At 37.2% G+C, this 136,221-nt stretch overlaps 1 protein-coding gene across 1 annotated transcript; it reads left to right on the top strand.

Annotated features, from left to right (window-relative positions):
* The first annotated feature begins 22,808 nt into the window (after positions 1–22,808).
* On the top strand, positions 22,809–106,094 carry LOC149229729 (uncharacterized). The gene is made up of 4 exons (XM_089381116.1): positions 22,809–23,088; positions 69,060–69,124; positions 103,359–103,493; positions 103,578–106,094. Exons 1-4 carry the CDS (start codon positions 22,809–22,811, stop codon positions 106,092–106,094), a joined length of 2,997 nt encoding a protein of 998 aa, XP_089237242.1.
* The last annotated feature ends 30,127 nt before the right edge of the window (positions 106,095–136,221 follow it).

Below are 136,221 nucleotides of genomic sequence, written 5' to 3'. Positions count from 1 at the left end.
TCCATTGCTCCGTCCTCCGAACTATCATCGTGACTACACTTTGTATTTGGCCGCCGCCGACACCACTATCGGCATGGTTCTCGTTCAAGCTGACGATGATGGCACTGAACATGTTATATATTATCTCAGCCGCAATCTTTTAGATACAGAAACTCGATATGCCTATGTCGAGAAGTTGGCTTTGGCCGTCGTTTGTGCTGTCCAACGTTTCCGTCATTATATTCTGTTGCGCACCACTACCGTGATTTCTGATTGCAACCCCATGACGTATATTTTGTCACGCCAGTTGCTGGGGGGCAAGTACTCAAAGTGGATTGTCATCCTCCAAGAGTTCGACTTGGAATTTACCACTACCAAGTCCAAGAAATCCCTTGTCTTTGCCGAGTTACTTTGCTCTTTGCCATCTTCTTACCCGCCCTCTCACACAGAGGATCAAATTCCGGATGAAACTTTGTTTCTCATTAGCACCCTCGACCCCTGGTACGGGGATATCATTATATATCTACAAACGTCCTCCTTTCGCCCTGGCGTGTCCAAAGACGCTCGGCGAAGGATTCGTCATCAGTCTCAACCATACCGTATCATTGGTGACACACTCTATCGCCTCGGCGCCGACTCTGTTCTCCGCCGATGTTTAACTCTCGAGGAAGCTGAGCGTGTCTTGAATGACTGCCACTCTGGTGCCTGTGGTGGTCACATGTCCGGATATGCCACTGCCCAAAAAATCCTCCGTGCTGGCTACTTTTGGCCCTCTATCTTTAAGGATTGCATTCTTGCCGTCCGCTCTTGTCATGAGTGCCAGATATACCAGCGGAAGATGCGAGCGCCTCCTACTCCATTGCACCCTGTTGTCACCGTCGGCCCTTTTGCCAAATGGGGCATTGATTATATGACTTGTAACCCTCGCTCGGCCGGGGGGCATGGGTTTATTATCGTTGCCGTCGATTACTTTACTAAATGGGTCGAGGCGATGCCTACATTAACTGAAGACGGTCACACAGCGGCACAATTTTTATTCAACCATGTTATCTTGTGATTCGGCGTCCCTCAAGCCATCGTCACTGATCACGGGAAGCATTTCCGTAATCATATGATGTCGGAATTAACAACCTAGCTAGGCTTGCAGCACGATAGTTCAACTCCATACTACCCTCAGTCCAATGGCCAAGTTGAAGCTGTCAATAAGATTTTGGTTACCATGCTTCAGCGGACTGTTGGCATGCATAAGTCTAACTGGCATTTAATGTTGTTCCCTGCCTTGTGGGCCTACTGAACCTCCGTGAAGGACGCCACTGGGTTCACTCCATTTCAACTGGTTTATGGACTAGAGGCTACCCTTCCAATCAAATGTGAAATCCCTTCATTAAAATTGGCTGTTGAGCTACTTCCCAACACTACTCCGTTAGAAGAACGCCTTCTTTACCTGGAACGGCTATATGAGACCCGTCGCCTGGCCTCTTTGGCCATCGAAACACAAAAGAAGCGAGTCAAGACTCACTTCGATCAGACTGTACATCCACGTTCTTTTGTTGAGGGAGATTTAGTCCTGCTCTACGATCAGGCAAAAGATAAATTAGGAGCAGGAAAGCTCGAGTCTATGTGGCTAGGCCCTTACATTGGCAAGAAAGTTTTGCAAAAAGGGGCCTACGAGCTAATTGATTATGAAGGGAACCCTCTTGGGAAGCCCCAAAACGGGCTGTATTTGAAAAAGTACTATGCATGATGCTTGTACGTTTTATTTTGTACATACATGTACTCTAGCAAGTGTGTTGTGTGTATGTGTGTCAGTTTTAAAGGCGTAACTGCCACTTATTGTGTCTTTCGCTTCTTGTCCAGATGTCTGATGCACCTTATGTTGGTTTCGCTGATGGTGCCTGTCGCAGTAATCGCAACTTGTCCTCTGCGGCGTGGGTGATCTATGATCCTCATGGCGAGTTGATAGATTTTCAAGGTGTGTGTTTGGGTCGTACCACTAACAATGTCGCCGAATATTGTGTTGTAATCGAGCTACTTGCTGAAGCAATTAATCTCGGCATTCGTGCATTGGTGGTGAACCTGGACTCTCAACTTGTCGTCCACCAGCTCAATGGGCAATATTCCGTCAGAGACCATCGCATTCTAAGGTTGTATTTACGTGTGAGATTGTTAGAAAGGAACTTTGATTTTATCACATATCAACATATTCCACGACAATTAAACACATTATCTGATGCATTGGCTAATCATGTATTAGATAGACATTTGCATAATTTGTAATCAAAACATTATACGAGCAAGCACATGAAAGCACAATAATAAACCATAGGCATATGTATATATATACGTGTGTATCATAATGTTTGCACCGCGTGCATTACATAATCCAAAAATAATACATGTCTGAATCTCATATGGCCGCAGACAACATGTCTCTCAAAAATATGCAAAAATGAAACCTAGGCGTCTAATCACGATGATGCTCATGATAGCATGTCACCGCTCGCACCAAACGTCTCAGAAGACGATGGACGCGAGTTGGTACTCCCACTGTGTGCCTCTGGTACGCAAAGGGCACATCTGCCAATCTGGCATAGTCTGGAATCCCTCGAGTGAGTGCCTCGAGGTTCTGTACTAGCTCATCACCCACACCACCCTCTACCTGAGGGTCGGCTGCGGGTTGTACCCTCCATGCTATGTGAGACAAATCAGCTGGTCGCTCTGCACCAACACCTGCATACACATATATAGCTGTTGTCAGAGACAGGCATGTATTACAAAAAAAATTAAATACATAAAAAACATCAAAAACACAAAGAGTTCTTACCAAGCTCCTCGTCTCAGTCTTCTCCCGCAGGCAATGGGAGATCGGGGTCTCCAGTAAAATCGGTGCCCGCGTAGGGCTAGTCCTCTATAACGATCATCTGGTGACGAAGCCATATGAAGAACTCAGGCCTCCAGGCCATCTGCTGGCCCCCTCCTCCTCTGGGCATGAGTGCTGCCCATCGAGCCAACCTCGGTTCCCGTGGCACTGGATCTGCCACTATACCTCCCTAAATCCGGAAAATCGGCAGTCGCTCCAAGAAGAAGGATACCACAATCGATCCATACCCGAACTGTTTGTTGCCCCCACGCTTACACTTCGTAAGCTGTCTCTTGATGTTAAGAGTCACAGCTGTGGCCCAATCAAACAGAGTAGGATGGAGACACTCGGTTGCCAGCAGTAAATGATTCTTGCTGGCCTCATGGGGCGCCTGTACCCCAGCCATCCGTGTGATAGTGAATAGTATCACCCGTAGCACTAAGTCTGGAACTGTGCCGATATCTACCTTGGCACTGTTTGATCCAAACTGTGCCCCAGGACAAACCCGTTCCATCACCTCCCCCATCTTTTCCCCGGAAGGCCTACTTCCGGTCAAGACGGGTCGTGCACCTCTCCGCGACAATCCAGTGATAAAATAGACATCAGAAACATCCAGCTCCAATGTCTGATCCTTCAAGCGGAATACCTGATCCTCTATGTCCCAAGCATCCACAATAAATCGTAGAAGCTCCAGTTGTGCACGCAAATAGGAGGTGAGGAAAAACTTCTTTAAGCCATAGTCCCTCAAAGCTTCCATGCAGGCTTCATCCTCTAGTGCCATGGCATCTATGGCATCATGCTCTCTTTCTCTCCATTCTACAACCATCTTGGCGAACCCCTGCAACCATAAAGTCGAAAATATCATCATTAGATCACTGGTGAAACCAAAATTAAAGGAAAATTTCAAAATCAACGGTTAAATCCATGGGAAAATTAGGTCGCGCGGTTGGCGCGACTGTTTTGAAAACAGTCGCGCCAATGTCGCACCCTCTTTGGGAAAATAATCCCATTGGCGTAATCCCGAGCGGGAAACCCGCGCCAATGGCGCAACCCTAAGTTTTGCAAATCCCCTTGCAGAGGATCCGTCTGTGGATGAAAAGCTGAAAAAATGGAATGAAAATGGAGCTAAGGACAAGACCTCTTACCTGCTTCAGACGGCGGCTCGACTGCTTTCCTGGATTGATCACAATCAACAGTTGAAGTTTGCACCCAAAACCCTCCAATGGTAAACTCACAAGGTGAAAAGTAAAAAGTAAATTTGTTTTTTACCATTTCACTATTTTATAGCATTTTTTGACCTAAATTGCATTAAAAATATTATTTTTTGGGTTAAAATAATGTCTTTTTTGGGTATTTTTGAATATATTTATATCAAAATGGGTTTTACGCTGTTGTTTGCTATGACAACAGGTGTTGGTGCAACTCAAGCAACGAAACGAGCTCCTTTTTCTACTTTTTCAAGCTCGGTAAAACATGTGAAAAGGTTACTTTGAGGTCCGCTTTCAGCTCTTTTCTGACCGTTTAAAGACGAAAAGATTGCCGAGTTACTCCTCTTGACTCGTTAAACGTTAATAAGGGGCGGTCGTTTTAAGTTCTTTTGTCGACCGTTAAAACATAAAAAGATTACCGGGTTTTTGTCGTTTCAGACTCGTTAATGGTTACGAAACGACGTGGTTTTGATCGCTTTTTTACTTTTTCAGGTCGAAATCACTATTTATGAAAAGTACTCCTCGATCGTAATGGTCGGGCGGTTCTTTCGAGCATTGTTTTATACTTTTTCGGGCTCGCGAGACACAACTTTACGAAAAAGGACACCCCTGGAGTTTCCTTTTCTGCTGTCTTTTCAAACTCTCTAAACATGAAAAGGCGCCGAGTTCTTCCTTTGTCAGACTCGTTAAAACCTGATGACATCGGATTTTGTCGAAATGACGCACCACAAGCATATGTTATCCCCATCAAGCTTGTTAAAAATAATTGGGGTACTCGCAAGAAATGGCGGGGGAAAAAAGGAACCATAATCATTGTTATGTCGGCAGTATGTTGCTCTTGAACATGGCACTTGTCTGCTTTCGTGTCTGGGTGGGGATATCTCATCTCATTTTTCACTTCCCTCCGTGGATTTGGGTAATCCTATTTGACCTCTCATCTGCTCATTGCCTCGTCATCATGACCTCTGATCCATTGATGTCAAATACTGCCAATTCCACTGTCGTGCCGCCGATATGTTCAAGAGAAGTTGACCTCTGCAAAGAAACAACCTCCCTCTGATAGCTCACATAATCCTGATTCACAACATTATCTCTCTGTCTCGCGTCGATGATGTGGGAAACATTATGGCCCACCTTCGATCAAGGTCACTTCCTGTCGACTTCAGCTCATTATCCAGGAAGCTGATCTAGAGACTCCCTTCCGGTGCCTTGGAGCCTGCATGCCTCAATGGCAGGTTCTTCGTGTTCGACGTGAGGTTTTCATCATTGACCTCCGATTGAATGATTCTACAGGTGTTCGACGTCAGATCACTAATTCACACGCCGTAGATTGTACCTATAGTACCTTGAGGGCCATTGTCATTATTGGTGGTACCTCTCATGTTTGTTAACAGTTTTCAACATTGACTGGTAATCAGACGATGTTCATGCATGTTCGACTTCAGCTCATATATTCACATGCTTGAACTTGTACTTTTGTTCGGGTCGAGATGGAGCGCAAGACCATGGATTTTGTCTGTTGTAATCCAGGCGTGATTCTTGTTACATGACTCATTCACTGGATGGCTGCGACCATACCTGAGTCTATTCATTGATCCTAACCAGATGGCTGCGCCCATACTATGGATCTAGATTATTATGTACTCTCTTATGGATGGCTGCGACCATACCACATATATCATGTACTTGAGCTATCAGTTGTATCTCTCAATGCAGATTCTCGGCGGCAGCTACATGCGTTCTTGTAAAGCATTTCACCCCTCTCTCTCTCTCGGGCCTTGTGCTTTAGGGGGCATCTCTTACACAGTAATTTGTCACCATTGGTCACCGTCCCTGTTACCCCTTTCCCGTACTTTGGAGGACTCATTCCGGGACCTGTGAGCAGTGACATAACTTAAAAACACTTGCATTATGTTCCCCTGAGTATGGACTTCATGTGCCCTGAAGACACCTCCTGCAAAATATCCCTGAAAAGTGCCCTTTTTCCATTAGCGCGGGTCCACAATGTACTACCCGCGCCAATGAATGAGATCCTCAAAAGAAGGTGCGACCATTGGCGCTCTGTCTTAGAGTAACACCCGCGCCAACCAAGTTTGGAAAAGATTTTTAACAAACGCGCGCCCAGATGTTTTTTCCCTTCAAGTCATGAAGTCTTTTGAGGATAAAGCTCATCTTCTAGATGTCGAGAGTCATCATCTATCCTTTACATCTATCCACAGCGGCTTTTTGGAGATAATGCCAATCCATAATGGGTGTCTTGATTCATTGTATTTTCTTCCCCTTCTCCATCTATAAAAGTCTGTCCTCATGCATTTGACAAGCTAGTTTTTGGAGTGATGCTAGTTGTGATAACGCTTGTCTTGAGTGATAGTAAGAGTCTTGGAGCATAGGGAGGTTATGCTGCCGGAAGTCTGAGAGAGAGAAGGTCTATTGCAAGACATGTATAGCTGCTCGCCCAACTAGAGGAGAGAATCAATGTCAGAACTTTGGTTGTATCTTTCTCTGTTGATTATTCATTAATGAACGACTATCATTATGGTTCCGATCTTATTGTTCGCTATGATAATGTTTGATCTATATCCTTTCTGACTGATATATAGTTGTATTTAGTGGATTTTATGCTTGTATTCGCTTCGTTCTTTGCATGTGCAGGTATCCATTCGCGGAGATCGTGAGGATCGTGACCTGCCGGAGCAAGGGAACGAGAGTATCAACTCTTCTACGACACTAGCGTTGGACTCCAGGTTGGTTCTCATAATCCACTTTCAGTTTGCAACTAGGAACTTGCATGGTAGCGTGAATTAATTGTTGCTAGACCCATTTTGGGCTAGTGGGATCGCCTCTGTCCGCAGAGGGGATTTACCTCTCCAACAGATAGCATGGGAAAATGCTCTACCTCGTGAGCATGATCGAATAAAATGGATCTCTTACATTGTAAAGATACATGAAGGCATGGTTCACATATTGACAAAATGAAATCAACATAATATGTTCTCATATGAAATATGAGGTGGTTGAAAAATATGAAGGTACTATGGATGGAAGTTCCTAGGAAGCAATATGTGAAGAAAGAAAGAAGAGGTCGTGAAAGATGCAACTATGGTCACATAAGAAAAATAAACCAACATCCGATGACTAGAAGAATGGGTTGTGAGATCTCCATAGAGAATGTATGAAGACCGTGATAAGGTCTGTAAAGGAAGGAGACCCTTGACATTGAAAATTTTGGAGATGTGTTTATGTAGGATATTGGTGTTGCAAGAAGAAAATGTCATGATGAAAGACCATCACAAAAAAATAATTGATTTGATGTTAATTTTTATTTTTTATTTTTGAACAACATTTGGATGGGTTAGTACAGGGCTATCGAAAGAGGGTTGTAGATGTCACCCACAACTAGCACTCATGTGCTTGGATGGAAGATCCTAAAGGAAACATGACTTGGAAGAGGTAGTTGTATGAATAAAAACCAAATGTGAACTAGAAGATCACTTTCCGATGAAGAGAAGGATGACATGACTGATATGGTTTGTGAAGGAAAGTGATGGATGGTCGATGCCATACAAAGAAAATATGAAGGATCCATAATGATGAAGATGAAATTCATGATATCGAAAGGAGGAGCCCTACAAGAAGCTAAAGGTACCATGATCTCCACCAAAGAGTAGAAAGTTCTCGGAAACAAGTCCCTAGTTAGGAGGGAGCTTGGACAAATCCTTGGTAAGAGGGAGCTTAGGTACATTCCTTTTATAAGAAAGGGTTGGTCCTCCCTGGTTAAGAGGGAGTGAAAGATATGGTTCTCTACTTCATGTGTCATGCACTAGACTAGGATTAACAATCGTAAGTCTTACTGAAGGCCATGAGGAGAGACAAACACATCATTCTTTTCTTCATATTGTGAAGAAAGAATTGAGGATTGGGTAAGCATCTGAGATCGACTTTGATACCCTTTGAGGATGAGGTAGGGAATCCAAGATAAGAGTAGTCAAAGAGGAAAGTCCTTGAGTATGTTCTATTCCAAGATAGGATTTGTCCTAAAAGGACATACCCTGTGAACACTCGGGTGGGGTATGTGCCTTGAGAGACAATTATGATGGTGTTTGTCATTCATTGTTCTCGCCAGCATTGTGCTATGATCTTGTGGAGAGATAGAGTTGTTAGTCAAGGCCTTGCTATGTGATAATGTTGGTTGGTATGATGAGATGCTCTGGCTTACCAATTTGACTCTTCTTATGAGAATTCTTCAGATTAAGAATGTCTAAGTACCTTGTATGGATTATGAATACCTCCCTAGTTAAGAGGGAGTGTTGAAATATGTAACTAGGTTCAATCTTCATAATGACCTATGTAATCATGATTTTATGTATTTAATGTAAAAATAAAAATACATTTATTTTTATTTTTCTTAAGGCATGGGTTTCATGTTCAAGGGAAATTTATTTTTAGGTCAAGCACCCATTAAGTGCTTCTAAGGCTTTTCATTTAGTCTACAAGTCAATTGAGTGATTGCCATGTATTGAAGACCCATTTGGGCATGTTACATATTGTAAGAAAAATTTATTTGAGTCAAAGTAGAGTCAAAAGACCCTCCAACACCTCGTCATGGTGCAAAGATCAAATTGGCCTTCTCAAGTGGGAAAGTTGGCCTTCTCAAGTGGACAAGTTAGCCTAAAAGAAGCAATTCGACCTAGTAAGAGAGCTATATATAAAGGAGACTTCGATCTCACTTGGAAGACACACTCACCATACACAAGTTCTATCAAGTAAGAGAAAAGGATGTGAAAAAAGAGAATGGAAAGGAGAAGAAAAGAAGAACAATATTTTTGGATTGTTTATGGGCTATATTCATCCACACATGCGAAGGTTAGGGCATCATCTTGCAACAACAGATACCAAATTACTATCACTCCAAGAGAGCTGAATTTTATGGTCAAAGGAAGTCTCTCTTGCAAGCTAAGTTAATAAGAAGAAGGTCTCATCTCAAGCAAATAAAGAAGGGAAAATCTCCATCATTCACTCACATGTGTCACCTAGGGTTTCTATAGAAGAAACTGCTAGAGATTAAAATTGCAGAAGAATATGTTGGGAGGTCGAAGTTGCAGAAGAATCTACTCGGAAATAAAAATTGCAGAAGTTGCTGAGGTCGAAGTTGCTAGAAGGAAATCTCATAAAAGAGAAAAGGTTTGAATTGGTCTTGGAGGAGTCGTGGTCAAGGGTCATATGTATTGGAATTCGTCAATTGAAGTTCTATAAGTATAGAATAATTCTTGTGGGTTTTCCTCTCAAGAGGAGGGGTTTTGGCTTTGGTTGATTGCCTATATACTGTGCCTCTTGCCTTATCATTCTTTATGGTTTTATAGTTGTTTGATGAAGAGAACACTAAATATAATAAATCAAAAGAAGAATCTAATTAAGTTAAGAAATACATATCACAAGTAGTTATCAAAGTAAGAGAAATCATCCTACTTGTTGCCCCTAGATATCTCAATAGTACTTGGGTATTCATCACCATATATAATAATGGAATCATTGTCGTCAAGATGATGGTTACCTAAGCCTTTATATTGGTTAAGAGCTTTGGTTTTATTCGACTATTTACCAAGATCAAAAGATCCTTGATGAACAAAGAATGTAAAAAGACCATCTTGAGATAGAGGAATTTGAAAGAGGGAAGAGAGATGGAATGTGTCTTCATGCTCTTCTATCTACAAAGTGTAACCACCTTGCACCTGATCACTACTTCAACCAACAAATTGAGAATCAATACTATCTAAAGCAATTTCTAATGGAGTGGATTGATCAAACAAACTAAGGCACAGGGAGTCACGAGGTAGAAATGATAGAGTATGAAATATATCCCTTGAAGAAATAATGTTCTCAATCAATTAAGATTCACATTTTAAATTATGCTCATTAATGTTATCTTTAGGAATCAAGGGATCAATGTTTAGCTTAGGATCCATGTATTGATTGGAACATTCAAAGCTTTCTTGGAAAAAATCTTGATCATGGAAAGCAAATGAAGGTGGAAGAAGATTATCAATGATTTTATTTTTAGATTTCCCAACTCCAACATCACCACAAAAGACCACTTTATTTGGTAATGAAAAATGAGGATGAGGAGGGACAAAAGAGGTAGGAGATTCCTCTAATATTTGAGGGGTCTCATGATCGTGAGAGGTTGGAAAAATGAAATATGGGATACGATTCACTTGATTTGTAATTTAGAGATTACTATCATTATAAGATGACCAATTGTCAACAGGGAATTCAGATTCAAATTCTTTCAAAGGAATTTGAACCAAATGTTGAAACTTTTCAGGCATGAAATCTCAATCCACATCTTCTTCAGAAAATTCGTAGCGAAGGTGAATAAATATATCAAAAGAATCCTCTAATTTTTCAACGGGTTTCATTCTAAGCTAATTAATCCTTTTATATACATCTTGATAAGCATACCTATCAAAATCTTCACAAAGCTTCTTGATGAGATGCTTAAATAAATGGATAGAAGTGGTTGGTAATGTGTGGCACAAATGCTTGACATGACCTTCAAGAGTGAGGGTAAACAACCTGGCAATAAAATATTTACAATGTATTTCACTAGAATTACATAATTGAAGAAATTGAAACATATGTCCAAGTACAGTTGTTCCTCCCTCGCCATTTAAGATTTGGGGAGGAGCCATTTAAGATGAAAGATTAAAATTTGGCTCCACGGGCTCAACTTGTCATCTGGCCATCCTTATAGCGCCAAAATGTTGAGGGGGTTGGAAGTCTTCAAACACAAGGGGGTCTCCCCAATATGAAGTCCCAACAAGACCTCACACAATTTGGGATAGGAGCCCCATCAAGGAAATCAACCTGAATGTCATTATAATGATTCTTAAAGATTTTCCTTTGCTACAATAAACAACATAAGAGAGCATGCTTATACTTTTGAGATAAGCAAGTAAGTTAACTTTGTGAAACATACGATTGCAACGTGTATAAAGTACTTTCACAGACATGAAAAGATGGAGTGGGCCTTTAGAAGAAAAGAAATAGTACCATTCTAATAAAGACACACACATGCAAAGAAATAACCCTTAATTAAACTGCAAAATAATTCACAAAGTAACAACAATCATGAAAGCAAGGACACACAATTCGATGAATATATATATCAAATCCAATGAAATAATTCATTTTCTTTAGTACATGTGAACACAAACATATATCGTAAACATGAAATAATAGTCTTACAACATTCTCGATACATTCATAAAAGTATGCCCGACTCTACGAGCTTCAAAATATTAAATGAAAGTGCCAAGATACACAATTACAATGATGCATCACTAGCCTCAATAGTGTAACATGAATCCATCACTTGCTCCTCAAAAGAATGATCTCTCTCCTCTATGTTAAGCTTGAGAAGATAAGGCTAAAAGTCCTTTACTTGAGTTATGAGGGCTTACTTATAAAAAAATGGGGTGACCTTTCACCTCCCATGTGACTCTTGACCTCCCTCATGACTCTTGAGCTCCTATATGACTTTTAAGCTCCTATGTGACCTTTGTACTTCTTAGTGAGTTTTCACATTCCATGTGTGACCCTTAGGCTTCCACACATTTTTCATTTTCTAATTTCAAAATTTCAAAATTACATTCCACCAAAATTGTGGTGAAAATACATGGAACAAAATAACACTCTTGTGTTCACATTTTGAGAAGCTACAATTTGGTGACTGTGACATGAAGCTTCATTGTAATGTGTCAGTAAAAAGTTATATTCTTTTCCACTATGTCTTCAACTCTTTATGATAGGTTTGGAATTTAGTTCATATTCACCCTCCAAAGGGTCTAAATATAGTATTGGGGCCTTCTAAGTCATCTTGGGTCGCCATCTATTTATCATAGTCCAAAAATTATTTAACTCGTGCATGATAATATCCTTGTGTCTCATATCCACAATTGTCTTCTTGATGAACTCCTTGAATATCATCTGCCATGTTAAGATGTTGGACTAATCGACATTGGATCAATAATACCTAAAAATTAAACTTACTCATGGCAAGACAATGTAAGTCCCAAAATCACCTATTCTATCTTGTTTTCTCATGCATGATGCCAAATGTGGTTGAATAATGCACTAGTATTGAAAGAGGATCTTCTTGGGTGTAGGGGAGGCAAAGGTTATTGTAACACCCCACCCCAAATTTACCCATGGAAAGACAATATCAATCTAAAAAATCACCTATTCTATCTTGTTTTCTCATGCATGATGCCAACTGTGATGGAACAATACACTAGTATTGAAAGAGGAGCTTTCTTAGGCACATCGTGCAGGTTTAGGAGGAAAATGTTAGGAGTCTGGGCACTGGAAGTGTGCACTATGCTAGGGCATGAGAGAGGGACAAGCTTGGGCACAAAGCACAAGTCTTGGAGATAGTGGCTAGAGGCTTGAGCACTAAAGATGCATAATGCACTATGACTGAGAAGGAGTCTCTTGGTTGAGCGTAGGTTGCAACTGAAAGGGGCTAAGGATGGCCTTACTATCCACTAAAAGTGTGCTATGCACTCCATAAGACATGGCTATCAAAGCTTGATGCAAAGCGTAAGTGTAAGGAACAAGAGGTTGGGTGACTCTGCTTTGGAGATGTGTTATGCACTCATGAAGGGAGCTGACCTTAGGATCGACGCAGGTTGCATGTATAGGAGACAAGAGTCTCACAAATAAGACTTGGAAGCGTGCTATGTGCTCATCACTTGGATGAAAGTTCAATATGTTCATAGCTTGTGCATGATGAGAGGACAATGGAGAACCCAAAAATTGATAAAGTGTGAGATTAGTTGAGTGAAGAAGAGAGCAAGAAAATGAATAACATGATCATACACATACATATACTTAAACTCATGATGAGAACAAGCACAGTTCCAAAAACCAACATGTACACACTCAAATGACACCAAAATAACAATAATCTCCAAGTGCGACAATTACGACGCAAGTCTTTGCGACAAAAGTGTCGATTGTAACTAGAAAGTGCATTAAGACTATCGAACAAAGGTGTGCTTGGACAAGAAGAGCACTTAGTTTACAAGGATAATTATGCCATTACTTAGATACCTTTTGAAAATGAACCCAACTATCTTTAGACACCAAAAAATGCAAGAACTGAAGTGACACATGCAAGAGCAAAATTTCAAAGTGTGACATTTGAGAAACTTACCTCGAAGGAGGGTGTACTTGTGAAAAAGAGTGAAGGATGACCCTTATGCTCAAAAAATGCGTAGAGCCAAAAAACAAATGATAAGAGTGTGAAATGAGCTCTTGGGTGATCCCTTTGTATAAGAAAAGCATATGCAAGGTCAAGTTAGGGTTTGGAAGTGCACCTATCGCATGTCACAAAATCAAGAGATAAGAATGTGATAACTACCACTAGAGAGTGTGATAGCACTACCTTGAGAAAGTGTGCTTTCTTTTTCAACAAGAAGTGCCTCAATCTGTCTCAAGAAAGTGCGCTAGGACTATCTCAAGGAAGTGCATTGGGAACTGTTTCAAAAAAGTGTGTTAGGCCTTAAGAAGAGGGGTGTGTCATGATGGAAAATGACTTAGGATTGTGAAAGTAAGGTTCTTCGACATTTAAATATTCTAGGAGAAGACTTGAACACTATAGAAAACATGACCAAGCATGACTTTAATGACTTAAAACGAAATATGACATGATCATTAGGGGGCTCCAAAATTTGAATGAAGGAAAAATTTTGGAGGGTGTTGTAGCAGCTAGAACAACACCCATGGTTGGGGGTTGAACTCTATTGATGAGGAAGGTTATGACAATATAAGAGCCTAGCCACTGCCTGTGACATATATTATATAAGCACAAATCACCCAAGGCACACCTACTTTAGTGCCACTTATTTGTAAAACCAACCCCTAAAGCATCCACAAATATTGTAACACCCCACCCCAAATTTACCCAGTTTTTCAAGCTCTCCAGGGTAAACATGAGATGAGAGTTACTATGCATGACCCAATATGCAAGTTACAGTTATGGAAGTGGGATCTACTAACCATAAACTTTTATGTAACCTCCAAGAACACCTGATCATCCAGATGTTAGCCAACATCCGTTGATCACGTTTTACTGGACTAGAACTACCATTTTCACTCACTTCTTAGGCCAGCTACATGCATGTAGACCTGTGCGTGTAGCCAAAAGGCTCCAGCCACACACACAAGGCACCTTCCATTCAACTACAACCAAAATTATCCAATTTTGTGAGTGCTAATGAAAGCCCTATTCTGGATTTTTATTCTAGTCTTCATTCCACTGCCTAGAACTTTCCAGAACTTTGTCATTCAGCTACATGAACCTCAAGAATCAATTACCAGGCTCAAATCATACTCAAACTTATAAAACACCCAATAGTCATTTATGCAAACACTTTGTAGGCAAAGTACCTATAGCTCATAAATACATATATGTTCATTGATTCAATAAATTCATCATATAATCATCAAGAAGCCTTGCTCCCTTCTATTACTAGCTGCAACAACATACATTAGCTCATGCATTCATATAATGTAACCCATATCCTATCAAACCATGGAATGGATCCATAACAACAACACATCATATAATGAGAAATATACCATGCATGTAACCAACATTTAACTAGAATAGAACCATGGCAAACCAGTCATAAAATCATACATAAAGTAGGAACTTGTGCTCATTAATCTCAATAAGAACCAACACTTAAACATATGAAAATGACAACCAATTCAAGGACTTCCATGTACCACCTAACCATAGATTGGGATGAACCAAATATTTCTTTCAGTCAATCACCCATGTGCCGTATTCCAAGCATGAATGTGGGATCTCATGGGATAAATCAAATATAACTAAACATGGACTCCAAAGGTTAAACCACCTCCACTCTCAAGTCGCAGGGATCTCACCTAAACTGGTCCAGAGATCACCAAACCAACACAAGCTTGGATGCCTCAGAATTTCTTCACCATACCTAGAGGAATTTTCCTGTCTCCACCCACCTATCAAGGGCTTCCTGGAGAAAACCATCTCCACCCCCAACCCTTGGGATTTTCCTAAGACCACCTCACTCGGATCCAAAATCTTCCAGCAATCCAAAGCTCAACCAAGAATGAATCCCAACACACCATGGCTATCCAGGAAATGGAAAGGCAAATCTAAACACACTGCCAATCCAGGAAATTCCATGCCAATGACAACAAAATAATGATGTAAACCAAATGAATACACCATGCATTCAAATCACAACAAGGAAATCACACATGCAACCTATTACCTACAAAATCCTCTTGTTGTAGCTGCTCTTCCAACCTTCTCCTTGCGCTCCCTTGCTTTCCTTTGCTTGTTTTCTTGCTTGTGTCCAAGTGCTTTCTTCACTTGTTGTAGTGCTCTCTCTCTCCTTTTCCTCCAAACTGCAAAGAGTGATCCCAAGTAACTAAAAGTAGCTAAGAGAATCATAGAATGTTTTCCCTCTCCTTTTATTTTGCCTTTTCCTTTTCTTTTCCTTCATTTTCCCTTGCATGAATATTCTTGTCTCTTCCTCTCCCTTTTCTCCTATTTTCCTTTATTTCTTTAATTAATTGCCATTTATTTCCTTTTCCTTTTGCTAATTCCAATGCCAAATTCCATAGCTAATAATTAACCACAATAGATACCCACTTTAATGTTTTCCCCTCATTCAACTTGGAATACATGTCCCTTGATCTTGGTCTTATTTTTCCTTTATAATGTCCTTCCATTTACATGGAAAATAAATCAGGGGTTGCTACAAATATGCCTCTTGCAATTCCCTTTTCTTCACCAATGCACTTGTAATGGAGTTGACATGTCTTGAACAATTCTAGGCTTCAACCCATACTTCCCCAAGGTCGCTGTGAAAATTGTTGCAAGCACACTTAACCTCAATAAACCCCATGAACATGTGGTTTCTCACCTAGTCGTTGCCACCAAGGTCAAGGCCTATCTTATAGTGAACCACTTTTGAATCATTTCTCCGTGATGCTTTGGATTCTTGTGGTATCCACGTTAAATAAGAGTGGTGTACAACCATTTTTCCCTCATCGAGGTGTCTAACCACCATCTCCAAAACGAAGTGGTCCCACACCCCTCCATGATTCTTATATGACTATTACGTAGTTGCAACTAACTCCTTAAATGATGTACTAGGCACAATTGCTAATCCCTTGTACTTCAATGATTGCGTCGCTCCAGCCAAACTTCTTTTCTTATAGAGGAAGGTGCAACTTTCATCTATAGAAAAGCATGAAGAACCTCTATTAATGTTTATGGGAAGTCAAGTGCAGGGCCTCTTAGACTTGCAATAAAAGATCAAGGCCAAGTTAGAGAATGATCCCATTACATTAAATATTATGAAATAAGTGAAGGAAGGAAAAACATGGAAGTTTTTGATGGATGAGGGATTGTGGCACTTTGGTAGTTGATCATGTGTGCCCGAGTCATCTAACCTCAAGAACCAACTTTTTTTGGAATATCATGATTGAATTTAGGATAGACACTTAGGGCAAAAAATAACATTGGCATCATTGGAATCAAGTTACACCTAGGAACATATGTGACATGAAATTGAAGAGTACATTCAAACCTTTCTTGTGTATCAACAAGATTCTAAAATGAAATTTGGTCCAATCCAACCTTTATTGGTGTGAAAGAGACCTTGAGTGAGCATCTCCATGGACTTCATCATTCGACTGCCACTTTCACAAGGTTATAACATAATATTGTTTGTGGTTGATTAAATATCTAAATGTGTGATCTTGGTCCCAATAAATGTGCCTTTTGTAGTCTAGGAAGTTATGAAGTTATTTTTAAAACATGCTCTAAAGCTTGGAGATTTCCCATTAAACATTAAGTCAGGTAAGGACACAAGATTCACAAGCTAGTTTTAAACATAATTGTTCAGATTTGTTGGAACCAAATTGTTAATGATTTCAAGATATAGTTTTCAAACCAATGCGTAGATACAGTGCATCAATAGCCTTCTAGAGGAGCACTCAAGGCATTTTGTTTATGTAGACCAATTGAACTAGTCTAAGTTTTTGGATTTAGTGTAGTTTAGCTACAACATGAAAAACTAGAGATTAGTTACGATGTATGTCCCATTTGAGTTAGCTATACTACGTAGCAACTAATGGAACCTCTCCTATTGTTGAAAGGATTTGGAGCAACCCATTATCATTTAGAGCTCCTAAAGCGATGGTGGGATAAAATGGAAAGATGCACATTTAGTTGATGTGGTTGGCCAAGAGGATGAAACATTGAGAAAATAAAGGCAAAAGAGAAATGGATTTTTAAGTTGGTGACAAGATATTACTTAAGTAAGGTAGATAAAAACTCAAAACCAATGGACATGGTAGGTGCATTGTTACAATGTGAAGGGTCATTTGAAGTTCTTGAGAATATAGTGAATGTAACATACAAGTTGAAATAAGTGAATCATTTGGAAACTTATCGTCTAGTTTCCCATGTTTGCCAATTGAAATTGTGTTGGAGTGATGGGGATGATTTTATTAGCACACGGTCATCTAGAGTGCATACAAATGTCTTAGATAAGTCAAAATGGAAAGTGGATAAGCTATTGGTCCATGGGACTATTAAGCATCACAAAACAAGGTAGTGGGAGTACTTCTTCGCGTGGAAGATTATGCTTAGGAGCAAAACAATTGTGAACTAAAGGAATCATTATGGAAATATGAAGACAAGGTGAAGGTGTTCAAAAAGAGAAATCACAATGCACTTAGGTGGACATTCATTGAGCACTGTTAGGATGACAACAATTTGAGTGGGGCAGGATGTAACAACCTCGCCAACAAGGATGGTATGCAAGTGAAATAGGCTATGATAGAGCTATATAATCATGGCCAACAATTAGATGTATTGGTATAAACAATTATCTTGGTAAGTACTGTATTTCAAAGGAGTTTGGCACAAATTGGGTAGTTGGCACATTTAGGGAGAATGTGGTCTCAATGGGTGTATGTTCCTTGCTTCATGGAGGTGATCACTATCACCAAACTCCTTAGGATTAGTGGGTGAAAGTTCGGGTTTGATAAGCATTGGGTGTGATGCAAGGCACCCCATTTTGAGGAAAACCCAAAGTTTTAGGTAAAAAGGTGAAGGCATCCTCCAATATTAAAAGAGGATGAAGGAAAACTATAAGTAATTGAAGAGAGTCACAAAGAGATCTATATTTAAGAGGTTGTAAAGTTTATGGTTTGTTAAGAGAATGAGAATTGGATAGTGGAAACCTATTATGTCGAAGAATGGGACCTATAAGGGGTAGATCCCTATTGATTCGAAGGTTGGTTGGTAAATAGAGTGGCACCAAGGCAAGTGTGCCTTAGATTATTTTTACATCTATAAAATGAGTCATAGGTAGTGGTCAGACTTCCCTTTTTGTACACTACTCTAACTTTTTTAATTAATAAAGACTTAGTGCCCATCTTGGATGCAACCACCAATTGTTTTTTGTCATGGTTTCTTTATGCATGGGATATTTACCATTTACTTGATGTTATGTGTAAAAAGGGCTAAGTATTGATTATGTTAACTTAGTTATAAAACTACCAATGTGATCTAGGTAGGGTTGGGTTCATATTGAGAAGGCATAATCTAGTTCTTTTCGATCAAGGATTATTTAATCACTGAAATGGGGCAAGTAGTGCCACATGATCTAAAGGATGTTAAAATGAAAAATGCCAGGCTTAGACTTATTTGGACCCTATGATAAAGATTACTTCATTACTCTTTTCATGAAATCCATATCATCAATTGGGAATAATTATGATTCACAACCATTATTATCCATTTCTTACTAATTCAATGGGTTTTGTGAACACAACATTGTTTGTTCCACCCTTTTTTGATTATGATTATTAAGGGCTTTGAACCTATTTGAAGACACAAGTGATAATCTCTATTGTGCTTATGATGTTTGGGATTACTATTATGAGATTTACTGGATTATGTTCAACCTTCTACATCTGCAAGATTGGTTATGTGAAAGTAGTTTGGAGTTCGTAAGAATTCAAAGTTATATAATCTATTATGGTTTTTGTTGTTTACATTATTAAGGACCCATTTTAGCATATTTTTGGGTTTATATCTAGTTTTTTTTAATATGCATGTGTCTATTTTTTATGTTGTTGTTGGACTATGGGTTAGGCTTGTGATTGATTACACTATTAAGCATTATGAAAAAAATGTTTGGAGGTGAGTGTGATGGCCTATCATTATTTGAAAGATTAAAATCCTTATAAAATGACTAACATTTTGATAGATAAATGGTTGATTTATCATGTCTGTATTGCAGTCCCCTCCAAGAAATGATCTGGTGTTGCAAAAATAAAGATGTAACAATTATCATATTTGGCTTGGTTTATGACACAAACATGTAATCATCCCCATATTTGGTATTATAGTTGTCATATTTGTGAGTTTCAGTATGCCTGCAACATATAGACTTGTAGTGGTTGGTTTGGGGATACTCACTACTATTGCAAGGATGCTTGTTAGTATTACTAATATGGTTGCAAATATTTTTGTGGTTTAAAATCTAAAAAGTGGATTCTGTCAAAAGCTATACATAGTTAGCAACATAAGGATATAGCTCAATTAATATAATAATGTTTTCCTTAAAGCTTTGTAACCTTTTCCTAGCTAAGGGACACTGTATTTTCAAGCACTATGGTGATTAGGTATAAGTCATGGGTAAGGGTAGCTTTATTTTCAAACACTATGGAGAACATGTATAAATTGCATATTAGTGAGCTCGACAATGTTTTAAAGATTTGAATTAGTTTTGTACCACAATTTTCCATAGATGTAAAGAATAATATATGTTCAAGATTCAAGGTCAAGGTTAGTGGCATTTTATATGATTATGGTGTGGACCATGATATCATGTATTTTTATCACTTACAATCATTTTGATCCACACGACCATCCACAACCATCTAAAAAATGAGCCACGTTTCTAACAATTTTTGGTCTTTAACTTTTGACATGTTTTCTAGGGCATTATGTTTTTTCACCCCAACTATGCATTAGCTTGGGGGAGTTGATTTAGACTTCAATTATCTTTTGAACAAGCTAAGGGAGACCTAAAACAAACAAACAAATGAAAATACATAGTGTGAACATTGTTCCTCTTCTCATAGACAACTCATATTCATCAACTTTGAATTCCCACTTAGCCTTAATTTTTTTTCAAGGTTGGGACCATTGTGTATTTAGGTTTCTTCCTCTTAAAATTTTGTTTCCATTTATAACATATAGTTTTAGCATTTTGCCATAGGTTTTCACGAATAAGAATAACTTACATATCTTATTTTTAAAGATAAATTAACACTATTCTAATTATATTAGTGTTAACACCATTTTATTGTGTTGAGAGGTGTTCTACAACCTAGGGGAGATGTGCAGGCATAATGTAAGTAAGTAAGTAATTATGTCAACATTTTTTAATTATTGGGAATAATAATAATAATAATAAAATGTCAACCCAATATGGGAGTGATGTTGCAGTGGTGTAAATGTTTTTAAACATTTAAAAAAAAAGGTTAAAGGTAATAGAGCCCAATATGGGAGAGATGTTGTTGTATCTGTAAATGAAATGGTGTAAGTATTTCAATGTTGGCTCAATTAATAATAAAAAGTTAAAATTAATCAAAATAATAAAATTCAATTTGTTACATTGCAATTTTGCTTTTATTAATAAAATTACCAACATTTTTTTTAGATAAAAGAAAATCATAATATACATATCACTTTAAAACATATAACATATAAATAGTAGCTATAAATTAAGATCCAATTTTCCATATAAATTAAAACAAGTGTTGCAATCCTATAGTCTTGCTTTGGAAGGAGCTAATAAATTGAGATGTGAAGTGGATAAATTAATTGATTGTTTTTTTTTTTTTTTAACAAGTTCGGATAGTTGTTATATTTTCAAAAATAGGTTTTGGAGTAAGCTCCTTTTACATTCTGCTGTTATGATATGGTAGACTGAGCAATAAGATAAGCATGCAGACCTTTCTCCTGTGCTTGTTATCAAAACTTCAGAAGTTTTTTTTAGCTATTCTAGAGTACTGTTTAACATATTGACCAACTAAGAAAACAAATTTACATAGCATATTTCACAGAAATTTATGGTTTGTAAACTAGGAGAGCAAATTCTGTGGCCTTTTCCTTATGTTTTGCATTTTGTTGCTCCTTAAGTTTGTTGTTCCTTGTGCTGTTGTTCGTTCTGCTTGCTGTTGTTCCATCGACCCGTTGTTCCTTTGGCTTGTTGTTCTTTTGTATGTTGTTCCTTATGATGCTGTTCCTTCTGATTGCTGTTCCTTCTTCTAGTGTTCGTTCTGCTTGCTGTTCCTTCGGCCTGTTGTTCCTTCGACTGTTGTTCCTTTCGTTGCTGTTCCTTTTGCTTGCTGTTCCTTCTGGCACTGTTCCTTCTGCTGCTATTCCTTCTGGTTGTTGTTCCTTCGTCCTCTTGTTGTTCCTTCTTCTGTTGTTCCTTCGGTCTGCAGGTGGCTTTGCTTTTATAATAGTCCACTGCTTCCTCTAAATGCTTGCACTTTGATTTCAGAGCCATGATCTCTTCTTGATTATACTGCTTTTTCCTCTTGCTATACTTATCTCCCTGATTCTTATTTTTTCTGCTGTAGCTTTCCTTCTGTTGCTGCTTGCTGACCCTTGAGCCTGTGCGATCCTTCCTTGATTAGCGATGTCCACTTATTTTATAGCTCGTTCCACCTTCGCTGAGCCTGCGATTGGAGGATTCTACTTGATTTCAATATTCTTCTGTTGTGGCCAGCAACAACCCCCCTTCTTATTTAGTATTATTACTAATACTAAATAAATGGGGACCCTTATCCATAAAATTCAAAAAAATAAATTAGGACTTGTATTTCCTTTTTGAATAAATCTTACTATCATAAAACCTAGGAGAATACCTGAAAAATCTAAAAAGACTTGAGTTTTATGATAAGTTCGAACAAAACCATTCCCTTAATAAAAAGCGTCGCATCGCAAAAAGGTAATGGATGCCTTCCTACAAATGGAATCCTAAGATTATGAAATCGCGATGCGAAATCACACGTTGAAAACCCTCATCGCATCGCATGCCTTAAATATCACTTAAGCTGAAATGCCTCAAACTGCCGATATGCAATGGCGCATCTCGCAAATCGCATTTCGCAGAAAACACATTGTAATGGATGATTGCCACACGCAACAAATTTGTGATATTGCGATCTGCGATATTGCAAAGCAAATCGCAAAATCGCCTTATCGCAGATCTACAGGGCTCGTTGTTCGAAAAAGTTTTTTCCATAAATCGATGCCCAGTTATGTGCATTAATGTTAATTAATGAGTTAGTTGGCAATCATTAATGAAATATGGTTTTGATCTGATCGAGGAGCCATTTCACGTAGGGTGATATATTTTATATGTTTTCGGCATTTAAAGCTTTCCCATCACCTTTTTCTTATCATTACTCTTGCCCCATTTGTAAACTGCAGGAGCGAGGAGTAGAGAAGTGTACATAGCAGTGTTCAAAATATTATGGGAAAGAAGGGTAAAGCTCTGAGTTCTGAAGATAAAGAGATATACACAGACACCACTTGTAACAAAGATGTCGGTATTACTACTTGGGAAGGCATGTACAGTATACTCGAGGAAGAAAACCCTAGGGTAATGGAGGTCACAGCTATTGCTGGCTCACACGGGTCATCTAAGGCGTCTATTACAGAACTAGCATGTTCGTTCTTGCACCGGATAGCGATGAGGCCTAAAATTCTTCCATACATGGACATGGTCAAACGGGTACTGGATAAGGCTAAGATAACAGACCAACAGTTTAAGACTCAGAGCCAAGAATGTACGAAGTCGTTCTTTCCACAAAATTTAAGGTTTATATCAAAAGGCGTGCAAGAGGCGAAAAATAGCATCAAGGAACCGAGGCAAGCATCGCCAGGCAAAACCTCTTAAAATGGAAAGCCTCTAATCGCTTAGTCACATGTAAGCTCGGAAATTTGTAGGAAAAAGTGCTAAAGGCAAAAGACAAAACTTGAACTCAAAAAAACCAGTGGTATTTATCAGGGATATCTTCAAGTGGTATGTAGATATTTACCAAATGTACAACATCTACAGGTAAGCTGGAGACAGAAGGCTCAGGAAAAAGCAGAGTCCATCAAAAGGTTAACCAAGTTGAATTGGGATTCTTACTGGACATACTTGGTAAAACCACGCAGCCAGTGCATGACTCTCAAATGTATCATTAATTCTGCCGAGAAGATGGTGCCAGCTCTTACCGATTCCGTCTTCGCAGGACAACTAAAGTTGGAAGTCGGCCAGCCAACTCTCCTCAAGCAAATGCTGAACGCTTGCGACTACAAGGAACATATACATAGATAGTTAGTTGTTAGTTTTAGATTTAGATGAAATTTTAGTTTTAGTTTTGCTTTATTTTTGCCTAAAATGAGGACGATCATTTAAACCGTATCCTACATTTTTGTAATAAATTATTTTTAGATTTAGCTAGTAGTATTTAAACCCTTCTCATGCATTTAGAGAAGGGTTCTGAAATTTGTCAAAAACTTGTCCTCAGAACATGCACTTTTTCACCCTCCGGGGAGGTTTTGATGAATGAATGGAACAGAATTTATTGATATCTGCGTTTAATATCTACCACTGATGTTGCACTTTTGTACTCTTAGTAGATGTTGAATTAAGAAGAGATAAATCATTATTGCTGGAGCTCATGAGTAGAACTCGTTATAAATGATACTTTTATCTCTTAACAAATTCTGCTTATGTGTTATGGTGATATTCATGTTCAGTTATGAATGTTTAAATGCTTGAGTTATCATTTGGCACTTCTATACGATGATAGCCATTTATTTATGCTTAATATATGAGTGACGTATTATGCGATATGTTTTTCACAATTGTTCGGCTAACTTTTTATACGAAACAGTCCATCTTTATTAAATTATTTTCTTATAGTGATTGAATGATCTTTATTACCAATTGCTGTAGAAACTATTTTAGATCGCATAATTGAAAGATCAAATCCCCGGGTAGTTTTAGAGTTAGATATTTCTATTTATTAGGATACAAATGCATGTCGTTAAATTAAATTTAGAATAAAAGCATTTTACTTAGAAGTTATTAGAAAGGAAATATAAATTCTCAACACACACACATAAATTGGGAAACTGATCCCATATCCCCAGTCGGACCCACTATACCAAACAGAAAAGGAGCTGCTAACCAAGGTCCAGACCGGGTGGGTATCCTCCTTGTTGTAGACACGATTTTCGGGGCTTCAACATATTTGGCACTAGAAGGAGGGCTTGAACCTCCGAACTATGAATGTCAAGTAAGTGTAAATCTAAATACCATTTTGAGAGTAAATCGCCCTCACCATCTCCCCCGACTTCTCGATCGCATTTAGAATCTTTAAATCTTGAGCGAGAAGTCGATAGAACAATAGCCACTTCCACAAACCAATTTTTTTTAGAGAAATCTACTATTGAACCTCCTAAAGTTGAATCTTTGATCCATAAACTTCAGCGATTTTCAATATCTCCTAAAAAATCTGAAAAATCTCAAGGTAGTGTGACTTCGCAATATAACCTGCTCATCCTCTTACCAAATTGTAGAGTGAAAAGTTTGGTATCGAACCAACTAAATTACCTCTACCTACAAGGAAGAGAGAAAGGAAATCACCTAAAGGGTCTGATAGTGAGACTCTTTCGTCGTCGTCATCCATCTCAACCTCTCCACAGCAAAGTCAACCATCCACTCCTCCACTTCAAATTATCATCCACCAGACCACTGGAACTTCAACATCTCCATCTCAATCATCTGGAACTGTAATATCCTCATCTTCCCAACCGCAAGGATTATCTTTTGCGCTTTCCTCTGTTAGTAGTTCAACGATGGCCCAAACTCCATGGAATAACCCAGGGGCAGTCTTAATGCCTGCGCCCTTGAGTCAATTACTGGCCCATCCCGAAAAATGGCTGCCTAAGTTTAATCCTGAAGCAGGCATGCTAGTAGAAGAACACATAAACAACTTTATGTTATCCATAAATCTCAATGGGGTTACTAATGAAGACGCTGTCGTTCGGCTCTTTCCTTACACTTTGCAAGGAGCAGCCGGATCATGGTATTTCTCATTACCATCTAGATCTATCACTAGTTGGGATATTTTCCAAGAACAATTCTTGACTAAGTTCGGTGATGACAGGTCCACTGCGACACTGATCAATGACCTGTCTAACCTTAGGGCTGAATCAAGGGAACCTGTCAAAGATTTTAACTCGCGTTTTAATAAACTTTTGAACAAAATTCCTACCACTTCCAAGCCTAGCGAAGAAGTTCGAAGTGAATGGTACATATCTACTCTACCATCAAACATAGCAATCTTCGTTGATAGAGCTAACAAAACAACTTTAGCTGACAATATGAAGGAAGCAATAGTGGTAGAGAAACATATCATAGCCTTAGAAAAGAAAAACGTCGTTGATGAACGTAAATATAAGAAGGTTACTTTCAAAGAAGATCCAAAGAAAAAACAGTGCAAAGATCCATTTGATTTAGAAGGATTGCAGAAAGTTTTGAAAACCATGTCTAACGAAATGGTTGACATAAAGAAACAAGTAGCAGAGACTTCTTCTAAAAAGCCTTACAAGCCTTGTAAAAGAAATCCTTCAACTGATTCAAAGCCTCCCAATGCTATTACTAATGCTGAATCAAAAGAAGAAGAACAGGAAATTTCCAACGAAGAACCTACTGATGAAGAAGAAGTTGTAGAAGTATAGGGAATGTGGGATTTTATCCTCCTAGACGAAGAGGATCAAGAGGCATCACTAGTCAGTACTAGAAGTAGAAATCAGCTCGATCCTCCTAAACCTATTCCTAAGCCAAAGAGTGTAAGCTCAATGATTAAGGATAAAGTCGCAAGAAAGAAAACATCACCCAAAGCGACACAAACAAGCCCAGTCCAAACAGATTCACCATCTCCATCTAAAACATTGATTGTTTCTGATGAGATGGAATATAATATCATAGAAGACATGAAGAAGACTAGGGCTAACATCACTTTTTATGAATTGAGCAAGTTAAAACATCAACAAAAGATACTTTTGAAAGAATTACACGCAGTACCAGTTGCACCTCTACCTGCCGTTGTAATCTTGCAAGCTTCCCACGAGATGGGAAGACCTCCAAATACTGTGACTAGTAAAGTTGATCCAAACGACATTGGTCTAATTGGAGGAAGGTCAAGATCTCATTCTCCACCATTTCTTCTTACTTATGAAGTTTTTAATAAAAATTTGCATAATTGTTTAGTTGATTCAGGAGTTTCATCCAATATCTTACCTAAATCAATATGTGCAAAGCTGAACGTTCAACCCCAAAAATCTGCAGTGCGCATAGTTCAACTGGACTCTTTCCATATAGGTTTACCGATATGGTTATTTTCAACTTCGTTGGCCCAAAGTACTCCAATTGTTCCACCTCAACCGAATGCTTCACCTCAACAGAGTTCACCATCTCAACATCACCAACCTTCTGTTGACCCTTTACCTTCTTCGCCTAATTTTTCTTCCTCCATTTCTTCCTCTTCGCCTGGTAAAAGCCTTGATGCTAGTAACCAGGAGGCTAAGAAGAAGAAGAAAGGGAAGAAGAAGAAGAAGAAGAAGAAGCAAGATAAGAAAGAAGTCAACCAACCAACCACGACTGTAAGTGTTAGTGGTGTTGAGGAAAACTCCGACATGCATCGTAAACCCAGATACCCTTGCAGGCTTTGTAAGGGTGACCATTTCCTTGTTAATTGTCCTGGTATACCAAAGGTCTTGGAAGTATGGTCAGAAAAATCTCATCAACTTTCCATTGATCCATCAACCAGTGATAGTCAGGTTCCTGGGAAAAAGGGTAAAGTTAGGTTTCCTTGTAAGTTATGCAAAGGGAGTCATCAAACTCACATTTGCCCTCACATGGATGAAGCCTCAAAATTGTTGGAAAGCCTTACTGTTCCACAGCAAGAATTTCCAACTGGTTACCGTAAACTTTCTCCCAACCTACCGTCAATTGACGAAGTGATTGATCTAATTTCAAGTACAGTCGATCACACTCTTCCATTGGAGAGTGAAACTCATGTCACTCAGGTTGATGATCAATTAGTTGATCAAGTGGTCGATTCAATTTCAAATTCGGTCGATCCCACTTTCCCTTTAGAGAGTGAACTCCATACCGCTCAGGTTCTTCTTGTTACATCAGATTCTTCTATGCTGGGGGGTATTTCACCTGTTTCTACAGAAACCCCTCCAAGTACTGAGGTCTTTTCCTTTGATCGGAATAGACTGACAGAACCTCGTCTTCCTTCCTCCATCCCTTTCCAAATCATTGTCAAGGCTGGTGGTAGGGACATACATCGTACTCAGGTAGATGAAGGTGCTTCTGTTAGTATTTTATCCTCAACTGTTTGGAAAGCTTTGGGTTCCCCTCATCTTGCGCCTATTACGCAGAATCTGAAAACTTTTAACAGAACCATTAGTGAACCTTTAGGGATCCTTCCTAAGTTTTCTATTACCTTGGAAGGTAAAACTGTCTGTATTGATCTTATGGTAGTTCGAGGTCCCTTGGATTTCAATTTACTCCTTGGGCGAGACTATGTTTATGCAATGAAAGCTGTCCTATCGACACTCTTTCGCGTGATGTCTTTCCCTCACAATGGCAGTATTGTGACTGTAGACCAGCTTTCGTTCCCTAGTCTTGTTTCAACTACCAATAATATCACACCCCTAAATGTTCCTGATTCTAAAGTGGTATCTACCCTGCCACGGGTTAATTATGTGGCAACCGGTCCCATGTTTTCAGTTACCGATGTAAGTGAGCCTCCCACTGTTTGCTCATCTTCCTTTGATTTAGATCCGGTAATTGACATGGAAAACTCTATGGGATTAATTGAACACGATGTTCTTATCCCTTTTGAGTCCCTTGACATGTGTTCCTTCCAGAGAACTATTCTTCCTTCTGATGAAGACCTCTTGGAAGCCATGATTAAGGTGTGTCCATTGACATGTCTTTCTTCCAGTTGGAAGCCATGATCAGTGATTGCGAGGATAGTTTATTCCTGTATCAACCTCGTTAAAAAATGAAATAGGATGTGGTGAGGAAAGTTCCTTTTACTGTGTCAACCTCGTTAAAAAATGAATCAGTGTGTACGAGGAAAGTTCCTTTTACTGTGTCAACCTCGTTAAAAAATGAATCAGTTGGTCAGAGGATAGTTATTTTTACTGAGTCAACCTCGTTAAAAAATGAATCAGGGGCGAGGATAGTTTGTTCCCATCTCAACCTCGTTAAAAAATGAAATTGGATGTTACGAGGAAAGTTCCTTTTACTGTGTCGACCTCGTTAAAAAATGAATCAGTGAGTGCGAGCATAGTTCCTTGTCTTGTGTCAAGCTCGTTTAAAAATGAAACAAGGGTATGAGGACAGTTCTTTTTACTGAGTCAACCTCATTAAAAAATGAATCAGGTAGATTGTAGGTTATATAGGTAGATTGTAGAAAATAGGATTTTGAGGATAGTTCCTGTTACTGAGTCAACCTCGTTAAAAAAGGAATCAGGTATGAGGATAGTTCTTTTCTTGTGTCAACCTCCTTAAAAATGAGACAACTCCCTTTTCAAGTTAAATATTGAAAGTAAACCTTCATTCCATCCATCTGGTTGAATGAAATGAAGCTGGGGGGCATGCGCTCTAGCAGTTATACTTAGGGGGCATCAAGCACAATTTTCTCTCTGTTTCAAGCTTGTGTAAAAATGAAACTACTTTGAAGCATAGTTTTTCTCTGTTTCAAGCTTTTGTAAAAATGAAACCTATTTCGAGTCAATTTCAGTTATTTTCAAGACTCGTTAAACTCATGAAATCCCGAGATTATTTTGCTATCTTTCATTCTCGTAAAACAAATGAAAATGCCGAGTTCTTTCCGTCTTTTCCTGCTTGTAAATTAAATTGAAAGTCGGCCATATGAGTACATTTTTATCATTTTTTCGAACTCATTAAAACTTACGAAAAAGTGAAAACCATGAATACATTTTTATCATTTTTTCGAACTCGTTAAAACTTATGAAAAAGTGAAACCTTGGAGTTCTCTTTTAAGCCCTTTTCAGACTCCTAAAACATGAAAATATTGCCGAGTTTTTCTTTTTAAACTCGTTAAAACGGAACTAAAAAGAGAGTCATCTTTTAAGCCCTTTTCTGACTCCTAAAACATGAAAAGATTGCCGAGCGTTTCTTTTACACTCGTTAAAACGAAATTAAAAGACGGTCCCCTTATAGCTCTTTTCTGACCGTAAAAACAGGAAAAGGTTGCCGGGTTTTTGTCGTTTCAAACTCGATACTGGAAATAAAACGACGTGTCCTTGATCGCTTTTTACTTTTCAGGTCAGAGGCACTAATCATGAAAGTACTCCTTGGTCGCAAGATCAAGCGGTTCTCTCAAGTATTATTTTATACTTTTTCAGGCTTGGGAGACACAACTTTACGAAAAAGTTCAACCTGGAGTCTTCTTAAGTTTTTTTCAGACTCTCTAAAAATGAAAAACGCCGAGTTTCTCCTATATTGGACTCGTTAAAATTTCACAGTAAAGGACCTGTTCGATTACAAACAGGAACGGACCACTCCTTCTTAGGGTTCGAATCAAAACTAAGTTGGACTCATCCGAAGGATGAGCTTATAATCAAGCATATGTTATCCTCCTCAAGCTTGTAAAAAATAAAGAGGTACTTGCCAGAAATGGTGGGGGAAAAGAGAGAAGAATGAACCTATTTGTTATCCTTTGTTACAGAAGAACCTTATCGCCGCTCTTGAACACGACACTTTTCATTCACCTGGGTTGGGAAATCCTTTGCCTTAAAGCTGATAAAACCACATTGAAAGTCTTTAGCCGGGTATTAACTTTGGGTCAAATGTCACCAAGCCATCTGCCGTGTCGTTATGTGTTCAAGAGGTCTCTGCAATAAACATTCATCTGCAAAATACTCGTCATCCGTTTTGACCATCCCTGAGTCAGTCCTTACAGCTATATTTCTTCAACTTGATATATGATTTCGTGTTGTGGGCTTGCCTGCAACGGGTCGCTTTCTATCGACATCAGCACATTATCTAGAAAGATGACCTAGGAATCGTCAGTACCTTGAAGTCTGCATGCATCAATGGCAGGTTTCTCGCCTTTGACGACAGTTTACATCATTGACTTTCGATCGAAGGATTCCGTGAAATGTTCGACTTCAACCCATTCATTCACATTCCATGGATTGTACTGGGTACTTTGAGAACCATTGACATCACTGGTGGTCTCTCTCACGCTTGTTAACAATTTACATCATTGACTGGTAATCAAGTGGTTTCTACCATGTTCGACATCAACTCATTTATTCGCATGGATAGAATCGTACCTGTTCGGGAAGTAGAAATGAAGACCCTGGATCTAGTTTCTACCATCCAGGCTGCGAGGAGTTTTGTATTCATTATATAGTAGACTAACCATAAACAGATGGCTGCGTCCATACTGTGTCTACAAAAGTCTATGATTATGATGTACTGCAAAAATCATTCTTGTATCAGAGCAATAGTTAGATTGTTAGTTAAAGTTTTCAATCTGAGTATTGGAATGCCTACCTCAGCGATGATGTCATCTTATATATGTATTTTGTGTTGAATATTTGCAGGTTCTGACCGGGCTCTCCGCAAGATACTCCTTGAAATGATAAAGTACTTCACCCTTCCTAGATCATATAAAACCCTAATCTACTACAGGCTTCGCACTTTAGGGGGCAATCTGTTACACTAAAAAATGTCACCATGACTATTTGCAGTTAGTATGGCTCCATCCACTGTCATACTATCCTCCTTGGCAAGTCTCATGCCTCTGCTCTTCATGTCAAACTTCAAGAAAGAGAGAAAAGTCATTTAAAGTCAATTATCTCTGGTACGCAGTTTCTCTTAGCCTTACCTGCGTGTACGCAACCCAAGTTCACAATACCTGCGTACTTGTACGCTCTGTATGTAAAGGGGTGGGTGCGTACCCCTGTAAAGGTCAAAAGGCGCGAGTTTCATCTTAAAAAAGTTACTTGTGGTCATTTCTAGAGTCTTCTAGAAGCTTGTTTGACGTGTATGAAGCGCCTCCAGATGGTTCATGTATCCCTACCAAAGAGGAACTTATCCCATCAAGAGGGGAGCTATCCCATCCAAAGAGGGGCTTATCCCATTGATGGTGGACCTGAATAACTTCCTCTAGAGCACTATAAATATAGGCATTGGGCCAAAGGGAGGGAGGTTGAAAGCTGAACATTCCTAAGGGTAGATGCTGCTGGAATTAGGACTTCCTTGTAGAAGCTTGTGAGGAGAGATTACCATCTTTGCTTGTTTCATTTGGAAGTGGGTGAGCTGATCAGAGTAAAGGAGAACTCTTGTGGACCCTGGGAGGGACTTGCACAACACCAAGGCTCAGGTTGTAATGGTTCCTTTTGTTACCTTTTAATACAAATAAGTCCATTCTTCTCAACAATTTGTTATTTATGAGTTGTTTCATATACTCCTTGGTCTATATGTTAAATATGTTTTATTTTATGTGATATTCAGGTGCTATTTAATCGTTTGATTGTTAGTGAATGCAGGTTTCGAAGAGAAGGAGGAGCTCATCCGGATCAACGAAGCTGGACAACTACAACAGTGTTGGGTTACAGGTAGGATCTAAACACTTGATTTCTCATATTGTAAATGCATATTTAGTGAAGGATTGCTCTTATTTGTCTTGTTTGTCACTATAAAGTCTTAGGCTTCTAGGGAGGTCGGTTGTGTCCGCACTAACGACTCTTTCCGCATGACAGGACCGGTCGCAGGTTGAAGTAATCAGAGAACTAAATCAGGTTACCATAAGGCTGTCATCTAATCTAAAGGTATGTCAAATTATCGATATTTTAGTTGCAGACATTCCATAATTCTATGTCTTAATTCTTAACAGGGATTGGTCTAAAAAGCTTCATGGATATTTTGCAACCGATTGGTCGCATATGTGGCTCCCTTACAATGGCAAACCAAATCAAATAAAGGTTGAGCGAGAAAGGCATAAAAAATACATAGTAACAGAATTGGAAGGAGAAAATGAACCTATAGCATACAATGAAAATATAATTGGCAACTATTCTGTTGATTCTTTCTTAGGAAATTTCAATGCTCATACTTCGCCTTATTTAGAACATTCTGTTTTATCTCAAGTAGAAAACTTTTCTCAAACAGATAGTTCTAAATGTGTTAATTTCATAGATAGTCCTGTAAATAAATCTTTATTTTGGAAGTTATTTTTTGACGGTTCTAAGTCTAACGAGGGAGCAGGAGCAGGATGCGTATTAGTTAGTCCAGAGGGAAACAAAATTATGTTAACTTGCAGACTCGAGTTCGATTGTACCAATAATACTGCAGAATACAAGGCTTTAATCTAAGGATTATACAAAGTAATCAGACTAGATATCAAATATCTACAAGTTTTTGGAGACTCCAAGATTGTAATTAGACAGGTACGAAATACTATACATTGTCTATCAGGTCATTTAAAGCATTATCAATCTTTAGTACAAGATCTGACTGAACATTTTATAGCATTTAATATTTCATCAATTCCCAGACTCCAAAATGCTAGTGCTGATCTGTTGGAAAACGTAGCTTCCAAGCTCATTCCCTCATAAGACTTTAGCCCGGATAGATTATCAATTGAATTAATTTTTAGATCCTCAATTCCTGATAACATTACCAATTGGAGAATTTTTAATGATGATACTGATATTGTAAGCTTCCTCACATCAGAAGGATCTTACAATAATCAAATTATAGATGAAGACCAACATGACAAACAATTACAACAAGATAGCACTAATAATGCTATGCCAAAATCAGTAGTCAAATTGGAAGACTTATACGATTTGAAAGACCAATTCAAAAGATCTACCAATTCAAAACTTCAAAGTTCAACTCTAAACTATGAATTAGTAAATCTAGGAACTGATACCAAGCCACAAAATATCAATCTAGGTCTTGGCCTAGCCCCTGAAGAAAGATTAGCATACGTTCGTCTCTTGAAACAATACAAAAGTGTCTTTGCCTGGAACTATGATGAACTTAAGACTTATGACACTTCTATCATTCAGCATACGATCCCAATGATAGATGATGAAAAACCTGTCCAGCAAAAGCTGAGAAAGATCCATCCTAACCTAGAAAATCAGATCAAATCTGAGCTCAATAAGTTATTGAAAGCCAAAATCATTTTTCCGTTCGACATTCTAAATGGATTTCCAATATGGTTCTCGTTAGAAAGAAAAATGGAGATATTAGAATTTGCATTGACTTTCGAAATCTTAACAAAGCTTGCCAAAAGGATAATTTTCCTTTGCCTCCCATGGAGCAAATATTACAAGCAGTTGCAGGATCAGAATTAATGTCCTTTTTGGATGGTTTCTCCGGCTACAACCAAGTTTTGGTCCACCCTGATGATCAATTAAAGACTACATTCAGAACCAAATGGGGCACTTATGCATATCAAAAGATGCCCTTTGGTCTGATTAATGTTGGCGCCACATTTCAAAGGGCCATGGACATTGTTACACTAAAATTTGTCACCATGACTATTTGCAGTCAGTATGGCTCCATCAATAACCATACTGTCCTCCTTGGCAAGTCTTATACCTCTACTCCTCATGTCAAACTCCAAAAAAGAGAGAAAGCCTTTAAAAAATGAATATAACTCTAGTTCCGCACTTTCTCTTACTCTTACCTGCGTGCACGCACCTCAAGTACATAATACCTACGTACTTGTACGCTCTGTCTGTAAAGGGGTGGGTGCATACCCCTGTAAAAGTCAAAAGGCGCAAGTTTTACTTCAAAAAACTTACTTGCGGTCGATTCTAGAGCATTCTAGAAGATGGTTTGACGTGTATTTAGCGCCTCCAGATGGTTCATGCATCCCAGTGAAAGAGGAACTTATCCCATGAAGAGGGGAGCTATCCCTTTGAAAGAGGGACTTATCCCATTGATGGTGGACCTGTTTAACTTCCTCCAAAGCATTATAAATACAGGCATTGGGCCAGAGGTAATGGAGGTTGAAAGCTGAACATTCCTAAGGGTAGATGCTGCTGAAATTAGGACTCCCTTATAGAGCTTGAGAGGAGAGATCCCATTCCTTTCTTAGCTTCATTTGGAAGTGGGTGAGCTGATCAAAGTAGAGGAGAACTCTTGCTGGACCCTGGGAGGGACCTGCACAACACCAAGGCGTTGGTTGTAAGGTTTCTTTTGTTTCTAATTAATACAATTAAGTTCATTTTTCTCAACAAGTTGTTATATATAATTTGTTTCATAAACTCCTTGGTCTTTATGATGAATATGTTTTATTATATGAGTTATTCAGGTGCTATGTAATCGTTTGCTTGTTTGTGTATGCAGGCTTCAAGGAGAAGGAGCTCATCTGGATCGAAGAGGCTTGGCTACTACAAATAGCGTTGGACTAAAGGTAAGCCTTAAACACCTGGTTGCTTTTATTTAAATGCATATTTAGGGAAAGATAGTGCTTGATTGTTTTGTTTGTCACTAGAAAAGCCTTGTTTTCTAGGGAGGTCATTTTTGTCCGCAAAATTGACTCTTTCCGCATGACAAAATGGCGACTCCACTGGGGAATCCATGGATTTGATTGATTTCTCTTTTGATTGATACTTTGATTTGAGAAACATTGATTTGTTTCAAGCTTGCGTAAATATTCAACACAAAATACATATATGAGATCATATCATTGCTGAGGTAGACATTCCCATACTCAGATCAAAAACTTAACTAACAAACTAACTACTGCTCTGATATAGGAATGATTTCGCAATACATCATAATCATAGACACATGTAGACACAATATGGACGCAGCCATCTGTTTATAATTAGTCTACTGTATAATGAATACAAAACTCCTCGCAGCCTGGATGGCAGAAACTAGATCCAGGGTCTTCATTTATGCTTCCCGAAATAGTATGATTCTATCCATGCGAATGAATGAGTTGATGTCGAACATGGTAGAAACCACTTGATTACCAGTCAATGATGTAAACTGTTAACAAGTGTGAGAGAGACCACCAGTGATGTCAATGGCTCTCAAAGTACCCAGTACAATCCATGAGATGTGAATGAATGTGTTGATGTCGAACATGTCACGGAATCCTTCGATCGAAATTCAATGATGTAAACTGTCGTCAAAGGCGAGAAACCTACCATTGAGGCATGCAGATTTCAAGGTACTGATGATTCCTAGATCATCTTTCTAGATAATGTGCTGATGTCAATAGAAAGCGATCCGTCGTAGGCAAGCCCACAACACGAAATCATAGATCAAGTTGAAGAAATTTAGTTGTAAGGACTGACTCAGGGATGGTCAAGATGGATGACAAATATTTTGCAGATGAATGGTTTATTTGCAAGACTCCTCTTGAACACATAACGACACTACAGATGGTTTGGTGACAATTGTCCCAAAGTTAATACCCGGAAACCGGCTGAAGACTTTCAATGTGGTTTGATCAACTATTAGGCAAAGGATTTCCCAACCCAGGTGAATGAAAAGTGTCGTGTTCAAGAGTGGTGATAAGGTTTTTCCGAGACAGAGTATAACAAATAGGCTCATTTTCCTCTCTTTTCCCCCACCATTTCTGGCAAGTACCTCTTTATTTTTTACAAGCTTGAGGAGGATAACATTTGCTTGATTATAAGCTCATCCTTCGGATGAGTCCAACTTAGTTTAGATTCGAACCCTAAGAAGGAAATCGAACAGGTCCTTTACTGTGAAATTTTAACGAGTCCAGTATAGGAGAAACTCGGCGTTTTTCAATTTTAGAGAGTTTGAAAAACTTAAGAAGACTCCAGGGTTGATCTTTTTCGTAAATTTGTGTCTCCCAAGCATGAAAACGTATAAAATAATACTTGAGAGAACCGCTTGATCTTTACGACCAAGGAGTACTTTCATGATTAGTGTCTCTGATCTGAAAAGTAGAAAGCGATCAAGGACACGTCATTTTATTTCCAATATCGAATTTGAAACGACAAAAATCCGGTAATCTTTTCATGTTTTTACGGTTAGAAAAGGGCTGTAAGAGGACCGTCTTTTTAATTCCGTTTTAACGAGCTAAAAAGAAAACTCGGCAATCTTTTCACATTTTAGGAGTCAGAAAAGAGCTTAAAGATGACTCTGAGGTTTCACTTTTTCGTAAGTTTTAACGAGTTCAAAAAAATGATAAAAATGTACTCATGGTTTTCATTTTTTCGTAAATTTTAATGAGTTCGAAAAAATGATAAAAATGTACTCATATGGCCAACTTTCAATTTAATTTACGAGCAGGAAAAGACGGAAAGAACTCGGCATTTTCATTTGTTTTACGAGAATGAAAGATAGCAAAATAATCTCGGGATTTTCATGAGTTTAACGAGTCTTGAAAATAACTGAAATTGACTCGAGATAGGTTTCATTTTTACAAAAGCTTGAAACAGAGAAAAACTATGCTTCAAAGTAGTTTCATTTTTACGCAAGCTTGAAACAGAGAGGAAACTGTGCTTGAAAATAGTTTCATTTTTACATAAGCTTGAAACAGAGATAAAACTGTGCTTGATGCCCCCTAAGCATAACTGCTAGAGCGCATGCCCCCCCAGCTTCATTTCATTCAACTAAGTACATTAATTAATAGCTGGATGGAATGAAGGTTTAGTTACGAGATCATTTGAAAGACTCGACCTAAAACTGTAAGAAAATTATGCAAAAAACTGAAATAACTAACCTAAATATACAACTTAACATTTATGAGATCTAGTCAAACTCTCGACTCAATTAGAGGAGGATTTGTTTCATTTTTTAAAGAGCTTGACACAGGAAAAGAACTATGCTTGAATCCGGTTTCATGTTTACGCAAGCTTGAAACGAAAAACTATGCTTGTTATAAGTTCGCATGCCCCTAGCATAATGACGCAAATCGAGGTACATGCTCCCCAAGCTTCATTGCATTCAACCAGTTGGATGAAATAAAGGTTTACTTTTGAATTCTTGGAAAGACTCGAGGGAGTTGTTTCATTTTTTAGAGAGGTTGACACAGGAAAAGAACTATCCTCAAAACCCTTGTTTCATTTTTTAAATGAGTTTGACACAAGATAAGGAACTATGCTCATAACTACTCTCTACAATCTACCTAACAAGGAACTATACTCTAAAAAAACTTGATTCATTTTTTAACGAGCTTGACACAAGACAAGGAACTATGCTCATACAACTGATTCATTTTTTAACGAGGTTGACACAGGAAAAGAACTGTCCTCATACTCACTGATTCATTTTTTAACGAGGTCGACACAGTAAAAGGAACTTTCCTCGTACCTGATTCATTTTTTAACGAGGTTGACTCAGTAACAGGAACTTTCCTCAAACAACTGATTCATTTTTTAACGAGGTTGACACAGGAAAAGAACTATCCTCATACTCACTGATTCATTTTTTAACGAGGTCGACACAGTAAAAGGAACTTTCCTCGAACAACTACTTTCTACAATCTACCTATATAACCTAAAACCTACCTGATTCATTTTTTAATGAGGTTGACTCAGTAAAAGGAACTGTCCTCATACCAACTGATTCATTTTTTAATGAGGTTGACACAGGAAAAGAACTGTCCTCATACTAGCCTGTTTCATTTTTTAACGAGGTTGATACAGGAAAAAACTATCCTCGTACCTGATCATGGCTTCCAACTGGAAGAAAGACATGTCAATGGACACACCTTGATCATGGCTTCCAAGAGGTCGTCATCAGAAGGAAGAATATTTCTCTGGAAGGAACACATGTCAAGGGACTCAAAAGGGATAAGAACATCGTGTTCAAGCAATCCCATAGAGATTTCCATGTCAATTACTGGATCTAAATCAAAGGACGATGAGCAAATAGTGAGAGGCTCACTTACGTCGGTAACTGAAAACATGGGACCAGTTGCCACATAATTAACCCGTGGCGGGGTAGATACCACTTTAGAATCAGGAACATTTAGGGGTGTCGTATTATTGGTAGTTGAAACAAGACTAGGGAACGAAAGCTGGTCTACAGTCACAATATTTCCATTGTGAGGGAAAGACATCACGCGAAAGAGTGTCGATACGACAGCTTTCATTGCATAAACATAGTCTCGCCCAAGGAGTAAATTGAAATTCAAGGGACCTTGAACTACCATAAGATCAATACAGACAATTTTACCTTCCAAGGTAATGGAAAAATTAGGAAGGATCCCTAAAGGTTCACTAATGGTTCTATTAAAAGCTTTCAGATTCTGCGTAATAGGCGCAAGCTGAGGGGAACCCAAAGCTTTCCAAGCAGTTGAGGATAAAATACTAACAGAAGCACCTTCATCTACCTGAGTACGATGTATGTCCCTACCACCAGCCTTGACAATGATTTGGAAAGGGATGGAGGAAGGAAGACGAGGTTCTGTCAGTCTATTCCAATCAAAGGAAAATACCTCAGTACTTGGAGGGGGTTCTGTAGAAACAGGTGAAATGCCCCCCGGTGTAGAAGAATCTGATGTAACAAAAAGAACCTGAGCGGTATGAAGTTCACTCTCTAAAGGGAAAGTGGGATCGACCGAATATGAAATTGAATCGACCACTTGATCAACTAATGGATTATCAACCTGAGTGACATGAGTTTCACTCTCCAATGGAAGAGTGTGATCGACTGTACTTGAAATTAGATCAACCACTCCGTCAGTTGACGGTAGGTTGGGAGAAAGTTTAAGGTAACCAGTTGGAAATTCTTGCTGTGGAATAGTAAGGTTTTCCAACAATGTTGAGGCTTCATCCATGTGAGGGCAAATGTGAGTTTGATGACTCCCTTTGCATAACTTACAAGGAAACCTAACTTTACCCTTTTTCCCAGGAACCTGACTATCACTGGTTGATGGTTCAATGGAAAGTTGATGAGATTTTTCTAACCATACTTCCAAGACCTTTGGAATACCAGGACAATTGATAAGGAAGTGGTCACCCTTACAAAGCCTGCAAGGGTATTTGGGTTTACGATGCATGTCGGAGTTTTCCTCAACACAACTAACACTTACAGTCGTGGTTGGTTGGTTGACTTCTTTCTTATCTTGCTTCTTCTTATTCTTCTTCTTAGACACCTGGTTACTAGTGTCAAGGCTTTTACCAGGCGAGATGAAGAAATGGAGGAAGAAAAATTAGGCGAAGAAGGTAAAGGGCCAACAGAAGGTTGGTGATGTTGAGATGGTGAACTCTGTGGAGGTGAAGCATTCGGTTGAGGTGGAACAATTGGAGTATTTGGGGCCAACGAAGTTGAAAATAACCATATCGGTAAACCTATTGTAAATCCAGGTAATGACAAAGTAGCCATATAAGGAGGACCAACATTTCCAAAGAAAGGAAAAGTACTAGGATCCTCGTTAAGAGGGGTTCCTTGGTCGGTAAATTCCGGAACATTTGCCATTATATTCAACTTTAGTGAATTTTATTAACAATTTAAAACTAAAATTAACAATTCACAATTCACACCTAAGGTCTCTAAAAGTAAAAACAAACAAATTAACACGCACTATCAAATCTAGGAGTCAAACCACACACAAACAGTAACTTTCCGTACTGAAAACACTAGTTGGTGATGAAATCCAACGTCGCAGAATTCAATACAGAAATAGCGGTTGGAACAGTTACCCCGGCAACCTGCTTAATGAATAGACTGGACCAAGTTCCTCCACTTAACCGTCTCGAGTGAAGTGAACCCCCCAGAAAATCCAAGTGAATCTAGCCGACGTCTGCTCCAGGTACAGTGGGATCTTCCCACCACTGTCACCTTAGGAAGAGACCTAAAGAATATGGCCACTAAGGTTACCAATTGAAACAAATATACCTGGGGGAACAGTCTACGATCCGATACGCACGCAAGGGCAGAGTAGCAAGCTCAATCCCCTTGAAGGCTCCTTGACATAATCCAAGGTTTACCAACAAGTGACCCTAGGCTCCTCGACAATGGTTAATCCGAGGTTTACCGTTTTTAATACGTGAATATCTGGCGTCGTTCCCAATGAGGAAGGATTGATTCCCACACTGGTTCGGACACGATCTCGTGCTTCTCCTTTAAGAGGAGCTTTCCCAGAGCATAGATGTAACAATTGGGTTTCTTCCCTACCACAAGATACAGATACTTGTTTGTTTTTACTGTCTTGGAGAATTAATTACTCTCCTACTCCAAGACACTAGCCTCAGCTAAGTTGGTGTATTAGAGCCCTAGAAATGTAAAAATTACTAGATGAATTTTAATTAAGCGCTGTGTTATTTAGGCTGTTATTACTCAAAAGGGTAAATGGAGATGAAACCAATGGTGTTATGACCCGACTCAAAACTGAATGCAATCGAATATGATAATGTAATCTTTTCAATTCGATGAATCCTAACTAAAGTAAGGAGAGAGTTTCCATTCACTTCCAACAATGCAAAAAATTGATCACTAAGAGAAAATATAACAAATTCTCTAATGCACTAATTTCATCAAGAAAAACTAATGCAAATCAATTCCAAAATAGTTATTTTTATTTTTATTTTTGTGTAAATTCAAATCAAAGAAAACCGATCTAAATCTACGATTGATTTTTCAGAATGTAAACTATGCAATTGTAATCTATGCACAATTCACTTGAAAAGTATGCAAATGTAATCTATGCACATTTTTCATTAATATTCTGAAAATGAGAATTCTAATTATGCAAATGTGATCTATGCAAGAGAATTCTCAAACACAAGACGATTCTAATGTAATCTAAGAACCAATCAAGCGCAAGTCGAGAAAATTGGGTGAGAGTTCCAAAGATAAAAAAATAAAAACACTCAAAGGCGAGTAACACTCATACACAATTTAGCCCCCCCCCCCCCCCCCCCCCGGCGAATGAGGGGGAATTTTTTTTGCAAAAACAAAAGCAAAAAGATGCAAAATTGTGAAAAGACTGAGACAAACCTCCAAGTAATGACCAAAGGAAATCAAATTAAGAATTTCTCAAAAAAGAGACTCAAAACACCTAATTGATAACAGCTTAAAGCAGGAATGCCAATGGAATTAACCAAGGAAAGTTTTTTAACAGGGAACAAGCAAGTCTGGGCAATGGCTAAAACCTATAAACAAATTCTAAACTGATAAAAAAGAGAAAAATTTAAAATTTTTCGAATTTTTGACAGGGTACGCAGGCAACCTGTTTACACAGGTGCGTCCACGCTCTATGCACAAAGCAAAAGTGCGTACAGGTACGCACTGTGCTTAACTCAGAGGGTGCGTACCTCTCCCAAAACTATGAAAAATGAAAACTAACTCAAAATTAACTAAATTCACCCAATCCCACAATCATCGAGTCAAAAACAGAAACAAATCAACGTTTCTCAAATCAAAGTATCAATCAAAAGAGAAATCAATCAAATCCATGGATTCCCCAGTGGAGTCGCCATTTTGTCATGCGGAAAGAGTCAATTTTGCGGACAAAACCGACCTCCCTAGAAAACAAGGCTTTTCTAGTGACAAACAAAACAATCAAGCACTATCTTTCCCTAAATATGCATTTAAAATAAAAGCAACCAGGTGTTTAAGGCTTACCTTTAGTCCAACGTTGTTTGTAGTAGCCAAGCCTCTTCGGTCCAGATGAGCTCCTCTCCTTGAAGCCTGCATACACAAACAAGCAAACAATTACATAGCACCTGAATAACTCATATAATAAAACATATTCATCATAAAGACCAAGGAGTTTATGAAACAAATTATATATAACAACTTGTTGAGAAAAATGAGCTTAATTGTATTAATTGGAAACAAAAGAAACCTTACAACCAACGCCTTGGTGTTGTGCAGGTCCCTCCCAGGGTCCAGCAAGAGTTCTCCTCTACTTTGATCAGCTCACCCACTTCCAGATGAAGCTAAGAAAGGAATGTGATCTCTCCTCTCTAGCTCTATAAGGGAGTCCTAATTTCAACAGCATCTACCCAATGTTCAGCTTTCAACCTCCATTGCCTCTGGCCCAATGCCTGTATTTATAATGCTTTGGAGGAAGTTAAACAGGCCCACCATCAATGGGATAAGTCCCTCTTTCAAAGGGATAGATCCCCTCTTCATGGGATAAGTTCCTCTTTCATTGGGATGCATGAACCATCTGGAGGCGCTCAATACACGTCAAACCATCTTCTAGAATTCTCTAGAATCGACCGCAAGTAAGTTTTTTGAAGTAAAACTTGCGCCTTTTGACTTTTACAGGGGTACGCACCCACCCATTTACAGACAGAGTGTACAAGTACGCAGGTATTATGTACTTGAGGTGCGTGCACGCAGGTAAGAGTAAGAGAAAGTGTGGAACCAGAGTTATATTCATTTTTTAAAGGCTTTCTCTCTTTTTTGGAGTTTGACATGAGGAGCAGAGGTATAAGACTTGCCAAGGAGGACAATATGGTTATTGATGGAGCCATACTGATTGCAAATAGTCATGGTGACAAATTTTAGTGTAACAGATTGCCCCCTAAAGCGCGAGGTCTATAGTAGATCAGGGTTTTATATCATCTAGGAAGGATGAAGCACTTTATCATTTCGAGGGTGAAGCACTTTATCATTTCGTTTCAAGCTTGCGTAAACATGAAACCGAATTCGAGCATAGTTCTTTTCCTGTGTCAAGCTCGTTAAAAAATGAAACAAATCCTCCTCTAATTGAGTCGAGAGTTTGACTAGATCTCATAAATGTTAAGTTGTATATTTAGGTTAGTTATTTCAGTTTTTTGCATAATTTTCTTACAGTTTTAGGTCGAGTCTTTCAAATGATCTCGTAACTAAACCTTCATTCCATCCAGCTACTGATTAATGTACTTAGTTGAATGAAATGAAGCTGGGGGGGCATGCACTTTAGCAGTTATGCTTAGGGGGCATCAAGCACAGTTTTATCTCTGTTTCAAGCTTATGTAAAAATGAAACTATTTTCAAGCACAGTTTCCTCTCTGTTTCAAGCTTGCGTAAAAATGAAACTACTTTGAAGCATAGTTTTTCTCTGTTTCAAGCTTTTGTAAAAATGAAACCTATCTCGAGTCAATTTCAACTATTTTCAAGACTCGTTAAACTCATGAAAATCCCGAGATTATTTTGCTATCTTTCATTCTCGTAAAACAAATGAAAATGCCGAGTTCTTTCCGTCTTTTCCTGCTCATAAATTAAAAAGAAAACTCGGCAATCTTTTCACATTTTAGGAGTCAGAAAAGAGCTTAAAGATGACTCTGAGGTTTCACTTTTTCGTAAGTTTTAACGAGTTCGAAAAAATGATAAAAATGTACTCATGGTTTTCATTTTTTTCGTAAATTTTAATGAGTTCGAAAAAATGATAAAAATGTACTCATATGGCCGACTTTCAATTTAATTTACGAGCAGGAAAAGACGGAAAGAACTCGGCATTTTCATTTGTTTTACGAGAATGAAAGATAGCAAAATAATCTCGGGATTTTCATGAGTTTAACGAGTCTTGAAAATAACTGAAATTGACTCGAGATAGGTTTCATTTTTACAAAAGCTTGAAACAGAGAAAAACTATGCTTCAAAGTAGTTTCATTTTTAAGAAAGCTTGAAACAGAGAGGAAACTGTGCTTGAAAATAGTTTACATCAGCACATTATCTAGAAAGATGATCTAGGAATCATCAGTACCTTGAAATCTGCATGCCTCAATGGCATGTTTCTCGCCTTTGACAACAATTTACATCATTGACTTTCGATCGAAGGATTCCGTGACATGTTCGACATCAACACATTCATTCACATCTCATGGATTGTACTGGGTACTTTGAGAGCCATTGACATCACTGGTGGTCTCTCTCACACTTGTTAACAGTTTACATCATTGACTGGTAATCAAGTGGTTTCTACCATGTTCGACATCAACTCATTTATTCGCATGGATAGAATCGTACTATTTCGGGAAGCAGAAATGAAGACCCTGGATCTAGTTTCTGCCATCCAGGCTGCGAGGAGTTTTGTATTCATTATACAGTAGACTAATTATAAACAGATGGCTGCGTCCATATTGTGTCTACATGTGTCTATGATTATGATGTATTGAGAAATCATTCCTATATCAAAGCAGTAGTTAGTTTGTTAGTTAAGTTTTTGATCTGAGTATGGGAATGCCTACCTCAGCGATGATATGATTTCATATATGTATTTTGTGTTGAATATTTGCAGGTTCCGACCAGGCTCTCCACAAGATAACCCTCGAAATGATAAATTGCTTCACCCTTCCTAGATGATATAAAACCCTGATATACTATAGACCTCGCACTTTAGGGGGCAATCTGTTACACTAAAATTTGTCACCATGACTATTTGCAGTCAGTATGGCTCCATCAATAACCATACTGTCCTCCTTGGCAAGTCTTATACCTCTGCTCCTCATGTCAAACTCCAAAAAAGAGAGAAAGCCTTTAAAAAATGAATATAACTCTGGTTCCGCACTTTCTCTTACTCTTACCTGCGTGCACGCACCTCAAGTACATAATACCTGCTTACTTGTACGCTCTGTCTGTAAAGGGGTGGGTGCGTACCCCTGTAAAAGTCAAAAGGCGCAAGTTTTACTTCAAAAAACTTACTTGCGGTCGATTCTAGAGCATTCTAGAAGATGGTTTGACGTGTATTGAGCGCCTCCAGATGGTTCATGCATCCCAATGAAAGAGGAACTTATCCCATGAAGAGGGGAACTATCCCTTTGAAAAAGGGACTTATCCCATTGATGGTGGACCTGTTTAACTTCCTCCAAAGCATTATAAATACAGGCATTGGGCCAGAGGCAATGGAGGTTGAAAGCTGAACATTCCTAAGGGTAGATGCTGCTGAAATTAGGACTCCCTTATAGAGCTTGAGAGGAGAGATCCCATTCCTTTCTTAGCTTCATTTGGAAGTGGGTGAGCTGATCAAAGTAGAGGAGAACTCTTGCTGGACCCTGGGAGGGACCTGCACAACACCAAGGCGTTGGTTGTAAGGTTTCTTTTGTTTCCAGTTAATACAATTAAGTTCATTTTTCTCAACAAGTTGTTATATATAATTTGTTTCATAAACTCCTTGGTCTTTATGATGAATATGTTTTAATATATGAGTTATTCAGGTGCTATGTAATCGTTTGCTTGTTAGTGTATGCAGGCTTCAAGGAGAAGGAGCTCATCTGGATCGAAGAGGCTTGGCTACTACAAACAATGTTCGACTAAAGGTAAGCCTTAAACACCTGGTTGCTTTTATTTTAAATGCATATTTAGGGAAAGATAGTACTTGATTGTTTTGTTTGTCACTAGAAAAGCCTTGTTTTCTAGGGAGATCGGTTTTGTCCGCAAAATTGACTCTTTCCGCATGACAGACATCGCATTTAAGGGATTAGTAAACAAATCAGTAGTAATATACTTGGATGATATAACTATATATTCCAAGATATGAGGTAATCATCTCAGAGATTTGAAATAGATCTTCCAACGTTGTCTAAGGTACGAAATTTCACTTAATCCAAAAAAGTCTTTTTTGCATTAAGTGAAGGAAAACTTCTTAGATTTATAGTGTCAAAATTTGGAATCCATATTGATCCCGAAAGAATCAAGGAGATTTCCGAAATACCCTTGCCTCACAATAAGAAAGCTATGCAATCTTTCCTTGGCCAGATTAATTTTGTAAAGAGAATTGTTCCCGACTTTTCAAGAATCGTATCTCCCTTACAAGCAATGATTAAAAAGATTTCAATCTTTAAATGGGGCCAAGAAGAATATGAAGCATTCAATCTGATTAAACAAGCAATTGTAAACGCCCCATCTTTAGCCACTCCAAATTTCTCTGATCCTTTCATTTTATATACATTTGCCTCTGATAGATCATATGCTGCGATACTCACTCAAGCCCCAATTTCCTTTTTCAGTTCAAATCTACAAGGGGCCGAATTAAATTATTCTGACGTTGAGAAGCAAGCTTACGTTGTTTTCAAAGCGATCAAACATTTCATACCCTTCTTACTTAAAACTCATACAAAAATCATTGTGCCATTTCCAGCGGTAAGAAATCTTTTAGTACAGAAAGATGTGGGTGAAAAGAGAGCAAATTGGGTTACTGCTTTACAAGAATACGACGTCGAAATTAAACCAGCAAATATTATAAAAGGTCAAGGCTTTTGTAAAATGCTGGCTGGAGCATCGCTTATTTCCAAAATACCATCTTCAGAAGTACAAATGTATGAGGTAAGCCTAAACGATATTGAATCATTGTACGCTGATATCATATTTTATCTAAAGAACGGATATGCTCCTTCAAACTTAGATTATACAAAGAAAAGAGCCCTAAGGTTGAAGGCTAAGCAATATCAACTCGTAAACGATGTACTTTTTAGGATGAATTATGATTCTGTTCTCCTTCGATGTCTTGAGAAAGCTGAAGCTGAAAAAGTATTGCAGGAACTCCATGATGGACCAGCAGGTGGACATTATGCTGGAGATACTATAGCACATAAAATCTTGCGCGCAGGATACTATTGGCCTACACTATTTAAAGATGCGCATAGCTACATAAGGAAATGTTGAGTTGGTCAAACTGCCGCTAGAAGACAAAATAAACCATCATTGCCTTTGCAACTAGTCAATATTGATCAACCTTTTGATTAGTGGGGATTGGATATAATAGGTGAGATCGTTCCTCACTCTTCTAAACAACATAGATATATCCTTACAGCTACAGATTATTTTACTAAATGGGTAGAAGCAGTTCCTCTCAAGACAGCTAATGCCGAACACATCATTGATTTCATAGATCAGTTCATAATCACTAGGTTTGGTTTACCCTCCGCATTAATGTTTGATAATGCATCGTATTTTTCTAGCAATGCTATGACTGAATTTGCGCTCAAAAGAGGTTTTAAGCTTAAATACTCTGCCAATTATTATCCGCAAGGGAACGGGTTAGCTGAATCAACAAATAAAAACTTAATCAGAATCATTAAGCGAACCATTGATCAAACTCATAAGAATTGGCACAAATCTTTAACATACACTCTATGGGCAGACCGAATAACGTAGAAAGCCTCCATTGGCACTTCTCCCTTTAATTTGGTTTATGGGAAAGAAGTGGTCCTTCCAACTCATCTAGCGATTCCCTCTTTGGCCTTAGTTCAATATATTGATGAAACACCAACCTCTTCCTTACAACTAAGGCAACTGCAAATCCTTAAGCTAGAAGAGCAAAGAGAACAGGCTAAAATAACTCATGCGCATCACCAAGAATTAGTAAAAGCTTCTTTTGACTCAAACATGATATCCAGAAAAGACTTTCAGATAGGGGATCTAGTTTTAAAATGGGATAAGGATCATGAGGAAATGGCAAACATACGAAGTTTCAACGAATGTGGCTTGGCCCTTTCCAAATTGCAGAAATCGTAGGTCCATCTACCTTCATGTTACAGGATTTAACAGGAAAAAGAGAATCTTTACCTGTTAACGGACAAATCCTCAAAAAATACTTTCCATAGGAGATCATTCTTCTATTTTTTGTAAATTAGTTTTTCCTTTATTTTGATAATAAAACCAGTTGTAAATGGTTACATTTGGAATTCACGAAGAAAATAAATAAATAAATTGTTTTTTCGCTTGTATAAATAGGACTGATTTAGAAAATTGAACATTATTATTGAAAGATACAGTCAAAGGGCTATAAGCTTGAAAATGATACTAGTTTCAACTTTGTAAATTTTGATAAAAAGTGACCTTTAGTTGGAATTTGTTTTATATCAGTCAAATGAAAAGTATCAATAACAAAACGAAGATTCTCTGTAGAAAGGCTCTTTCCAAAAACTCTACCATTGTCGTCCAGAGCTAATCTTAAGGAAACAATGACTTCCTCCCCACCTAGGGAATTACGAGCTTCAAGGAATAATCCAGCGATACACTTTAACTTAAAGAATAAGAGGTCTCATCATGAGCCGACTTATCATGATCATAGATATTATAGCTTGCTGACTTTGCCAAAACTGCATACCACAACAGGGCAATGACTCGAGATTGTTGCAATCAAAAGACAAGGGGTCTCATCACGAGCCAGCTTGTTCAGCAAAGTTATAAATCAAGTGAGTGGCACTGTCATAATTTGGCTACCAAACCAAGGCATTGTTCTTTAAGGATTAAAAGAAAATGAAAGCAATAAGTGTGGATATGGATTTCCCTTAGAAAATCATACATTTCCCCAAGTAGGATACAGGATCATTGCTGGGTAACAGGTAACCCTGTCGATGCTATAAACGATCGCTGGCAGCAAAGGCTCTACCTACGACAAATGAGCATATTTAAAACTGATTTACAGAGAAGCCTTTATTTTTATCTTTATAAACTAAGTAGTGACTGATGTAGATACAATGACTAGCTCTAGGAAGTAAATAACCAAAGTTAACATAGAAGAAACGAACTATCATTGACAGCTGAAAGCATGGTGTACTTTATCTTTCTATAATAAAGTTTGATTTTCTGGAAAATTTTCTGTTTTGGAAGTTTAGAAAATTCAAAATAAAAGCAAAGATAACTAGTTCTTCCAAGTGAATCGCCAATTGTTGTGGCCAGCAACAACCCCCCTTCTTATTTAGTATTATTACTAATACTAAATAAGTGGGGACCCTTATCCATAAAATAATAAAAAAAAAAATTAGGACTTGTATTTCCTTTTTCAATAAATATTACTATCATAAAACCTAGGAGAATTCCCAAAAAATCTAAAAAGACTTGAGTTTTATGATAAGTTCGAACAAAACCGTTCCCTTAATAAAAAGCGTTGCATCGCAAAAAGGTAATGGATGCCTTCCTACAAACGGAATCCTAAGATTAAGAAATCGCGAAGCGAAATCAAACGTTGAAGACCCTCATCGCATCGCATGCCTTAAATATCACTTAAGCTGAAATGCCTCAGACGATATGCAATGGCGCATCTCGAAAATCGCATTTTGCAGAAAACACATTGTAATGGATGATTGCCACATGCAATGAATTTGCGATATTGCGAAGCAAATCGCAAAATCGCCTTATCGCAGATTTGTGGGGCTCGTCGTTCGAAAAAGTTTTTTCCATAAACCGATGCCCAGTTATGCGCATTAATGTTAGTTAATGAGTTAGTTGGCAATCATTAAGGAAATATGGTTTTTATCATTGCAAAAAACACATTGTAATGGATGATTGCCACACGCAACGAATTTGCGATATTGCAATCTACGATATTGCAAAGCAAATCGCAAAATCACCTTATCGTAGATCTGCGGGGCTCGTCATTCGATTTTTTTTTCTTTCCATAAACCGATGCCCGGTTATGCGCATTAATGTTAATTAATGAGTTAGTTGGCAATCATTAATGAAATATGGTTTTGATCTGATCGAAGAGCCATTTCACGTAGGGTGATATATTTTATATGTTTTCAACATTTAAAGCTTTCCCGTCACCTTTTTCTTATCATTACTCTTGCCCCATTTGTAAACTGCAGGAGCGAGGAGTAAAGAAGTGTACATAGCAGTGTTCAGAATATTATGGGAAAGAAGGGTAAAACTCCGAGTTCTGAAGATAAAGAGATGACGCCCTTATACATAGACACCACCTGTAACAAAGATGCTGGTATTACTACTTGGGAAGGCATGTACAGTCTACTCGAGGAAGAAAACCCTAGGGTAATGGAGGTTACAACTACTGCTGGCTCACACGGGTCATCTGAGGCGTCTATTACAGAACTAGCATGTTCGTTCTTGCACCGGATAGCGGCGAGGCCTAAAATTCTTCCATACACGGACACGGTCAAACGGGTACTGGATAAGGCTAAGATAACAGACCAACAGTTTAAGACTCAGAGCCAAGAACGTACGAAGTCGTTCTTTCCACAAAATTTAAGGTTTATATCAAAAGGCGTGCAAGAGGCGAAAAATAGCATCAGGGAAGCCCGGATCAAGAAACTAAGGCAGTTTCCGATGCACGAACCTCTTAAAATGGAAAGCCTCTAATCACTCAGTCCCCTGTAAGCTCAGAAATTTGTAGGAAAAAGTGCTAAAGGTGAAAGACAAGACTTGAACTCAAAAAAACCAGTGGTATTTATCAGGGATATCTTCAAGTGGTATGTAGATATCTACCAAATGTACAACATCTACAGGCAAGCTTGAGACAGAAGGCTCAAGAAAAAGAAAATTCCATCAAAAGGTTAACCAAGTTGAATTGGGATTCTTACTGGACGTACTTGGTAAAGCCATGCAGCCAGTGCATGACTCTCAAATGTATCATTAATTCTGCCGAGAAGATGGTGCCAGCTCTTACCGATTCTGTCTTCGCAGGACAGCTAAAATCGGAAGTCGGCTAGCCAAATCTCCTCAAGCAAATGCTGAATGCTTGCGACTACAAGGGACAAATACATAGATAGTTAGTTGTTAGTTTTAGATTTAGATTCAATTTTAGTTTTAGTTTTGCTTTATTTTTTCCTAAAATGAGGACGGTCATTTAAACCGTATCCTACATTTTTGTAATAAATTATTTTTAGATTTAGCTAGTAGTATTTAAACCCTTCTCATGCATTTAGAGAAGGGTCCTAAAATTTGTCAAAAACTTGTCCTCAGAACGTGCACTTTTGCACCCTCCGAGGAGATTTTGATGAATGAATGGAACAAGATTTATTGATATCTGCGTTTAATATCTACTACTGATGTCGCACTTTTGTACTCTTAGCAGATGTTGAATTAAGAAGAGATAAATCATTATTGTTGGAGCTCATGAGTAGAACTCGTTATAAATGGTACTTTTATCTCTTAACAAATTCTGTTTATGTGTTATGGTGATATTCATGTTCAGTTATTTATGTATGAATGTTTAAATGCTTGAGTTATCATTTGGCACTTTTGTACAGTGATAGCCATTTATTTATGCTTAATATATGAGTGACTTATTATGCGATATGTTTTTCACAACTGTTCGGCTAACTTTTTATACAAAACAATTCATCTTTATTAAATTCTTTTCTTATAGCGATTGAATGATCTTTATTGCCAATTGCTATAGAAACTATTTTAGATTGCATAATTGAAAGATCAAATCCCGGGGTAGTTTTAGAATTAGATATTTCTGTTTATTAGGATACAATTGCATGTCGTTAAATTAGATTTAGAATAAAAGCATTTTACTTAGAAGTTATTAGAAAGGAAATATCAATTCTCAAGACACACACACATAAATTGGGAAACTGGTCCCATATCCCCAGTCGGACCCACTACACCAAACGGAAAAGGAGATGCTAACCAAGGTCTGGACCGGGTGGGTATCCCCCTTGTTGTAGACCCGATTTTCGGGGCTTCAACATCTTCCCTAGATTTTCTGCCTCGATTTTTCCCAGTGCCTCTGCTTTTCTCATGAAACTTGTGATCCAGGCTGCCATCACTGACATCTTTCATGTGCTGTTCATCACTGTCATGATTTTTCCTTTGACTGTCCGAGTTTTTTTGGATTTCCCGATGGCTGTGGATTCCTTGTTGCACTGTACATTCTATTCCTTGATGTTTCTCTTTACTCCTTCTACGTTGTCCTGTTGTATACCAAAACTTCATTCTTGTCATTTTTCGATGGGAGTTATGGCACGCTGAGATAGTATTCCTCCTGATTCTCTCTGATAATTCCTTCTTCCTTCTCCATAGCCTGATTTGCATGATGATCCGCTTGCTTATTATGCATCCTCAAGACATGTTTGAAGATTGCATTTCCGGATCCTGCTAAATTCCTTCTAGTTCTTTGGATGATTCGACTCATAAACTTGTTGTTTGGGTTCCTGTTTCGAGCCATTATCTCAACTATGATGGCTGAGTCTCCTATGATTATAGGATTTTGAATTCCTTTTTTTGAATCAGCCTTGTTCCCATCAGTAAACTGTATGCTTCCGCTTGATTATTTGACATTTGTCCCAATCCCCACTCGTAAGTGGTTATTTTTTCCCCATTTGGATCATAAATTATTCCACCAGCTCCTGCTTTTCCCGGATTGTTCTTTGAGGCTCCATCAAAATACATACAGTGTCTATTCTGAGTTTTCTTCCAGCTTTCCAACTCCTCTTCCGTCATTCTTAATTTCCATTTTTTTTTTGTATTTTCTTTTCTCTGACCTTTCTACCCATTGTTGTCTATTATGGCCTTGCTGAGCCAATCCCTTTCCTCTTGTTGGAGAATGCTATAATCTGTTGGTGCAGTTCCTTTTGCGTTGAGAATTTCGGAAGTCATTCCCCAAGTTTTGGATAGTGTTTTCGCAATTCTTGGGCTTTGATTTTTGAAGATGCTCTTGTTTCAAGCCAACCAGATTTGCCAACATAGCACTGTTGGTATACATTTCCATATTCTTATAATCGTGGCTTTCTTCTTTGTTGCATAAGGGTAAGCTTTCTCAAGGGTTCCGAGAAATTCCGGCAATGGTTTTTCGAAGCTTAAGTTAATTTCCAATGGTTGTATTAGCTGCTTCCAACATTCCTTTGAGAATTCACACTCTTGGAATATATGTTGTATGTTTTCTTCCGCTTGCCAGCATAAAGGGCATCTTGATGGCCCTTGGATGCCCCTTTTTTTAAAATTTTCTGCAGTCAAAATCTTCCCTTTTAACAAGGTCCATATGAAATTTTTTATTTTTGGCAGGCTTTCTGTTTTCCAGGCTAGTTTCCAGGAGTCCCATTCCTGGTGATCAATCTGCTCTTGGAGGATATTATATCCAGATTTAACTGTGTACTACCCATTGTTTGGATCCCATAGGTAGCTGTCTTCCTCATCATAGTGGATAGGAGCTACCCCTTTTAAATGTTGTTTGATTTTTGTCCATTGTCCTTCTAGGCTTACTAGTATGGCTGGAATTTTCCACTCCTGCCAATCCTTCTAGTTCCATAGTGAGATTGAATGAAGAGTGTTGAATCCATTTCCTTTTAGCCATTCTTGAATGCCTTCAACTTCCGGGAGATTTTGGATTTGACCTTTCCCCATGACCCTGTCCTCCCATATCAAAATGGTTTTCCCGTTACCTGGAATTTTTGAGATGTGGCTTCTCATTAATGGAATTACTTTTTTGACTAGCTTCCATACTTGAGAGCTTTATCTGATTGGGATGGTTCCTTTCAACAACTTTTCCTTGGATCTATCCATGTATTTGTTAATTATGATTTTTTTCCACTAGCTTTCTTAACCTGTTATGAGTCTCCACACTATTTTCATACCAAGAGCTGCATTCATTAGTCCAGGCAGTCGAATAGATAGCCCTCCTTTTTCATATGGTAACACTACTTGATCCCACTTGACCAGGTTGAACTTCTTGTTTTCCTGCTTCCCACCTTGCCATAGAAAGCTTCTTATAATTAACTCCATCTGTTTGTGGGCGCTTGTTGGTGCCATGATTATAGCATATTGATAAATCGACAGTGCTGCAAGGAGAGCTTTAATTAGGATCACCCTTTTAGCCATATTTAACCACATCATGCCCCAATTCTTTATCTTAGCTTGCATTTTTTCGATCTATTTTGTGCATATTTCTGCTTTCATGCTCTCTTTGGAGATTGGGAGTCCTAGGTAGAGGAAATGGCTCCATATTTCTTGTGTTGGGATTTCCATGATTTGGGATATCCTTTGCATAATTCTAGGTGGAACATTCCAGCCATAAATCTTGCATTTAGTGTTGTTTAATAGCCCACCTGACACTTGTATGAATTTATCCAGTGTTTTTTTGAATCTTCTCGCTATTATTATTGATGCTCCTCCCATTAGCAGAGTATCATCCGCAAACAAGGAGTGATTTATGGGTTTTATTCCTTTTGCTATTCTTAGCCCTGTTATAGCTCTTTCTTTCCTTTGGGCTTCCAAAGCTCTTCTTAAAGTCTTTTCCATTACTATGTAAAGAAAAGGGGAAAGAGGGCAACCTTGCCTAAGACCTCTAATGCTTTGGAAGAAATCACTAGGTCTTCCATTTATGAGAGGGGCTATCCATGGAGTGGAGATGCATGCCTGAATCACACTTGTAATTTCTTCTGAGAAGCCAAGTTTCTAGAGGAAAACCATGAGATAAGGGTGATTGACCCTATCAAAGGCATTTTCCATGTCTAGTTTGACTATCATGCCTTTCTCTTGCTTCTGGATACTAGAATGGACAGCTTCTTGGACAATTATGACATTGTCAATGATTTGCCGGTTTGGCACAAACCCTCCTTGATTTTCAGATATGATTTGGGGCAACACTTTCTTGATTCTGTTTGCCACTAATTTGGTTATTATCTTATAAGAGGAATTACATAGAGAGATGGGCCTGAATCTATTGAAAGTGATGGGATTTGCCTCTTTTGGGACAAGTGCCAGATAGGAGGATTTTGTGTTGCCTCCCATCTTTTTTTTTTTGAAAATGTTTTTCACCATTCTTATGAAGTCCTTTCTGATTGTATACTAGTGATTTTTGAAGAAAGCTATGGTGAAACCGTCTGGCCCTGGTGCTTTATCTGGATGTAGACTCCATATGGCCTCCACTATCTCTTCCTCTGTTGGATCTTTGCACAAATCTGTGTTTTGTTCTCTTTTTATTTTCTTTTTTGTGTGCTACAAAATTTCTTCATACTCAACCGTTTCTTCTGTGGCTGACAGTAGATCTTTGAAATGCATGTAGGCTGCTTTTTTTATTTCTTCCGCTCCTTTAATTTCTTGATTTTCCACTTGGATCTTTTCTATTTGGTTTCTGGCTCTTCTAATCTTCATAGAGTTATGGAAAAGGGACATGTTCCTGTCACCTTCCTTGAGCCATAAACTCCTGGACTTCAATCTGGCCTCTTCTTCTTCCTTCATGTTTTCCCTGTAAATTTCCCAAAAGATTTATCTCTCTTTTAAATAGTCCTGCCTGCTTTCCTCTTTGCCCTCTTTCTTCATTTGCATGCTGTCCATTTTCTGTTGGAGATCTTTTTCTTTTTTTTTTGTTCCTCTGTTCTTGCCCATTCTTTTAACTTGACTCTTAAATTTTTAATTTTTGTCTCCTATATGTAATGAGGTGAACCTACCACTCTTGGTTCCCATACTGTTTTTACTAACTTGCTGATTTCTATGTTGCTGTCCCAGGTTGAGCTATATCTGAAGGGGAGAGGGCCTTGGTTCTCTAGTTTACCCAAAGCTATTAAAACTGGTTTATGATTTGATGCAGTGGTGTGGATGATTTTTGAATTTATAGAGCTATATTCTGCTGCTATACTTTCCTGAATTAATATCTTGTCTAGCCTTTCTTTGATATTACTTTTACCTACTCTTTTGTTGTTCCATGCATATTTCCCGTTATTTTGGGGATGTCTAGAAGGTTGTGATGCTCCATAATTTCTTCTAGAGAGTTACTGGAGGGGTCCGTTTGATAATTTCCTCCAAATTTTTCCTCAATACTTCTTACCAAAATTAAATCTCCTCCTAAAATCACCTTCCCTGCTTGATTTTCCTATAATATTTCCTTCAAAGTAGCCCAACACTGTTCTTTGTCCTTATAGTGGTTGGGGGCATAGATGTTTATGACCTTGTACCTCTCTCTTGTACTGATTTTCTTGAGGTCCATTATTATCCAATGTTGTTCTGTTTTCTTTCAATCAATTCCCATATTCCTTTTTTCCATATTGATGCTCCTATTGCCTGCATGGCTTCCCCTTCATACTTTCTAAACTTTTTTTTTGAGATTTTCGGTGTCTTTATTTCCTGCCTTTGTCTCCTAGATCATTAGAATATCCAGGTTTTCATTTATTAATATATCTCTTGCAACATTTTCCTTTATAGTTGACCCCATTCCTCTGCAATTCCAGGAGACTATTATCATTATTTACCTGCTTAGTGGTACAAGGTGCCCTTCCCCTTGGGTTGGATTCTCTTTGTTCCCTATGCTCTTCCCTCGGAAAGTATCCATAGGTTGCTACGTTCCTAGAGCCATTTCTTTTGTTGCTGCTTCGCCCTTAGTTCCTTGTTTGTCTTCCTTCCCACTTTTTTTTCATTTTCAATATTTGGGAATGCTTCCTTTGCTTTCTTTCTGGTTAAGATTCTGTCTACTGAGGGGGGCGGAGAGGGGTGGGGAGAAGGGTTAGGGGTTCTAGATCTAGATCTAGATTTAGATTTGGGTTGGGGCGATGGGGGAGCAGAGAGATCCAATGGTTCGAATGGGTTTGCAGTGGCAAGGTCTGCATTTGGCGAGAGAGGCTGGGCTTCGGTGGATGTTGAGGGCTGTGAAGAAGATTGGATTGGTTGCTTGTTTACAGTTTTTTTCCTCTTGACCTGTTCCCATTTATTTTCCAGATCCTCCATTTTTTCACTTTCATTTTCTTTTCTTTTTGTACATCTATTTGCGAAATGACTGTATTCATGACATACCTTGCATTTGAAGGGGATCTGCTCGTAGTCCAGTTGCTGTATGTGTGTCCACTGGTCCACTTTGATTTTGATAGCTTCTGGGAGTCCTCTCCCTAGATCCACTTCGACACATATTCGAGCACATGCATGCATATTTTCCTTTGGCTTGCATCGATCGATGTACTTCCCCACTGCATTTCCTATGGCTTTAACTGAGTCGTCTCCCCAGCAATGGAGAGGGAGATGCGGCAATCTAACCCAGACAGGTACAGCGCTTGGGACATCCATTTCTGGATCAAAGTCCGGGGTCCATCTGTTCAGATACAGTCCCCTTGTATCCATGAAATACGAACCATTCCTGAAAATCAAGTCTCGATCCTCCTTGGTCTCGAAATGAAAGGTATAATATCCTTTGCTGCAAAACCTAATCTAGATCTTCCCATTTATTGAAGTCGACCAGTTTCTTTCTACCCACTTTTGGACAGTCCTCAGTGATGGACACAACCCTGTGAACTGCCATACTAATCCTCGTTCTGCGAGGGAGAGAGCTGCTTTTCGTGGTAGAGCCAGAGGGAGAGATATCTCTAGTATTTCTTCCATTATTTTAACAAACTTTGAGACTGCTGGTCTGTTCTTAGCCGGTCCCATTGCCAAAATGAGGGAGGCAAATGCTTTGGCTGCTTCTTCCGATTCCTGATGGTGGGCTGAATGATGATCTTCATTCTCTGGCGGATCCATTTTTCTCGAGCCTCAGCAGCAGGAGGTCGCTGAGGGCAGCTGCGATTTGCTTGCTGCAGGGAGGTGCGCGATCTCTCTGATCCAGAAGAAGTCAAACCTCAGCAGCTGGAGGCTGCTGAGGAGAAGTAGGGTTACGTCTCTGAGTGCTGCAGTAGCAGCTAGGGCTGCGCGCGGGCGACCTCAGGAGCTCTCATCTAAAATACTCGGTAGTTCCCTACGATTTTGGATAAATTAATTGATTGTTGAGGCATAAGGACTTGGATAAATTTTGGTGGATAGTAACCACTAGTAAGTGTAGACATTTAGAATTTTACTCCTTAAAAATGCCAAGGAAAATATAAATAATGATGGGAAGTGACTCTTGATAAGTATATTTATTTACATCTTATTTATATCCATGTTTTATGCAAGGACTTGTTTGATTGTCAAAGGAACTTAGCTCAAGTGGTATGGTTCATGTTTTGTGTCCCAAGTAGCACATGTTCAAGTCTCCATAGACGTGTTGACCCTTGTGGAATTTATGAAATATTGGTTCTACCAGGTGGAATAGTTCCATCGATTGTGCCTAGTGGAATGTCGTCATTATTGTTAAAAAAGAAAGGAGGATTTTCTTAAATTATGGTGGGAAGTAACTTATGGTAACTATGTTATTTATGTGAGTATTATAAAAAAATTAACTACAGAGATAATTAAATTTATCGAGAGAAAACATTAAACCAACCTTTAGCAACTAAATCACAAAGCATGCAAACACTAACAAAATATTTATCTTGGGAAAACCCAAACTCTAGGGAAAAACCCAACCAAAGGAATTCCATTATTCCTTGGCCAAAACAGTTGGCCAAGTGACCGTCACCTCCCTAGCCCTATTAAAATGTAGTCTTCCCAGCCTTTTAAAATTTCCATGAAATGAATTCCATAAGAAAATTACCACAGGAAACCAAAAAACCATGGGCCCAAAACCTCCACTAATGAATTGTTAAAATTTGACTCTTTCCTCGAGTCATGTTACCTAACATTCCCCCTTAAACCTCGACTTGTGGTTTCCTTGAATAAATCCAACCAAATCTTCTAAGTGAGCCAACCCTACACACTTTAGCCCTTACCCCATCAAAGGTTATACTCAGGGTATATGTTAACTAAACATTCCCCCTATCACTTAGGTTTAACACAAGACTTTATCGACAATTTCCTAGGGGTAGGCATGCCATTAAGGTCTTTTCACCAGAAACTACAATATTTTCTACTGCAATTTCAAGAACCATATAACGGTTGCATTCATTAATAATGATGCTTCCCATAAGCTTGTACAAATTTCTAACGTAAACTCCCCGCATCAACACAAATGCTCCTCAAACCATCTTGCTAGTATCTTTCTTGAACATTGTCTTTACCCCTACACCATCCATCTTGCTTACAAAGATTATATGTTTGGCCAACCTTAGAGTGTGCAGAATACTTAGAAGTGTTTTGATGCTTCCACATATCAACTTCAAATTGACTTTTCCTCGTCTTATGATTATGGTCTTCCTGTCATCACTTAGGAAGACATCACCACCATCATACTTCTTGTATTCATAGAACCACTCCCTGTGGGGAGTCATGTGAAAAGTTGCACTTCAGTCAATAAACCATGCCTCATGATCTACATGTGTACCTGAAGAGGCCAAGTAGACATCCACACCTTCATCTAAGGTAGTTTTCACCTCTATAGAAGAAGCATCATTAGATCCCTTTCCTTTCTCAAGAGTTTTAGATCTACAATATTTCTTGTAGTGCCTTTATTTTCCACATTTCCAGCATACCTTTTCATTTTCCCAGAGATTTATATCTCCCTCTAGATTTATATCTCTCACTCGAGGACTTATTTCTATTTCTTTTCTGAGAGCATCCTCTAACATGCAAGGTATCTCCATTATGGTTCTCCATGTTTTTTCGTCTCATCTCCTCTCACAATAAGGATGTGACTATTTGATCAAATTTTAAGGTAGTTGTATTGCTACATATGGCAACAACTAGACTATCCCATGAGTTTAGTAAAGAACACAACAAACTAATGCACTTATCTTCATCTGAAATTTAAATATCAATAAATGATAACTAATTGACCATAGTATTAAAGGAATTTAGATGCTATGTCACTAAGTTTCCATCCATCATCCTCAGGTTATACAACTTCTTTCATAGGAACAATTTATTTACCAAGGACTTATACTGATACAAAGCCCTAACTTGTCCCACAAGCTTTCGTTGTAGCTTCTCTTGACATATTTTGTAATACTGAATTCGAGACACACAACCATATTATGCTCTTTGACTTTCAATCCAACTTGTTCCGATCCTTTGTCGACATTGCGGTTGGTTTAGTACCTAGATCCACCATGATCCACTAATCTTTATCCATAACAGATCCTCCATCTTGAGCTTCCACAACTTAAAACTCCATCTGTTGAATTTCTCGATCTCTATCTTTCCATTATTCACCATTCCTTTCAGCGCAAGAATCAATCTCGCAAATCTTTCACTGTAATAGGGTCTACCACAGTTATGAGCAAAAACTCTCAGCTGCAAAGGTGTCCCCTTGAAACCAAAACTGCTCTGATACCAAATGTATAAAATTTAGCAATGGAGATAAGTATATTTGCCAAGAGAAAACATTAAACCAACATTTAGCAATAAAATAATAAGGCATGCCAACACTAACACAATATTTATCTTGGAAAATCCAACTTTGGGGGAAAAACCAAGCAATGAAATTCCATTAGTCCTTGGCCAAAACCCTGGCTAGGTGAGCCTTCACTGCTCACCTCCTTGGCCCTATTACAATGAAGTCTTTCCATCCTTTTAAAGGTTCCATTACATGAATCCCATAGGCAAATTAGCACAAGAAACTAAAAAACCATGGGCCCAAAACCTCTACTGACCAAATCAACTTTGACTCTTTCCCTGAGTCAAGTTTACCTAACAAGTATGAGTTATTTTCAAGGATTTCATTTTTGGAATAAAAAATCACTGCACAAATATATAAAAATCATGCATGAATATTGGAATCATATCCATAAATTATGGCATAAAATATGTGATGTAGTTATCCACATGACATTATATTATGCAAAGATTACAATAAGACCTTCAAGTTATGGTCCAATCAAATGTTTGAAAAATAGTTTTTTTAATAATATTGAAAAATAAATATTTATTTTTCAAAGTTAAACATTATAAGTTGCATTGGTCAATGCTAAACTAATAATGGTCAAATAGAGTCCTACCTTGGCAAGGACTAACAATGATTTTGTAACCATATTTAAATTTAATTAATAATCATATAAAAACTTAATACTTTCAAGAAGATTCTTAACCATGGATATTCACTCCCACTTTACAATGGATATTATTAACTTGTAAATAGGCTTTGTTACAATACCATGGGCAAGTAACATGACTTATCAATACCACATGCCCAAAAACCATAACTCATTTCACAATCAAAATATTTTATTTTAACTTATTTTTATAACATTTTTTTAATTAAATATAAGAGAAAAAATGTTATATTTTTGAGATATATCTAAACCCTCTACCCTCACTACTATTAAAAATACTTGGTGGATATTCATAGAGATTAAATCAAGGTTTTAATAAAATAAAAAATAAGAATACTTTTATATGTAGAAATGTGAAATTTATATAATACTAGGGTGTAGTCCAACTTATAGACAAAATAGCCTTTTTCATCGGAATTCACCAAAATCTGGCAATACAATTTCAAAAAAAATTGTTGTTTAAAATACATTTTTGAATGCATAAATGGATTCAACACCCTGAAAAACCTGAAGAACTTGAATTATGCAGATTAAACAATTCAAATTCAAATTTTTAAAAATCTCTATAGGATTTTGGTTAAAATTAACCAAAAAAATGGTCGTGAAAAGATCATTTCGTCTATAAGTTAGACTATGCCTAATACCAGTCTAGATTCATTTTAACTTTGAATCTACTAAAAAAGACCATTTCGTCTATAAGTTAGACTATGCCCAGTACCTGTCTAGATTCATTTTAACTCCAGATCTACCAACTGTCGAGAGGGATCATATCTCATTTCACTCCAAAAATGATTTGCACCTCAAGAGATCTGATCCATCTAGGTGCTTGGTAAATCCAAAGTTAAAATAGATCTAGACTAATTAATAAAATTTAAATTCCATTATACAATTACATTTCTATTTTACCTATTATTTTTATCTTCATTTTAATCTCAATATAATGAATCTTGATAATTTTTTATTTTTTTTAATTAAATTTTGAGAATAGTTTGAAGGCCTTCCATTATAATGAAGATAATGGATAGTGCTATGCTCAATGTTCCACCTTATACTATGTTTTGCAACCATTTGTTTTATTAGTCACTGCCCAAAGGGCTGCATGGACTATAGTAATCGATAGGATTCTTCTATTAAGCTGGCACAAAAACTGATGGTCCTTCCATGAAAAATGATTGTCCTTCCATTGTTTTAGCCAAAGTTTGAAAATGACATTCAAAAGTTTGAAGATCATATTTTATTTTTAACGAAAATTTTAATTTCACCATCTTATTTGGCCTCTTCCCGAGGTAAGAGGCCTATATCTCTTTGTATAAATTTGGATAAAAAGATGTATTTATTTACATTTTTATCAAGTGAAGTAATGCTAGCATTCCTTCACTAACATTTCAGTAGCATTTAATGTTTATGTTGAATGGATATATTATAAAGTTCGCTCACAAATAAGTGGGAGTGGACAAGTGGAATGGAAAAATGGTTGTAGATTAAACTTCAATGTGGCTATTTTCATGTTGCTTCTCGAGCTACTTATTCCTTGGTTACTGGGATTTATTCAGTTCCAGAACCCTTCTGCCTATTCAGTTTTAGGACCCTTCTACTTAACTAGTGTTCTATTTCTACTTCCTGTCTTATGCTAGTCCTCCACTTACAACGAGTCTTTTATTTCTTCTTGCAAAGATCTTCTCTGCCTGTAATTATTTCCAGGAACTTTCAGAGTTCTAGCTTCAATGTTTTTCGGGCACTTGGGGAGTGCAAGAATCTAAACAGAAGATGTTCCAAACAAGTTGTAACAATAAAGTTGGAAAGAGGAATTGGTAAGATTTCACACAAATGTATTTATTTTACCTCACCTGAGAAAGAATAGACATATGTAACCATTTGAATACCTTTTTAGTGGAGCATAATAAAGATAATTGCATCATTAGTTTTCAATCACGCTTATTTGAACATAATATTTAATTTCTTGTCTACTCATAAGTTGAATTACTAACAAAGCCAAGTTGACTTGCATTGAATAGAAATCAATTACAAATATGGGAAAAAACACTTCAAACATATACTTGCCTATACTTATTTGGAATGTTTTTTATCATAGTTTTGTTCTGGCCCTAGTGTTTTTCTTGATCATCCCATTGAAAACCTACTCTTTTACGCCCCGCCCTGCACCCATTCCCCTCCCTTTTCTAACAAACCAGACATCTAGTATCCTCAAAAACTTACATAATGAGCTACTTTCTCCACGTTCCTTACCTGACTGAGCTAGAGAGGGAGCACCATAAAGGAAATAATAAGATTTCTTATAAATATTGAAAGGATAAAGTAGTCAGGAATAATGATTAGTATTTCTTATTATTTGGTAGATAGAAGAACAAACAACCTATAACGAACTCCCAACAAACCTTTTGTTGGACCATACTTGCTATGGTAAGATTCCCAACCTCATAGCCAAGCAAAGGACCAGGGATGAGTCATCCCCTTTCCTAGGGGAATTATTAACCCATTATTAACAACTCCATAATTATTGATATACTACCACAAATTTAATAAGCCCCGACATTGAAAGAAATAATAGGTTTGCTTGGCCATTTTCATGGGTGGTTTTTTCTATGCCATAGTTGAAGTACTTGGACCTTAGGCTCAATGATTTCGAGGGGGCACTGCCCAAGTAGTTTTTTGAAAAAGATATCAACACCATCTTCATCGACAATAACATGTTTCATATTGAAATCCCTTTTAATCTTAGAAATTCTCGTGTTATTGTTATTGTTTTTGCAATAATAATCTCAGAGGATGCCTTCCTCCTAGTCTGGGAAACATTTCTACCACTCTCAATGATATCATATTCTTGAATAGAAATCTATCAGGTTGTCTGCCATCCGACATTACTTTGTTGAAAAACCTGACTCGACTCTGTATCTCCTTTTACTGTACCATTCCATCTCTAGCGAGTCTTCCTCCTTCTCTAACCTGTATTTCTAGTACTATCTCGTCTTTCTGGCTAGAAGTCTTTTATGGTCTCGGTTAAACACTAAAATATAGTCACGTACATTTACATTTTTTTCTTCATATTTGATAGTACAAGATTGTTAGATGGCAATATATTCGATAGTATGGGATTGTTAGATGGCAATATATTTGCTAGCATGGGATTCTTAGAGGGAGCACATGGGCTGCATGCAAACTTGAATGGCTAACCAACATGTTTGCTTTTATTTTTTTGATTTAACTTAATTTATTATTTATTTCTTTTCTTTTCTAATTAAGTTTTTTCATTTTTAATTTCAAATATTATATTTGTGATTTCTTATTATTAAAAGGGCATATTACAGTGTAGCAATGGTCTCCGCATGGGAGCCCTTGGATGCTAGTGTTTATAAAATGAAAATCAATGATCCACGTGGGGGCACGTGGATTGCATGCAAGAACATGGGCCCACCCAAACGTTCACTTATTTATTTATTTATTTCAATTTTTTTTATTTAACCATAATCGTAGCTAGCGTTGCATACTTGACAGTGTTTACATGACAATATTTAGAGGTTGAACAAAGGTCAATGCATGGTAATCATGGGGGATTCACTCAATCAACCTCTGACATATCATGTGCGTTCATGGAATATTAAATAATACCCTTAATTTGACTACATATTGGAAAATACCTCTAAAAATAAAATTATTTAACCCCCTAACAATATGAACCCAATACACCTTCCCAATTTAAAAACTGCTACTTTCAGTGGATATTGTAGGTATCCATTTTTTCATTAACATTTTTTATACTCCATTATAATTTTCATTAATTTTGGGCTCCTTTTTTTATCCCTACCAATATAAAAACCCTTTACCCCTTTATATCCCCCAATATATTATGTCATTTTTTCCTCAATATATATCCCCCAATATGAGTGCACGTGATATGGTATTGCTCTCCCAGTGAAGCCCCCATGATGGTAATATAGGAGTTTGGCAGTATGTGATGGTGCAACTAAAAGGATCGGTAGAAATTCCATTTGGAGGTACTAAACATCCAATAGCTTATGGAAAATTGATGTCCATTACATGGTTGGGATCTAGTTTTACCTTGAAATGATACTCCTCATTTCAACAAATATTTTGTAGCTGCTTTGTTTTTATAAGTATGCTTAGTTTTTTCAAAGTGTAAATTTATAGAACCAGAGAAATAAAGAGGTAAATTGTAACATAAATAAGTCATTATGTTGTATTAGTTGATATTTTTTCTATATTTGTGGCATTCTGAGTGTCAAGATAAGGGTGAAAAATATAAAGAAATTCTCTCTACACTGAATATTTACGAGTCAATCTGATTAACATGTTGATCAATACCACTGATTCTACATTAGTCTTTAATTTGCATCACGAAGTAAGGAGGTGACATATTTTTATTATGTACCTAACTATGATGAAGACCTTTTAAGTATCAATGGAGGTAAGCCCAAGATTTATATGGAAAAATGGTACATTGCACTTGTTTATATACAGGTTCAAAATCAATTTATGTTTACAATTAAGATATATCATGAGACATTGTTGATGCACTTCTCTGAAGCTTATTTAACTATTTTCTTTGTCACTTAATCTGAGGGAAATAATGGCATACTATTTTGGCCTTTCTTTAAATTATTTACTTTGTTATATGTAGAATTTCCTCTTTCAACAGGAAACACCTGGATTCATCCAAATAACACAGAAGGAACACCTTGGCCCAGTATCGCATCACTGAAAAATGGAATGACTAAACTTGAATATTTGAGTGGAAGAGAGTTACATAGTTCTGTTGTACTATTCTTTCTCTCCTTACATTGTATTAAGGTTGTGGATGCTTCCATTTTTATTCAGTTTATGTGCCTCATGCCCCTGCTCTATCTAGTTGTTGAGCCCAATGTGTTCAGTCTCTCCAAACATCATATTGAGTTCTATTAATCTAGATTCCTTAGCATAGGTGTTTGGGGCACTTACAAGCTTGACATCTTTAAATATTGCCTTCAATAATTTCTCTGGCCCTCTTCTTACAACACCCTTTTTTAAAACCTTGATAACAAATTATTTTGTGGGCAATGTTGGGTTATGTCTATCCCTTGACTGCCAAACTTGTTCTTCTCTTGAAACCCATCATTCAAGCCATGTTGGAGCGGTCACTATCCTTGTCTACATTTTGTCTGGCATCATAGCATTGGCTTTGTGCACAAGATGGTATTTAATTTTTAAAACATGCAGACGATTTAGGCAGGAGTTGATCCAATATGATTTCTCTTGGCCCTGGACATTCATACCATTCCAAAATCTTAAATTTACTATAGAAAATGTCCTCGAGAACCTGACAAAAACTAATATCAACAGTAAAGGTTCTTTTGGAGTTGTTTAGAAAGTTGAAATGTCGAGTGGAGAAGTGATTGCAGTGAAGAAACTTTGGACTTCTAATAGGGATGATGTAAAACAACATCAGAATGCATTTGCCTCAGAAATAAAGGTCCTTACCAATATTTTCCATCGTAATATTGTGAAGCTACTTGGGTATTGCACCAATCAACGAGTTCAACTTCTTCTCTACAACTACAAACCAAGTGGGAATCAATCTCAATTATTCCATGAGAGGAGGATTCTTGACTGGGATACACAATACAAAATTGTAGTTGGACCAGCTCAAGGCCTTTCATATTTGCACCATGCTTGTGTGCTTGCAATTCTCCACATGGATGTCAAATGCAATAGCATAATTTTTGATGCAAGGTTTGAGCCATATTTCGCTAATTTTGGCCTTTCCAAGCTGATGACTGCTTCTAATTTTCATCTTGCGATGTTCAAGATTGTTGGTTCATATGACTACATTGCACTTCGTAATGTCTATGTAGTGTTTATGTGTCAACAAATTCTTAGATTCCATGTTACACTGTGTGTTTCATTCCATTCTTCACTACCCTTAAAGAAATTTCTCATGTCTTTAATGCATTCTATTCATTTCCATACTTCTAAGTCATTCATCACTTGTCTCTTTACTTGCAACATATAACAAATTATTAGGTTCTATGTTACACTGCATATTTTATTCCATTCTTTATTATCTTGAAAGATATTTCTCAGACCTTTACAACATTCTTTTCATTTTCATACTTCTAAGTCATTCATCACTTGTCCTTACTTGCAGAGTATGGCTACACAATGAACATTACAGTTAAGAGTGATGTATATGGCTATGGAATTGTTCTCATTGAATCTCTGTGGAATCACCCATAGGTGATGGATTGCATATAGTGGATTGGGTAAAACAGATGATGTAGAGTTGTGAACCTATATTGAACATTTCTAAGTCATCCAAAACTGGATGAAGATGGTCGAAATGTTTTGACACACTTGTCAAGGCTTAGAGTTAAATTGAATGATGTTAGCGGTGGAGATCACTAGTCTAAACCTAACTTGCTTTCTCAATTGATGCATGCTATAATTTACTACAATTCTAATGTCAAGAATAGAGCAATCATTTTGAATTAGATAGTTGGACCATTTATAGCTATTCTACTTCAACAAGTTGGGTTTCAAGTTTCAAGGACGTGTCACATATCTTCAAGTTCCACAACTACTCTTTGTGTCCCACCAATATTAGACTACTTTCATTATGGTAAGGTTATGGATCTTGCCAAATTCACAAAGCCTTGTAAATGCATACCACTAACACTTCCTTTTGTGTTCCATGTACTATGCAATCAATGTTGCTTGTCATGTAATTCAAATATACAAATAAGGTGTTTTTCAAGTGTCATGTTGTGTTATTAGTATGGATTATGAGAATACTAAGAGATGCCCATCATGCGAGGATATTTTTCAGAACCTATGCTAGTAGTAGTAATCCTCTGCAAATAATTGTTTTGTTCCATTAGATAGTAAATTTTAAATTTTGGACAATTTCCAAGAAGTTTTTTTGGACAATTATCATATATTTTCATTATTATGTTGATCAGTCCAGCTACAACAACTTTCTAATACAAAATATACCCATTCTTGTTAATCAAGAACATTAAGCCAAAAGAGGATCGTAGAAGTTAAAAGCTAACCTATAACTTTCTAAAAACCATTAGAAAGACAAATCCTAACCTCAGTTAAATCTTCAAACAACCCTTTAATTTTGCCCAAATTAGCTTAAAAAATCAACCTTAGACTTGGCGAAATTGACCTTGAACTCAACCCCAAATTAGTTGAATAAATCAATGATGAGCTCAGCCTAAAACTAGACCAACTACGTGCAATATTCATGTACATAAACTCAATGAGAGTCAAGATGGTATCAACATAAATTTAGTATAGAAGCAACTAGTTGCTCATTCCACCAACAGAAGAACTCGACCTACTTAAACCCTTTTATGACTTCCATAGTGATAATTGTTATCACGTTCTATATACAGGTAAGAAGAAGCTTCGAGATCTATCCTGGAAGCAATCAATTTGACAATTGAAAGAAAGACAAGGAGGGGCTTTCATGTTGCATAAAGTTTGATATCAAGAATTTGTAAGGAATGTTCACTTATTAATTAAGCTAAAAAGCAGAGGTAGTTTAGATTGTAAGCAACTCCATTCTAGCCCCCAAATCAGTTGGGTTTAATTAAGATTTACACACACATATAAGAGTGCAACCCTAGGGTTACCACGACATCCAATTAAGCGCTTATCAACAAGCAAACAATATCATACCACAATGATCTCTTCAAAATCCATACATCAACATTTTAATCAATGTGTGATTAGAAAATCCCAACATCTTCTTCCAGGACCTAGGCAGCCTACCATCAGTGCTCGATTCAATGTAAAGAGACAAAGATAGTGTTGATTGTGAAAGTCTGAAATTATGAAAATATACTAGTCCCCACACCTACCCTCAAAACATAAAAGAATAAGTTTCAGAATAAGTTTCTTCCAACATCTAACTATAATGAATATATGCTAACAATTATAATGTAATTATAATCCATCGATATGCCTCACGGGATCTCTAATCGTTCAGGTCAATGAGGGTGGACTAGTGCCCATGATTCACGAATACAACATCGAGCATAAGAATCAATGAAAGAGCCCGCCCCCACCCCTAACCCTAACAAAACAAAAACATAGAAATCGAATGTACAAACCAAACTTCCTAATTGATTTTACAGGGAACAAATTTATTGGCAACACAAATAAAACACCAAGATGACAAAGGGCAAAAAAATAAGCTTATAGAGCATTAAAAATAGAATTAAGTGCTTACTTTGGGATCCCTTCATAGCAAGACCCTCTCACACTGACATTCACTCGGGCAGGGCCTTGTTACTCCACATCCCCTCTTGTTTTATTTTAAATTTTGTTGTTTTCACTAGTTTATTGCTTAAATTAGTTTTTCTGTTTAAAACTACAGGTGGGGACTTTGCCTTCTCGAGGTTCTTAATCGATTATGTCTTTGAGGTTGACAAAAAAGTTAAGGTATAAGTTTTATAATTCCTTAAAATTAAATAATATTTTAGGTTTTAATTAGAATCAACATTTATATGCAGTGAGAGTCTTAATCTATTTTATTTTTTTAAATGAAAGTCATTAAAAAGGGTTGTCATTAGGATTTATAAAAAGTTATTTTAAGATTAGTGATTATAATGATTTATAAATGGATATTAAATATAATATTATCATTATTTTTTTAAATGAAAATATCTATATTGATATTTGAATAATGTTAAGAAGAAAAATGATACACTGTTTGGATTTGTTGTTATTTTTCTTTTATACATGGATGATATTGGTTTTCAAGAGAGAACAATGGGATCTTTATAAACCATTGTTGTTATTTTTCTTTTATACATTGATGATATTGGTTTTTATGATAGAACAATGGGATCTTTATAAAGAACTCAAAGTTCTTATCATGGGTACAACACAATTTTGGTATGTACATTTTTTTTGAACTAAAATAATTTAAGGTATCTTTTGCTTTTGTTTTTTTTCTTCTTCTTTTAAAGGAAAAAACTTGAAGTTTTCCATCATTTTTACAAAAAATTATGAACATATCATTATTATTCATAAAACAAAGATTACGAATGCCAATTACATGTAGCTTAAGTGGTTGTGAACAAATTGTGACCCTTCTCATTTAAGTTTAACAACATTAATTTTAAAATGCATTTTTTGTTTTGTTTTTCAAGTTGGCTGTGATCCTCCAAGCTTGACCTATGGCTTGAGGAGTCGCGACCCAGGGACATCTAATCCGTTAAAATCGCCCGGGATTGCACCTAGCGTGGGTCACACCATCCTTAAGTTGATTGGACTTTTTAGCATGTCTCCTCCCCTAGCACACGACACAACCATCCCCCGTGAGGTTTGATCCTAGGTTGCCTGGCTAACAAAGCCCATCCTCAACTGGTTGTGCTAATGGGACTTGACAATTTTAAAATGAAAAATTATTTTTCCAATATTATGAATTTAATGAACAAAATGATATATATATATATATATATATATATATATATGAGAATTTTTGGAGAATCAATAAGTTCGAAAGGTCGACTGCCATTATTTCACCAAATACAATTATTCCATAAACAACACAAATGAGCCACTTACAACGTGTCTTTGAACACTTGAATCCACACAGTTGGGGAAACGAATTGTGTTGAAATTGTAACAAGGAATGACTTCTTTGACCCGTGCCTTGGTCAAAGATGGTAATTTGAATTCAGTGTCATAAATACTTGAGTTAGTTGTCCGTTAACATGTGTGATGTGGCCTATCAATAGTTTATAGTCAGTAAATTTGAGTTAGATGGCTTTCAATGAGTTGTGTACTAGTTGATGACTAAAATTTAGCTATCTAGTGGAGTTAAACTCTAGTGTATGTCAATTAACTAATCTCTATCTCTAAAATAGAGATAGACTTGAGTTCTTGAGTTTAGTTGAGTAGTTTGACTTTTGTTAGCTCAATTGAATCTCAGTTAACTAGTTGCAGCTACTAAATTTAGCCCTAGTAGGTCATGCAATTCGAATTGCCTATTGAGATTAATTGAAGGCACAAATCTATTTATTATGGTGCACATGTTTTTGTGTGCAAAGGTTGAAAAGAAAGAAAATAAATTCTCTTCGGAATTGCACAAGGAAATAGGATAAATCCCTTTTTTTGGGGGGCATAATTGCACTAGGAAATAGGATCTCCTAGCAGGCCTTATTTGCTTAAGTGTTGGGCAAGTCCTGTGGAGAGTTGATCAATATTACAAGGAGCTTCAAGCCTGAAGCAAATTCTATATTGTAATAGATCATATTACTCAATTAATTTAATACAAGCAAGAGGGGTTTTTCCTAGTTGGGTTCTCCAAATAAATTTCCATGTGTGATTGATCTATGTGTGTTTGTGTTTCTATTCACTGTTTTCTTTTCGAATAATTTTGGTAGAGAAATATTGTGTCTTTTGCAGATCAGTTTGCTCTCATTAGCAGTTGCAAGGTTTCAAGGATTTTCTACAAATTGTTCACCAAATCTCTCGCAGTAAGATCCTTTGACTTAAAAAAAGGAAGACATGGGGGTGGGATTTGATTTACTTATGTGTGTATGAGTCACAAAACCATTTAATACGGTTTCTTTGGGTAAAGAACAAAATGAAATTTATCATAAACCACATAATAAAATCTAAGTCCTTTATTTAGCTAACCCAAAAGAACCTCACAATAAACACATCTATAATATTTATAAAGAAGGACAACAATGACTATCATTTTCATTTAATATGTTCTACCCTTCATAATATGAAATACAATTTTTTTCAACCATAATAGAAAATGTTTATATTTAGGAGAAAATAAATGTTTGGAAACACAACCATACATTAAAAAGTACAAAATCAGAGTTTTTCTCTCCTTAAACTGTTAGTAGAGACTGGCCTTTCAATCATCCATTTCCAAAAATTTCCATTTTCATCCTAGATAAAAGTAGTAAAATTCAAAAATAGTGTCTTCAAAAACCCCGAAGAACTTAATACTTTTAAATTACACTTTAAAACGCTGAAGGAGAAGGACCAATAATAGTGCCGCGATGAAACTGTTTAGAGGAACAATATTTAAATATAGGAGACACCCCATAGCTAGAGAGGAGTGTGTTAGAGAGGAACCACGTTTACAATGTTAGCCTGAAGAAAGTTGGAGATCCAATAATTACTAGCGAAGAGCTACCAACTCATCCTCAATGCCCTACATTTTAACCTTATGTTGCACCAATAATCTTATATCAACGATTAAATATGACATAGTTTCATTATGTTGTATATTATAGTTGCAATATGTCCTACTACAATTGAGTAATTTCCTCTGTCCAATATGATTTTGCCATGCAGAAGAAAGCCAAACATATCTAAAACATCAGTGCACTAAATACCACCATGCTACCACAACTACTCCCAAATTTATAGATGGAGCCACCATTGTGACTACCTAACAAAGGTATGATGTAATGACCCTTGTTGAATGATTAAACTAACTTGAGGGGGAAGAGAAGTTTGAAATAAGGAGGTAGAATAATCCCAAGTGCTGAGACCACAACTAAAATTCAAAAATGGAAAAATACAAATCCACTGAGAACATTGTCCACATCAGAATAACAAAAGTTTCCTTGAAAGGCTGAGACAAAAGGGGGTTCCATGGAAAAAACCTAGTGGGATCACCTCAATGCCTGCCCTCGGCCCAGACTCCCAAGGGTCACATGACATCCTAATAAAGAAAATAAGGCACCCAATTAAGGTATTCCCAATGAATCCAAATACAACAATAAACACCCTTACTTCCTCATAGAGCCAAAGAGTAATGTTCATTCCAATTATAGACTTGAACTCAAATATAAACCAAAGTCAAAGTTGCTATGACCTACGAAAGCCATTGTACAAAGTAATTATACCTTAAAGAGGATATTTTCTAATAGAACGACTTGATATATCACACACATAGTGTTGCAAATTTAATTTCAGAGTCCTTGGAAAAGAAGCTAGGCTCAAAAACCAAACTGCATCTAAAACCTTACCCGCCTGGATGGATACATGATAAAGAAAAATTGAATGTAACTAAGCAGTGCAAGGTTAAATTTGTGATCGCTTCTAAGTTAGTGGATGAGGTAGAACTTGATGTGATACCATTGGATATTTGTGGCATGGTGTTAGGGAGTCCATATTTATATGATAGAAAAGCAATCTTCTTCTGTCATGAAAACAAATACCAAATCACAAAACATGGGGTAGAATATGTTGTAAGGGCTCATTAAACTAAAATCAATGCCATCCTTGTAAGTGCGGGACAAATGAAGAGGTTGGTGAATTCCAGTAAGGGTTGCATGCTTATGGTTGTAAGAAGGAAAGATGAAGAATTATCCGATGTTTTCCATGGTTGTGATCATGTGCATAAAAAGGAATTATGTGAATTAATTTCTAACTATGATGAGATGTTTCAGGAACCAAGGGGATTACCTCCGAAGAGGGAAATCCAACATGAGATCCATTTGCAGCATGACACTCCTTTACCAAACATGGGCATGTATAGGATGTTGACTATTGAGATGGAGGAGATAAAAAAGCAGGTACAAGAACTATTGAACCAAGGGGTCATGAGACCGAGCACTTCTTCGTGCGGCTCATCGATTGTCTTAGTGCCGAAGAAAGATGGCACATGGAGGATGTGCATGGATTACCAATCAATAAACAAAATCACGGTGAAAAATCATTACCCTCTCCCGCGCATTGATGATTTACTAGATCAATTAAAGAATGCTATCTATTTAACCAAATTGGATTTGCGTAGTGGTTATCACCAGGTCTGAATTGCAGAGCAGGATGTGTGGAAAACTGCCTTCAAGGCCGAATAGGGGTTGTTCGAATGGATGGTGATTCCATTTGGACTTTGCAACGCTCCAACCATTTTCATGAGAGTTAGAAATGATATCTTTAGGCATTTTATTGATGAATTTGTTCTTGTATATCTAGATGATATTCTTGTCTTTAGTAAAAATTGGAATGAACATGTATGCCATGTAAAGAAAGTGCTTGATGTATTGAAAAAAGAAAAACTCTATGTAAAATTGTCAAAGTGTGAGTTTGGGAAAACCTCTTTGGTTTACCTAGGTCATATTGTTGGTCATGGTCAGTTAAAAATTGATCCTTCTAAAGTTGAAGCAATTGTAAATTGGCCTAAGCCTACTAGTGTAACCGAGGTTCACAACTTTTTGGGTGCAGTACAGTATTGGAGGAGATTTATTGCCAATTTCTCTATTATTGCAGCACCTCTACACACACTGACAAGTGTAAAGCAAGTCTTTTAATGGGGAGGAAAGCAACAGAAGTCCTTCGAAGCATTGAAAGAAAAGATCAACACCGCACCGGTCTTGGCCTTACCAGATCTCCAGTAGCCATTCGAGATTGAGATAAACGCCAACGGATATGCCATGGGAGCTGTACCGATGCAGCAAAAGAAGCCGATATGTTACCATTCAGAGAAATTCTCTCAAGTTGTGATAAACTATCCCACTTATGACAAGGAGTTATATGCCTTGGTCCAGAGTGTGAAAAAGTGGAAACACTACCTGATCAACAAGGATACCATCATCCATATGGATCATCAACCCTTGCAGTATCTTCAGTCACAAACCAAGTTGCAGCAAGATCATAATTTCAGGTGGATGGGTTTTCTTCACCAGTTTCATATGGTAATAAAGTATAAGAAGGGTACTAGCAACAAAGTGGCCAATATGCTATCTCGACCTCCTATTTCTACTTCTGTTATTTTTCATAATGCTTCGTTATCTTTTGAAACTTATGCTGAACAATATGGTAACAATGATGACTTTAAGGAGATTTATGCAAAACTAACCCATGGTTCACAGGTGGATAACTATCACTTGTAGGGGAAAATGTTGTATCACCTAGGAAAATTGTGCATACCCATAGGGGAAAGGGTACATGTGATTTGGGAGGCCCACACCTCCCTTGTGTCTGGTCATTTTGGTGTTGAAAAAACTTTGTGTCATGTACAAAGATTTTTCTTTTGGCCTCATATGAAGAACATTGTGACTTGCTATGTAAAGGGATGTGTGATGTGTTATGTTTCAAAGCCCTCTAATAGAAAACTCGGACTCTACACACCACAACCTATTCCAAGTCGTCCATGGGAAAGTGTATCAATGGATTTTGTAGGAGGTTTGCCTTTGTCTAGAAAAGGTCACGACTATTTGTATGTCATCATTGACCATTTTAGTAAGATGTGTATTTTAATGCCTTGTAAAAAGCATATCACTACAGAGCAGACTACTTATCTTTTCTTTCAACATGTTTGGGTCCATTTTGGGTTGCCCACATCGATTGTGTCAGATCAGGACTCTCACTTTCTCGGAGAGTTTTGGACCAGCTTGTGGAAGATGATGGACACCAAGTTGAAAAGAAGCACGACATTTCATCCACAGACTGATTGACTGACAAAGGTTGTCAACCGCACTATGGTACACTTGTTGCAAGGCTATTGTGGAAAACATACTAATTTTTGGGATGAGCATCTTCCATATGTGTAGCATTCCTACAATCGAGCAGTGCACTCATCTACGCATTGTTCACGATTTGAGACATGTTTTGGCTACCTACCCAAAGATTCTTTTGATATGGTTTTTGGAAGGGAATATGACACTAGTGGACACAATGATAGGGACAAAATACAGTGATTCATTCAGCGGATCTAGTTGATTCACCGAGTAGTATAGGAGCAGTTGGATAAGTCAAGCTCGGTACATGGCTCGACATGAAAAACACCGAGTCGACCATCAATTTCAAGTGGGCGACAAAGTATGGTTCCATATCCACAAGGACAGAATGAAGGGAGAAGGGAAAAAGTTGCCACAAATCTGATATGGTCCATTTACCATCTTGGAGAAGATTGGAGACAATGCCTTTCGTCTCGATTTGCCGACATATATGCAAATGTACTCCATAGTGAATGTGGAAAACTTAAAGATTTATCAGCCACCATTGATTATGGACACCGAAGAGGTGGGATCAATTCTTACAGTTGATGATTTTGCACCAGAGTATCTCGATGAGTTGCCTGAAGATATCATCCTTGACAGAAGAACCAGGACTTCACGACGGGGAGATGTGGAATACCTTCGAGTTGGTTTCAAAGGGATGCACCCTAAAAAGACAAAATGGCTAGAAAAAGAAAGAGTGAGGGAACAATTCCCTCACTTGCCAATTGGCTGATAAAGATTTTGGTGGTCCAAAAGCTCCTTAATGGGGAGGATTGATCCAGGCAGATCTCCAGACACCAGTGGCATGAAAAAGGCTCAAAATTCAAAGTGGCATAAAGTTGATTAACTTGACATCATATCTAAGTGCTCGTCACCCTGATTCCAATGGTGTGAACGACACTCCAATCCAAGTCCGTATGAAGAAGATAGAAGCAGTCAAAGTTCGGGGTTGACTTACCCATGTGGCAGGCTTAAGGAGGGCGCAATTTGGCAAGAATTTGGCACCGGAATCCGACCAGTTTTTCGGGCGAAATTGTGGGTCCGTTAATTTGTCTAATATCCCCTAAGGTTCTAGAAAATTTCTAAAGTGGGTGGCAGGCCATAACCCCCACCACCCCCGGTGGAACCTTATTTATTTTTAAATATAAAAAAATACAAAAATATGGGGCGAGCTTCCATGACCCCGCCGACCTGGAACCGCCAAAACAATTTACATTAAAAAAGAGGGGCAGGCGACCATGACCCCGCCGCCCTCGGAATCACCACATCATATAATATATATATATATATGGGGGGTGGGCTGTTAACCCTATTGCCCCTCCACTCATCACCACACTATATATACGACGGAAGGATGGGGACGGGCCACTGCTCTGATGGACCCACTGCTCGATATAACAAGCAAGCAACGGTCATGTAATAAAATGGCAGGGGCAAGATTTGATCCCCTGACCCCTTCTCAACGATTTACTTTATTTAACCAATGCGCCACCGGTCCCTCTTGGGATATCTACCCAAAAACAAAATATATAAACCTTTCTGCATAGTGCGGTGGGGGAAGAGCATGGCATGTTTTTCGAGACAGATGAATTGCAGGAGGCGGAACCGTGAGTAGGCCTGTAACAGGGGTCAGAACCTTGCCTGAGCATATTTTCCAGGGGGTCAGTTTTGGTCGAGTGTCAGAATTGGGAAAGTTTTATATCGATTTTGCACCTATCAGCGACAGGAACTCAATGGTGATGCCAGTTTCTGCAATAGAGCTCTCCATTTTTCGGCCATTTTCCATATTGGAGGTACAAGACTCCTTTTGTAAATGTTTATTGTACTTCTTCTTTCTCATGCCACTTAATGAATGAAGGCCTCCCCATTGATCGAGCAGGGCCCGGAGACATAGTCCAAATTGGACGAACTTCGTTATCAAGTCTCTTGTCTTCGTTCATGCTTTTATGTGTTTCTCCTCTTCTTTTAGGTGCACATTAAATTTCTATGGTTAAGATACAATTTATCCATGTAATTCTTTAATACATCTATAAGCAAAAGATCTTGGATCAGTCATTGCTTAAGAAATATGTTAAAGATGTTGGTCATGTGATTGAATGGTTTGTATTGCAGGTGGAACCATATGGAGAATTCCAACTGGAGGCTCTGTGTATATTGCAGAAAAAGGTGCTCATGCTATGGAACCGAGCAATCGAGCAAGTTAAAGTGCAATGGAAGCACTTTGTGCTCGATGAATCTACATGGGAGATGGCGGATCAAATGCGGGCTATGTATCCTTCCTTTTTCTCCGGTTGAGGCAAAGCATTTTTAGCTTGGTGTTTTGGTGCGGTTTGTGGTATATGTTTTGATGATGATGGTTTATGTACATATGTATATGGATGTAAATGTCACCATGAGCTATGTTATAAAGCTCCAATAAGTGGTATGTGTGTCATGTCATTATGATGTTATGTTGTTATGTTTCATGTTGGTTTGCTTCTCAGCAGGTTGATCATTGTAAATACTGCATCGAGTTAAGTTATAAAGCTCCATCGATAATATATTTTGCTTACAATATTTTTTTGGTTATAGGTGTTTTGAACACCGAGGATGGTGTTCCCCCAATGGGGAGGGTTCTGTAATAGCCCTGGTGAAAATTCCATGTAATAAAAGTAAATAAAGGAAAATAATAACCACAATTGATGGGACATGTATTCCAAGCTGAATGTTGGGAAAAATCCTAATTACGGGGATCACTTGTGATTGTTTATGGCTAAGGAAATTGTCAAAGGCAATGGCTAAGGCTTTGGAAAGGAAAAATGGAATTTTTGGCACATTTATTTATGAAAATAATGGAAATTAGGAGAAAAGGGAGGTGAAAGGTCACAGGTTGCATGCGAGGAGGAAAATGAAGGAAAATAATGGAAAATGAAGAAAATAAAGGCCTCATTCATAAAAAGGTTTCTGAGGATCAGTTGGTAACCTTTTGTCAGTTCAATTTTGGAGCTCTCTCATTATTCTCTCTCTCATACTCTTGGAGACTCAGAGTTTTCTTGGAGCAAGAGGGAATCGAGATCATCAGCTACATTAGATTTTCTTGCAGGTACCAAGTTGCATGTATGTTTTCTTCACTAGTTTTGGCATGCATGGCATATGCATGTGGATTCTTGGTCATGATCTGTCATTGGCATGGAGGATTGCTTGGATTGACAGTGGATTGCCTAGCCTTGCCATTTCCGGGATAGCCATGGTGATTATAGGTTTACTTTCATTATTTGCTTTTGGTTGGTTCTCATGTTTCCTAAGCTTGGGTTTAGTTATTAGTTCTTGGAAGCCCTGGTTGGACAAACGCTCTGGAAGCCCTATAACAGCTTGGGTTGAGTTACTAGTCCTGGAAGCCTTGGTTGTAAAAACACTCTGGAAGCCCTTGGAGGGTTGAGTTACTAGTCATGGAAGCCTTGGTTGAAAAAATGCTCTGGAAGCCCTGGAAGGCTTGGATGGACACCAATCTGATGATGGTTTTGTGATGTCCAACCGTGAGGTGAAATCATTGTTTGATGGGTTGATGTGGTTAGCCTCTGGAATCCCTGGATGAGTTTTGATTGATGTATTCTATGAGATCCCACATTCATGCTTGGAATACGACACAAGGGTGAATGGCTGAAGAGAGATTTGGCTCAGCCATTCTACGGTTGGGTGGAACGTGGAAGTCCCATCCCGGGTTTGGATTTTTCATCATTAATGAAAGGTTATTTCTCCTTGTATTTCTATAATAATTTTGATGGATTAGATATCATCTATATGGTTGTACTTTCATGAGTATTTATGTTGCTATTATGCTCGTTATGCAAGTGTTTTATGACAACAGCCATGTATGACTTTCACCATGTTTTTACTTGTAATTGAATGATTAATGCATCTATGAACTAATGGATGGAATAACAGTTTATGTATTGACTCATCAATGGTTCTTAGTGATTTGCAGCTAAGTATGACACCCATATGCTAAGAACTGTTATTTACACCTTTAGATTAGATATTTGTGATATGTTTGACGAAATACCAGTCATGGCTAGTAGGGGTCTAACCAAGGTCTTAAACAAGTATTTGCCTTAATATGTCATTCCCATGTTATTTTACTGTTATGAAGAGATGGTTCAATTATGGGCAGTGCCTTGGGATCTGGGCCTGAAAAAGTGGCTCAAAACTCAAGGTCGCTGGCATAGAATTGACAAATTTAGTCTCTGGTTGTTGGCAGGAAAACTTGTGACAATGAATTTAGGTTTCTAGATGTTGTCATGCCTATAGCATGAAAGCGACTGAGGCTTGAGTTGTCCAAAAGTTCAGTTGGAACCAAGAATAAGTTGTCTAAAGTATTAGATTGGTTCTTAAGGGTCTTGTCGCTGATGTTGAATGTCTGTATGGTGTGTTTTTGTCAGTTCCACTTCCATAACATGAATTAGGAGGCCAAATCATATCGTAGGGGAATCTCGTCGCATGTTTATCTTGGCTAGCCGGTTTCTTGCGTAGATGTGGGAATATGGTGTTACAGGGATCTTGTTGTTCCACATTGTATATAAAATTGTATTAACACAAAAATAAATAAATCAAAAAGAGGGTAATCTAGGCATAAAGGATTACCAAGGAACGGTGAACTGCAATATACACCTTGGCGAACTAAGGACTTAACATATAGAAATCAATCTCCCCGAATGTTGTGTTCAGTGTATCACGGTATATAAATGATAGACTCGATTACCTATGTATGAATAACAACCTATTGGGGACTCCCAAAATATACTTGACGGTACATGGGAGTGCAGTTCGTAGTAGTGTTTTCTAATGCGTAACCGTTCAATGAGAGTGTTCCCATATACTTTACGTGCATGGAGCGCCTCCTATATACCCAAAGGTACGTGGAGAAGAATATTATACATTCACATGTGGAACAATATATCGCCCTCGGGATGCAATGCTAGAAAACAACAATAGCACCTATGTTTAACAACGTCTAAACATGTCTCTAGCCTAGACCTCTATGTGTTTGCGTTAATTTTACAAATGCCACTTAGGTTGATTCAGTAAATTTTAAGTTGATATTGAATTAAGTTTCAGTTTTATGGCTCACCATGAATTCACTTGAATTACCTAAAATGAAAATCTAGCATGAGGAAATGGAATATTTCTCTTCAATGAAAATCTAGCTAAGGAAGGGAAGAGACAAACAATATGCATCATAGAGAATGCAGTAAACAAGATGTGAAATACAATTTCCTTTTCATGCAACTGTTCCTAAATCAATGTAGATGCAAAAACCCTGAATTCCAATGCAATATTTTTTCTTTTCACCACACTTAATTTTCAAAAATGAGGAAAACTAGGATATAAGTTCTAATCATTGATTCAAATACACTTTTCAGAATGAGGACTAGAACAACAATTCATCCAAGCGATCAATGATAAAATGAAACAAGTTTGTAAGTGACCTAATGATAAGAACAAAGAAAGATCGAAACCAATCTTACCAAAGGAAACCACACACAAATGCAAACCAAATGGAGGCTTCAAAGAGACCACAAGACACTCAAGACTCAGGGAAGGTTAGTTGGAAGTAGGCTAATCAAAGAAACACTGAGAAAATAAGGCAAATTTTGTGAAAAAGCAGGGATTAACGCAAGTGCAGAAGAGGCACCAGTGCTTTGCAATGTAGGCATAGAGAGGGCCCAGGTGGGGTGCAATGCTCTGTTAGCAAACCAGCGGGTGTGTTGGTCTTAGGAAATAGGATTCCGACACAAAATTGCAAACAAGACTTAATGAAATCACTTCCTAGGTCTGTTCTTGGCCGATTAAATCAACAAAGGTCTATGAAAGAGGTAAAGAAAACATACTGGACAAATAAACCACCAAGGGAATACACCATTCCCCATTATGGTTGCCAATTTGTTATGCAGGATTTACGATTGTGGACAAAAGTATCTCCCCTAGGTTTGGTGGCTAACATAGAACAACAGAAAGACAAAGGACCCAATGTTTTCCTTAAAGTAAGTAGATGAAGGGATGAAACCTACTTGGATTTTTTCATATGTTTTGCTCCTTCTTTGGCATGAATTCTCCAATCCTAGCTTCAACTGCCAAAATTAGAACCTGCACAACTAGACAACACAAGCCAAGAAACTATGAGATCTATGTAGTATCATCTATCTACTTCATCCAACAGATCAACATGGAATTGAAATACATGAAATAATGACATCACATATAGGAAAACAAAGAGCTATTTGTATTGATATAAATGGAGTGAGTTACAACCATAAATAGGTGTTGATCTTGGAGAAGAACTCCTCCAAGTTGTTGACTTGTCCTTCCTTTGTCACAAAGTGCACCTCCAATCACCCTAAATGTATGAAAGGATAACTCTCACAACAACAACATAAAGGTAGAATCACTCTCCAAAAGCCAACCTATTGCATATGGAAGGTTTTAAATATATAGAGGAGTGAGGTAATTTGGGAGTTCTTATCCTTTTACCAATCTTGGAATTGAAATCCATTCTTGATGGCAGGATGAGATCTAAGGATAAGGGATGAAAATCCAAGGTAGGATAGGATAGGATTCGAAAGTTTTATCTGAGGTAAATGGTTACAACTGATCCTAGAAGCTTCTGGAAATGGAGGCTTCATGATTCTCTCTCTTACTGAATTTATGGAACCAACGCAGGTGCAAAAGGGAGCAACCTGTAGGTAAACGTTTTCTAGTAAGAGGCCAAAGTGCATTGGTCCTAAAACTAGCTCAAATGATGCAGTTTATCGCGAAAACTATGGGGAATGAGAGAGTCATGCATAGGGATTTGTGAAATGATGATGTAAAGGGGGAATAGGATTTTGATTGATCCCATTAAGAGGCTAATTGATTAGATGAGACAAAATATCCTGCGAGAGCAACATTTGTTGGAAAGGTCAAAGCTGCTGGGGTCAAAGTTGCTGGAAACGTTGTTGGGTTGAAATTTTTATGGAAGGTGAAAGGTTGTTGTTGTAAGCCATGTAAGGAAAGTTCATCAAGAAGGAAAGTTGAATTGGCCTTGGAGGGGTCTTTGTCAAGGGTCTTAGGTCTTGGAATTCGTCATTTGAAGATTCTATAATAAGAGAAGAATTCTTGTGGGTTTTCCTCTCAAGAGGAGAGGTTTTGGCCTTGGCTGGCAACCTATATTTTGTGTCCTCTTGTCTCTTTTGATCTTCATTGTTTGGTAGTTGTTTGATGATATAGAACACAATAATAATCAAGTGAAATAAGATGTTAATAAAAAGTCCCTGAATTTAAGTAAAAGAACATCACAAGCAACTATCAAAGTAAGAGAAATCACCTAATCTAGTTGCCCCTAGATTTCTCAACAGACATAACTCGAGACACGGCAACACACAAGACGAGGACAAGTGTAAAGGTCATAAGGAAAAGAGTAGTAGCCAAGCGAGAGGTAATGATGAGCCGAGGTGGCAGAACCAAGAGAAAGGGAGATTAGGTGAGTTTGCACTTGGTAAACAAACCGAGTGGGCTGAGAAGGAACTAAAGGGAGCCACAACTAGGGTGGAGGTGACTCATTAGGTCGGTCGATTTTGGTGGCATAATTTTCTAGGAAAGTAAAAGTTATGTTGTATTAAGGGCTGAGTCTTTTTCTTGGACCCTCATGTAAAGAAGTTCTACATTATTCAATAAAAGAAGAAGGCCAGAGGGCCAATCCATACGAATTGTGTATAAGCAATGATGATGTTGTTGATGATATGAATTATTTACATCTGCTACATATGAATGAATGTTAACTGAAGAAATGTGAACCAGATTTAATTGCACTATATTGAAGGGTTATGACATTCCACTAAGTAATCGATAATATAGAGATTATATAAGTAAGCTTGTTGTGAGTGTATTCTGGGTGGAGTAACACTCTAGGTAGTTGTGAAACACATCGGTGTTGCATGCTCGAGGGGTAAATAAGCAATAATATAGAGATTATATAAGTAAGTTTGTTGTAAGGTGTAGTTTGCGTGGAGTAACATTGGAGGTAGTTTCCAAATATGTCGTTGTTACATGCTCGAGGGGTCATGATGTGCCCAAAAAAACGCCTTGTAACTGTGCATATCCCCTAGGGTAATGACAAGTGGTATCATAGCTAATACACATACCACATGTAGGTGGAAATTGGAGAAGCAGTAGCAGTGAAGCTCTTGAACACACGAAGGTGGGATATTAGAGATACCATAAAAGAAGCATAGTAGAAGGTCCATGCAAGGATCTAACAAGGTGTGAAGGAGGTTTGAAATTACCTCAAAGAAGAGGTTGAAGTTAGATGAAGGTGTAAATTTCAGTTTCCCTTTTGTCTTGTAAGTTATTTGGGAAAGGGGTTTCTATAATCGATTACCAGGTGGGAAAAAAAGGGGTTTTCGCTATTGGTTTCTAGTATGGTGTACAATGAGAGGAAATTGAAATGAACCTTAACAAGGCCACATCTGAAGGCTGTATGAAGCAGGTCATGATGGTGAACACTAGGTATAGCCTAGTTGACCAATATGAGGTGGCATTGACAGACAATGTCCAAGATGTTGAGAGAAGCTTGGCAAGGATGGTGGACACTATGGAAGGCCATGGAAATGAGTTTGATGAGATCTATGTGGAAATATGGGAGATTAAGGAAGCCATTGAAGCAAGTTCCTATTCTATTGATTATGCAGTGAGATAGTCCTAGGATCAAGAAGATCAAATGGCATACTTGGAAGAGCAAGTGAGGTCACTTGTTGCATTAACAAGAGACCAAGCTAACACGATAGTAGCATTGAAGCAGGCCATAGGGAAAAGTTCAACCAATCCATCTATGAGGATGAAACTGAAAGAACTCGAGATTTATGATTGGACAAGAAGTGATAAAGTACTATGTAAATTCTATTGAGATGTGGAGTAGATGATGGAATAGATGAAAGGGTGTTTCGAGGAAACAAAGGTCAGTGTATATTCCATGTATCTGACAAGTACAACAAAGCTAGGGTGGAGGACCCAAGTTGAATATTTAGCATCTGTTTGCATCACAAACAAGATATTGACTTCAATAGATCTAAAAGAAGCTTTGTATGCACAATTTGGACTAGGAAATTAGGAGTGGGTCACAAGAGATAGTCTAAAGTTTTTGAAGCATATTGGGAAGATCCAAACCTGCATTAAATTTTTTATTTTGGAAATCAGGGAGGTGCATGATAAGGACGCGATGTATAACTTTATCATCAATCTCCAACCATGGGAAAAGAAGGAATTCATGAAGTAGGGTGTCCAAGCTCTTGTAGAGGTTATCATCGCAAAAAAAAGCTTTTGGACTACCATATAGACGGGAATGAAAAAGAGGAAGTGCAAAGTTATAAAGGCAAGAAGAAGAAGGAACAAGAAAAGGGCAAGGCATCCAAGGAAGGAAAAGCAATGGGTGGAACTAAGAAGAAGAGGCCCATATCATGTTGGATCTGTGGAGAAGATCATTTAGTAGGAAATTGCCCCATTAAGAAAAATACGGCTACCTTAGAGTAGTGAGATGCAATGAAGGTAGAGATGATGCAAGTAGTGGGTACCTCATAGATTCAGAGGGGAGACCTAAGTGCAGTTATGAAGATGGATACCATATTCGAGGATGAGTAGTATTTGTGTGGAGTTAGATGAGAAACATTGAGGTATAGTTTGTTCTCTCATAACATGTGAAGGTTAGGGCCACTTTGATAGATAGGATAGAGGAGTTAGAGAGGAGAATAAACAATTTGGGTAGATAGGTAAGACATCCAAAAAGGAGACTGTGATGGCATTAATGGTTTAGAGGTGTGACCAAGGGAGTGTGCCTTGGTATATTAAGGCCGAGGAAGGAGATGTTATATATCGATATTGAGCCCATGAGGTTTGCCATGAGATCATGAATCAAAGATACTTGTTGAGGAGGTAGGTGGTAGGATTGGTTCATATACACTTTCGCTGACATACGTGATGAGGAAGTATGGAGGGATGTTTTCAGGTGATCAAATGAGAGATGCAGGTGGAGGTCACTATGACGGTCACACCTTTTCATCACATTAAGCCATGAGTAGTTGGATCATTGTTGCAGTTGGATGGAAAGTCGAGATCATGGGGGTTCCTAGGGTGGTACCTATACAACAGGGAGATTGATGAGCTTGGATTATTTAAGGTCAAGGACATTGCATTGTGTGAGGCATAGGTTCTTATGGAACTTGGTACAATGATCATATTAGCTACTTGATTATCCGAGTGACATAAGGGTATATAACACATGGCGATATGCAAGGGTGATTTCCAAAGATGAATTAAGAGAAAAAATCCAAAGGAGTTACACATCATGATGTCGATATCTAGACAGAGATGGCCGAGTGGCTATGGCTAGATTATTGTCGGGACGACAACAATTTTGAGTGGGGGAGGATGTTAGGACTTAGAATTGGACATGCCATTCAACTGAGGCACACACCAAGGGTGACATCCCCATTGCACCATATGCGACATTTATATCACAAATAATGTAACAATACGGAGGATTTATTTGAGGGTTGAGCAGTGGGCCAAGGATTTGACGAAATTGAGATAGTCGCATACAAACGAGAGGTGTGGGCAAGAGTTCACCTAGCTAAGTGGTGAAAAAATATGATTTGGGGTTTCTAGTTGGGTGCATGTGGGTTGGCATAAGGACTCCTTGGCGGCATGGGTGCCACATAGGCCATGACATGACTGAGCATCCCAAACTGCCCAAGCAAGGTGTAGTGGCCCACTCTAGTTGACTAAAAATGAAATGATATTAACATTTATTTAGCCATAAGGTCCGCTCTTTACTATTTGAGGACCTTAGGTTGAGGATCCAAACACATGACTCTATTATTAGTGGATGTGATGGTTATGCATGTTCTCTATTGGTATTATGATGATGATATCATTAATGGTTATGCATGTTCTCTATTGATATTATGATGATTATATAATTCATGGTTATGTATGTTCTCTATTGATGTTATGATGATGATAACATTAAAGGATATGTATGCTCTCTATTGAATCATGATGATGATACATTTGATGGATATTCATGTTTTCTATTGATGTTACAATGATGATAACTTTGATGGATATGTATGTTTCCTATTGATGTTATGATGATGATAGCCATGATGGATGTGTTCCTTATTTTAGCTACTTACATTAGTTTTGGTTCACAATGAAAAATGATGCGAATGACTAGGTCATGTTAATGATGCCATTATGACAATGACTAACTCTGATTAACTTTGTTAATGATGATTATTGAGTATGACAGGAAACCACTAGAGGCACTCGCATGTGATGAGTTGACAACATCGGGTCTGATGGAAATTAATATTTTATCTTTGAAATTCTAAGTTCAGTTTGAAACCTACTATATATGTATTTTGATGATATGTTAGTGGCTACAGGCACATGTTAGTTACTTGGAGGAATGACTCACACATGGGTGATGGGGTTGTAAAATTGGATGGAATTGCATGGGAGGGGTGGGACAGTGTCCCTGATCTCACCCGCTAGCACTCTTGCTATGACTTGGGCTGGATAGGTTGAAACACCTTTGGCTTGAAGATCATGATGTCGTGGGGGTAGGTCTCGAATTGGGGTCACTCGCGAGGATTTTACTGGGGGGTGCGCATCAAGGTGGATTCCTTGATCCCAAACACGATTAATCTCACTATAGCGGGCAACATAAGAGATGATAGCGATCTATGTCGTGGCACCTAGACTTTCCCCTCATAGCCACTAGATGCTTGAAGGGAAAGTGGCGTGGCACCCTTGGAACTTCAAGGGAAGTTCTTGAAGGGCATGACCAACTTGGCACCCTTGGCATCACAAATAAACTATTAGGCGTGGCACCCTTGGAACTTTGAAGGGAAGTTCTTGAAGGGCACGACCAACTTGACACCCTTGACATCATTAAAAAGAACTAATAAATATAATCAAGATATGAAAATCCTACAAATTCACATCAAGTGGTAAATGACATTAGAACTGAGGCAATTAAATCAAGAATAAAACTTGGGGTAAGGGGAGAATAGGAAGAAATAAAATATTTACCTTGAGAGCTTTACCCTTCCCATGTTGAAAAATATTAGGTAGATAATGTACATAAGTAACTTAATTAGGAAAAAGGGAGAAAGAGGGACATAGATTTAAGTATAAAGATTAATCCTAAAATAGTTAAACTTCATTTAGAAAAGAGGGTGGTGAATGAAAATAAGATTAATAAATTAAAATTAAAGAAATTTAGAGAACCTCCATGTGGCAAGAGTCAACAAAAGAATATCCATCTCAAAGGAAAATTGAGTTAAATTAGGAGGTAATTAGGGGACTAATATGAGACTTATCAATTGAATTCAATAATGAACACAAATTAAGGAGTAGAAAAGGGGGATCAAGAGATAAATAGGAGAAGAACTAAGAAGTCTTGTTGGGTTGAGGAAAAATATTATTTTTAAATTAAAATTTAAGTAAATAATTTTGGAGAGCCTTCATGAGAGGATGACACATGCGTGGGAGAATAATCAAACTTTTGGATTAATAAAAATAATTTATTATTCATGAGATGCCAAGTGTCACCTATGAAGCCTCTTATAAAAAAAGGGGAAAGCTGTGGGAGGAGGGACTTTTTACCCTATTGTTGGATGGATGAGACTATGTCATTGTAGTGGCTACGAGTTATAGTTGAGTTTGGTTAGGTAGAGGACTTTAGAGAGGGGACTCTTGAGCCAAGGAGTGCTCACCTCTATCAACTAGCACACTTCCTCCATTGTACAACCTCATTGTAGCTTGGGTGTTTGTGGGGAAGTAGAGTACCCAAGGAGTAGGCTGGGAGGCCAACTGGTGGGTCACTACATTCAGTCCAAGCATGTCAACATTCACACTTGGAGGCAAACGACAACAAGGGAGTGAAAGTAGCGACAAGTCAAGATTGAATCTTGTCTCATGGTGAATGGTACCTATGTTATTTATGATGTTCTTTTATATGATTTCATTGTGCCTATAGTTAATAGCATGTAGAATAGATGATATGTGTAATGTAGTGAAATTCATGGATGTTTGATGTAAGTGCTTAATATTTATGAGTTCCCAATATTATATGTTTATGGTTAAATTCATAGTTTATTGTATTATTCTTTACAAAAAGAAATAGCATAGGGTTCGTTCCTTTCATAAGGAAGAACCAAAGTGGGTGAGAGTGCACATGATCTTGGTGGCATGTGTTCCATGAGGGTGTGGCATGACCAAGGAGTGTGTCCCTAAAGACGAGTTGAACAAGTCGACCCGAATGTCTTTGGATTGAACACGATTTGGAATGATTCAACTCGAGTGTCATGGGACGGAACATGAGAAGGAGTGGGTGCAGTTGATAGAATGATGGGTAGATGAGCATGGAACGAGCCAAACTATGGAGGTATGATTAAACTGAAGACATGTTTGGAGGAGTCACTCCTAGAGATGAATTGACCAACCGAATAGAAGGGTCACAAGGTAAAATTCAAGCCAAAAGGGAGAAGTTGCATATATATAGAACATGCACAAGAACTCAAAACATGACAAGACACTCATTAAGGACAAGTGCTAAGGTCGTAGGGTAGAGAGGAGTAGCCGAGTGAGAGGAAAAAAAGAGCTGATGTAGCAGAATTGAGAGTGGGGGAGCTTGAATGAGTTTGCACTTGGCAGACGAATTAAGTGGGCTGAGAAGGAACCAAAGGGAGCCACAAATAGGGTGGAGACGACCCATTGGGTTGGTCAAGCGAGGTGGCATGATTTTATAGGTAAGTAAAAGGTTTGTTGGCTTTTTTGTTGTATTAAGGGCCAAGTCTTTGTCTTAGATGCTCATGTAAATAACTTTTACATTATTTAATAAAATAATAAGGCAAAATGGACGTTCCATAGAAATTGTATATTTGTGATGATGTGAATTATTTACATGTGCTGCTCATGAATGAATGTTAACTGAAGTACTGTAGCAATAAGATTTATTTGCATTATATTGAAGGGTTATGGTATTCCGCTAAGTAACCAATAATATAGAGATTATATAAGTAATATTGTTGTGAGGCATAGTCTGGATAGAGTAACAATGTAGGTAGTTGTGAAACATGGCGCCGCATGCTCGAAAGATCATAATATGCCCAACATAAATATCTTATAACCGTGAAAATCCCTTGGAGTCGTGAAAATATATCTTCACATCCTCATTTGATTGTTAATTAAACTTCCTCTATCTCACACTTCATCATCTTCTTTTTAGATTTATTTATTTTGTTCATTTTGACATTACTTTCACACTAATATCATTTCATATATCTTCTCTATATTATTACATTGTCTTATCTTCATTGAACTCGTGTGCATGTTTCTTCTCAACTTGTATGTTTTCCTCCTCTATATCAAAACTATATGTGGTATACAACACATCTAAATGTTGTCCTTTTGTTTTTTCTATGCTGTTTTGTTTTTGCTTGCTATCATAGTTATTACCACCTCCATTGGTGCACATTATCCTTGGACCATGTCCTTACTTCAGAAAATAGTTGGATACTTGTACATAACTAAGGTTACGCTATGGCACCTTTTCCTATGAAAATAAACGTTATTAACAAAATTAAGGCGATTTTACAAAAACTTGGATGAAAATAAATGTTATTAGCAAAATTAAAGCGATCTTACTAAAATTAGGATGAGCATTTAAATGGCTTTATATCTCAACAATACATTTTTTGCGCGGAGAGGTGATTTACAACCCAGTAAGGGGTAGATCTTAAGCGTAAACATGTCAACATTTAACATGTCATGTTTAACATTTAACATATAACATTTTTAATCTAATATCGGCCTTATTTAAAAATCAATCTGATTATTATTATGTATAACCACAATATAAATTTAAAATATAAAAAGGTTTACGAACACTAAAAAAAGAGGTATGGTAAATAAATATAAATATAAATAAACCAGAGGTATGGTAAATAAATACAACCATTTTGATACTTACTCTAGAGGTATGGTAAATAAATAAAAATACAAATAAATTAGAAGTATGGTAAAATAGGAAATTAAATATTTATGGATGGGGAGCAGGATGATGAGGGTAAACCCTGAGTAGGAGGATGTCAAAGGGAAGGAAGACATGCTTCAGGGAGGACAGGATGCCTGGCGGTAGGCAAAAACAAGCATCAGACACTCGGGTCGTACCTGTCACCATAGAAGGATGCCTCGAGAATGATGAAGACAACGAACAATGTTATAGGGTAGCATCATTTCGAGAGAGGGGTTTTCTGTTACTGTTGTAGGTATTACTCTTTTTTTCATCCTTCAGCTGCACGTACCCAATGAGGGTTTTAACAACTATTTTTTATGGTGGAGGTTTACCCTGCAGACAGGGATGGGTGTAATGGTCAAACAATGGGATTTTGTCAACCTGGAGCCCAAACCAGAGGATATCCTATCTGTTTTGGGATTGGATATTACTGAGTAGAATCTGGAGAAGGTTATTTGTCCAAGTAGGCTTCCAGCAAGGAAGAAGAGAGGCTCGACAGTGGATTGGAGTCAGGAAGGTAGATTAGGGTTTCTGGAGGATACACTTTGTGATTCAAAGGTAGAGATCTAGGGTTCTAACAAGGAACTTGAAGAGAGGCAGGAGCCAACAGATTTCTCGGCGGGTTGTGCAACGAAGGTGGCGGTGGGAAGTCAAGTAAGTCTAAGTCACCATGCTTATTTTCATTCATCAGGTTTTTTTTCTGGAGGGTTTGAAGATATTGTCATCAGTAGCAATTTTATGGGAAATGAGGGCCTAAAATCCTGTTTGATAGCGGATTTGGGACACCCGAAAGCGGTAAGGGAGAAACAACTTGATAGTTCTCTTGCATGCAAGGGACCGCTGAGCCAGAAGGCGGGTGAGTCCAAAATCTATCATGGAAACCCTACTTTGGAGGATGTATCAGTAGAAGCCCGACTACAGGGTTTAAGGGGACAATTCGAAAGGTCAGCTGAAGTTTTTGTGGATCTCAGAGGGAAAATGAGGGGAGGAAGTCTTGGACCTATCCTGATGGTGTTTGAAGAGGAAGGTACCCAAGTCTTACATACCAAGAGGTGAGGGACCTTTCCTTTCTTTTTGGAGAGGCGGGGCAATCCTCAGTAGTTAGGGTTAACAACAATTAGAGCTGTATAACAGAGAGGCGGTTAGGGCCGCTTTTCGAAGAAGGAATAAATGAGAGGGAGTCTCGGCCGGAGGCAGGGGAAGAAGGGGGGAATAGGAATGCAGGAGTAAAGAGGAAGAAAGGGAAGCTATTTAAAAAAGAGGAGATATGCCCGAATTTGGTTCTTGGAGTGGACATTCAAATCGATAGGTTCATGGAAGCCGAAGAAGTGACTTTGGTCGAGAGAGTGAAAGGAAAAAAATATTATGCAAATTACATATCATAATGGATATCCAAAGCATGGAAGGAGGCACCAGACCAACAAGTAGAAGTGAACACTTTAGCTAGGGGTTGGTTCATGATAAAATTCAGTAAGGGAGAAACTCTTGAATGGGCTATGAGGAGAAATTGGTATTTGGTAGAACACCAATTCTATTCAAAAGATGGAATCCTCTCTTCGATGCACAGAGGGAATCAATGGCAAAGATTCTGATATGGGTTCTTCTTTCGGGACTCCCTCCGCAATTTTGGACGACGGAGGTGTTCAGAGAAATTGGAAATACCTTGGGTCTTTTCTTGAAGGCAGAGATGTCATTTCTCGAAATAAGGGATAAGATGCTTGCTTGTATATTGGTAAGGCTGGATCCAAGGGAGGGATTGGCAGAGGAAACACACCTAAAATATAAATACCTATCTTATTCCTAGATCATAGACTATGAACAACTCCCTTTCCGTTGTCACAATTGCCATAAATATGGTCATTTAGCAAGGGATTGTTCACTGGGGTTCAAAAATAGAAGAAGATACAGAGGAGAGGCAGGAAATGCAGAAGGCGCTCAGAGAGAGGAGGAGGAGTTGTCACAAGAAGAAGAAATGGGGATAATGCAAGAAGGAGAATAAGAGCCGATGGAAATTCAGGAAATCTAGGAAGTACAGATGGAGGAGGTGGTCGTGTAGGAGCAAGAACAACCTTGGGAGATTGTTTGGAGCTAGGGGAGAGAGATGCTATAGTCCTTGTGCCACAATTGGATGGTAGTGTCTCTTCTTCCTTTCCTTCTATTAAAAAATCATTTATATCTCTTCTCAATTCGATCCCGAGGCCTGGTCCTTCCAGGTCCTTTTCTTTGGAAAATATGCATGTTGAATCTATATTTGATGCCTTGGATAGTGTAATCACTTCTATATCAGATACTCATTTGAACCATCCTTTGTCTCTGAGCCATGTATTCACAACCCCTTATGAGAAAATTACTGATAAATCCCCTTATAACCTCTGACCTCGAGAAAAGAAGGGAATTCCCCAAGGAGTTTTGGGTGGTTTGGGAGGCCCTCATATTTCGGTTGGACCATGAAAGACCAGAGGAAGGAAGTCAAACCTTTCTAAGGCTCAACAAAGAGAAAAAAATTGATATATTAGACAAGAAACAATTATCATTATGAGGGGCGCTTAGAGCAGAGCAGGCCCCATCCCGAGTGACTAAATGATTGTGTTGTCTTTTAATTGCCGAGGTTTTGCTAATGCCTCTAAAAAATTAACACTTAAGACTCTATTCGATTTTGACTCTCTTGATGTTATTATGCTCCAAGAAACTCTTGGAGTTGGAGAGGAGATCAAAATGGCTCTTAACAAAATTCTACCGGGATGGACCTTCATGACTATAGATGCCAAAGGAATATCTAGGGGTTTGGCTCTAGGAGTCAAAGATTGCAGTATGAAGTTAATAAATTCCCGGGGATCGGATCTGATATTGGGGGTTGAGGTCTATTCATAGGATCTATGTTCATAATTAACACTGTTAAATATTTATGGGTTGTGTCAGGATAGGGTTTCATTATGGAATAACCTTTTCTCTAAATCCATTATGAACAATCTAAATTTGGTGGTGGGGGGGGGGGATCTAAACTTCTCCCTGGGTTTGTCAGAAACCTAGGGCCCTGCAGCACAAGATGACCCCCTAGCAGATTTATTTCTGAACAAGATTTGCTCTAGCAAGATTTTAGATGTAAATATGATAAAATCCAAACCCACTTGGAAGAACAAGAGAGTGGGAGAGGCTAGGGTAGCTAAGAGATTGGACTGCTTTTTGCTAAAAGAGGAACTGGTTTTTAGGATTCCTTGTTTCAGGCACTGGGTGGGTGAAGGAGGTGACTTGGATCACCTCCCCATCCTATTAGAAATGAAAGGGCCTAATAAAAAACTGGGGTCTCCTTTTAAATTCAACTTGGCATGGCTCAAGGAAGACTCATACAACAATCTGGTTAAAGCGACTTGGAGGCCATTGGCTGGAGAACAAAGGTTGTCTTTAGCTCAATCTTTTATGGAGAATTTAAAGCGAATGAAGAAGGAAACCATTGAATGGGAAAAAGCTAAGAGGATTAGAGATGAAGCCGTTTTAAGAAGGATTGGGGAGGAATTAGATGTATTGGAGAGTCCAGAAATGGATGTATATGAGATGGTGGAGAAGAGGGAAACGATTAAACAATTGGAGACAGAAAGAAGGAAAATTTAGAATGATAGGGAAGAGCAGTGGAAGCTAAAACATAAAGCAATATGGTTGGAAGCAGGGGAGGAAAACTCAAAATTATTTCAGAACTATGCTAAAGGGAGGAAAAATACAAATACAATCTAGGGGCTAAAAATGGAGGAAGGAGAAACTGCAAAATCTTTTGCCGATCTAGCCTTGTTGGGAAGGAACAATTTCAAAAATCTATTTAAAGCGCCAGAAGCGGTCTCAATAGCAGAGGTGATCTGGGTTGCCCAAATTTTTCCTTGGTATGTTGAGGAGGAGGAAAATGATCTACTTATGGCCCCTGTGTCAAAAGGGGAGGTAGAAGGGGTCTTAAAATCTATGTAGAAGGATAAGAGCCCAGGACCGGATGGTTGGACTGTGGAATTATTTTAGCACTTTTTCTATCTTATAGGGGATGAAATCACTGGGGTGGTGGAGGAATCCCAGGATAAAGGATTGGTTTATGAACCCTTCAAATCTACCTTCCTGGCTTTAATCCCAAAATCGAAGGATCCCTTGTCTTTTGAGGAATCTAGGCCTATTTCCCTTTGCAACTGTATCTATAAAATTATAGAAAAAGTTATTGCAGTCTGTCTGAAGCCTATTCTCTCAGGAAACATATATAAGGAGAAATTTGTATTCCTAGCTGGCAGGCATATCCATGAAGAAATTGGGGTTGCCCTAGAGACACTACCCTAAAAAACCCTTTTAAACCTTATAAGTAATAAAATATTGACCTAATGTCATAATTTTATTGGAATAACAGACTATTGAATAAATATTGATTATTTAATGAATATAAATTATTAATTTAATTATAAGAAGAGATCTAGTTTACCAAATTAAGAAAGTATTATGAATAAATATATGATATAACAATAATATTAATTATACTCCTAGAATAATAATGATTTAACATGAACACTATTTGTTTGGTTTTAATCATAGTGGAATTATAAATTATTAAGTAAATATAGATTATTTAATAATCATATATTATTGTATATCTTATTATTTTAATTTCGAATGACCATTATAATTAAATAATAAATAATAAAGATATATTTTAAAGAACAAATAGAGATGGTCTAACTTACCATTGGACCATTAAATAATTATATAAACACACAATTACCTAAGAGTAATAGTAATTTAATACCATTTAAATGATATTAGAATAATAATAATTAATAATGATATAATTAAAATAATATATTATATTTTTATTATTTAAAATAATAATTTAGTATTATTAATTTAACCCTAAATTATTATTTAAAATAATAAATTATTATTTTAAATAATAAATAATAATGATATATTTTAAAGAACATATAGAGAAAGTCTAACTTACCATTGGACCATTAAATAATTATATAAACACGAAATTACCCAAGGTAACTAAATTCTAAGAGTAATAGTAATTTAATACCATTTAAATAGTATTAGAATAATAATAATTATAGATTATTGGGTAAATATGAACTATTATACGAGATATAATGACCATAATAAATATGGATATTATATTATTATCAAATGAATTTTAATTTTAGGTATTCTTATACATTTATTTAAATGAACAAATGAATTCCTTTATTTACCTGTTTTAGCTATTTATAGGAATGTTAATAATTAAATTAATGGTTTGACTTAGATCATTAGGTCAAAATTAGCTGTTAGCAATATAGCCGTTGGAATCTCTGCACACTCTATTTAATCAGCTAAGCCGGATTGGTTCTTCAACTTGTCCTGACGATGAACCACACTGGCTGGTTCGAAACGCGTCGATAAAAGATTGGCTATGTGATTTTGCCGAAGACTATCTAAACACTACATAGTATTAAGCGGAGCAGGAAAAAAGGTGTGATTGTAAAAAATGATCTTTCCAAATCGTATGATAGAATCAACTGGCTCTATATCCATATGCTAATGACCCATCTGGGGTTTAGCATTGGGTAATTGGATATATTGCAAATGTTAGTTTTGTTGTCCTGATCAATGGGGTAGCATCCTCTTTCTTCAACAATGAATGTGGCCTTAAACAAGGGTGCCCATTGTTTCCCCTTCTTTCCTTACAAGCGGCAAAAGCACTTAGCCAGTGGATATTGGAAGCGAAGAGAAGAGGAGATTTAAAAGGCATTGAAATTTATATAAACCTGCATATCACCCATTTTGTTATGATATTATGTTATTCAGTGACAGAAATAGAAGTAATATTCAACACATAAAATCATCTCTTGATCTATTCCTAGTAGCTACAAATATGTGTATCAATGCCCAAAAATCATCTTTGATTCTTAAAGGTTTCTCAGGGACTGAAATCATGAGGATTGCATCGACCCTCCCTTTTGAGGCTAAGTCGATGAAGGAAAGCTTTAAGTACCTGGGATTTCATCTAAAACTGAACTCTTACAGGAAACAAGATTGGTACTGGCTTGTGGCTAAAATTGAAAACCAGATTAAACACTGGAGTTATAAATGGTTGTCGAGAGTGGGGAGGTTGGTTTTGAATAAATCGGTTCTTGTGGCCATCCCTGTGTATTGGACTGCATTGACATGGATCTCAAAAGGAATACTCTCAAGAATAAGGAAAATATGCAATAGGCTCCTGTGGGTTGGAACAAAAGAGGATTCAGTGCTGCCATTGGTGGCCTAGGGAAAAGTAGCTAGACCAAAGGAATGGGGTGGATGGCGCATTAAAGACCTACCAACCTTTGCATCTTCACTAGCAACAAAAATGGGGTGGAGACTTATATCAATGGACAATCTGTGGACGACAATCATCAAAGGAAATATATAGATCTGAACCCCATGGATGAATGGTTGAGGAACCCTGAAAAGAAGTCTCCACATGCTTCAGTAGTATGGAAGGAAAATTTAGAATCCTTTAGGACCATTGGATAAGGATTGACCTGGCACATTGGAAATGGAGAGAATCTTAGATTAGGAATAGACCCATGAGTAGGATGCAACGAGGGATATACCCTATCAAGAGAGGTCATGACATGTTTACATACACAGGGCCTAGTTTACTTGAATCAGATTGCAAGGGAAGGTCAGACGACAATATGGCAACAAGCATGGAAAGCAGCGAAAGAAGTGCATTTGGAACCTCAATGGAAAGAGGAATGGCGAAATTTTATTAGAGAGCTCCAAAGAACAAATGTTCATCTCAAGGATCGTCTAGATGTGCTGAGATGGGTCCATGCTCCCACAGGAAAATATTCTCCAAAGTCTGGCTACTCTTACCTAATGGTAAGAAGGGCACGGGGAGCATTGAAATGGTGGTTTAAACCTCTCTGGAAATTAAAAAGTCCCGCAAAATTAAGACCTTTTTTTCTGTTGTATCTTAAGGAACAAAATCCCTACATGGGATAACCTACAGAAAAGAAACAAAGAAGGTCCAGGTTGGTGCACCCTCTACAAAAGTAAGGAGGAATCAGTACAACACCTTTTTTTAAAGTGCCCTTTCAGTATTAGAACATGGGAAGAAACTTTGAGATTACTGGGGAAGACTCAGACTTGGAATGTGGAAAACATGTGTGATGCCTGGCAAAGATGGTGGGATGAGGTTCAGGAGGAAAATATGAAAAATCTCCCTTTAATAATCTCATGGGGCATTTGGTTGGCTTGGAATAGGAGCATATTTAAGGATTTGGTCCCTGCTCACGTTCCTATTGTTGTAGAAAGTGCCTCAATCTATGCTCTTATCCCCTTACTAAATCCTGTAAAAATCTCCAGGCGACCAAGAGAAGAACAAATTAGGGGTGATACACCATGGGCCTATTTTGATGGTGCATCTGATCCACATGACATCTGTGGTGTGGGCCTTGTCATTCACATCAACAACCAAAAAAGTTTAAAAGCTTCGGTGGGCCTTGGCACGAGAACAAATAATTATGCAAAACTTCAATCCTTAAAACTTTTACTATGCTGGCTTACTCACATGAGGATGGGATCGGTCCAGATTTTTGGAGACTCACAGAATGTTGTTAAATGGTTCAATGGAGAACAAAGATGTCAAAATTATATTTTGATTCCGTTACTAGAAGAAGTCTTACATCTAAAACAAAATTTTGACTTTATAACTGTTTGTCATATTTACAGGGAGCGGAACTCAGCCGCATACCTCCTTTCTAAGGAGGGTCTACAACTGTCTATGGGAAACTGGTGCATAACAAAAGCTGATAAGGATTGGATCCATGTGTCGGATCAACAACCTTTCGCCTCCTTATCGAGAGGGGAAGGCCTATTTCAAAATGTTTTTTCTTCTCTGCAGAAGCTATGGTCTCTTTTTTGATACTGTTTGTTTTTACAAGGGACAAGAACATGTTATATTTTGAAACATTAAATTTTTGTATTTATGCACAATTACTATGTTCTTGTTTGGGTCGTTTTCCTCAATAAAGGGGAGGTCCGGGAACTGGACTTGGCTCGTTTTTCTGGTTTTCTTTTTGGGTTTGAGTAGTACATAGTTCTATGTTACCACCCAAAGATGACTTACTCTATGTTTATTTTGTGGACATACAACTCTTTGTTTATTTTGTGGACATATTGCTTAAATGCATCTACAAATGTAACTTCTTATTGCCTTAATAGAAAGTTCAATTTTTTCCCTGGAAAAAAAGAAGTATGGTAAATAAATAAACCTCTTTTTATATTTACTCCATAAACATCTTTATATTTACCAAAACTCAAAAAAATGGTTTTATTTAGGTGAAGCCTATGGGACAAATACCATAGGACAAATTATTATTAATAACATGGGCCAAATACCAACAAATTATTATTAATACCATGAGCCAAATACCATATTTATAAAAAATGTATGGTAAAAAATAAATATAGAAGAGGTATAAAGAGGTATGGTAAATAAATAAAAATATATCAAATAGGATTACAAATCAACATCTAATTATATACCAAACCTATGGGCCAAATACTATGGCCCAAATTATTATTAATACCATGCAAAAAAAACATTATTAACCCTAATACTAATATTAAAATATTAGTGTTAATATTAATATTAAATATAATATTCATATTAATATGTTATAATAGTAATATTATTAAATTTAATAACTTTGGATTAATATAATATTAAATTTGTTACATTATAATATATATTAATATATCATGATATATATTACCTCTAGATATATATGGGAGAGAAGAACAAAGACATAGAGTGATAGAGGTGGAGAGATAGGGGGAGTGTCAAGGGAGAGATGGAGATAAACTAAAGGAGAGGGGAGAGGAGGAACGAAGAGAGAGAGAGGGAGAGGAGTGAGAGAGGTAGAGAAGGGTAAGAGAGGGAGAGGGAGACACAAAGATGGAGGGGGGAGAGAGAGAAGGGGAGAGAAGGAGAGAGGGAGGGAGAAGTGAGAGGATTGGAGGACAGAGAGAGAGAGAGAGAGAGAGAGATGGGGAAAGAGAGAGTGAGGTAGGAGAGAAAGGGAGAGAGATGACTTGAGAGAGAGGAGGAGAGAAGAAGGCATAGAGATATGGAGTTGGAGGGGAAGATGGGGAGGGAAGAACAAATATATAGAGAGTGAGAAGTGGAGAGAGAGAGGGAGTGACAAGGGAGAGATGGAGAGAGAGAGAGTGTATGTTTAGGAGTGAGATAAAGAGGCAAAGAAGGAGAGATAGAGAGAAGGGGGACGAGAAGGAGAGAGGGAGGGATATAGTAACATATTTGGAGAGAGAGAGGGAGAGATGGTGGAAGAGAGAGGATTGTAAGGCAGAGAGTGAGAGAGAGAGAGGATTGGAGGGAAAAGAGAGAGAGATAGAGAGAGAGAGGGAGTGAGAGAGTGATGGCGGAAGAGAGAGAGAGTGATGGGGGAAGAGAGAGGGAGGTAGGAGAGAAAGGGAGAGAGAGGAGTTGAGAGAGGGGAGGAGAGAGGGAGCGGAGAGAGATAGAAGTGGGGGAGAGAGAGGAGGAGAGTGATGGGGAAAAGAGAGGATTGGAGGGGGGAGAGAGAGATAGAGAGAGGTAGGAGAGAAAGGGAGAGAGAGAGGATGAGAGAGGGAGGGAAGAGAGATAGAAGCGGGGGAGAGGGAGAGAAGGGGAAGAGAGAGAGAGAGAAGGGGAAGAGAGAGAGAGAAGGGAGAGGAGGAGGGAGGGATAGATGGATAGATTGGAGAAAGAGAGTATATATTTTGGGGGTGATATAGAGAGACAAAGGGAAATAAACATATAGACGGAAGGCAAAGAGAGGGAAGAAGAGAGAGATGGAGAAAGGGAGGGAGGGACAGAGAGATTGATAGATATGGAGTGAGAGTGTGTGTCTGTTTGAGGGGTGAGATAGAGAGATAAAGAAGGAGAGATGGAGGGATATATAGATATAGATGGAGGAGGCAGAGAGGGAAGAATATTTTTTGCACTAGATGCATTGATTTCAGTGTAGATGGTGATTTCTAATCCTATTTGATTGCTTGCACTAGATGCATTGGTTTTAGTGTAGATGTTGATTTCTAATGATATTTGATTGTTTGCACTAGATGCATTGATTTTAGTGTAGATAATTTCTAATCCTATTTGATTTCTTGCATTAAATGCATTGATTTTAGTGTGGATGGTGATTTTTAGTCCTATTTGATTGCTTGCACTAGATGCATTGATTTCAATGTAGATGTTGATTTCTAATAATATTTGATTTCTTGCACTAGATGCATTGATTTCAATGTAGATGATTTATAATCCTATTTGATTGCTTGCACTAAATGCATTTATTTCAGTGTAGATAGTGATTTCTAATCCTATTTGATTTCTTGCACTAGATGCATTGATTTCAATGTACATGTTGGTTTCTAATCCTATTTTCTTACTTGGACTAGATGCATTGATTTGAGTGTAGATGTTGATTTCTAATCCTTTTTGGTTGTTTGCATTAGATGCATTGATTTCAGTGTAAATATTGTTTTTTAATCTTATTTGATTGCTTGCATTAGATGCATTGATTTCAGTGTAGATGTTGATTTTTGATTTGATGTAATTGGATATATGATGGTATATTAATTTTAAAGTGATTGGATTAACATTGTGCATTGATTTTAGTGTAAGCACAAGAAATTATTGATAATGTGCATTGACTTTTGTGTTATAGTAATTCAACTTATTAATATTGGAGAACAAGAGAGACAAGGTATGATGTTTACTACTATAGCTCGAGCTAAAGATTTATATGGTTTACGATTTAAGTGTCATTTTCATATAATCAATATGAAAAGATGACAAAACTAACAAGGGTGACAATAAGAATAGTAGAAGAAAATAGTTTGAGATTAATCACAATCAAGACTATTTGTAATTGATTACATTCTTATTATTCACATTTTCTATCATTCAACATTATTACATTGTCACTTTGCATTCAAAATTTGTATTTCATCATTAAAGTTATTAACAAGGTAATTAAGCAAATTTAAAATTAAAATGACCATTAATCTCAAACATATTTAGCATATTTAAAATGATTATATTAATATTAGATGTAATTACATATTATTGATAAAATTAATCCTATCCTCTATAGATTTTTCTTGGTCGCACAAGACTCGCTGAAACCAGCCTAGATCCATCTTAACTCAAGGCAGATCTTATTTCCACCTCTATTGTAAATTTAATGCGCCTGACATGCGGGGGCGATAGCCACATACAACGCGCGCCGTGATGACTATCGCCCCCTAGTCATCACGGCGCGCGTTGCATGTGGCTATCGCCCCTGCATGTCAGCCTGCATTAAATTTACAATAGAGGTGGAAATAGGATCCGCCCTAACTCAATCTATCAAGCGCAAAGAGGGATCAAATCTCTCGAGGTGCAAAAGTTTTGTACTAAAAAAAAGTGGTTTGCACCCGGAGAGACTTGATCCCTCTGGCTATGGATGTGCAAACCTTTCCACAAGCTCGTTTAATAACAATAATAATTGTGCGGAGATATGCTCTGCCCAGTATAGAAGAGATGTTGTAAAGTTATGTTATGTTAGGTAAACATTTGGACTAGGTCAAATTACATAACAATAAAAATAAAAATAAAATACATGTGATCTTTTGAGATGTAAATCTTTGTCATGTCCTGTTATGTTATGTAAACATTTTGTTTGGTCAAATAAAAAAAAAAAAAAAACTAATAATTATATTTTTTAATAAAAATAAAAATAACTCTACTTTAAACATTTGTACTTGAATTTTCTTTAAAAATAACTCCATGTTAAAACAAAAATAACTTTAACCAAAATGATAAGGTAACTTTGATTTGGTCAAGTTATTGGTGGTTTTTGAGGTTTATGAAAACCCATGGTATTCATGTGGAATATAAACTATTTAAAAGAAGAAATTAAACTAGCATAGATTCATCTTAACTTTGGATGTACCAAGCGTTGAGAGGGATCAAATCTCTTTTTGCTCTAAAAGACTTTTAAATCCCAAGAGAATTGATCATTCTCGAGACTTGGCAGATCCAAAATTAAGATAGATCTATGCTAGTTTAAGAAAAACTCTATAATATAATAAGAAAAATATGTTAGATGAAAAAATGTTATGTTATATGATATGAAAATAAAATATTATATTATATATATAAAACCAACCTGATCCCTATAAATCTAGACTAACTATAATAATTATCTATTTTAAGATTTTGCCAAGTCATATCAAATTGGTATATAAAATTTCTCTAGTAAAATTTGAACGTATAACTATTTTTATCTTTTTAAATTTAAACTGTGTATAACCTTTATGAATTTCAATTTCTAATAATTTCTTCATATTTTTATTTTATTAGATTTATTAGATTTAAATTTATAAACTCTTCCCAAAAAAGAGAGACGTACTTAACCATTAAATCCACTTAGGTTGTGATAAAAAGTACACTATGAATTTAAGAATTGTGATAAAAAGTACACTGAATTTATCAACTCATCATTGCAGTGCACCGGCAGAGGCAATTTCACACTGCCCATTTAGATTGCATACTTTCTACTGAGGCACTGGCGTTGAGTTCCTCGTCGTAGAGACTTAACCTGCAGTGATAACTTGTTGGAGCTACATCTCGTGTTCTTTATGGGCAAGTTTGGTATTCGACCATCCATTATGAAGTGCATTTGGCTATCAGACAGCTCCCTCCAATATGTAAAACCAGGCAAAATGCTTTGCTAAATTTTCCATACGTTAAGACTGAGATTTATGTCACTGGAATCAATAATTCAGGATACCGTACTGAGTGTGATTTACCGTGGCACTGAATAAATTATGTTAAGTACTGTACTTTCAGGAAAGTAATGTGGATACGTGTAGTTTAATTTACACCGTGCTACTGACTAAATTGTGCTGTAACGGATGAAGTACCATACTTTCAGAATTGTAATATTGATCAAGTGCAGAATGGTCTTGTCACCAAATAAACATTAATTTCGAATCTTTGTCTGGTACGATTTCGAAATCTGAACAGCTTTATTGCTACAGAACTTTGTAATTCGAACAGATCTGCTACTACAAAGCTTTGCCTGATGTGTTTTTCTACTTTAATTTTCTCTTCAGAATCAGAGAAACTCCTGGTTATTCTACTGTTGCTGTTATAACCTTAATAACGATATTAAGCAAAAAAATGGCCACTTGTGTATGTAATCTTAGCTACCAATTGAATTAATTTTAGCTGTATTATACTGTCAATTGTATAACTGACTCTTCAAATTTGTTGCAGGGGAAAGGATTCAGAGAAATCCAAATCATCCCTTCAGCGGAGGAATTCTTATCAATTGAAAGCACAGGCGATGGTAATTGCATACCTATCAACAAGGTAGGCGAGCCTTATTCAGATCCATATAGTTACCTAGATACGCAATTCAGGCTCCTCAGAGAGGACGTGTTGGCACCTTACAGAGAAGCCCTGCAGAAACTTAGAAATAATTCTGGGCTGCAAAAGCAGAGAAGGTTATGTGATATTCAAGTATACAGGTCCGTTAGATATGTTGGCATGAGAGCAGGTCGCGATGGTGTGGATTATGGTGTTTCCTTTGATGTCGAAAGTGGTGTCCAAGTCGATTGGGAGAATTCAAAACTTCTGATGAACAATTCCTTGCTCTGTATTTCCAGCGATGGGTTCATGACATTTTTTTGGGCATTAGTTTCAGACCGGGATCTTAGAAAACTTAGGGAAAGAAATGTTATAGGGGTGAGATCACCAGTGGATGGGCATGAGCTAATTGAGCTCCAGAATGGAGCGGAGTATTGCATGTTCGAATCTACAAGCGCCTATTACGAGGCCTATGTTCATGCCCTCAAGGTTTTAAGAAAGCCGGAAATGGAGAACCTTCAGTTCAACGAACAGCTCGTATATCTTAAATCCAGTGTACAGGATGTTGAATATAATGTTGATTGGCGTGAGGTTTGTAAGGATCAGTGTGATTCTGTTGATGAAAGCCAGGAAGACGCCATTAATCAAGGACTGACGAAAAAATTGGCGGTCATTCAGGGGCCTCCTGGAACTGGAAAAACATTTATAGGTCTTCTTATTGTTAAGACATTGCTGCAGATTAATTCTGCTGGTCCTATCCTGATAATTTGTTACACTAACAGAGCCCTAGATCAGTTCTTGGAGGGAATCTACGACTGCGAGAAAAGCCTAGTGAGGATGGGATCCAGAACCACCAGTGCCATTCTTAGTAAATGCACTGAGGATCAGCTCATGAAGAAGGAGAAAAAGAAGGGGGCACCTGCCATACTCAGAAAGCTGCGGGGTCAATTATACAGGTCGAGCAAAGCCAAGAAAACTCAAGAAAATGCCATAAACTTTAAATGCTTGAATGGGTTTCAGTCCAAAGGGGAGCTGTCAAATTTAAGTCGTTCCTATGCTTCTGCATGTAGCCAAGCGTCCGAAGCAAAAAGAAACATTCAGACCCACTTACTAAGTAAATTTAAGGTCCTGGGGATGACCACAACCTTTGCAGCTCGTAATCATGAACTATTGAAGTCTTTGAAATCAGAAATCATGATAGTGGAAGAAGCTGCAGAGGTACTAGAGGCCCAAATTCTGGGATGCTTGAATCCCAACATTAAGCATCTAATTCTCATCGGTGATCATATGCAGCTAAGGCCATCTGTAGCAACACCCAAGCTAGTAGAAATTCACAGACTAGATGTATCAATGTTTGAGAGGATGGTAAGCAGTGGAACAGAGTACAAAACATTGCAGGTTCAAAGAAGGATGAGGCCTGCAATATCTGCCTTGCTCTCCAATTTGTTCTACCCCATGTTAAAAGATCACCCATCTGTTCATGAATTCAAAAATGTGAGAGGAGTTGCAAGTAATGTGGTGTTCATGGACCATGAGAGCGCCGAAGATCGTGCTGAGTCTGGAAACAGCAGGATGAATGCCATGGAGGCAGACATGGTGGTTCAATTTTGCTTGTACTTAACCAAGTGCTGTGGGTACAAGCCATCAGATATCAGTATTTTAAGTATGTACAGATCCCAGACAGAAGAAATCCAGAGAAAAATCAATGCTTCATACCCTTTGCCAAGGAGACAATATAACCCGAAAATGGCAAAGTCATTTGCTGGTACTAAGAAATGTCATATAGTGAACACAAATGAGTTTATTCCAAAGGTGAGAAGTGTGGATGAATTCCAGGGAGAAGAGAGCAATATAATACTGCTCTCACTGGTCAGAAATATGAGCTCCTCTTCAGACAAATTATATTCAGATGCCCCACAAGATAGCATTGGATTTCTCAGCATTCCCAACAGAATATGTGTTGCACTCTCCAGAGCCAGAATTGGTCTCTATATCTTTGGCAACGCCAAGCTTCTGTCACATAAGAGTTCGTTATGGAGAGACATCGTCCAACATCTAGAAAAGAATGGCAGTCTGGGAAATGGAATTAGATTATGCTGCCCAAGACACCCAGATGTGCAAGTTGTTGCTCAGAGGAGCCAGTATTTCAGAAAGTACAGTGAAGGACGCAATGGCGGCTTTTGCACCAAGAGATGCAGGGAAAGGCTCATCTGTGGACATTCTTGCCCCAGAAAGTGCCACTATGGGGGCCATGAAAACTTTGAGTGCAGGGCTAAATGCTTGAAGAAGATTGAATGGTGTGGGCATTCCTGCAAGAAAACATGCCATGCCAGTTTCTACAGTAGCGAGTGCTTTCCCTGTGAAGAATGCAGAGTTACGAACAATGTTCGTAACAATACTCTGAAATATTTGCTGACAGGATGATCTTAGGTGATCAGTTTTGAAGTCCATCCATGGTGCCTTTAGGCTTCTGAGATGGGTATAAATTAACAATGTTCGTAACAATACTCTGAAATATTTGCTGACAGGATGATCTTAGGTGATCAGTTTTGAAGTCCATCCATGGTGCCTTTAGGCTTCTGAGATGGGTATAAATTAGTAAATTTTTGTAGCAATCCCTGTGAAGAATGCAGAGTTACAAACAATGTTCGTAACAAGACTCTGAAATATTTGCTGACAGGATGATCTTAGGTGATCAGTTTTGAAGTCCATCCATGGTGCCTTTAGGCTTCTCAGATGGGTATAAATTAGTAATTTTCTGTAGCAAGGACTTGGACAAAATGGTCTATTGATGATTGCAGTCCAGATTTGCCTTTAATTCTATATACTGAGCCATAACTGGTAGCTGTTTGATATTTATTCCTCTCTTTCTCATTTCTGCTGTGTCAATACTTCTACCAACTGCAATCTAAATTAAGATATTGATCCCTCTGTTAACAATGTGGGAATTTTGCAGTTAAGTTGATGTTCCCACTGTTACGCATGTAGAAATTTATATGAATTATTTAACGAAGAAATAGAAGAACAGAGCAGGAAATTTCCTTGCACTGCTATTTGCAGATATGAAGCGTCACACTTCGAAAATCATTTGAAAAGGTTCATTTTTGGTGTTTTTGGCGGTGTTTAATCTCAGTTTTGCAGTTTCACTATTAGTTTTATAAATTTATCTGTCAATACGACGTTATTTGTTATACAAATTTATCGGTCAATACGACGTTATTTGTTATTTGATAACTCGTACAATTATTTTATAATTGTATTAAGTAAATATGAAAAAATAAACATAGATTTAAAAATTAAATTAGTTAATATTTGAAAATCCATCTATTCTAATATGATAATTTCATAATTATATGACGTAAATGTGAAAAATAAACATTAATTTAGAAATGCAAACTAATTATTATTCAAATATTATAAAAAAACAACAAAAATATAAAATATAAAGACATGATTAATTTATAACCATAAAATAAAATAATTTAAATTAAAAAAATAGATTAATTTACCAACAGCAAGAATGCCTATCAACCTAATTAATTTAGGCCATCCACACATATTTCTGAATCTAGCATTGCGTTTACTTTTTTATTTTGGTTAGCTATTTGAGATCATTTCCCAACTGAGCGTTTGTATTTTAACAGATCCCTCCATGTTGGAATCCATGATTGATAGACATAATATTAGTAGGACTATATTTAGTTGAGTACATCACCTACAAACATTTATTTACTTACGAACTATGGAAAATATAATCTGGTAAACATATTTCATTGGGCTGTTAATAAAAGCAGAACTCCATGGAAATGCAATACAAGCTGGTAAGCATAATTCATTGGGCTGTTAATAAAAGCAGAACTCCATGGAAATGCAATACAAGCTGGTAAGCATATTTCATTGGGCTCTTAATAAAAGCAGAACTCCATGGAAATGCAATACAAGCTCGTAAGCATATTTCATTGGGCTCTTAATAAAAGCAGAACTCCAGGGAAGCATTTCTGGAGTAAATACAAGAGATCAAAGCCATTCATTTACTAGCAATCTTTCGCAAGATTTAAGCGGCATTCTTATTACAAGTATGCAACAAAACGTATTGCAGGCATACTAAACAAATCATCCTTTAACTAAAATAAGAAATTAGGATAGGGAGATCGACACTTTCTGAGTAACATGTTCAGTGCATCAAATTGCTACTGGGAATGACTGTCCTCATAGGTGTAGGCAACCCTTCATGCCAATCCTAACCAGAGCCGCTATGGATTGAGGTGATCCGGATCAATTATCTCATACAGAAGAGATGATATTTTGATTAATTCAAAATAAATAAAATTAAAAATTAATAAATTAGTTTATATTTATTTGAATTTTGAATATATTTTATTTGGTCGCCTTTAATTTTAGGGTCAATGAGATTTAATTAGTATCTTCCAATTGGTACAACGTTTAGTATCTCCCAATTGGTACAACGTTTAGCGACGAGAACTCAACTAATTAAGTTATTTTTAGAGTTTTTCAAGTTTTACATTTAAAATAAAATTTTACACTAAAAACATGATTTTTTCAAAAATTAATAAATTTAAAATTAAAATGAACTTAAACTAGTAGTATGAATCAATATTATAATATTGTTAAACAAACTTGCAAAGTGATCGTTGAACAATTGAGAAATAACATGTATACTTGAATCTGGATGATTATCACATCAGAGAAATTAGAGAAACAGAAGCAGAATTCTTAAAAAAACTAATGAGACTTATTTTGAATTATTTTAAAGAGTGGAAAGTTAGGTTAATGGGAAATGAATCAAATCAAAATCTCAGTGATTTTTATTTTTTTATAAGATGTAAATGATAAATACATTATTTATTATATTAAATATAATTTTATGGTAGAGTTAAATTTAATATTGTTAAAAAAAATTATAGCGTGGAAAAATAATGTAAGTGATAAATTTATTAATTATTATATTAAAATAATTTTGAGGGTTAATTTTTGTTTGTTTGTTAAGTTGTTTTGTTCTCTAGAAATGATCACAAGTTTAATCTTTGGCTTGAGAAACTATGATCCAAGAACCTCTAAGTCATCAAAATCACTCTAGGGTTACACCAACCTTTAACATGACTGGATTTTTGTCCACAAAGTTTAGAATCTGTAACCTTCACAACACTGAGTAACTTAACATTACACCTTATCACTATTTATCCTACACCAGTAAGCTATGGCAAAATTAAATTATATATATATATATATATATATATATATATATATATATATATATCATTTTAAAAAATAGATTAAATAAACTAAGAATAAGTAAAATCAAAATTTGATATTCATAGATAAATCTATTAATTTTTATATGAAAATAAATCTATAATTGAACCGAGTTTGATATTATTAAAAAAATTTGAAGAAAAAATTATTATACAGAAAATGATGGTCCAAAATGAGAAACAATTTGGGATGAAAAAGGAAAAGAAATTTTGATTTCACAATCAGAAGCAATTTGGAATGAAAAAGAAATTTTGAATTTTAAAAGAAAAGAAATTTTGATTTATATGTGATAATTTTGAATAACTAAGTATTTTAGAATTTTGAATAAAGAAAAAAGTATATAGTTTTAAAAGAGAAGGAATGATAATTATTTCCTATTTTTTAAATATAAAAAAAATTGAAATATCTTATAAGAGAGACTTTAATTTAAAATTTCAAAAATAGAAAATGAAAAGTTAAATTATATAGGAAATAGAAAATGAAAAGTTAAATTATATAGGAAGAAAATTTTAAATTTTGACAAAAAAAAAAATTCTCTGGTCAAATTTAGCCCTTGGTTAATATAAGCATAGCCCGATTAGGAAGCTGTTGGACTTTCTGTGCTGACTATTTAACATGCAAAAGCTTGCTCTGATTCTTCAACTTGTCCTGACGATAAACCACACTGGTTGGTTCAAAACGGGTTTGACAAATGAAATATCATGTAATTTACGCCAAAAAATCTTCGTAAAAAAAATAAATTAAATTTTAAAAAATAAAAAGAACAAAATTTTAAATTTTGAAAAAAAAATCTCAAATTTTCACCATAACAACGGATATTCCAACTTCAGGGAAGTCTACAGTACACTACAATAGTGAATACTTCAGCACGAGAAATATTATCTCCTGTAAAGAAGGATTTCAAAGTTCAAATGAATGAATTGATTATAAAGTGAAATGGTACACTAATTTAATATTCAATAAGCGAAGGCATAATCATTATTCCATTTTATAATGTAATATGTTCAAATGGCATGTAATAGGGAAGATCTTAAGAGATGCATTGCTAATTTATTAAAGGGAAAAAGGATTTTTAGTTAAGAGAATATTGAAGCAGGAAATTTATATTCAATGAATGAACACACATATCATTCTATTTATAACGCAATATGTTTACCTGATATCCAATATGGAAGATATCAAGAGATGCATTGTTAATTTATAAAAAAAAAAGATTTTTTTTAAGGGAATATTGAAAGAGATAATTTATCAATCAATTAGTGAATATTTAATTACCAATATAAAATGTTCAATTGTTTTCTAATAGATAAAATAATCAAGAGGGTCTCAATGCCAATTTATTACACAATGAGAATCAAGAGGGTCTCAATGCCAATTTATTACACAATGAGATTTGTCAATATGAAAATGTTGGAAGTAATTCATAAAAATATATGAGATTTTGACTAAAAGAATGTTGAAGAAGTGATTCAAGATACAACTATCATTAATGTAATCAATGATATACACAGTTGTATATATACATTTTTGAAATAGCATGTACAGCTATTAGGGTATATATTATCATCTATATTTTTATTAAATAATGAATTGTAGGATGCACATTACTAATTAATCTTAAAAGTTCAAGAGGAGTATGCTGAAATTAATGCTCAATCATGGTAATAATAAACATTTATTGTAGAGTATTTAATATTTTTGTATATCACAATTTACATTATTGTATTTAAATAATTTTAGATTTGACAATATAAACTTGAACGTTGAGTATCAAATGCTATATCATTGAATGTTTATTAATTACCCTCAACAATAATAATGAGCAAATAAAAAAAAATATTAACAATATAAAAATAAATAAATATCATATTGCTTTATATATTCAGTAAATTATAAAATGCATATCACCCAATAATGTTAAAAGTTCAAACAAAAATAAGAATAATAAAATTCAAGAGATAATACAAAAGAAACAAAGATAGTTGAGAGATAATACAAAAAAAGTAGAGATGGTTATAGAAAGAAATCAAGTTTGAATTGTAAATTTTTTTGCAATTCTTAGTCTCATTTTTCACTTTGAAGTTATACAATAATTTAGTTTTTTATAAATATGTATTAATTAATTCAAAAGGATGGATGTGAAGGAAAAAATCACATTCCTAATTAAAAAAAAATAAAAATTTAATATCATTTGAAGATGAATTCCAAGCTAGGTGAGTTCACATTCCCAATTAAAAAAATAAAAAATTTAATACCATTAAAGATGAATTCCAAACTAGATGAGCAGTGAAAGTTCAGGTGTTGAGACTATACAAATATTAAAATTAAGTGAGAAATAAAAGCTAGAGTATTGAGAATGTTCTCTTTATTATTTTTTTTTAATATCTATAATTTAATATGAGACCATACCATAGGAGACCATAGACTTCCTAAGCTAGCTTTAAATTCTAGCCAAAACCACCTAAAGCTCAAACGAGGTTGGTATAAAGACATCAAGGCCTGCCTGGTTAAACCATTGGGAGATAGACGAGAATGTTGCATTGCAAAACATTAATAACATTAAAAATATTGTTATTTTTAAGTTCAAAGAAAAAATGTGGTGTGAGAAAGATTTAGGAGTTAAAAGAAAATTAAGATATTATAAGGAGCTCATCAACGCCACCCTAGAAGATCAAAAGTATCTCTCTGTTTTAACTAGCTCAAAGAAGAAAATTAAGATAGCCAAGATTAGAACGAACTCTCATGAGCTCCATAGTGAAACGGGTCTTGGGCAGTTCCTAAAACACCATGGATGGAAAGGTTCTGCCATCTGTGTGAGACTATGACATCGAGGATGAAAAACACTTCCTCTTAGAGTGCCCCGCGTACAACCACATTAGATCTCAGTTTCAAAATCTTTGTTGCAACACTGACCTTCCTTGCCTTTTATGTTGTCAAAACTACAGTGAGCTTTGGAGACTTCTCTCAAAGTTTTTTGAGCATAAGAATAAAATCTTAAATCAAACTAAATAATTTGTTTCTTTAGGTCCGATAGACCAAAGTTTGGTCTTGGACGTTAACCATTATTATGGTCATCATCAATAATTAGGTTTTTTCTTTAGTGATTTTATAAGATAAATGTTTAAATATAGATATTAGGAAAAAAAAATTTAAAAAATAGTTAAATATATTAAAATTTTAAAATATAAATATGTTAAATATATGTAAAATTTAAAATAGATAATGAGATTTTTTTAATTATTATTTTTATTTTAAAATTAAATACAAAATTATTTGAACATTATGTGAATAAATAAGTAATATAATATAACATGGAAGGACTATGAGAAACAAGAAAACAAAGTAAGTAAGCCCACCTCCCAAAAAAAAGTTACAAATCCAATTCTTTAAGGTTTACCAGAATTCTTTGTCATCAAGGCAACGTCATCAAAGCAAAGAACGACCCACAAAAGCCTCAGGTTAGAGAACAAAGTCTTTGCATTATTTTATATGTGCGTGAGCTCATGAAGGAGAGTTTCTCAAGCACAAAATAAAATGGCATAATTGTTAGCAATGCATAAGAAATAACATTGACAATAGTGAATAGTGTGGCAATGTATGAGAAGCAACATTGACAATAGTGGATAAGAAGTAATATTGACCATAGTGGATAGTGTGGCCTATGATCCCAATATCCAGGTTATTAATCTTCCATGCCAAGGTTTAAGTTAAAATTCAAACCTTATTTATTTAAGTTTTAATTAATTTCAAAGTTGGTAATAATTATATTGGGTTGTAATTAAGTTTTAATTAATTTCAAAGTTGGTAACAATTATATTAGGTTTATTTTCAAAATTGGTAATAGTTATATTAGGTTGTAATAACAAGCTAGGATTATTTCATTTATCCACTAAAAAATAAAGAGCCACTAAAATTAAGGGGAAAGTGATTGAAACTGTAATGAGATGAGATGAAATAATTTTTAATTTGGATTGAATATTGAATATTTAATCTATTATAAAACTTTCTGGTATGTAATTGAAAAATAATTGTTTAATGGTGAATAATGTGTTAAATGTTTCTAATATCAGGGTGTTGAAAGATAATCAAGTCGATTGTTAATTTTCTATGTCAAAGTTTAAGTTAAAATTCAAACCTCATTTATTTAAGTTTTAATTAATTTCAAAATTTAGGTTGTAATCACCAAGTTTGTTAGGAATAACAAGTTAAGATTACTTCAAATAGCCACTAAAAATTAAGAGTCACTAAAATTAAGAGGAAAGTGAATGAAATTGTAATGAGATGAGATGAAATAACTTTTAATTTGTGTTGAATATTAAATATTTTATCTATTATAAATCTTTTTGGGATGCATTCGAAGAGGAATTGGTTTGGGCCACACCATGCTTGAGCTTATTGTTGTAATGAATATTTATTTATTTATTTACTTATTTTATATATATATATATATATATATATTGAATTGGTCTACTCCTATATTGATACAAAAATATGATTACAGAGAGGCAGATGCCTCGAGAGTTCTAGCCCAAGAGATGGCATTCTTACAAAAGACGCTTGATGTACTGACTAGAGGACCTGCATAGTGACTTACTTCAGGACTTGAAGTTTCTGAAAACATTAGACTCAGTACCATGACAGTGACCAAAATCTGACCCAGACATTGACCAAAAACTGACCTGTAAACAGCAAGCCCCTAAACAGAGACCAACATACAAGAGAATGCCGCCCACACAGGGGAAACCGACAAGTAAAAGTTGAAAGAGACCTGATTCTGGGAGCTTAAAAACATGAAAAACTATGTATCCGGAGGGGATTGAGCAACTTCCTTCAGCAACTGACCAAAACCAAAAGGCGCGGACCTGTTCAATCTTCATGCGAGGTTGTTGGCTGTTCTTCAACAATGCGGCACCCGAATTGGTCTGGGTCTTCAAACTCAGAGGGATGGCCCTCTATACCTGAAGGACCGCCTCCTGCTGGTGCGCTCGGGCCGGCGTGTGTAGTCGAATTCAGAATTGCCGAGCCACCTGTATCTCTGCGCTGAGAAACGTTCTGGTCTGCCATCCGAGGTTCCAGAGGAGCCCCAGGATTGACCTCCCCCGAACCCACAACATCCTCACACATCTCTACGGTGACTGACACGATGAAGGATGAATTTCCTAGAGTACAGGGGAAGCGGAAGCGAGCTGTGTGCGAATGTGAGTGGTGAGAGCAAACTTCTGTTATGACTTGCCCTCTTCCCCTGCCCCTGCCACTTCTGGTTGCAGGATATCTATTACAACAGAACTCCGAAGCCTCAGACGAGGGGTCCGAGGTTGTGGAGGAAGGCTGGCGGGAAACACGGCCTCGAGAGCTGCCTCGTCTGCAACCCATCCTGGTGCGCTCTCTGGGCATTTTAAAGTGAGCAGAACAAACAACCAAAGAGGGAATGGCGAGGTGGCTACAGAGGAAGATGCAAACCGGATGAATAGGAGCCTGAACGCACTGATAACTGTCAGCACCTTGAGCCAGAGCCCGACAGTGCCCTGTTCTGTTTTGAGAGCGAGGAGTTGCCACCTTGCTGAACCTGAAGGAGCGCGGAGGGGAAACAAGAATGAAGACCAGGCCGAGCGCCATTGCAAATAAATCAAAATCAAGGGAGAGCAGTGTTAATGCTGCATTTAAGATGTTTGTGTGAGACCATAACTCATGCCTCCTGCGAATCCATCTGGTGGCTGTGAGTGGCCACGCGCCCACCCTCCACGCCACCTTCGTACCACTATCCAGACTACTCACCCACATCCAGAATTTTTATTATATTAAAGATAAAAAGAATATATAAATAATTTATGCTATTCAAAGATATATGTTTATAAGTAAGATATTAACTTTACATAATAATAAATTATTACATAATTGTTAGTCGCAACTATTAATTATTAATTATTTGTGGCCTTTTTATTTTATTAACTATAGAGGGAACAAGAAAATAGTTCATGCCATTCAAAAGTATGTATCTATAAATAAGAGATCAACTTTACAAGATAATAAATTATCAAACATAATTGTTAGTCACAATTATTAAGTTATTTATGGCAGTGGTAGATCTATTAAGAACAAAACTTGAATATTATTTAGTTTTACAAAATTTGATTATGTGTTTTGAAATGATATATTTATAATTTTCCAAACCTAAAAGTAGATATTACGTTAGGCCTCGTTCTTAAAGTTGAGCCTATTATATATGAAGCTCTATACCATATGAGTACTCTAAAATCATATAAAGTTTAAAATATAATGGTAGGAATCGTTATATAAAGGATACATTCACACTAGAGTTTCACCATGGCGAGCATTTATGTTTATGTAAAAAACATATATATATATATATATATATATATATATATATATATTTATTTATTGATTATAGATAAGTAAACAAAGAATCTATTAAAAAAGATAATGGGAGAATTTATGTTTATGTAAAAAAATAAATATTCAAATTATATATTGATTATAGATAATTGAATAAAGAATTTATTAAAAATAAATATATTTTTAAGGATTAATGATTTGTTTCATGGCATGATAGAAGCAAAAGTCTTTTTGCAAGATTGAGTAAAGTCACAATATTTACAAACGTAGCTTTTTAAGGATTAATGATTTGTTTCATGGCATGATAGAAGCAAAAGTCTTTTTGCAAGATTGAGTAAAGTCACAATATTTAGAAACGTGGATCAAGGATGAGGATATATATTAAGATTTTTAAAACATATTACAATCAACATGAATTTATGCCAATGTGGTGATTGAACCACCAATTATTTTTATGTGATTAATGAATATTGTCTTTTGTAAGCATTTAGTACATTTATTTTTTATGAGGAGGAACTTTAGGATCCATCGTTATTAATATTATGCACTAGTACAAATCAACAAAATCTATGGCTATGCAACCAAAAACATTAGTCACAATTATTTTTATAAGATATTTACTACCAAATTTGAGCAATTTAAAGTAGCACGCTATAAGTGACTAACTTAAACTATTAATATAGATCAAGATGAGCACACAACTAGATACTGACTTCATAAATATAAATTAGTAGTATTGCTTACTTATACATAATTGAGTTTAATAATGTAGTAATTTTAGAGTTCTTTTTATCATGTTCATGATTAGGATTTTTAATGTTGAATTCATTTTTGTAGTATCCATGGATATGTTGAATATGGGCCATGAAACTATACCCAATAATATGTACAATATAATTATTTACATCATGAATTGAAACTCAATCCTAACCCACATTTTGCTAGCTAGCTTAATGTCAACTACATTAATTTCAATCCAAATTTGAATATTGTCACTTAATATAATTGGATTAGGTGGTTGAATATGTTGTACAATAATTCATTTTTAATCGATTTCATATCACCTGCGATATCTTATAATTCACGAATATTGCCAAATTGATGTTATATGTCGTCAATACCTGGCTCATCCTTATAACGACAACATTTGATAAGAGACATTAAAGGATTGTGCCTAGAATGTAATCTATAGTATAGTTATCTTAAAAAACTATGTGTGTGTGAGAGAGAAATATATAAATTACACACATACACACAAAATATTACAAAGTGATATATTAAATGTAAGTTAGTAATAGGTTGTGTAATATATATAAGTAGAAAGGAGTCATTTCCAAAGGAGCTCCGCATCAAGCGCGCTGAACTAGGGTTTACAACAGGGTTTTAGTGCTAGTCACCATGGAGGGGCGAGGAGGGGGGAGTTCCACTCCCTCCTATAGTCATGTAGTTTCGAACCGCTTCAAGAAACCAATGGAGGCAAGAACGGGGAGTATCAACATCGAGAAACAGGGAAACATCAGATCACAGGAACAGGAAGAGAATCATGAGGAAGTCAGAAGAGAAAAGAGAATGGGAGGAGGCAGTCAGAGAGCTGAGCACAAGAAAATGACAGGAATCTGCAAACCTAGGTCAACCATCACACCCCGGGTTGTTTTAAGTGACCCGGCGCTTCAGGTGCACAGAGATCACATGGCGACTTATGCAGTAATATGCAAATTTATGGGGATATGGCCAACGGAGAAGGCTTTGTATGCTTGGATAAAGAACCACTGGAAACCTAAGGGAGAAATAAATCTTCACCTTGGGTCCAAGGGTTTCTTCACAGTAGTGTTCACAAACTTAGAGGACAAAGACAGAGTGTTCGAAGGAGGACCATATTTTTACGCGGCTGCAGGCCTCTATATGCGACCATGGGTGATGAATTTTGTCCCGGAACGAGAGACATTCACATCAGTGTTGGTATGGATAAGACTCTACTCCCTACCTTTAGATTATTGGCTGCCAGAATCCTTAAAAGCCATAGGCAATAAACTAGGTCATTTTTAAAAAATATCAGATGCGACTCTGCGAGGGAAATACACCTCCTTTGCCCGAATATGCATAGAAATGGACCTATCTGGAGCACTTTCGGATGAAATAATTCTAGAAGTTTATGATGAAGAATGGGTGCAGGCAGTGGATTATGAACATGTCCCATTTAGATGCCGCAAATGTCATGAACACGGGCACCTCTTTAGAGACTGCCCATTGAACAAAATGGAGAACAATATTAAAACCAACACAGGCAAAGATACTGAAGGCTTTACCAAGGTGGGAGGCAGAGGGAAAGGAGGGAAAAAGAACCAAAAGAAAATCAGTGAGGAGAAACAACCAAGTTATAACAGCTTCAAAATATTAGAAGAAGAAGATGGGAACAATGGGACGAACCAGGTAATGGAGGATAGTCCTGCAGAAAAGGGAAAAGATGATAGCATGGAGGATACACCTGAAAACAATAAACTAAAGGAGGATCTGCCTAGCACTATGGAACTTGACAGGGACCATGAGATGACCCCAAGCGAGGTTGGAACGGAGGACCATGAGCTGCAGGAAATTCTTGAAAGGGAGAATCTCGATCTAGAAAAGTTCTTGGAGCAGGGAACCACCAAAGGGGTTGATTCCCTACCACAAGAGGAGTATGACAGAGTACAACAACTCTTCCTTTGGAGGTCTCAAACAAAGGGCACTGGAGTCAAAAGAAACCATGATAGCTAGGAAAACATAGGGGTTAAAACGATGGAGGCAACACCGGGACACACTCCCAAGAATCCAGGCAGGACAAGAGGAAGAAAAAGACAAAATGAGCTGTTGATAGAGTGTGGGAAACTCATTATCAACTCAGGTAAGATGAAAGATCTTACCAGTTACTCTTTACAAACCTTTCAAGCTCACCACCTGGAATATTAGGGGACTAGGAAGTAAAAGGAAACAAAGAAATCTTAGCAATAGAATAAAAGAAGAAAAACCAGATATGATGTTTATCCAGGAAACAAAATGTTCAATAGATAAAATAAGAGAAATACACAGCAAATGGCTCATCAAGTATGAATATCTAGAAGTTAAAACAGACAACACAGCAGGAGGAATTCTTACACTTTGGAATCCCCAGAAGCTTGGAATCCTAGATGCTGAAGCATCCAGGAACTACCTATCGATGGTAATCCAACCTTTGGGTGACAAGGAAGTATATTTGTTCACAAATGTCTATGGTCCTCAAAAACTTGAAGACAAGCTCAAGCTTCTCATCTCACTGGAGGAGCTAAGAGAAAGATATCCTGATATGCCCTGGATTCTGGGAGGGGACTTTAATATGATCAGATCTCTTACAGAAAAAAGGTGGGACCAGAACACTAGGCAGAGACTCCATAGCCTTTCAGAACTTCCTAAACGACATGAGGCTAGTGGATACGGAGACAAAAAATGGCACCTTTACCTGGAATAATAAAAGGGGAGGGGCTTCTCAAGTTGCCTCTAAGCTTGATAGATTCATAATCTCTGAGGACCTCATTCTCACAGGCCTTGACTTGTCTGCTTTAATCCTCCCTTTTGGAGGCTCGGATCACTGGCCCATCCAACTGGAAGCTTCTTTTATAGGCACTCCGAGAAACAAACCTTTTAGGTTTGAGAATATTTGGCTCACCCACCCTGACTTCATCAGCAATATTGAAAAATGGTGGACAGAAGATATGCTCGTTCAAGGAACTAATATGTTCCTTTTGCATTAGAGATTGAAACACATCAAACTCAGGCTAAAATATTGGAACAAAAATGAGTTTGGCAATATCTTCAAAGCCAAAAAAGAAGTTGAACAGAAACTACAGGGAATTAACTAGGTCCTCATCACAGATGGTTTTATCAAGGAAATGAAAATACAAGTTGGCTCTCTCCAACAGGAATGGGAGGACAAGTGAAAGCAAGAGGAGATCTTTTGGAGATAGAAATCGAGAGTGCAATGGATAAAAGAAGGAGAAAGAAACACAAAGTTTTTTCACAAGTCAACCATGGAACACAAGTCTCATAATAGGATTTCAAAACTCAGAGATACTCAAGGAAAACAACTCAACACCCACAAAGAAATAGAATCTGCTCTAGTACAACATTTCCAAAGCATAGCAGAGGAGCCTCTCATAGACAGATCACAATTTATCAATAACTTCACAAAGCACATTCCTAAGCTTGTAACTAGAGAAGACAATTACAATCTTAACAAGCCAGTGACTGAAGAGGAGGTCAGCGAAGTCATCAAAGAGATGCAAAATGGGAAAGCTCCAAGCCCAGATGGGTTCAATGTAGACTTCTTTAAAGCATGTTGGGAAACAGTCAAACATGATATCCTTGATGTAGTGGAGGACTCGAGGAGAAACAAAACTGTTTTGAGGGCACTCAATGCCTCTTTCATAACTTTGATTCCAAAGCAGGAAAAAGCTATGACACTTGATAGATTTAGACCCATAGCTTTATGCAATGTGGTGTACAAAATTATATCCAAAGTAATTGCAAACAGGCTCAAGCCCCTTCTACCAACTCTTGTGTTTGAGGAACAAACTAGATATGTGGAAGGAAGGCAAATTCTAAATAATATCATTCAAGCTCACGAGGTGGTACATTCTCTCAAGAGCAATAAGCAAGCAGGTATGATCATCCAACTTGACCTAGCAAAATCTTATGATAAGCTAAGCTGGGCTTATATCAGGGAAGTACTAAAAGCGTATGGCTTTGACCACAACTGGATAAGATGGGTAATGGCCCTTGTTACCACAGCTAGTTTTTCAATCTTGCTTAATGGCTCACCATCCAGAACTTTTAGGCCTTCGAGAGGCCTCAGACAAGGTGATCCGCTCTCCCCCTTCCTCTTTATTCTCATGATGGAAGGTTTAGGCAATGCGATCAAATCAACCAAAGTAGAAGGAAAAATCTAGGGTCTTAAACTCACCACGAATGGGGATGCCTTGACTCACCAACAACTTGTGGATGACACTATGCTGCAGGGTACACCCATGGTCAAGGAAGCTAAAGCTTTCAAGAAAATCCTGAATGACTTTGCTATGGCTGCTGGGACAGAGGTAAGTCTTACCAAGTCAAATATTTTCTTTTTTAATACTGACATTGCTATTTAGAGAAACCTCACTAGAATTATGGGCTTTCAAAGAGAACAACTACCCTCCAAATATCTGGGTATTCCCCTAACGGACAAACCTCTGAGCAAGGCTATTTGGGAGCCAGTCACTAATAAACTCCAGGACAAAGTCCAGAAATGGACAAGCAGGTCTTTGAATTTAGCAGGTCAGCTAGTGCTAACAAAAGCTGTCCTACAAACTGTTCCCATCTTCATGTTTTTAGCCCTTCCTGCTCCTAAAGGAGTTGTGCAACATATCAGAAATATCCAAAGAGACTTTCTTTGGGGCAAAGGGGAAGAGAAAAAGAAATGGGCTTTGGTTGCATGGGATAAGATCTGTAAACCTAAGACACATGGAGGTTTGGGACTTCATGACCCTGAAACCCTAAGCAGAGTTTTGGGGGAAAAACTGTGGTGGAGATGGCTAAAGGAATCGGTATCCCCGTGGGCCAAGATTTGGAAACAAAAGTATGCAAATATTTGGCAAGAAAGGGATCTCATTCGAATGTCTGGGCTCATCAAAGGCTCCCACATTTGGAACAAAGCATGGGAGAATAGAGCCATTGTTCAGAAACACAGTTTTTGGGAGATCAAAGATGGAAACCTAGCTTGGTTTTGGGAGGACAACTAGCAACAGGAACCTATTCTGTTAAGAGAAGAACTAGCCAATCTCAAGAATGACACTGACAATAAAGGTCTACTCAGGGTAAGTGACTTCTGGGATCAGGCCAGGAACAAGGGAAAATGGAGAACATGGAAGGACCTGGTTTATAGTGAAGAGACCCCTCTGAAGGCCCAGGCAGAAGCTCTTGCAGTGATCTTGGAACAGAGAAATTTTGACATCAACATTGTCAGACCAATTGAGATGGGGAAGAAACAACGAAGGCAACTTCAACCTTAAAGAAGCCAAGAGAATGACCCTAGGGCTTGAATTTCCAAACCCTGATAAGGTATGGAAGGACCTATGGCAGAACCCGCACTGGATGAAAATAAAAATGTTCATGTGGTTGGTGCAACATAAGAAAATTCTGACTTGGGATAACCTTCGGAGAAGAGGTGTAGCAGGTCCATCTAGATGCCAGTTATGTGAATTACAAGAAGAAACAATGGAACACCTACTCAATATTTGCCCTTTCACCTCCACCTTGTGGAATTGGGTGGATTTAATATTCAGGCAAATAGATAGGGACATTTTCAGCATCACTGGCACTTTGAATAATTGGAGGAGAAACTTCTCTGATTATGAAATAACCAACAAAGCTTGGACTCTGGTTCCAAGCTTTCTAATCTGGGATGTCTGGAAAGAACACAACAATAGGATTTTCAAGAATAGAATGGCCTCATCCCAGAGCATCATAGCTCAGATCATTAGATAGCTCAAAGAGACTGTAGCCACCTGTATAAAGAACCCCCCTGAGAACCCACCTCAAGACTAGGATGTACAAATACTTTTGCATCTGGGTCTTCAGGTGCCTTTCACCCAGGGCATAAGCAAGATTGTTAGTCATATAACAATAGATAAGGACTTCTGGCAACCTCCTCCTCATGGATTTTTGAAATTCAATATAGATGGAGCCTCTAAAGGAAACCCTGGGGTGGCTGGTTATGGCAGAGTCATAAGAGATGAGCAGGGATACATAAAAATCATCTTTCATAGTTATTTGGGGAAGGCCACTAATAATATGGCGGAACTCATGGCCCTAGAGCAATGCCTAGAAATATTAATTGAATCAAATTTACATAACACCATCATCGAAGCTGACTCTGAATTGATAATCAATTCGGTCAAGAAAATATGCAATGGCACAGCACCAGAAAGAGTTTCGAAACACTGGTGGTTATTGCAGGTATATCAACATATCCAATCCCACCTGAGAACACTGAGAACCCTCAATTTTGTTCATGTTCGCAGAACTGCTAATAGGCTAGCAGATCGGTTGGCGAATGAAGGGGTACTCTGTTCAAAAAGTAATAGAAGATATAACTGGATGTCGACTCCCCCAGGAAAATTGCACGAAGACTGTCATAAACAGGCTACCATAGACCGGGAGTACTTTCAGAGCATGAGAAATAAGCAAAGCGAAGACTAATGGAAACTGAAGAAAGAGGACCATTCACAGGGAAGGAGCAGAAGGTAAACAGCGGGCAAGTTGGCAGGTACCTGACCAAAGATTGCCCAGATCTCCATCATCCTATGGATTTCGGGCTGGTAAATGTGTGTAGGTTAACTCTACAAACGGACCCGAAAAAATATAGATTGGTGGCCTATTCATTCTTCGGGTCCGAAAGAGATGTTAAAGGGTGGGCTATTTACTAAGATCGCTGCCATCCTATGAATTTCAGGCGGAAATCTGCTCGATCTTTAATTTTCAAAATGGACCCGAAATTTTATAGTGAGGGGGCTTATTTATTTTTCGGATCCGTAAGGGAGGTTAAAAAGGGGGCTAGTTGCCGTGATCCCTTTGGTTCTCCTCCATCCTATGGATTTCAGGCGGAGAAACTGCGCGACTATTAATTCCTCATTCGGACCCGAAAAAGTTTAGAAAGGTGGCCTAAGGTCCTCTTTGGGTCCGTAAGAAGAGTTAAAGTGTGGGATAGGTGTCAGCCCGAAATCAATGCGTGACCGTTGGATCTTGGAAGGTTGGATCGCACGGTCTTCGGGATAACAAGTTAAATAAAGATTATGGTTGGTCTTTTGTTGAAGTTTTGTGGGCCATCGGATCTGTGGGCCCCATCCTCAAAGGCGTTCAATTTTTTATTTGATGCACGACAGTCCGACTAGCAGGTTCCTCTGTAGTCTTGTTCGGGCTTTTCATGGTTTTTGAAGTTTGGTTCGGATTTTTTGCCAGCCCAGCTGCCTGTTGAATTTTCACAGAGCTGGTGCTGCTCTATGTACATTATGTATTTTTCTAGTTTAATAGAAGGTCCCACTCTTACTTGAGCAAAAAAAAAGAAGTAATATATATATATATATATATATATAAGTAATCTAATAGTTATGTATATTATATGTTATAATATAACACATTTTTATTAATAGAGATTAAAAAATAACAAAAAATAAATGAATTAACATATAATTAAACAATGAAAAAAAACCTAACAAAAATTCATTTGCTCTTGAAGTAGCAATGACCATGGCCATGGAACCTTGAATTAGTGAGTGTAAAATAGATTGATGGTTCAATTTTTACTCTCAATTGAGAGACTTTAGTGTGATGGGATTAACTCAAATGCCATTGAGATAATAACGAGTTTTGGGGTTTAAGGAGTCTAATTTGGCAAAAAAAAGGGGTTTTGGGTCAAATTTGAGAGATTTAACACAACATAATACACAAAACGGTTTATATTTACCAAACCAAGATGGCCATTTTGAAGTCAAATTTGTCTTTTGTGATAATATTCAATTTTCCAATGGCCATTGGATTTACCTACTTCACAGGTGTGTTTTGGATCCATTTACCAAATAGCCCCAGTACTTGCGTTTCATTCATAAACATTTTATTCATATAGTTTATGGTTTTTTATTATTCTAAAATTTTCACCTATTACCATTTGTAATGTACCCTTGGATCCTAATTTTACTAGAATGGAGGAAAATGGCCAAATATCATTCATGCATTTTCATATTTCTTCAATTTTTTTGAGCTTAATTTATAGGGAATTTTGCCTTCAAGGAACTCAAGTCCATGAATGGTATTTCCTCGCATTTTGAGAATTACATGAGAGATGGTGCCACTTTGTTTTGAAATTACTTTAATTTTGCATTGAATGTGTAGGATTAAATCATTAAGGCGAAAATTTACCTCTTAAAACAATTTGTAGATTGGTTAAATATGAGGAACACAAACCCAACCATCAAAAATGGTATTCGATGTTATTTTCCAAATCAAGAATAAGACATGTTATCTTCTTCACATAAGGATGGTTGATTATTAGATTATAAGCTTAACCTCTAGTTAAATGGAAATATGATAAGTGGAAGAGCAACAAGTGTCCATCCCTTTTAGAGATTAGGTGGTTTAAATTATTAAAAGAAAGGGGTTTTGGGGCAAATGTAGAAAATCCTATAGATTCACAAGCTCATGCAATGTACTAAAGCACAGGACAAGAATCTACTTCTACTTTCAACCAGCGGAAGCCAATAGATCGATGAAAACAATATGAACAAGAAGAAGACAAATCAATGGCATATAACTCAATACATATATGGGGAAATCCACTGCTCAAAACCCCGCTATCTGTATTGCATATATCAGAAATATGAGTGAAGATACAAAGCTTTTTCTCACTAGAACAATTCCACACAAGTATGCTCAACTCTCTCAACTCACAAGCTAGCTCAAGCCAAATCCTTAGCATATTCAACAGCTCTCCAAGCCCCTAATCTCTTGCATAATTCCTAGGATGAATAGCCCGTATTTAAAGGGAATTCATGCTTCCAAAACTGCACAATCAAAAAATAGGTTCTTCTCTGATTGCATGCATGATATTTATAACTCAATAAATCACACAACTAATAGTACACCGTCCCTTCACTCTAGCCTCAACTGGGTCTTTCTCAAAAAGACATGCATGAGTTTTTGATGAGGGAATATTCAATTAACTAGAGTGACACTTGTGGATGCACCAGTGCACCAACTGACTGTTAACTCTCTATTAGTTCTACAAATAGTTTGGAACTAATTTAACTGAACGTAACTCAGTAAACTGAGTTATCTAATTTACAACTCAATTTAAACACATAATGGACCCCTAAAATTTAGGGAGAACATATTTAGAAAGACTTACAAATCGAAATTCCTAAGTTAATTAAAGTTAATTAACTATTTACAAGTTGCTATGAGAATAGAATTTGATTTTAATTCACAGTTTAATTCAAGGACAAATTAAATTGGAATTTCTTGTTGCCATTTCTCAACACTCCCTCTCAACAAGAAAGGGATTATCAGCTACCCTGATCCTGTCTCTGTGAAACTTGAATTTACATCTTGACAATGCCTTTGTCAAAATGTCAACATATTTCTCCTTCGTGGGAATGTACTCTAACAACATAATTCGCCTTAATACACAATCTCTGAGATGATGATATTAGATATAAATATGCTTGGACCGATCACAAAAAACTAGATTTTCAGAGAGTTTGATACAACTCTGATTATTGCAGTAAATCACAGTTGGATCCATCTGCTGACCAATCAAACCAACCAGGATCCTCCTCATCCATATGGCCTCACATGCTTCATGACTCGCAGCCATGTACTTTGCCTCTGCTGAACTGAGTGCAATTGAACTCTGTTCCTGCTGTGTTAAGAAACTGTCACTGACCCAATACTGAAGATCCCTCTTGATGTGCTCTTTCAGTTGGATGGACTCCCTACCCAATCTGCATTGGTGAAGCCTTAAAGCTTCACTTCCTTTGTTCGTATGTACCATAATCCATACTGAGAAGTTCCCGGGAGGTATCTCAACACATGCTTTGTTGCCTTCCAATACAACTTGGTAGGCCTAACCATCGCTTGACTAAGCTCGTTAACTACATAACACATATTAGGTCATGTGTTCACCAAGTACGAGTGAACCCACAATATGCCTGTAAATAGTAGCTTCCACTACTTCCCCTGAATTAGCATCCTCCTTCCTCCAGTTACTTGCTAGAGGAGTATCCATGGGTTTGCTGCTCTCCTTGTGAAATCTCTTGAGTATCTCATTGGCATACTTGCCCTGAGACACAAACAACTCCCCATCTCCCTGCCATATCTCCATGCGAAGGAATTAATGCATGAGCCCCATGTCCTTCATCTCAAAATCTCTTGTAGGGTCCTCCTTGCAAGACTTGATCAGTTGGTCATCACCTGTCAATATGAGATCATCAACATAAAGTACAATGATCAACATTTTACCTTCCACCACTATGTGGTATAGGTTCGCATCTTCTTCACTCTTTGTGAAGCCCAACCTGGTGAAGTAGCTCTCTATCCTAGTGTACCAACCACGGGGTGCTTGCTTCAACCCATGTAACGCTCTCTTGAGCCGACACACATGTGACTCACGGTCAAAGGTCTGAAAACCTTCAGGCTGCTCTATGTACATCTCTTCCTCAATCATTCCATTAAGAAAGTTTATATTCACATCCATCTGATGTATCTTCCAACCCATCTGTGCTGATAGTGCCAATAGAGATATGGTCGATGAGTACCTTGCAACAGGAGCAAAGGTCTCATCATAGTCAATCCCCTCTACCTGTGAAAATCCACAAGCCAAAAATCTAGCCTTATGCTTCTCCACACTACCATCTGCAGCTTGCTTTACCTTGTAAAGCGAATGAGAGCTCACCACTAAGTTGTCCTCCGGTCTCGAGACCACATCCCAAACACTGTTATGAACTATGGAGTCATACTTCTCCACCATGGCATCAACCAAAATCGGTTGTTGCACTGCTTCCTTAAAGGAAGATGGCTCTGTCACAACACATTCACCCATAAGAGCCATGTATCCAGTGTACCTCTCAGGTGACCTCCTCTACCTGTGCTGAGAAGTGGGTGCTCCCACATTCTCCCATGCATCATCCAACAATCTGTCAGCCTCTCTGGTGTGCTTTCTTCCCTCTCTGGAAGACTCTGCCTGAGTGGATGTCTCCACTTCCGGATCCTCTGCATGTGGCTGCTCCACATCAATTTGAGGATCCTCAACCTTAGGAGCTAAAATATCCTCATTCACATGTAGCTCAAGCTCCCTGTCAAGGGAAACTCACATGGCCTTATCCTCATCGAATTTGACATCCTTGCGAACCACTGTCATCCTGCTGGTCGACAAGTACACCCGATAGTTGTGAGGTGTATCAGTGTACCCCACAAATATCCCCAACTCTGTTGTCAGCTCAAGCTTCTTCCGTGCATCTTTGGTCACATGGCAATATATCGATGACCCAAAAATCCTAAAGTGACCAACATCTGGCCTCTTACTAGAATAAGCCTCCTCTGGTGTCTTCATCTCAAGTATCCGATGTGGACTATGGTTCTGAACATAAACCATTATGTTTCATGCCTCAACCCACAAGTGTAGTGGTAGGCCCTGATCATGCAACATCGTCCTCGCTGCCCCTACTATGCTTCTGTTCTTCCCTTTCGTCCACCCCATTCTGTTGAGGGTTAAGGGGTGCCGTTAACTCTCGTTTAATCCCTTCCGCTGCACATAAGTTCTTAAACTCGTTTGAGACATACTCACCACTGTTATCATTTTGTAGAGCTTTAACCTTCTTTCCCAACTCTTTCTCCGTCAATGCTTTAAACTCACAAAACTTTGTGAAGGTTTGATCCTTCTTCTACATGAAAAATATCCAACATTTTCAAGAAAAGTCATCAACAAATATAACATAATACATGTGTTTGGTCGTGGATTCTGTCAAGAATGGTCCACACACATCAAAATGGACTCGCTCTAGAATAGCCTTTTCTCGACTGTCTCTATCGTGAAAGGAAGACTTAGTGTATTTTCCCAAAGTACACCCCTTGCATGTATCAACTTGCTCAAGTGTACCTTTGGGAAGACTGGTAGAGATCTGCTACTATATCTTCAAAGCCCCATGATGCAAGTGGCCCAATCGTCTGTGTCATAATGCGCCAACGTCTCGACTCTGCACCCTTTCTTCTTTTGTGCTCAAGGAAACACACTCCTCTACCTCAAGCTTATAGAGATTATTCACCCGTATCCCTATCTTCTTTACTTGATGCGTGGCTATGTGTTGAAGGAATGCATTTCCTTTCGAGAAGATCACGTCATAACCTCTATCTTCAAGCATGGCGACGGATACCAAGTTATTATTTAGCTCGGGCACATACATAACATTATTCAAGGTGAGTGGAGCCCCATGCTCCCTTTGAAAAGTAATCATGCCCAATCTAGTAACACTATACTTCCTGTCGTCACCCATCTCGATATGCATTTGGAGATATTTTTCCTCTAGGTCACTGAATAACTCTTTATCGCTAGTCATGTAGAAAGAAGCTCCACTGTCTAAGTACCATACAATTCCCATCATTGATGACACCATGCATGCAATAAGGGAAAATTCCAATTCGAATTGAGAGGCCAAAGTATCACCCACGCTCCTCCTGAGGACTTCTTCTTGGACTTCTTGAGTGGGAAATTTATAGAAAAATGACCCAGCTCATGACAATGAAAGCACTTAACTTTATTCATGTCTTTCTTCTTACCTCCATGATAAGAATTCGATTTGGAATGGGAAGATTTCCTTTCCCCTTCTTCACCTTAATCACTAAGGCACAATTCTCTTCATCATCAGTATTTGATGAAGAGCCATCCCTGGTGTTTCTCTTGATCTCCTCCTGCGTCAAATCCAACCACAGTCGTTCCCAATCTGGAAGCTTCTCCTGACCATTGACAGAGTCCTGATAACTATGCCAACTCTTTGGGAGTCCTAGAAGAGAAAGACTCACCATATCATCCTCAGAAACCGTGATTCCAACACTTCCAAGTTCATCACGAAACTGAGTGAACTTGGTCAAGTATTTTGGAATCGTTTGGCCTTTCTCCATTTTGATTTTTCAAAGTTTGTCCTTCATTGTCAATTTCCTTTGGTCATTGTTGTTCTGATACAAGTTTGTCAATGTTTTCCAAATAACATACAGAGTTTCCTTGCCATGGAGACTTGATACAATGTGGTCTCAAACTCCCTAAAGGATTATCCACCTCGGCTTCGTCACACACTTCTTCCATTCAACCAAATTCTGTGCATTCGTTGTTGTTGGCTTAGGAATTTCTTGATCAACGAATTCCTTCAAGCCATTATCCTCTAGCATAGTCTCCATTCTATCCCTCCAGGCTATAAAATTTGATCTGCCTTCCAAGGCATACTCGAGTCGCAAACCATAGAACACCATCAGCCGATCCTGAAGTATGTATTGCAAATTCGAATTTCACCTGTAACCCAAAACTCAAAACTTCTAATTCTCCTATAGTATATTGTCTTCAACTCCGATACCATGTATAAAATCCTATAGATTCACAAGCTCATGCAATGTACTAAAGCACAAGACAAGGATCTACTTCTACTTTCAACCAACGGAAGCCAATAAACTGATGAAAACAATATGAACAACAAGAAGAAAAATCAATGGCACATAACACAATAAGTATCCGGGAAAATCCACTGCTCAAAACCAAGCTATCTGTATTTCATATATTAGAAATATGAGTGAATATACAAAGCTTGTTCTCACTAGAACAATTCTGCACAAGTATGCTCAACTCTCTTAGCTCACAAGCTAGTTCAAGCCAAATGCTTAGCCTATTCAATAACTCTCCAAGCTCCTAATCCCTTGCGTAATTCCTAGGATGGATAACCCATATTTAAAGGGAATTCATGCTTCCAAAACCGCGCAATCCAAACATAGATTATTCTTTGATTGAATGCATGATATTACAACTCAGTAAATCACACAACTAATAGTACACTGCCCCTGCACTCTAGTCTCAACTAGGTCTTTCTCAGAATCGACATGCATGAGTTTCCAATGAGGGAATATTCAGTTAACTAGAGTGACACTTGTGGATGCACTAGTGCACCAACTGATTGTTAACTCTCTATTAGTTCCACAAATAGTTTGGAACTAATTTAACTGAACATTACTCAGTAAACTGAGTTATCTAATTTACTACTCAATTTAAACTCATACCGGACCCCCCTAAAATTTAGGGAGAACATATACACAACTTTAGAAAGACTTCCAACTCAAAATTCCTAAGATAATTAAGTTAATTAAAGTTAATTAACTATTTACAAGTTGCTATAAGAATAGAATTCTATTTTAATTCATAGTTTAATTCAAGGACAAATTAAACTGGAATTTCTTGTTTCCATTTCTCAATAGCAAGCTTGCAGATTTTAACACAATAAAATATGTGGAAGGGTTTATATCTACCAAGTTAGGAGGACCATTTTGAAATCATTGTAAAGTCTTTACCTTGTTGTTGTAGCTGCTATAACACCCACCAAAAATTTTGAGCAAAAATTTCAGGCCCCCCTTTACTTTCCTACGGGCATAAGGGTTATGATCATGTTTTGAATTGGTCAATTATTCCATTGACCCTGATGTCATCAAACCCTATCAATACTGATGCCTCATAATGCATATTTCACATGCTTGCTTTGCTTGACCATGTCCTCATCCCTTCAATGCATTAGGGTTTAGGAGACTGTTGTCTTGTCCATACTCTAGACTACCATGACTAGGAATGAAGGGCAAAACCACGATGACTTGATCCTCGGGTTTTAGGTTGTATTACCTAACTCACACCCCATCAACTTTTATTGGTATTTTCAGTTGCATTGGCCACATCATCATCCCTTTAAACATAATTCATGTGCGTGAGTGTTCAATGTTCCAAGGAAAAGTTTTGTTTATACATGAAAAACTAAGTTGTCAAAATTTTGCATTTTGTTTGGCATATCACTTCTCCATAAAATATTACAGACATCTGTATCACAAATTATGTGGGTGATCTTTTGGAATACTTCCTAGAGCTTATGTTGCAACCTCAATTATTGATACTTAAATTATAAAACATTATATTATATGACATTATGTTTGCTAATTCTTGTTACAATGGACATGCAAGGTAATCATTTGAGAGAAGTATTATAGTAGGTCTTAAGCAAGACTCGTTTGTTGTCAAAATCTTGAAAGGAGACTCTATCAGTTTCTAAGATTCCTCATATTTCCCAAAGGAAAGAGATTATTTTGATAAAGGATGCACCAACTCTTAAAGAATGCACAATAATGAAAAAAGACCAATTAATTACAAAAGAGAAGGATTGTTGTTTTGCATTTGCATGCTCACCCATATGCAAGTCCCTTATCGGACTGGCTCGATTTCTGTGATACTTGGGATATTTTTACATTAGAAACGTTAAAGGCTAAACAAAAGGTGTGTTTGTGAAAAGAATAATCAACACAACACATTAGTAGGAGTGATGTGACAACGTGCTACGAGGGGGCACATTATACAATGTCAGACCAAAGGATAGAAGCCGTTAACAATGGCCAATGCACTTAAATTTCCCATTAATTATTTTGGGTTAGCACATATATTAGGAATAATGATCGACACTATATGTAGGTAGTGTTGCCCTGATTCAATCGACACGTTCCTTTGACATATGTATGTAAAAACTACATTAAGGTGGTGTTGGGACCGTTTTATAAAGAAACAAATTATATAGCAGTGCTAAAAGGGGTAACATCATGTCATAAGCATTATATGCATGGAAAAATTTAGGGGCTAATATTCACAAGTGGGCTAATTTTCCATGTTATTTTCCAAAAAAAAGATTCGCTAATTTCCATTTTTCCTAAAAATGATTTGCCCAAATTTTATAGTATAAAACTATTTTACCTTAAAAATTGCCAAAATTTTATATAGACTATATAAAATTATTATACATTTGAATATTTTTACAAAAGTATCATCAAACATTTTATAGATTTCATATTATGGACTGGTGATATTCGCCATGGTTTCTAAACTTTAAGATAAATTTCCACCCTTAAAATTTTCCTAATTTATAAGGGATAATGAAAGCTCATGTTGAGAAAGAGATATTGAACATGTGGTGGAAATTTATTATAACCGATGTATGATGTATGTAAGTATCATTCAAAAGATACATTTTTCAATTCCCTACCATATAAACAATTTGCATCATGAACCATGAATACGATGACCAACATATTATGATGATGGTAGTCTATATTTGAACAATTTTGGAAGCATGCACACCAAGAGTGAATGATACATCAAACACGAATACACCACAACATATGAGATGGAGGATGAGACCTGTGATAAAAGTTGGAAAATGTGACTGGAGAAATCACAAATGATAATGTGATTGGTGGCCAAGGTTGCAATGGAAAATGCGACTTCTCCTATAAAATCACAAATCACACTTATGAGAGTTGAAGTTACAGGTGTGACTAGGCCTAAGGAAGAGAACTATGAACCACTATAGTCATAGTCTTCTTCATGTCACAGGTCACAGTCGTAGCCACTAATGGTTACAATTTCAATTACTAATTGCAAGAATCCGACGACCTGACTGTCTTTGACGCACGTGAAAAATACAATGCGCAATCCCGGGTTGTGACTTACTCTATTAACCTTCCTGAGGCCTTCAAACTCAACACTTATATCTCATCATGCTCAAATCCTCATGTCAAGGGTCTCAAATCTAAGTTTACATCGAGTTCCTTTTGGATTGAATATGGTCGTTATATCAACTACCCAACGACGTGTTCATTAAATCGTTCTTTGCATTCATCAATGAGTATGAAAACATTCATTCAAAAAGGAAGTTGTTTGTCTTATATGGCATAAACTGTGTGGTATGCCAATGAGAAACGGTTCCCCTATTCGTTCCTTATGTTTTTCCTTTGAAGGAAAAAGTTGGCTTATGGTTCTAGTTCGCGTTTGTAGCCATTGATGATGTGATGTGACCTCCTTCCACGATAAAATTTGCGACCTAGATTGCATTTAAAAGGTGTGATCTAGCTGAAAGCGATCTCACTTTCCCTCAGGTTGCAAATCCTAAGTGCGATCTCCCTAGGTCGCTATTTTTAACTGCGATCTGCCTAGGTCGTAATTTTCAACTATGATCTCCATAGGTCACCATTCCTTCCACAAATCACACTTTCCACTTATGGCCTTTCCTCAAGTCATGTTATGCTTATGCAACCTCTCCTCAAGTTCCACTTCTCATCTGCGACCCCTCCACAATTCGTAGTTCCTAGCTGCAATCTCATAGGTCACAATTCCTTTCTCCAATTTCCACAGGTTTCCACTTGCAACCTTTCCTCAAGTCATATTATGCTTTTGCAACCTCTCCTCAAGTTCCACTTCTCATCTGCGACCCCTCCACAAGTCGAAGTTCCTAGTTGCGATGTCACAAGTCACAATGCCTTTTTCCAATTTCCACAGGTCACGTTCCTAAATGCAATCTCTCTAAGTCGCATTCTATGTTGCTAAATCACAATTCTATTCCTTAGCCATGCAACTAGAAAGATGCGACCTCTTTGTTTTGAGTCATCCCTCATCACACTCTGTCAACAAAACCGAAAGGGCCAATAGACATGCAAGGGTGGATTGCTTGTGTTGACTTATTAAGGAGACATTGATTCATATATATCATCAACTCAAAAGGAATTTTCATAGATCCACACACTGCAACAGATTACTCCGCGAGTCTAAAAAATGGTGCACCTTCATACTGTACCTATGAATGGAATTGATAAGAAATATTCTACAACAATTTTGGCCGAATACTTTACAAAATGTAGAAAGGTTTCCTTGACACTACTTCAGAAGGATCATGATACAGTAGAAGATGAAAACAAGGATAGACATGGTATTAAGCTTATAGTATATATTTCAAAAGCAATTGCACAAAAGCTCATGATTATCTATAGAAAGACGGGCAAGGGAGATCTAGGTAAGACACTTGTATTATGTCAATGTTCTTTCCTTTTGTGAAATGCATTATGATATTGGCATAAGATGTGCTTCACAAGGGATTTTTATCACCAAGTTTAGCAGATGTTTCTGTAGATATTCCAATGGATATCCTTGTTGATATATAGTAAAAAATTGCGATAATTGTTAATACTGACCTAAAAATGATCATAAAATCAACCTTAAATAAGCAACAAAAGGATATAAGCTGTGAATATTTTATTGGCAGAGAGTTTCCAGAAGAATGCCAGCAATTGGGTGCTTACTTATGATATTATTTCAAGGGATTTTATGATCAAATAAACATTGTTTGAGGCCCATTCCAAGTGGAAGCAACACACTATCATGGCAAGGAACAACCTTCGAGGAGAAGCTGACCATTTTTACTGCACATACATGGGTGTTTCTTGAGGATAATAAAACAACAAAAGGGGTTAAATATTTGGTTTATGAGGGTGCACTGAGTTGGCATCTAATATCCTTTTTAAAGAGCCCGTTTAACATTAAAACATTCAACACACACAAAAACATTAAAGGGAGTTATGTACCATTTCAAGGCATCACAACACTAAGGCATCATGAAATTAGTAGAAAATGAGAAATTAGTCACTAGGTGACTAAAAAACTTAGTCACCACAGCTTCTCCTAGTGAAATACTACAAAAAATAAGCAATCTTAAGTGACCTAACTAAAAATGACTAACATAAATGACTAATTTAGTCTCAGGTTTAAATATATGACTAACTAATTAGTAATACAACTAAAAATGACTAATTTAGTCTAGGAACAAAAATATGACTACTTAACAAGTACTACAATAATATGAATCTATGGTTTACGCTATCCATTTTTTGTGTCACTTCAACAATCTAAACTTACAAGTGATAGGGGATTCAAAGGTTGTTATAAATTGAATGAAAGGTTATACTTACTTAAACACTTCTTTATTGGATCAATGGATGATTAGAGTTATGGAGCCAATTAGAATGGATTATATCCATTGATCACATTCACAGGGAATTAAATTCAAAGGCTAATATATTACTCAAAATGGGAGTGGACTTACCTATGGTTCAATAACATTATGAAGAATACATGAAAGACCTTGAACTTCAAAAATGAATTTAAACATAGGTTTATCCTTTTATGGATAAGGAGCAACCTCATATATGCTATACTAATGCTCAAACTCAAATGTTGAATGACATTGTTTGAGTCTCTCATAATGATTAATTTATGGATTGAAATTTTTTTTACTAGAATGAAGATTTCCACAAATATTCATATTTGAAGAAATTTTTTTCGGATGGAACTGTGTATATGATTAATATCTTGCCCAACGTTTCGCGTGGACCCTCCACCCATCATAAGGGACTAGAGAATATTGTATTTAATATTCAATATTCTCTAGTCCTTGATAATGGGTGGAGGGTCCACTGGAAATGTTGGACAAGATATTAATCCTAACTTCCATCTGGAAAATTTTCTTGAAATTTGAAAGACTTTTAGCTAACTTTATTCTTTGCCACTAGGCATACCATTCTGCTTGATTATTTGAACTAATGTCTAGGCTCCACAAATATGATTTCTCAATTTATCCACCTAAACAAAGGATCACCTCCTCACACCCACCATACATAATTCATAATCCAATTTTTTATTAATCAAATTAAATTATAATTTAAAAATTCACACATTAATTTATTTTATTTTATATAACATTAATAAATTTATCCATTTCACAACTTAATAATTAAAAATACATACATAAAAATATATAGTTATAATTATTAATTTAATATTATAATTTGGAACTCAATAAACTTATAATATAATGATTAATTATAATTATTAATTTAATATTATAATTTGGAACTCAATAAACTTATATAATGTAACGATTAATATAAATACTACCAAATTTAGTTTAACTTATAAAAAGGACTCCGAGCAAATTATAATCTTAATTTTTTCCTAATATTTAATTAGCCTATGCATCCTTTTTAGGGTGAAATTTTTTTAATGCCCCTGGGCCCTAATTCAAAATTAACATCACTCGACAAAATCTAAAATTCCATCCCCAAAAAAACAACTCCTGCCATGTTTAGGTCGAAAGTTCTGAACCTAGAAAAGAATCAAACCAGATATCACTGATTGAGAGATAAGAGTAGTAGAATCACGAGAAGCAAGATCGAGAATGAAGGGAGAAATAATCCACTGATAAGATTGCAATCACAA

Source organism: Pinus tabuliformis, chromosome J (genome assembly GCF_031772625.1).
Source record: "Pinus tabuliformis cultivar Carrire ecotype Pingquan chromosome J, CPIR1, whole genome shotgun sequence".
NCBI classification, from domain to species: Eukaryota; Viridiplantae; Streptophyta; class Pinopsida; order Pinales; family Pinaceae; genus Pinus; species Pinus tabuliformis.
The sequence above is the reverse complement of the archived record's forward strand: the minus strand, read 5'-3'. Positions and strand labels throughout refer to the sequence as shown.

Coding starts and splice junctions, on each gene's coding strand:
- LOC149229729 (XM_089381116.1), top strand. CDS start 22,809: ATGGAGGTCACAGCTATTGCTGGCTCACACGGGTCATCTAAGGCGTCT. Junction 23,089..69,059: donor ACCGAGGCAAGCATCGCCAG/GCAAAACCTCTT, acceptor TTAAAACTACAG/GTGGGGACTTTGCCTTCTCG. Junction 69,125..103,358: donor AGGTTGACAAAAAAGTTAAG/GTATAAGTTTTA, acceptor TAATTCGAACAG/ATCTGCTACTACAAAGCTTT.